A 121,896-nucleotide genomic window follows, 5' to 3' on the forward strand; every position below is an offset into this window, starting at 1 on the left:
TGGTCCATAACTACCCGTTACTACCTCATAATAAATATAAAATTGCTACATGAATTATCTTAGAACGTAACTCCTCGTTACTTCTTCAAAGTCGGGGTGGAATCTTGGTGTAGTCTTTGTACTCCTAAGTTTTTGAAGGTCTTGGATCTTAGCTATTAGATCTTGGATCTTTTCTTTTTTTTTTTCACGATGTGATGACGACTGACTCCTCGTTAGCTCGTCCAAAGCTTGGGTCTTACAACAAGAATCACCTCACTTCACTTCACCTTATTGCAAAAGTTAGAACACAATATCTTAAAAAAAACAGATAGTTGTAGAGAATATGATTTTTGAACTAGTACGTAATGATAATAATATTCAAGTTATAAATATTTAAGTCAAGTGATAAGTGCATATTTTTAATATTTTAAATGCCTAATTATTGCTTGTTCTCACTTATTTATTTGTTTATTTGTCTTTTTTTAGGAAAATTGCAAAAGCTTGAAGAAATAAAAGATTAAAGCAAAAAGGAGGAAAAGATGGGAAGAAAAGGATCAAAAGGGAATATTCTAAAGGAAGCATCTAGATGGGACACCTACACCCCCTCTCAACCCTAATTTCCCCCTATAAATACACACCTTCTCATCATGTTTCAACCAACCTAGTAACCTAGCCACCTACAAACCTAGGATTTTCTTCTTTTAGTAGCCTCCTTTCTCTAGTCTAGATCTAGTTTTAATTTGTATGCTCTCTCCTCCTTTTGTAAACACATTTTAATATTTTAATGCAAGATTTCATATTTGTTCTTACATTCTTGTTCTTTATGTTTCCTTTGGCTATGAAATCTTCCTCTAACTACAAAGTTCAAAATTGTTTGTAGATTGGAAGGAGCCTTTAATCTAATTAATTAAGCTCTTGTCTTAGATTTAGTTTGTTTGGATTGGAATTAAGTTCTCGCACATAAATAATGTTGTGTTGGGGGCTTAGTTTCTCCTTTGATTAGTTTTAATTAATAAAAACTATCACCTGTCTCTTGCTTTAAAAAACCCAGTTACTACTTTATGATTGTTTAATGTTTTTAAACACTTAACAAAATACCCCCTCCCCTGTTTTCATTTCGTTATTCACTAAACGATACTGCCCTGTTTTTGTTCCACTGAGTCGCTAGTTTCCTCCGCTGAGTTACAAAACCCATTTCCGCGTTAGAGTTTTATTTCATGTCTCTTTTGTCGATTTCATTTACTGAGTTGCTGCGATTTTAGTCCTGATTTTGCTTGGGTTTTCCGAGTCGACTGAGTCTATGAGTCTTGCTTCGTTTTTTAATTGTCGAGTTTGTTTTGTTTCTTAAGTCGAGCCTGCGTTTTTCCGTTGCTGCGTTTTTGGTTCTTCTTGCTGTGTTTTTGTCGATTGTTAGAGTCAGTGTTTGCCGAGTCTTAATCGAGTCCACCGAGTCGCATATATTGCTCTTTTCTTTGTTTTCTTCTCCGAGTTAGAGTCCTGATTTGCTAGTCTTTAGTTTTGTTTTGGTTTAACCAAGTCCTGGGTTCCCGAGTGGTTTTATACTCCTGTAGTTTTGTATTTTCGAATGCTTTGAGTGGCTGAGTCGTCGTCGAGTTTGGCTGCGGTTTTGCTGGTTTTCAACCGGGATTTCAGTCCCTGATTTCACCGAGTCTGAGTTTTGGTTTATAGTGTTTGCTGCGTATTTGCTTTAAGCTGGGTTATAGTTTGTTGATTTGGGTTTTTACTGATTCGTTTTATTTTGAGTTTCGAGCAAGCACCCGAGTCATGGCTGAGTTTTCGTCTGAGTAGCCGAGTCAGTACACTGAGACTCGTCTGCTCTGCTTTCATCGAGTCGTAGTTTTCAGTTTTGTGCACGGAATCTTTCACCCGAGTCAGTTGAGTCATCTGCCGAGTTCAATCCTGCTTGCTGTTGTATGTTGTTGATTTGTTTTGCTGCGTACTGAGTCGTTTTTGCTGAGTTTAGTTAAGCGAGTAGTAGACTCCTGGGTTTGTGGTTTGTGAGTATTCAGTTGGTGGCTTTCATGTTAAACTTACCTAGTGCAGCATCTGTTCTTTTTAATTTCTTCTATTCACTGTTTTCGTTCATTACAGTCAAGTTTTAGACGTTGGTTTTGGACAATTTCAAGTATTCTACTTTTAAATATTCTACGACAATGTTTTCTAAATCTTTTTCATTGATAAATAGTTAAATTAGATTAATCAAAAAGATCATATTAATTTAGATAATGATTAACTAGACTTATTAATTTGGAAATCTTAAACTCTTTCTCAAAATTTGTTCTAATTCGCCTAGATTATTAATTTAAAGTTGCGAGAATATAATTTAATCCCTGTGGAACGAATCATAAATACTAAAACGAAGATCGTGCGCTTGCGATTTTAAAATCATATTTTCTAGCACATCAAGTTTTTGGCGCCGCTGCCGGGGATTAAAATTTATTTTTCGCTCCTTTATTTTTAATCTTTCGGATTAGCTTGTTTTCTCACTATTTTTTGTTCTTTATTTCGAGGAGGAATAGTCTTGATTCATGGAGTAAAGTGAACAAATTTTGCTCGGATTTGGAAGCTTGCTTTGGTATCTCGTATCTCTCCACTTTTTTCGTCTTTATTTAGAAAATCACAAACAAATTTGAAAATTGAAAAACACAAACAAATTAAAAATTTAAAATCCAAAAATAGTAGTTAGAATTAAATATGTGTTGCATCATGCATTTTTACACTTAGGGCACATCATTTAGATTTTAATTTTTGTTTTTAAATTTTCGTACCTTAAATTGTGGTGATCGCTGGAGGACCCTAAGGTGCGTTAATTTCTTCCTTTCTTTAGAGTAAATCACGTAGTGTAGAAGCATCCATATTTGTTTATAGCTTTTATTATCTCGTTGTGTGGTGCATCATTTTAAATAAATCCTAAGGGCAAAACCCACTCACAAGATAAGGGAAGGGATTTCATCACTCTTTCCTTGGCCCACAACGACTTAATTCTTCATTTTGCATTCCCTAGCCTTTTAATAAAATTGAATTAGACGTTAGCCCCTAGGATTTCGCGCTCAACTAGGAAGGTACCTAAAAGACGAGATAATCTTTTATTATTCCGACTCTTCGGTGTCTAGGACAAGCGAAAGCTTACCTGGCCGATTAAGGTTTGGTGTCTAAGCGCGGAGATTGGCCTCTTGGCAATGCCTGCTCCAAACTGGCCAGACCGGTCCGAATAATTTTGGATTGATCGAGTTTTTGGTGGTCCTTAACGTTAGGAGCAAGGTCTAGTTCACTTTTATTAGGGAACCCTAGAATTAAGTTTTTCTTTCACTTTTACACCCTTTCTTTTGTTTGTTTTATTTCTTCGCACTTATTTGCTACGTGTTTACTATCTAGTTTATGCGAACTACTTGGGTTAGGAGCGAATCGTCTAGATTAGTTAGACCGATCATCGAAATTCCTTCTTCGTCCTCTTCAGACTCCGAACCCATAGAAGCTAGCGAACCGATAGTAAACATGGCATTGTCTCTTAAAGACCGCTGTTACCCGTCCCGTTCCGCTCAACCATCATGCATCACCCTTCCTCCCGTTAATGGGAATAATTTCGAGATTAAGGCACATCACATTAGTATGTTGCCTAAGTTTTTAGGGAGTGAAGGTGAGGATCCCTATCTTTTTATCCAAGAATTTGAGGAGGTTTGCGGTTTGCAAAAACTCCAACAATTGAGCGAAGATTCCATTCGGCTTAGACTTATCAACTTTGCTTTAAAAGAAAATGCTAAAAAATGGTTGTATAGTCTTCCCGTCAATTCTATTTCCACTTGGGAGGGCTTTGTGGTAATGTTTCTTAAAAAGTATTTTCCAAACCACAAAACGACTCGAATTACAAATGAAATAAATCAATTCCATCAAAGGGAAAATGAGTCTTTTTGGAAATTCTTTGATCGTTTCAAAAATCTTTTATCACAATGCCCCCACCATGGAATAGAGAAATGGAGACTTTGTAAGATTGTGTACGAGGCCTTAGATAGTCAAACAACCGCTTTGTTAGAATCTATGTGCCAAGGCAAATTCATGGAGAAAGATGAGGATCAAGGGTGGGAGTTTTTCGAGGACTTAGCCGAGAAAACAATGTTATGGGAGTCTACTAGGGAACCAAAAAAATCGATCGAGGCATCTAGCTCTAGGGGTTTGCACTCGATAGGAAACAATGTGGCAACCGATGCCAAATTAGCAACCCTTACTAAGAGACTCGAGGCTTTAGAGTCTCATAGTGGCCCCTCATCTTTGCCTATGTTCCCGAACTATAATGCTTCCCATCCCGAGATCCAACAATCTCATGATTTTGAGCAAGTGAACGCGATGTTTCAACCTAAGTCTAGAAATGATCCTTTTGCACCTACTTACAACCCCGGGTGGAAGAATCACCCGAATTTTTCGTGGAACCAAGGTCAAAACTTTCAAACTCCACAACCTAATTTTCCTAGGCCCAATCCCAATTCTTTTCCGAATTATCAAAACCCGAGTCAAGCTCCGTTGAATCCTCCCGGGTTTAATGATTCGGATAAGAGACTCAATTCCTTAGAAAAGAGCATAGAGGCCTTAGTGAAATCGCAAACTAACTTGACCCAATCCCAACAAACTTTCATGCAAACTTTAACCCAAGATAGGCAACTTTTGCATTCTAATGTGCAAGCCGTCTCTAAGTTAGAGTCCCAATTGAGTCAATTAGCGAGCACGTTGTGTGAACGAGAAAAGAACAAATTCCCTAGCCAACCGGAGCCGAACCCAAAATTTCCACTTAATCAAAGACCCCCGGATAATGTGCATTCGGTCATTTCTCTTAGGTCGGGTAAACAAGTTGATACCCAAGTTGGTGAGAACCTCGGTAAGAAAGGGGATTCGACTTCTAACCCAAGTCCACCCCGCACTACCATTAATCATGACAAACCCGAGAGTTCAAAAGCCCGTGAGGAGTCGAGTGACCCAAACCCGGAACCCGAGTTGCAAGGTGAAGTAGTCTATAAACCGAGAGTCCCTTACCCACAAAGACTTATTTCACCTAAGCAATCGGCTCAAATGGAGAAGATTTTGGAAGTGTTTAAGCAAGTCAAGGTCAACATACCCCTTTTAGATGCAATTCAACAAATTCCTTCATATGCTAAGTGTCTTAAGGAGTTATGTACCCATAAGAGAACTAACCATGTCCCTAAGAAAGCTTTCCTTACGTCTCACATAAGTTCGATTCTTTCAAACCAAATTCCCGTGAAATACAAGGACCCCGGTTGTCCTACAATTTCATGTGTCATAGGAGAAACTTTTGTGGATAAGGCGTTACTTGATTTAGGGGCTAGTGTTAATCTCCTTCCATATTCTGTATACCAAGCCTTAGGTTTAGGGGAGCTCCGACAAACCAATGTCACACTTCAATTAGCCGATCGATCCATAAAAATTCCTAAGGGAATGATCGAGGATGTGCTAATTAAAGTAGGTGATTTCGTGTTTCCGGTAGATTTCGTCGTCCTAGAGACCGAGCCGGTGAGGAACCCGAAGAATCAAATTCCCATCATCCTAGGACGACCCTTTTTAGCTACATCCAACGCGTTGATTAATTGTAGGAATGGCCTAATGAAGTTAACATTTGGCAACATGACAATCGACCTCAACATCTTTCATGTAGGGAAACAATCTGATGATTTCTATGATCAACCTATGGACGTTAATCTAATTGATGAAATAGTTGATCAAGATCTCATGAATCCCAAAGATGCCCTTGAATTTTGCTTAAAACATTTTGGAGAGGATTGGGATGTTTCCAACTACACGCATGAGGTCAACCAAATGTTAGAATCCACCATTCCTACAACAAGTCAAGAGCGTGATGTTGAACCCGAGCATTTGCCTTTACCTAAGAAAACCGTTGAGTCACAACCGCCGGAAGTAGAACTCAAACCTCTTCCCGACACTCTTAAGTATGCATTTCTAGGCCCTAACGAGTCCTACCCCGTCATCATTGCCTCTAATTTGACTACGTCACAAGAGGAAGAACTTTTAGGAATCCTTAGAAAGCATAAGGGAGCGATAAGATGGAGCATCTCGGACATTAAAGGAATTAGCCCGGCGATTGTTCAACATAGGATTCATTTGGTAGAAGATGCAAAGCCCGTGAGAGAACCTCAAAGGAGGTTGAATCCTCCCATGATGGAGGTAGTTAAGAAAGAGATTCTTAAGTGCTTAGACAATGGGATCATTTATCCCATTTCCGATAGTAAGTGGGTGAGTCCCGTCCATGTAGTGCCTAAAAAGTCGGGCATTACTTTAGTGACCAATGAGAACAATGAGCAAGTTCCAACCCGTGTCCAATCCGGTTGGAGAATGTGCATAGACTTTAGGAAGCTCAATGCCGTCACTAGGAAAGATCATTTTCCTTTGCCCTTTATCGATCAAATGCTAGAGAGGTTAGCGGGTCATGCATTTTATTGCTTCTTAGATGGTTACTCGGGATATTTTCAAATCCCGATTGCTCCCGAAGACCAGGAAAAGACCACCTTTACTTGCCCTTTTGGAACCTTCGCGTATAGACGTCTAGCTTTCGGCCTAACCACGGGCCCGTCCACGTTCCAAAGGTGCATGACTAGCATCTTCTCAGAAATGATAGGTGACTTTCTAGAAGTCTTCATAGATGATTTTTCCATCTTTGGACCATCTTTTCACCAATGCCTTAACAATCTAGATCGAGTGTTGAAAAGATGTGAGGAAACGGATCTAGTGTTAAATTGGGAGAAATGTCATTTCATGGTTAAGGAGGGAATCGTTCTAGGGCATAAAATTTCTGAAAAAGGGATCGAAGTAGACAAGGCTAAGGTTGACCTAATAGCTAATCTCCCACCCCCCAAGTCCGTTAAGGAAATTCGTTCTTTCCTTGGACATGCGGGATTTTATCGTAGATTCATCCAAGATTTTAGCAAAAAGGCCCGACCTTTAACCAACCTTTTAGCTAAGGATGTCAAATTCGAGTTCACAAGCGAGTGTATTAATTCCTTCGAAGACCTCAAGAGAGAATTGACCTCGGCCCCGATCATGAAGTCTCCCGATTGGAGCCAACCTTTTGAGCTTATGTGTGACGCATCCGATTATGCGATAGGAGCGGTTTTAGGACAACGAATAGATAAGAGGCCTCATGTCATTTACTACGCTAGTAAGACCTTAAATGATGCCCAACTCAATTACTCTACCACCGAGAAGGAACTTCTAGCCGTAGTCTTTGCCCTAGAAAAATTTCGCTCTTATCTTATCGGGTCCAAAATCATTGTTTACACCGACCATGCCGCTCTTAAGTACCTTTTCTCTAAAAAAGACTCAAAAGCCCGCTTGATTAGATGGGTATTGTTGCTCCAAGAGTTTGACTTAGAGATTAGGGATAAGAAAGGTTGTGAGAATGTTGTTGCCGATCATCTTTCTCGATTAGTGGTTGAATCCACTAACGACTTGCCCTTAAGCGAGTCATTTCCCGATGAACACCTTCTCTCGATTTCCACTCTCCCTTGGTTCGCCGACATAGTCAATTACTTAGCAACCGGTGACATTCCCTCGACATGGTCCAAAAATGATAAAGCCAAGTTCTTTTCTCAAGTGAAACATTTCTTTTGGGACGACCCGTATCTCTTTAAGCATTGTCCCGACCAAATCATTAGGAGGTGTGTCCCAAATAGTGAGTTTCATAGCATCCTCTCATTTTGTCACGATCAAGCATGTGGAGGTCATTTTAGTGCGAAAAAGACCGCCGCTAAAATCCTCCAATGCGGTTTTTATTGGCCTACTTTGTTTAAGGATGCCGCCGAGTATTGTTCCGCATGTAGTAGGTGTCAACATCTAGGAAGAATCACTAGGAGGAACATGATGCCTATGAGCCCAATCCTTGTTATAGAGCTCTTTGATGTGTGGGGCATAGATTTCATGGGCCCATTTCCTAGTTCGTTTGGCCACCTTTACATCCTTCTCGCGGTTGATTACGTTTCTAAGTGGGTAGAAGCCATCCCGACCCGGTCCAATGACAACAAAGTTGTCCTTCGATTCCTTAAAGAGAATATCTTTTCTCGATTTGGTACACCTAGGGCTATCATTAGTGACCAAGGGACGCATTTCAAGAACCGTCAATTCGAGTCACTTCTTAAGAAGTACTCCATCACTCATAGGTTGGCTACCCCTTATCATCCTCAAACTAGTGGCCAAGTAGAGGTCTCAAACCGGCAAATTAAGCAAATCTTAGAAAAGACGGTCAACTCGAATAGGAAGGATTGGTCCACCAAGTTGATAGATGCCTTATGGGCCTATCGGACCGCCTTTAAGACCGTCTTAGGAATGTCTCCCTATAGACTCGTGTATGGTAAAGCTTGCCATTTGCCGGTTGAGCTAGAGCATAGGGCCATGTGGGCCATTAGAGAATTGAACTTCGACTTACCCACCGCCGGTAGTCATCGGAAGTTGCAATTGACCGAGTTGGACGAACTTAGGAATGATGCCTACGAAAATGCTAAAATTTACAAAGAGAGAACCAAGGCCTTTCATGATAAAACCATTTTGAGAAAATCCTTTTCTCCCGGCCAAAAAGTTCTTCTCTACAACTCTAGGCTTCATTTGTTTCCCGGAAAGTTGCGTTCTAGATGGGATGGTCCTTACATTGTTCAAGTTGTGTTTCCTCACGGTGCTGTTGAAATTCAGGATCCTAAAAATGGTAATGTTTTCAAAGTTAATGGTCAACGTCTTAAACCATTTTTAGAACTGCCTGTTGATTCGGAGGAAGAGGTCATCCACCTCATCGACCCTTGATCATGTAAGTTGCTTCAGTAATTAATAAAAATCCCCTTCATCTCCTATTCAGGTATTTTTCCTCTTTACTCTCTCATTTCAATTCTTTCTTTTGCATACATTGAGGACAATGCATGATTTAGGTATGGGGAGGGCTTTAGTGTATTTCTAAAAAATGAAAAACCCTAAAAAATGAAAAAATTAGAAAATCCAAAAATAGAGATACTTTTAGGTAAGTTGTCTTTCCCTCACTCGAACTTTAGGAGTAGTTGGTGTTTAGCATGTTTTCGAAAAGTATATATATGTAGTGTCTTTTAGATAATTTGAACATAGTTGAGTAAGGTTGCCTTTTGAAGCTTGTATCGACCGATTTGTACTATTAAATTCCAAGATGGCACACACTTTCGCACGAGACCTTTGATGGAGAGATTGTCTAGTGATATTATTCGATACCTGAGAGAGAACCCACATGTTGAAACAATGTCGAATCGAACCTTTGCGAAAAAAAAAAAAAAAGAGAAAAAGAAAGAAAAATAGAAAAAAAAAAGAAAAAAAAAGAAAAAAAAAAGAGAGAGAAAAAGGAATAACTACTTCAATACCCATTGTTCTTTATAGATAAAATCTTTAGATAAATGGGCAAAAGTAGATTGGCTAGTCTCGTTTTGTGGCCTTTGTTACTCGAGTAATTAAGTCCGTAGGGGGATTTCAAAACCTAGTGCCCTAAGACCATTTGGTTTGGGAGTCACTGACCCAAAGCTCGCTACATGGGTAACATTGTTTGCCTAAGAAAACGGACAAAATAAAGTCAAAAAAAAGAAAAAAAAAAGAGAAAAAAAAAAAGAAAAGAAAAGAAAAGAAGAATAAGAGTTTGTGAAGTTTGGCTAGATATTTGTTTCGATAGAGATTGGGTCAGTTCAAAATTGGTTGAAAAAGAGAAAATGTTCTTAGACAATTAGGATCCATCAAAGGCCTTAAATTACTTACACTCCTTGGATTTCTAGTAAATCTTTGTGTCGATGCAAGTGAATTAGAAACAACTGTATCTTGATTATTAGTAGATGAGTCTTTAAGTCGTATTTTCCTTAAAAACGCTTTTTGTTAACACCAACGAAATTAGAGTAGAGTCGAGTAGACGCTTGCTAGAATGTCTCAAAGATTTTATGGGTATATCTTCTGTAAACCCTTAGGAGACAAAACTCCTCTTGTAGAGATCGTCTACGAGTTTAACGGGTTGGTGAACCTAAAATCACCCGTCACGCCTACGAAAAGGAGCCTAGGAATCGCATCTAGTTTTCTTAGTTTATTTTCTTTGCTTTTGATTTTACTCGAGGACGAGCAAAATTTAGGTATGGGGAAGTTTGATAAGTGCATATTTTTAATATTTTAAATGCCTAATTATTGCTTGTTCTCACTTATTTATTTGTTTATTTGTCTTTTTTTAGGAAAATTGCAAAAGCTTGAAGAAATAAAAGATTAAAGCAAAAAGGAGGAAAAGATGGGAAGAAAAGGATCAAAAGGGAATATTCTAAAGGAAGCATCTAGATGGGACACCTACACCCCCTCTCAACCCTAATTTCCCCCTATAAATACACACCTTCTCATCATGTTTCAACCAACCTAGTAACCTAGCCACCTACAAACCTAGGATTTTCTTCTTTTAGTAGCCTCCTTTCTCTAGTCTAGATCTAGTTTTAATTTGTATGCTCTCTCCTCCTTTTGTAAACACATTTTAATATTTTAATGCAAGATTTCATATTTGTTCTTACATTCTTGTTCTTTATGTTTCCTTTGGCTATGAAATCTTCCTCTAACTACAAAGTTCAAAATTGTTTGTAGATTGGAAGGAGCCTTTAATCTAATTAATTAAGCTCTTGTCTTAGATTTAGTTTGTTTGGATTGGAATTAAGTTCTCGCACATAAATAATGTTGTGTTGGGGGCTTAGTTTCTCCTTTGATTAGTTTTAATTAATAAAAACTATCACCTGTCTCTTGCTTTAAAAAACCCAGTTACTACTTTATGATTGTTTAATGTTTTTAAACACTTAACAAAATACCCCCTCCCCTGTTTTCATTTCGTTATTCACTAAACGATACTGCCCTGTTTTTGTTCCACTGAGTCGCTAGTTTCCTCCGCTGAGTTACAAAACCCATTTCCGCGTTAGAGTTTTATTTCATGTCTCTTTTGTCGATTTCATTTACTGAGTTGCTGCGATTTTAGTCCTGATTTTGCTTGGGTTTTCCGAGTCGACTGAGTCTATGAGTCTTGCTTCGTTTTTTAATTGTCGAGTTTGTTTTGTTTCTTAAGTCGAGCCTGCGTTTTTCCGTTGCTGCGTTTTTGGTTCTTCTTGCTGTGTTTTTGTCGATTGTTAGAGTCAGTGTTTGCCGAGTCTTAATCGAGTCCACCGAGTCGCATATATTGCTCTTTTCTTTGTTTTCTTCTCCGAGTTAGAGTCCTGATTTGCTAGTCTTTAGTTTTGTTTTGGTTTAACCAAGTCCTGGGTTCCCGAGTGGTTTTATACTCCTGTAGTTTTGTATTTTCGAATGCTTTGAGTGGCTGAGTCGTCGTCGAGTTTGGCTGCGGTTTTGCTGGTTTTCAACCGGGATTTCAGTCCCTGATTTCACCGAGTCTGAGTTTTGGTTTATAGTGTTTGCTGCGTATTTGCTTTAAGCTGGGTTATAGTTTGTTGATTTGGGTTTTTACTGATTCGTTTTATTTTGAGTTTCGAGCAAGCACCCGAGTCATGGCTGAGTTTTCGTCTGAGTAGCCGAGTCAGTACACTGAGACTCGTCTGCTCTGCTTTCATCGAGTCGTAGTTTTCAGTTTTGTGCACGGAATCTTTCACCCGAGTCAGTTGAGTCATCTGCCGAGTTCAATCCTGCTTGCTGTTGTATGTTGTTGATTTGTTTTGCTGCGTACTGAGTCGTTTTTGCTGAGTTTAGTTAAGCGAGTAGTAGACTCCTGGGTTTGTGGTTTGTGAGTATTCAGTTGGTGGCTTTCATGTTAAACTTACCTAGTGCAGCATCTGTTCTTTTTAATTTCTTCTATTCACTGTTTTCGTTCATTACAGTCAAGTTTTAGACGTTGGTTTTGGACAATTTCAAGTATTCTACTTTTAAATATTCTACGACAATGTTTTCTAAATCTTTTTCATTGATAAATAGTTAAATTAGATTAATCAAAAAGATCATATTAATTTAGATAATGATTAACTAGACTTATTAATTTGGAAATCTTAAACTCTTTCTCAAAATTTGTTCTAATTCGCCTAGATTATTAATTTAAAGTTGCGAGAATATAATTTAATCCCTGTGGAACGAATCATAAATACTAAAACGAAGATCGTGCGCTTGCGATTTTAAAATCATATTTTCTAGCACATCATCAAGTTATGTATATTTTCTTTGGATCTAATTTTTTTGATCAAGTATGCGTTTAATTACTCCAAGAATGATTAAGTTGGGAGTAATTAAAGAAGTCTTTTTTTGTATGCTCAAGTTCTTAGGACTTCATGATTTTTTTTTCTTTTTGAATCATATGTATGATCAAAAGCATACTTGATTTACAAAACTCCTTTTAGAAAATAATATGAGATCTCGGAGATTGTAAAATATCAATTTTTTTTCTAATTTCGTACACAAACTTTGGTATGACCATGTAAAATTAAACTGGAGAAAATGTATGAATGACCAACCACTTTTAGTTGTGACTTTTGAAGTTTAGGATATAAGAAAGCTTCCTTGAATTATGTTCAAAATATTCGATATCTTTCCTGAGATAATAAAATCAAGTTAGTTTGGATCGAATGAGCTTTTTTAGCTTCTTCAAAGTCTAGCCAAGATAATAACAATAATAAAACTGTTGTTAAACTTTTCTTTTGTAGCTATTCTTTTTCTCCTACACAACACGAAGGTGATAAATGGGAGAATTATGATGCTTTTATAACAAATTCGACTCTTTTTCAAATATATCTTTTGTAGAAAATCAGTGCTCGTTAATGCGTTATACCCAATGACTAGTAAAAAAAGCCTTTAACAAACAGTTCGGCTCGGGAAATTCCTAAAATCCTTTGTCATAGCACGCTATTTTCAGTCAACCTGCGGAAGGCAACTGATTATGACGTAAATAAAGCTCGTTTTGCTACCAATCATAATCCATGATCTAATATTTTTGTTTGAAATGTGCCTTATAATTAAGATGCAAAAAACATCTTGTTGGTAACCTAAAAAATAATGAACTTGAAATGAAAACATGGAGTGAAAATTAATTTTTATTGGATACAAAACAAGCAAATATAAGGACATAAGTCTCATGTAGACAATAATATAACATAGTAACCAAAAGTCAAAAAGTCTAGATGTTTAATTCTGATATTTTTCCATAAATTAGTCCAAAGAAAAAAAATCCCAAATGCGTAAGATATTTATGATAAAAAGTAATTATCAATATTATGATATTTTTATTTAGATTTAATTTTAAAAAGTACAATAAATCTAATATACTAGTTATCCTCATTATTTTTAACGTTATTGTGATTTGGTATTCTAAAGTGGAGAATATACTTTATTTTACAGATATGATTGTAAAACTATCAACTGTAGACATATATGCGTTAGCGATTTTACAACTTATATACAAGTGCACGTATTGTTATAAACGATATCAAAAATTTGTTTCATTCATTTTCTCTAAAAGAAACATATTTCCGTTGATATTTGATGTCTTTTGTGTTCAAGTCATGTAATTGTAATGCAAGTAGATTTAGAACATTGCAACTAATGGTTAAAATAATAAAAATATTTGATATTTTGGTAATGTGAAAACAAAATTAGTTGAGAAGATACAGTAAATGTATAACATTTACCATTAGTAGCCCACCTAATTTCATTCATGCAAACTATAATTAAATGCGAATGAATTTCTACTTCCTAAACTATAACATAAAATCATCAGTTTGGTAGTAGATACTCAACAAATTATAATTATTTTGGCAGTATATACTCAAATTCAGTCTTGACGATGATAATCTTGCATAATTGTTTTAATTTTCGTATATTCCCCTTTTAAAAAGATATTATCTTCTTCTAAATTCGACTTGTAATAACATGAATTATTGTTATTGAATCTTTAGTTATTTTTATTCACTATTTAATCTGTTATATATTCCCACATTCCAGCCTCATTTGTTCTTCATTCTGTTTTAAATCTCAGAAATACATTTCTCGAATAACAACATTTGTATTCAACAGATCTGTCACGTTATCGGTATGTCTTCAAATCTTCAACTAATTTCTTGTTTAACACTACATGTTTCTTCTTTTCTTGAATGTGATTATAGTCTTGTTATCTTGTTTGTTAATTAGTTCACTATTTGATAACAAAATGTACATTTACCCTCTCTTCATATAGAGTAGATTGAAATCCAACTAGATATTCGTGCAATAATTTTTTCGAGTTTTGGCGATGGTCTTAGTCTCGAGCGTTGGACATTTGAAAAAATTTTGAACTGTATTAAATACTCCCTCCGTCCCTCCCATTTCTTATCAAATGGGTTGGGCACGGAGGTTAAGAAATATATATAAAGTAGTGGAAAAGAGGAAGAAAAGTGGGTGAAGTGGTGGGACCCATTGATTTTTAATGTATAAAAAGAAGATAGTAGAGTAAAAGTAGTGTGAAAAGGAAAGAAAAATGGAGAAATGGTGGGACCCATTAACTATTTTTGGTAAGTTTTGAAATGTAAAGAATTGGATGGGACACCCCAAAAAGGAAAGTGTAAAGAAATGGGAGGGACGAAGGGAGTAACAAATTATGGCCTAAATGTGTCTGAATAAGTAAAGAAAATCATATTTGGTACTTATTTAGAAGCACTTCGGATAGGGATGGGCATTTACCCCATCCCGCTCGACCCCGAGCCGATCCCCATCCCGTTCGGGTCGAGGATTCAGGGAATTTTTCAGGGTCGAGGCAGGGAATGAGGAGAGTTTTGCAAAAAATTCGGGGATCGGGGCGGGGTCGGGGATTCGTGTCTCCCCGCCCCGATCCCCGACCCCGATTGTATATATATGAAAATAATAATATATTTATATATACTACACTAAATAAATTATTAAAAATAAATATCTCTTATAATACTATTAAATTAAAATAATAAATTTTTTTTTATTGATCAATTATTATTATATTGTAATATGAATATATTTATAATTTTAAAATTGTCGTTTATTTATGATATAAATCAATTTTAATATTAAAAATATGAGATAATATCATTTTTATTAGTATATTATAAATTAGTATTTTGTTTTTTTATTAAAAAATATATTATATATTATAATTTTATATTAAGAAATAAATTACCCGAAACCCCGCGGGGATCCCCGTTCCCCGTTCGGGGCGGAGATCGGGGATAAAAAGAATTCTCATTCAGGATTCGGGGCGGGGTCGGGGATAGGTATCAAATTCGGAGATCGGGATGGGAATAGCACTCCCCGACCCCGAAATATCCCCCGCGCCCCATCCCTAACTTAGGAGGAGTACAATTATTTCTGAGGCTAATTCGTTTTTGCCAACATTTTTGAAATGTCCTATATGTGTTTGAATTGGTATTTTTATATATTTCCATCCACACGGGCTTCGGAGCATATTTCTATTTCTTAAAAAAAATTCTAGCACACAAATAAAACCTTAGATGCATACTTGTTTCATGTGTTGGTTAATGGCACGTCTAAAGGATATATGTTTTGACATGTCTTATTTTTAATTATTTTTATATTATACAACTTTTTTAACAATTATATTGAGTATAATATATTTGAATTGTATATACGTGGATAGTATAGATGATTTTTAAATGTAATTTAATTAGTCTCCAGGTAAGTTTAAATATTAATAACAAAAAAATATTCTATTAAAAATTTAAATTTGGAACTATGGATATAAATAGAAGTAAAAATCTCATTTATTCGAAGTATTCTAAAATCTAAAATTTTCGAGGAACTGAAAGCTATAAATTTTTTTTCTCTTATCATGCTCTCAAATTGTTTTGTTGAACAAAAAAGTAGAACAAAAAGATTTCTCACAATTACTATGCCGGTGTTTGGCACGGGCTTATAAGCCCGGCTTCTGAAATTACAAGTTAGAAGCACTTATTTGTATCGTTTGTGTAAGAAGTTAAGAAGTACTTATAAAAAGTTACAAATGCTAGCATTTAGTATGTGTCAATGGACAAGAAAAACTTTTAATTATTTAATTTATTTAGGAGTACATGTTTTACTTCAAAGTTTAAATATGTGAAATGGTACTGGTTAGGACAAAGGTTAGATAATCGTGCACTCCAGATTCCGGGAGAAAAACACTGGGACCCAAAGATCCTCAACTAAAGTTTATAACATAAATCAAGAAATAAAAAAAACTTTTACAAAAAAAGTATTAAAAAACTTCTTTCAAATTTTAAAATTCCTAAAATTAGCTCTGACCCTTTTAATATAAAGCCGGGCTAACAGTGTAAAAACTTCTATGAGCAATAAAAAATATCCTATCATATATATTGTTTAATTTTGATTTAATTTAATATGTAATTTTATTGAGTTTTATAATAAAAAATTATGAAAAATGTGAGTAATCAAACAGAGTTTTAAGTGACAGACTGTAAAGTTGCAGTGCAATGACACATTGTTAGCAAGTTTTGTAATATTACATTAAAATGGTCTGGCTTAATTCATCCCAGTTTACCTTCAGATTTAGAAACTAACCCAAATAAGGTTTATAGGAGTGCTTGACAAGACTTAAAGTTAACTCAAAGACTTATTACAGCCGTTGGATGAAGATCAATATACATGTACTTGTGTATGCTCAACTGTTCTATATAAATATTTATATAAATTTGTTATATTAGGCATGCAAATGGCTCCTCCTGAGTTCTGTCTCTCTGTCTCTCTCGAGCTCTACTGCCAAAGTGTTTATTTATGTTCTCACCCCATTTATAGTAACTTCAGTTCCTTGCATTTTAGAGAGAGAAAAGGTTGCAGAGGGAGAGAAAAATGGCATCCAGGGGAAGAGGAAGACCAAGAAAGGTTTGGGGTTTTGATATTCTACATGGGTTTTTGGTTTTCTTGATTTTTTTGATTTCTTGAATATTTTTTTTAATTTTTTTAATTTTTTTTTAGCCTAGGGAGTCCAGGATGGATGCAGCAGTGGACAAAATGGTGACGTTTGGGTTTGAGGAGAAAGATATCAAGGAGACTGTGAAGGAGCTGTTAACGGTTTGATGCTTACTTCTTGTTTTTTTAAAGATTTTTGTTGATTTATTGTGTAAGAATGTGTACCCGTTTGTGTATTTGAGTGTTTTGTAGTGAAAAACATTAGTATGTATGTGCTTTTTTATTTGGGGAATGTTTGATAATGTCATTGTTTTGTTGAGATTCTTTCTTGGTTTATTGTGAAATTTGATCCCTTGTGTGAGAGTATTTTGCAGTGTAAAACAGTGGTGTGTATGCGATTTTATGTTTGTTTTGCACTTGCCCTTGTGATCAGGAGGGCTTTGATTTTGGAAAATTTTAGATATCAAAAGGGGCTGATGTTGTACTTTTTGGTGGGAATTATTACTGATTTTAGGTCTATGGTGGTGGACCTGAAGCTTGGCCTGTTATTGAAGATGGCTGTTATAGTATGCTTCTTGAAATTCTTTTAAGCAAGAATTTAGAGAAAGATGAAGGCGGGCCAAGTCAGACCCGAAATGAAGAGGGAACAAATGGACTTGAAGAGACAATGGTAATATATACTGTCCTTAAAAAATGTGTGAAGTATACATTTTTGATTTTGCCAATAATTTATATATATACCGATGATTAAGGGGATAATATAATCTTTATTATCTTAGGGGATCAGTCTTCATTAGTTTATGTCTGAGGTGTTAGATTGTTGGGATAATGGATGTCTAGAGGATAAGTTCATCAATTATCAGTAACCAAGACATGCCAACAGTAATTTTACGGAGTTGAAATATTGTGTTTATGACCATTAGCAATATGGTGTATGTTTGTGTGAAGTTTGTGGAATACACTGTTAATCAGCCCATTGTTAGCAATTTGTTCTTTATAGTGCCAAAGTTCTGTTATACGTTGTTGTGCTAGGTGATTCTGCCAATACTCCATACTCTAGCTTTAACTGTGTCCTCTTCTATGTATTTCTACTAGAAATGTAATGCCTAAGTGATGACTGGATATTGGGTTTTGCATGTGTACTAGTATAACCAATCACTTATTTATATTTGTGATAGCTTATTGTTTTAACATTTATCTTGTCATCAAAAGATAGCCATGTAAGCTAGAATTTATGAGAACAGAGTACAATATCTCCCTTTCCATTCCTAGCGTTCTTTATACAGCCATGCAGTTAATATAGTCCTCGCCCTGCGTCTTCACATATAATGTTGTACATGATGTAATCTGATCTTTTTCCTACTTATTACTCTGGTTCAACTGTACGAACTACTGAGGATTTAGATGATATATATAGGCCTGCTACTATAGAAAAAGTAAAGCACAAATTATGTGCTAAGTGGATCTACTGTAAACTGTTTATGCTTGATTTTAAGCTTGAAGTAAAATTGAAACTAGAGAAGTCTAAGATCAAGTTGTACATGGTATGAACAAGTGTACACCGCCTTATATCCTGATGATTATGTCGTGACAGCACAAAACAACAACAAACACAGCCAATTTGAGTGTTGAATTTTGATTTAACTATATATATTGGATCGAGATGAAGATGGAGACAATGCAGCCAAGAAACCAGCTATAGGTTCCTTTATAAGTCAACAGTCCAATACTGCCTACTGAAGTTTTACAAACTCTAGCTTTTGTTAATCCCAGAAAAGATTTTGTTGCACAGGGCAATGAATTGTTTAGGAAATGATTTATTGCAAATTCAATTGTATAGAATCCAATACTAATTTTAATATTTACCTTTGACTTGAGTTGAGTACACTGACTGATTGTCATTATCATTCCTATAACTCTGTTTGACACTCTTCGTCATGAAATATTTGAACCTTGATCTTTTGCTAAGCATCAGACCTGGGCATTGGTTTGGATTTTTAGAGGTCTTCAGGTTAGTACATCAATTCTCAGCAACCAAGAAACCAGCAATAAAATTTAGTATGGTATGTGTTCATGTGTAGTCTTTGGGATGTATTAATTACTCCCTCCGTCCCCTTTTACACGTCCATTTTCAAAATAAGTTGTCCCTATTTACATGTCCATTTACAATTTTAAAACAAATTTAATGATAGTTTTTCAGATCTATCCTCATAATTTGTAGTATTTCCAAGTCTTGACTTATTAAAAATTTGGTTGAATTCAAGTTTTCAAGACATTAATTAGGGGTATTCCATCATTTTCAAGGCATTAGTTAGAGGTATTCAAGAAAAAAGTTAACATAATCAATTCTTCCTTGGTATGTGTGTTTTTTCCAAAATGGACATGTAAAAGGGGACGGAGGAAGTATTGTTTATCAACCCGGTAATAGCCTTTTCTTTCTAGTGCCATGGTTCTGTTTAGCATCTGTTATTATGAAATATTTTGATCTTGATCTTTTGTTTAGTATTTGACCAACTCCTTTTACTTATCACTCGTTTTCATTGCTATGCTAGATGATTGTCTGTCCATATTCCATACTTTAGCTTAAACTTGCATCGTCCTCTATGTAGTACTATTAGGAATGTCGTGTCTGGGTGATGCCTAGGAGGGTCGTAGTTTTTCATGCCTACAAGTTTAATAATGACATTGTATAATTATTTCTTTTGTTAGCACTTGTGTTATTATTGACATGATATTCTAATCCACCCTTTTCCATGTATGATAGACTAGGAGTCTGGGGATAAAGCCCCTTTAACGTCTATTGCTGTTCATTACTCTGGTTAACCAACTAAATATTTACTGAGGAGTTACACGTTCTAAACTGTTAATGCTTGTTGAACCTTTGAGTGTAGATGGTAGGGAGAAGTCTGATGTCCCACGAGCCTATGCATGGTATTAACAAGTCCACATCAATTAATATATTAACTTCGTAATGCAGCTAATCTAAGTGTTAATTTGATCTCATCTATAGATTTGCTTGTATGATTTTAATGTGTACTTGTCAAAGTTGCTTCATCAACATTCACCCACAGTCTGGTATTTGCTCGTGTCCTTTTTCATACAACTTTGACAAGTACAACTTTAGCTTATTGGAGTCCTCCAACTTCAGCTTTCGTTCATTTCAGATTAGTTTTTTTTTCCTTTTGTATAATTAGCGTTTGACAAATCCTTAGAAATTATGTACTTACGTGTATTTTTACTAGTTTCTTGAATATAATAGTTTACTTGTTTGTTTATTGAGATTGCCTTATCGCTTATTGTTTATGTTGACTCAACTATGAGTTTATTGATTTTCCTTTATGTTTTCAGTATGGATGGTGGAGAGTGGTCCGAGATTACTAAGATAAAGTTGTTATACAATGACTTATATATTTATATTTTCCGGCAACATCACAAAACAACCGAAGAACACAGTCAGTTTAGGTGTTTAGTTGATTCAACTATGAGTTGATCACTACTTTATTATGTAGTGCACACTTGAAAGTTACCACATAAAGTCCACAGCCCTCCAACTTTGCCTTCACTCTCGTATTTCACATTAAATTCAACGTATGCATCATATAGGAGTTATGACCACAGCTTATGTAAATCCCGGGTTATATTTTCAGTCAAACAGAAAGTAAATTTGTAACATATAATTTAATACAAATCTCACTGTATACTGCACTGGGTTCTTACCAAGTTAAATTATTAATTGTTACTTAACTAGAATTAAGATGAGGACCTATTTCAAAGCATTGTCTGCTTCAAAAGGCCGTGAAAAGATTGCCAACTTGTGATATGGACTGAGATAGTTCTCAGTTACAGTGAAGTGTTCTGCAGTGGACCTCATACATTGTAAGCATCAGTCGGTGTTGTGTCATTGATTTTCATGTCATCTTCATTAATTTTATCAGTCTGTGTTGCGTCATTGATTTTCATGTCATCTTCATTAATTTTATGTCATCTGCAAAATTCTCCCTGTTAGCATGTTCATTATGTGCCTTTAAGCTACTACTACCGGGTGGATCTCAGTGATAAAATTTAAGGGGAGCACGTTTTTTAAATGGCAAAAAGCATTATTTGTCATTTCTTATAATGATATCAGATATACATAACATCACAAGTAGAGTATCTAATATAATTAGCTGTCTTCTGTTTTGAACCTTTGCCTCTGTTTTAATTTCTTACAAAATCCAAGCGGCACTTTTTTCTTCAAGGGGATGGCAGCTCATCGTTGTTAGCTGATTGCTTCTCCCTGGAAACACTTATATTTTTAGTTTGTATGATATATGATGAACTATAGCTACTACTGTATCGCCTGAATATATAAAATTTTGTCTCTAATCATGAAGACATATATGTCTTAGGTTATGATTTTTACACTTATTGCTGTGACAAATTTATTACGATAAATTAAATTGGCAAGTATCAACCTTTGTGCATATGATTGCTTTTTGTAGGCCGCTGGACTGGGGAATACTACACCATTAGGTGATACGGATCCTGCAAATGATGACGCGGAACAGTATATGGATACTACACCCGTAGGTAGTACTGAGCCTCGACATGATGCTGAACCGCCTTTTTCCGACATCACTGATAATGCATCGGGAACTGAGAACACAGGTACACAATAAGATTCTCATTATCATCTCAATTATAAAAAATAGGTAAAGTTTATGTCTCACCTATTTGTAGGATACAGAGTTATTGACTTTATGGTAAAACAATTTGAGTACATAAATGACAGTATAGCTATACATATGTCTTGTGGTTTGAATACCAAAATACTTAAGTTGCAGAATGTAGCGAGATATTGGTTTTTACATATCAAATAATTAGAATGATGTTCTTGGTGCAGGTATGGAAGAGTTTCGTGGAGGGGTTAACCTCGAAAATACTGAGACCAACCTACCCCCAGCCATCCTCACTCCACAACCACCTGTCAACACTATTCCAAAGAAACCACGCAGGCCTTGTTACGGGTGGATCAGTGAAGACGAAGAGGAAAATGATGGCATTGTGCATCTCCCTGCCAGAGTACCAGGGAAAACTGTACGAAAATCTAGATGGGATGTTGGACCAAATGATATATAAACCTCAGCTACATCCATTCAGGAATTTTTTTATGGTTTTTGTTTTCTATCATGTCTTGGAAGTTGTTTCTACATTTTTAGTGAGAAAACCCATGAATGGCTAGTTCTTATGATTAATGTAGAAGTATAACTTGGAGCAAAGTTCTCAAATAACCGCATTTCATATGGTAAACTTTCAGCATCATTTTGAAGATTTTCTTAATGTGTTTCTTCCTATTTTTTCAAGAGAAGTTTTCTTTTCAAATTCAGTGGCAAGTTTGATTTTATATCAGGATGGCTTTGTGGTATAAACCAGGGTATTGGTTATATCTGCGGCCTTAGTTCTATCATTCTGTTAAATGCATAAAATTGTTCATAGCTAAATGCTTACATGAATCCAGGTTCCATGAATCCCGACTTCTAGCTGCTACCTTGAAGTGGAAAAAAAAAACCGATCAACTAGCTCTGTCGGCCTTCAAAGCAAAGATTTTTCATGATCCTCGACGATCTTTTAGCTCATGGAATAGATTTTAACATTTCAGGAGATTGCCAAGGTCAGCAAGTTGAAACGAGTTCTTCTTTCTAACAAGAAACTTTCAGGGAACCTTCTATGTTGGATGAGATACATTTCGAAAATAATGAATTAAACTGAACTATTCCTCCTGGTTTTGGGAATTTCCAGTGCTAGTCTTCTTAGATTTGTCTCAGAATGACCTTAGTGAAACTATACCGACAATCCACATATGACATTTCACCTTTTTCTGTTCCAGTTATATATTTCACATGCAGGGACGAAGCCACACGTAAAACTCGCGATCGGTGGGAGTCTGGGACCAATTCAAAATAATATTAAAAATATGTTGATATAAATTAAATCTATGAAATAATTTACATAAAATTCAAATATCCTGCGTTCGTTTGAATCATGAAATCTCGAAATTCATCTATTAAATTCTCAGTATTATAAAGAAAAAAGTAAATTAAATCTTATATGCAGTATATTTAACTGTTAGGAAGGGGGGCCAGACCTAAAATTCTATATTCTTTAACAGAAAAAATAATATATATAATAAAACATTAGATGAATTTAATGTTTTTGAAATCCGTTAAATTATATTTAATAATATAATGATAATAATTAGACATATAGATTAAAATAATCATACTTATATTATGTATTATTTTTTTTTGACAGTTATATTATGTATTAACTAATTAGGTGTGTTACCACTTATTATCTTGACTCGAACTTTCATATTTTCTAATAATAATATTCATAATTAACTTTAGTTCCAAGTTATTAATTTCTTTTGTGAAACGAGAAATAACTCCTAATTAATTATAATATAGACCGACAATATCTCTCAACAATTCACTTTATATTCGGAATCTATCCTAACACAAATATGATTAAAAGATAAAATTAACTAATTCAAAACGAAAAAAATATATGTACTGAGTTTTAAATAATCCGGGCTATTTAACTAGAGGCGACAGAGGAGAACACTTCTATATTTTAAATTTAGTATAATTAAAAGTTATGAGGCGACGGTAAAAGATGGAGCACAATAAAAAGGTAATATACACGATTGCATTCCTTGACTCGATAAAAGGGCTCTGATATTATTTTTAAGACTCTTAAAAGTTAAGGATGAAATTATTTTGAAAGCATGGTGATTTAATTTTGAAGGTTTTTAGATGATTTTATTTTGAAAGTTTTTAGGAGTTAATTATGATTTTATTTTAAAGCCCTTAGAAGATAATGGTGATTTTATTTTGAACTTCCTTAGAAAGCAAGGAACAGGCCACCCCTTAGGAGTTAAAGTAATTTAGATAATTTTATATTGAAGGCCTTTAAGAAGTTAGTAAGGGTGATTTTATTTTGAAAATCCTTTAAATTTTTAAAGTCTTACGAGCGACTATTTTGAAGACCCTTAAGAATTAAGAGTGATTTTAATTTGGAGGCAAAAATGATTGCATTTTGAAGGCCCTTAGAAAATAAGAGTGATATTATTTTGAAGACCTTTATTAATTAAGTGATATTATTTTGAAGGCTCTCAGGATTTATTTTGAAGGTCGTCAAGAGTTAAGGGCGATATTATTTTGAAGGCGCTTAGGAGTTAAGGAAAGCCCTGAGGATTAATAATATTTTGTAGATTACAGGGATGGCTCTGTTACTTGATGTGTCTCTATTGCTCACTAAGAAGATCGAAGGGATTGCTCAATTGGTTAAGGAGGGAATTTCTATCCTCTTGGTCACGGGTTCGAATCCTAAAATGAGAAGAGTTTGTGATTATGCCTCCTAGACCAAAACTTGTCGCTTAAGTGCAATTTACCTGATTCACGTGATTTGCAAGATACTGCGTCAGCTCGTAGGTTTATCCGGTGCGCATCCGAAGGATAGTGGCTTGCAGGTTCCTATGCGTCAGCTCGTAGGTTTATCCGGTGCGCATCCGAAGGATAGTGGCTTGCAGGTTCCTACGGTAAGAAAAACAGATATATCTCTCCGTCTTATTATAAAGACAAGAGGGATGTCTCTGTTACTTATTTTGAAGACAAAAAAATTTATCACTACATCTTGCAATTGTGAAAAATCTTACAAGGAGCATGTTTTTAAGAAATCAATATACCGTGACAATTTTCAATCGTCATGCTAATTATAATTTGAATTGCGCTTGTAAAATATTTTTCTTATATTGTCGCAGTAATACATATGTCAAAAAAGAAATTTCAAACTTGCAAACTAAACTTGTCAAGTAGGACAGCCTGAACAAACTTGTAATTCCCACAATGCTACACTATCTTCTAATTTCTATTTATTAAGTCGGATTAATAATTAATTACTTGACCACAAGTAATTATCCTTTCTCTGAAACGAGAAAAGAATCAATTATTACATAAAATTTCTTTAAATAATTTCAGAAGTTATCACAACTCGAAAATTATATAAGATTAATAGGGATAAATATCAAGTTGGTGACTCGTTTCGTCCAAATGTATCAATTGAGTGACTGATTTCCAAATTGACTCAAATTAGACACTCATTAGAAAAATTTGTATCAAAAATATCACTCTATCGTTAGTCGAAATTTTGAAAATATTATATATTGAGTTTCACATATTTTTTATGAATGGTATTACATCCAAATGAAAGATTCCGAGTCCTACTATTTTTGCTAATATTTTTAGATTTTTAAAATTTTATCAACTATTTATTTTTAATTTTTTGATTGTTTTATTTGATTTAAATAAAAATAAATAGGAGATAAATTTTTAAAAATCTAAAAATATTATTTAAAATACTAGAACTCGGAATCTTTCATTTAGATGTAATACCATTCATAAAAAAATGTGCGAAACTCAATATATAGAACTTTCAAAATTTCGACTAACGATAGAGTGATATTTTTGATACAAATTTTTCTAATGAGTGGCTCATTTGAGTCAATTTAGGAATCAGTCACTCAATTGATACATTTGGACGAAACGAGTCACCAACTTGATATTTATCCCAAGATTAAAATAATTTAATTCGGCATTTTACGTAACTTATCCTTTAAGCCTCTTGAGATAGGCCCAATAACAACATAACTGGGCCTGCGTGGGCTTTTTTCTATAAAAACATAATTATGCAGGCATTTTGGTACATAAGATCTGATATCTGAGACAAATCGACACATCTGTCAAATCCAGACCCTATTTTTTCATAAACCCTAAAATTCCTGAAATCGAATTCGCCGTCAACACATTCTTTTCTCTGTTACTCTCCGTTCTGCTTAAAACTTGAAAACACAACATAAATTTCTCTAAAAAAATTAATTTCTCAAGTAACAACATTCGTCTTCAACAAATTTGAGATTTACGGTATGTCTTCGACTAATTCTTCTGTACTTCCATATATTTTTTTCGCTTTCTTGTATATGTATGGTATTTTTTTTAATGACATCTCATTAGTTGTTTAGTTTGGTAACAAAATTTATCAGATCTAGGATGTGTTTCGATTAATTTCTTCACTACTTCCGTATATTTTTCCTTTTTCGGTAACAAAATATATGCATTTTCCCGATCTCTTTCTCCATGTAAATAGGGATGTTAGTTTTACCCGACCTGATAGATACCCGACCCGTTCCAACCCGATTACATCTACCTAAACCTGATCTGGATATGGATCTTATTTTTAGACTCGAAAAAGTTTGGATCTTGATTTGGATCTTAAATATTTTGAACCGAGACCTGACCCAAAATCCAAAATCCGATCCAAACCCGATAAAACCCGATACAAAATAATTATATGTGTGTGTGCGCGAATGTGAGTGTGTTAAATATATAGTATATATATTCAAACATTATGATTTATTAGTTATGTGTGTTAATATTTTATATTCTTAATTTTTTTTAAAGTTATCATATATTTTTTATAGGTATATCATTTTTAATTTTTAATTTATTTTATTTTATTAAGTATTCGAATTAAACCCGAACCCGAACGGAAACCCGAAAAAACTCGACAGATCGGATTTAGATCTTCATTTTAGATACCCGGACCTGAACCGGAGCCGACCCGAAATATAATGGATCGGGTCTGGATTTTCTTGGTTTGAATTTCCTTTAAAATGTTCTAGATATATTTGATTTAAGTAAAAAAATTTATGACCGTTTGCATAATCTTGGGCTTCAAATCATAGTTGTATAGTTCAATACATTGGTCAATTATGTGAATCTTTGACAGGACTTAAGTTTTATAATTGCCATTGAAGGTTAAGAGGAGCTCTTGACGGGGCTTAAGTTAACTCGAGACTTATAACAGTTATTATATCATCATCAATTTACAAGCAGTTGTCTATATTCTACTGCTCTATATAAATATTTATAGAACTTGGTTAAATGGCGCCAATGTACAGCCAAAGTGTTTATGTATGTTCTCACCCCATTTATAATAGCTTCGTTTTCTTATATACTATAGGGAGGAAAAGGTTGCACAGTGAGAGAAAAATGGCATCAAGGGGAAGAGGAAGAGGAAGAAGAGGAAGACCCAGGAAGGTTCGGGGTTCTGATCTTCTGCATGGGTTTTTGGTTTCTTGCATTTTCATGATTTTAAAAAAAATATTAGTTGTTTTTTAGCCAAGGGAGACTCGGATGGATGCAGCCTTGGACGCGATGAAGGAATATGGTTTCAAGGAGAAGGATATTAAGCAAGCAGTGAAGGAGCTGTTAGAGGTTTGATGTTTACCACTAGTTGTTTTTTAAGAGTAAAACATTGTTATGTGTGTGCTTTTTTATTTTGGGAAATTTGTGAAGGGGATTTTTTGATAATGTCATTGTTTTGTTGAGACTCTTTCTTTGTTTATAGTGAAATTTGACCCCCCTGTGTATGAGTATTTGGCAGTGTAAAACAGTGCTATGCATGTGTATTTGTGTTTGTTTTGCACTTACCCTTTTGATCCAAAGGTGCTAATGTTACACTTTTTGGGGGGATTATCCTGATTTTAGGTATACGGTGGGACTCAAGCCTGGCCACATATCGAAGATCATGGATATAGCATGCTTCTTGAAGTTATTTTAAGCAACCAGGAAGGGGAAAATGGAGAAGCTGGGCCAAGCCAGACGGGAGCAAATCAACCCGAAGAGACAATGGTACTATATAATGTCCTAAAAAAAAATTCTGTGAAGTATAAATTTTTGATTTTGCTGATAATTTATATTTGAATGCCTAAATAGATGATTTATAGAATGATTATTGTTTTATATAACCTTTATTATTCACGGGGATTAGTTCAATAGTTTATTTCTGAGGTGTTGCATTGTTTAGATAATGGATGTCTAGAGATTAAGTTTATCAATTATCAGTAACCAAGTCACGCGAACAGTAAATTTTACGGATTTGCAAATATTGTGTTTATGTCTTTATGACCATTAGCAATATGGTATATGTTTATGTGTAGTTTGTGGAAGACAATGTTAATCAGCCCATTGTTAGCAATTCGTGCTTTATAGTGCAAAAGTTCTGTTGTACATGATGGTCTTTTCCCTAATTTCAGCAACTATAGGAAACCAACAACAAAATTTACAGTCAGAGTAGTATGGTATGCCGTTCGTGTGTAGTCTGGGATGTATAGCTAGCACTGCATAGCATGAATATATAGAAGTTTGTCTCTAATCATGAAGCTGTACATGTCTTAGGTTATGATTAAATACTTATTGCTGTGACAAAGTTCTGATGGCAAGTTGCCGAGTATCACCCTCTTTGCATATGATCGCTTTTTTTGTAGGCCTCGGAGCCTCTAAATGGTGACACGGAACAAAATTTGGATACTGCACCAATAGGTAGTATGGAGCCTCCAAATAATGCCGAACTGCCTATTCCTGACATCATTGAAAATGCACCAAATAATGACAATACAGGTACACTATAAGAATTATCATCTCGTTTAAGAAAAATAAGTTGAGTTTATGCCTCAGCTAATATTTGTATGATACAATGTTATTGACTTTATGGTGAAACAATGTTATTACATAAAGGTCAGGATAGCAAAATTTTGAATTGTAGAATGTAATATGATATTGGTCACCACACACATTGAATGATGAGAATGTTGTTCTCCATGGTGAAGGTATGGAAGACTCCCGTGGACTTGATGTTACTCTTATGGCCCCTGTTATCAGCTCAGATGTCAACCTCGGTAATACTAACACCGAGCTTTCCCTGGCCATCCTCCCTCCACAAGCACCGGGGGGAACTATTCCAAAGAAAAGACGCAGGCCTTGCTACGGGTGGATTGATGATGATGATGAAGACTTGAATGACATTGTGCATTTAAGACCTTCTTAGGGTGGTCATTGATCTTATTGGTTGTCTAGCATATTTTGGCAAACCTATGAATGGCCGGTTCTTATGAATTCTGTAGAATTTTAACTTGGAGCAAATTTTCGAAGTGGTTGCATTTTCCATCTTTTATACTTCCAGCAAAATTTAAAGAGTTTATGTATTTGATTCTATCTATTTTTCCTTTTTGGATCCTTTGTTGCATTTCTTTTCAAATTTAGAGTTAAGTTCGTTTTTATATTATAATCTCTTTGTGATATAATAATGCAGGCAGTGGTTATATTTGTGTGTTAGCCTGTGTGCCACCAATTCAACAAAAATGTTCCCAAATACCAGAAGATGATTCTAACCTATCACTTTGCAATTCAAAACACTAGTTTGTATAGTGTTTATTCTATTTTCATTCTTTAACGCTGTATGGTCTAGCGTTTTGAAATCCTAATTGGCATTTCATGTAGCGTTTTCCTGTTAAAATGCAATAGATCTAGCGTTTTCTATTGAAAATCAAAATGTTAGCTTATCTAGCATTAATATATTGTATTTAGGATTTTTCTCTCAACTCTGTTATTTTTGTTATTTTTGGTATTATTTGTGGTTTCTGTGACTCTGGACCTTTCTCCGGTTTACCTATATCATTTTGTTAAACAAAAAAAAATTACAACATATTTATCTTTTTATGCATGTTAAACATATTTTGCCATGGTAACGGGAAACGAAACAGATTGACTAGCATTGCTGGCCTTCAAAGCAAAAATTATTCATGATCCTCAAGGAGCATTTAGCTCATGAAATATGATTCTCCGCTTCTGCAATCAGGTAGGCATTACTTGCGGCAAGCTGCCAAGCAGCACAAGAGAGTAACCAGCATAAACCTCACGTCCAAAGGTTTTGTCGGCTCTGTCTCGTGATGCAGGAAACATGATTTTCCTGAGTGATAGAGAAGTAGACCGTCTTTTCAGGCTTAAAGTTCTAAGCTTCGGACAAAATGCTTTGGAAGGGAATATACCAGATACCTTGGGACGAGTAAGATCCTGACTTCTGTTTCCAATATCTCATCACTGAATGTCTTCAATTTGGCCAATAATCAACTTCAAGTAAGTATACCATCAGACTTTGGATCGACCCATTGCAATTTGCAATCTGCAAAAGATTCAGCTATCTGATAACAGATGAAGTGGAACCATCCCTATATCACTTTCTAATGCTTCAAAACTCCAAGTTATGGACTTGCAGTTCAACAGTTTTGCCGGTTTCATACCTGAGATCTTGGATGGTTACTCTATCTTCAGAAATTAGGTCTGACAAATAATAATCTAGGATTTGGCGAAAAGGATGGCTTGAGTTCCATTGAATCGTTAATCAATTGTAGCAGCTTAATGATACTGGAACTAGGGGCCAATAAAATGCTCTGGAAGGGAATATACCAGATACCTTGGGAAGAATGCGATCCTGATTCCTGACTTCTGTTTTCAATCGTTAGTACATCAAATACAAGGGCTAGCAGTAGGAATTAACAGATACAGGGTCGGTGTGCATCCACATTAATCCGGAGCATCCACTGACACTTGTTATTAGTAAATCAGACACAGGTGTAAGGTCATACAGGAAACAAAAAGGAAAAGGGAGAGAGTAAAACCTCAGAATTAAGATGAGTGCGGGAGTTTACAAATTCTGGAAGTATATACTATATCTGTTTCTCATCTGCCCGACTCAAATCATCCCAACTTCTGCTGCTACGGTAAAGGGAAACGAAACAGATCAACTAGCATTGTTGGCCTTCAAAGAAAAAATTATCCATGATCCTCAAGGAGCTTTTAGCTCATGGAATATGTCTCTCAACTTCTGCAGCTGGGCAGGCATCACATGCAGCAAACAACACAAAAGAGTCACCAGCATAAACCTTGCATCTAAGGCATTTGTGGGCTCTTTACCGCGTGATATAGGAAACATAATTTTCCTGACTGAAATTGTTCTTACCAACAACAGTCTTCAAGGCACAATTCCTCAAGAAGTCGACCGTCTTTTCAGTCTTAAAGTTCTAAGCTTGGGACGAAACGCTTTGGAAGGAAATATACCAGATACCTTGGGACGAGTTAATAGGTTAGTCATTCTCGAACTTTTTTCCAATAACCTATCTGGTACGATCCCGAATTCTGTTTTCAATCTCTCATCACTGAATGTCTTCAATTTGGCCAACAATCAACTTCAAGGAAGTATACCAACAGACTTTGGTCTGACCCATCACAATCTACAGAAGATTCAGCTATTTGATAACAGATTAAGTGGAAACATCCCTATATCACTTTCTAATGCTTCAAAACTTCAAGTTATTCACTTGCAGTTCAACAATTTTAGTGGCCCCATATCAGTAGATTTTGGAAGGTTACCGTATCTTCAAAATTTAAGTCTGGAATATAATAATTTCGGACTTGGGGAACAGGGTGACTTGAAATTTATTGACTCGTTAGTAAATTGCAGGAGCTTAAAGATATTGAAACTAGGGGCCAATAACTTACAAGGATCATTGCCCCGTTCTATTGCTAATCTATCAATCGAGCTAACGATGATAAGCTTAGCAGATAACTGTATATGTGGAAGCATCCCTCCCGACATATCCAAATTTATCAATTTGATCTTTTTATCTATAGAGCATAACAATTTCACGGGCATTATTCCCCCTGAAATCACCCAACTTGGAAAGTTGCAAAGCATTCTTCTTTCTAACAACAGACTTACAGGGAACATTCTGGCCTCCATAGGGAACCTATCTATGTTGGATGAAGTTCATTTAGAATATAATGAATTGAACGGAATAAAGCAGGGTATTGGTTATATCTGCGGCCTTAGTTCTATCATTCTGTTAAATGCATAAAATTGTTCATAGCTAGATGCTTACAAGAATCCAGGTTCCATGAATCCCGACTTCTGCTACCTTAAGTGGAAATGAAACCGATCAACTAGCTCTGTCGGCCTTCAAAGCAAAGATTTTTCATGATCCTCGAGGATCTTTTAGCTCATAGAAATAGGGTACGACTCCTATTTCTATGCTCACATGCAAGTTGCAACGAGTTCTTCTTTTTAATCAGGGACGGAAGAGGCAAGGAGAACACGTGTCCCCCCTAAATTTTTGTTTTATATTTTTTTCCTATTCTAAATTTTATAAAATTATAGAAGTGCCCCCATAAAATTTAAAAATATATAGGTGTTTTCTCAAAATTTGGTTAGTGTCCTCATACAGTTTGAATTCTAGATTCGCCCTGTTCTGACAAGAAACTTTCACGAACATATATATTTATGTTGGATGAGATATATTTCGAAAATAATGATTTTACATTATCCCTCGACTATCCCCAATGCTGGTCCTCTTGGATTTGTCTCAGAATGACCTCAGTGAAACTATCCCCGACAATCCACAGATGACATTTCACCTTTTTCTGTCCAGTTATGGATTTCATATGCAGCTATTTGCTTGGTCAGGGACTAAAGCCACATGTAAAACTCAGTGGAACCAATTCAAAATAATATTAAAATATCTCGATATAAACTAAAACTATAAAATAATTTACATGAAATTCAAATATCCTGCGTTCGTTTGAATTCCGAAATCTCGAAATTCATCTATTAAATTCTCACTATTATAAAGAAAAAAGTAAATTAAATCTTATATGCAATATATTTAACTGTTAGGAAGGGGACCGGACCTAAAATTCTATATTCTTTAACAGAAAAAATAATCTATACTATACTATACTATAAAAAGCCAACATGGGTATAATTTGTAGTCGTACAAAATTTTGGTTCAGTACTCTCCTCTCAAACTAAAAGTCTACAATGTAGATATCTAGGACTCTCTTGCATCATTAAACAGTTTCATATATTAAAAACACTCCCTGTATATTAATATGTATATTAATATCTTTCTTATTAAACTGGAAGTCAAATAAAATTTTTTAATAATAATATTTTATCAAATTTCGATACGTTATCATATAATATTTCATATAAAATATTATAATGATGTTACAAATAAAATTATAAATATACAATTTTGAATATCTTTTGTCTAAAATACATACAAATAATTAGAGACGCTTCTAGTTCAAACACGAACCATTACGTAACATATGAAGATATATGAAATATGAAAATTTTGATTTAAAATTAACTGAATAATAAAATGTCACATATTAATATTAGAAAAATATTTATAGATAGATAATAAATTGTAAAAGCTAAATTTCCGTTGGAAGATATAATCAGTTGGTTCATATAATTTAATTAAAATCCAATTCATTAATACTAAAATACTAATAACATGGCGTTAAGATTTGAATTTTAATTAATAAATTACGAATTATATACTCGCTCGTGCTTTGCACGGGTTAAAGGCTATATATATAATGAAACATTAGATGAATTTAATGTTTTTGAAATCCGTTAAATAATATTTAATAATATAATGATAATAATTAGACATATAGATTAAAATAATCGTACTTATATTATGTATTAAATAATTAGGTGTGTTACCACTTATTTTCTTTAGACTCGACTTTCAAATTTTCTAATAATAATATTAATAATTAACTTTAGTTCCAAGTTATTAATTTCTTTTGTGAAACGATAAATAACTCCTAATTAATTATAATATAGACAATATCTCTCAACATTCGGGAGCTATCCTAACACAAAATATGATTAAAAGATAAAATTAACTAATTCAAAACGAAGAAACATCTGCACTGAGTTCTAAATAATCCGGGGGCTATTTAACTAGAGGCGCCAGAACAATTCTATATTTTAAATTTAGTATAATCAAAAAATATGAGGCGACGGTAAAAAATGGAGCACAATAAAAAAGTAATATACACGATTGCATTCCTTGACTCAATAAAAGGGCTCTAATATTATTTTCAAGACTCTTGAAAGTTAAGGATGACATTATTTTGAAAGCCTGGTGATTTAAATTTGAAGGTCTTTAGATGATTTTATTTTGAAAGTTTTTAGGAGTTAATTGTGATTTTATTTTGAAGCCCTTAGAAGATAAGAGTGATTTTATTTTCAACTTCTTTAGAAAGCAAGAGGCCACCCCTTAGGAATTAAGGTAATTTGGATAATTTTATTTTGAAGGCCTTTAAGAAGTTAGTAAGGGTGATTTTATTTTGAAAATCCTTTACTTTTTGAAACTTTTACGAGCGATTATTTTGAAGACCCTTAAAAATTAAGAGTGATTTTATTTTGGAGGTAAAAATGATTTTATTTTGAAGGCCTCTAGAAAATAAGAGTGATTTTATTTTTAAGACCCTTAGTAGTTAAGGTGATATTTTTTGAAGGCTCTCAGGAGTTATTTTGAAGGCCGTCAAGAGTTAAGGGCGATATTATTTTGAAGGCGCTTCAGAGTTAAGGAAGGCCCTCAGGAGTAATAATATTTTGAAGATTAGAGGGATGTCTCCGTTATTTACTATGAACACTAGAGGGATATGGCTCTATTGCTCACTATGAAGATCAGAGGGATGGCTCAGTTGGTTAAGGAGGGGATTTCTATCCTCTTGGTCACGGGTTCGAATCCTAAAGTGAGGAGAGTTTGTAATTATGCCTCGTGGACCAGAACTTGTCGCTTAAGTGCGGTTTACCTGATTCACGTGATTTGCAAGCTACTGCGTCAACGAGCATATTTTTAAGAAAATCAATATAACGTGACAATTTTCAATCGTCATGCTAATTATATTTTGAATTGTGCTTGTAAAATATATTTTTTATATTGTCGCAGTAATATATGTCAAAAAAGAAATTTCAAACTTGCAAACTAAACTTGTCAAGTAGCCTAAAGAAACTTGTAAGTCCCACAATGCTACACTATCTTCTAATTTCTATTTATTAAGTCAGATTAATAATTAATTACTTGACCACAAGTAATTATCCTCTCTCTGAAACGAGAAAAGAATCAACTATTACATAAAATATCTCTAAATGATACTCCCTCCGTACCTCTGATTTCTATACACTTTCTTTTTTCGGGATCTCTCATTCAATTCTATACATTTCAAAACTTTCCTAAAATAGTAAACTTTTATAATATAAAAATCCCACCCACCCACTACTTCCATTTACATTTTCAAATCTATCAATTAAATATGCATGGGTCCCACCACTTTACCTACTTTTCTTTCTCTTTCTCATTACTTTACACTACTTTATACACTTTTCTTAGTCTCCGTGTCCATTCCAAACGTATACATCCCAGAGGGACGGAGGGGGTATATTTTAATTTCAGAAGATATCACTACTCGAAGATTATATAAGATTAAAATCAATTAATTCTGCATTAAACGTAACTTATAGGGGTGGCAATATTGGACCCGACCCAACAACCCGACACGAATTCGACTCGTAAAATACGAATTCGGGTTAGAGTTTTTCGGGTTCGGGTCGAATTCGGGTTGACCCAAAATCAACCCAAAAAAATGGGTTAGTTTCGGGTTGAATTCGGGTTACCCGAAATTATCCGAAAATTAATATATAATATAAATATTATATATATTTATATAAAATACATATATTTATATTATTTTTGTAATATTTATTACATAAATGTAATAAAAATATATTTAATTTAATATAAATTAATTTATTTGAATTCAAATAATATTTATTTTTTATTTAAAAAATATATTTATTAATAAATATTATCTTTTCGGTCGGGTTCGGGTTACCCGCGGGTTGTGCGGGTCGGGTTCGGGTTGAGTATACTAACCCATTAAAATTTCGGGTTGGGTAAATTTTTTGACCCGCGACTGTTAACCCGACTCGAACCCAACCTGAAACCCGAAATTGCCAGCCCTAGTAACTTATCCCTTAAGTCTCTTGGGATAGGCCCAATAACAACATAACTGGGCATGCGTGGGTTTTTTCTTATAAAAATATAATTATGCAGGCATTTTGGGATATAAGATCTGATATCCGAGACAAATCGACACATCTGTCAAATTCAGACCCTCTTTTTCCATAAACCCTAAAATTCCCGAAATCTTGTTAGCGAATTCGCCGTCAACACATTCTTTTCTCTATTATTCTCCGTTCTGCTTAAAACTTGAAAACACAACATAAATTTCTCTAAAAAAAATTAATTTCTCAAGTAACAACATTCGTCTTCAACAAATTTGAGATTTACGGTATGTCTTCGACTAATTCTTCTGCACTTCCATATATTTTTTCGCTTTCTTGTATATGTATGGTATTTTTTAATGACATCTCATTAGTTGTTTAGTTTGGTAACAAAATTTATCAGATCTAGGATGTGTTCCGATTAATTTCTTCATTAATTCCGTATATATTTCTCTTTTCGATAAAAAAATATATGCATTTTCCCGATCTCCTTCTACATGTAAATAGGGATTGCAGTTTTACCCGACCCGATGGATACCCGACCCGTTCCAACCCGATTGCATCTACCTGAACCCGACATGGATCTTATTTTTTGGCTCGAAAAAGTTTGGATCTGGATATGGATCTTAAGTATTTCGAACCGAGACCCGACCCAAAATTCGTTTCAAACCCGATCCAAACCTGAAACCCGATAAAATTTCGATACAAAAAATATGTGTGTGTGTGTGAGTGTGTGTTAAATATATAGTATATATATATATATATATTGAAAAATTATGAATTATTAGTTATGTGTGTTAATTTACTTAATTTATATGCGCGAAAAATTATATTCATTTCACCAATATTGTATTTTTCTTAATTATTTTGCATTAAATAATCAAAATATAAACGATAAATTGAATGATTGTAAACAATTAAATTATCATGTTTCACGTGTTGATTATACTAAGTGAAACATGGAATCCCTTCTTTATATTCTTAAATGTTTAAAAAAATTATCATATTTTTCATAGGTATATCATTTTTAATTTTTATTTAACTTTATTTTCTTAAGTATTCGAATTAAACCCGAATTAAACCCAAACCCGAACGGAAAACCGAAAAAACTCTACGGATCAGATTTGGATCTTCATTTTAGATACCCGGATCCGAACCCAAACCGACCCGAAATAAAATGGACCGGGTCTGGATCTCAAGAAACCCGACCCAACCCGACCGTTTTCATCCCTCCATGTAAAGTAAATTGTGATCTAACTAGACATGTATAATAATTTTAACAATATTTGGTAATAGTTGTCGTATAAATTTGGAATAAATAAAGAAACATTAAATTGTATTAAACAACAATTATAATCTAAATTTCTTTGAACAAGTGAGAAATAATAATATACGTTTGGTACATGTTTAGGATCATTTTAGGAAAAATAATGATATTTCCTTGGTTTGAATTTTCTTTAAAATGTTGTAGATATATTTGATTTAAGTAAAAAATTTATGACCGTTTGCATAATCTTGGGCTTCAAATCATAGTTGTATATTTCAATACATTGGTCAATTATGTGAATCTTTGACAGGACTTAAGTTTTATAATAGCCATCGAAGGTAATTAAGAGGAGCTCTTGACGGGGCTTAAGTTAACTCGAGACTTAGAGCATCTCCAACGGTGCTCCTAAATCATTCCTTAAACAATAATATAAAATGTGGCTCCTAATAAGTTAATACACTAAAAAGCATGAGAACTCCAATGGTACTCTTTATACTTGCTCCTTATTCATATTTTATATTTATTTTATATAAATGAGAGGAAAAAGTTAACTAAAATAGAGAGAAGATTGAAGGGAAATTAATATAATATTGGGTTAGGAGCTACTAGATACTCTTTAAAAGAAAGGAGAGAGAGTAAGCTCTTAAATTTTTAAAAAGCATCTAGGAGCCCATTGGAGCACTAAAATTTGATTTGCTCCTAAAATTTAGACTTAGGAGCTTGTTTAGAGAGCCCCTTGGAGTTGCTCTTATAACAGTTATTATATCATCATCAATTTACAAGCAGTTGTCTATATTCTACTGCTCTATATAAATATTTATAGAACTTGGTTAAATGGCGCCAATGTACAGCCAAAGTGTTTATGTATGTTCTCACCCCATTTATAATAGCTTCGTTTTCTTATATACTATAGGGAGGAAAAGGTTGCACAGTGAGAGAAAAATGGCATCAAGGGGAAGAGGAAGAGGAAGAAGAGGAAGACCCAGGAAGGTTCGGGGTTCTGATCTTCTGCATGGGTTTTTGGTTTCTTGCATTTTCATGATTTTAAAAAAAATATTAGTTGTTTTTTAGCCAAGGGAGACTCGGATGGATGCAGCCTTGGACGCGATGAAGGAATATGGTTTCAAGGAGAAGGATATTAAGCAAGCAGTGAAGGAGCTGTTAGAGGTTTGATGTTTACCACTAGTTGTTTTTTAAGAGTAAAACATTGTTATGTGTGTGCTTTTTTATTTTGGGAAATTTGTGAAGGGGATTTTTTGATAATGTCATTGTTTTGTTGAGACTCTTTCTTTGTTTATAGTGAAATTTGACCCCCCTGTGTATGAGTATTTGGCAGTGTAAAACAGTGCTATGCATGTGTATTTGTGTTTGTTTTGCACTTACCCTTTTGATCCAAAGGTGCTAATGTTACACTTTTTGGGGGGATTATCCTGATTTTAGGTATACGGTGGGACTCAAGCCTGGCCACATATCGAAGATCATGGATATAGCATGCTTCTTGAAGTTATTTTAAGCAACCAGGAAGGGGAAAATGGAGAAGCTGGGCCAAGCCAGACGGGAGCAAATCAACCCGAAGAGACAATGGTACTATATAATGTCCTAAAAAAAAATTCTGTGAAGTATAAATTTTTGATTTTGCTGATAATTTATATTTGAATGCCTAAATAGATGATTTATAGAATGATTATTGTTTTATATAACCTTTATTATTCACGGGGATTAGTTCAATAGTTTATTTCTGAGGTGTTGCATTGTTTAGATAATGGATGTCTAGAGATTAAGTTTATCAATTATCAGTAACCAAGTCACGCGAACAGTAAATTTTACGGATTTGCAAATATTGTGTTTATGTCTTTATGACCATTAGCAATATGGTATATGTTTATGTGTAGTTTGTGGAAGACAATGTTAATCAGCCCATTGTTAGCAATTCGTGCTTTATAGTGCAAAAGTTCTGTTGTACATGATGGTCTTTTCCCTAATTTCAGCAACTATAGGAAACCAACAACAAAATTTACAGTCAGAGTAGTATGGTATGCCGTTCGTGTGTAGTCTGGGATGTATAGCTAGCACTGCATAGCATGAATATATAGAAGTTTGTCTCTAATCATGAAGCTGTACATGTCTTAGGTTATGATTAAATACTTATTGCTGTGACAAAGTTCTGATGGCAAGTTGCCGAGTATCACCCTCTTTGCATATGATCGCTTTTTTTGTAGGCCTCGGAGCCTCTAAATGGTGACACGGAACAAAATTTGGATACTGCACCAATAGGTAGTATGGAGCCTCCAAATAATGCCGAACTGCCTATTCCTGACATCATTGAAAATGCACCAAATAATGACAATACAGGTACACTATAAGAATTATCATCTCGTTTAAGAAAAATAAGTTGAGTTTATGCCTCAGCTAATATTTGTATGATACAATGTTATTGACTTTATGGTGAAACAATGTTATTACATAAAGGTCAGGATAGCAAAATTTTGAATTGTAGAATGTAATATGATATTGGTCACCACACACATTGAATGATGAGAATGTTGTTCTCCATGGTGAAGGTATGGAAGACTCCCGTGGACTTGATGTTACTCTTATGGCCCCTGTTATCAGCTCAGATGTCAACCTCGGTAATACTAACACCGAGCTTTCCCTGGCCATCCTCCCTCCACAAGCACCGGGGGGAACTATTCCAAAGAAAAGACGCAGGCCTTGCTACGGGTGGATTGATGATGATGATGAAGACTTGAATGACATTGTGCATTTAAGACCTTCTTAGGGTGGTCATTGATCTTATTGGTTGTCTAGCATATTTTGGCAAACCTATGAATGGCCGGTTCTTATGAATTCTGTAGAATTTTAACTTGGAGCAAATTTTCGAAGTGGTTGCATTTTCCATCTTTTATACTTCCAGCAAAATTTAAAGAGTTTATGTATTTGATTCTATCTATTTTTCCTTTTTGGATCCTTTGTTGCATTTCTTTTCAAATTTAGAGTTAAGTTCGTTTTTATATTATAATCTCTTTGTGATATAATAATGCAGGCAGTGGTTATATTTGTGTGTTAGCCTGTGTGCCACCAATTCAACAAAAATGTTCCCAAATACCAGAAGATGATTCTAACCTATCACTTTGCAATTCAAAACACTAGTTTGTATAGTGTTTATTCTATTTTCATTCTTTAACGCTGTATGGTCTAGCGTTTTGAAATCCTAATTGGCATTTCATGTAGCGTTTTCCTGTTAAAATGCAATAGATCTAGCGTTTTCTATTGAAAATCAAAATGTTAGCTTATCTAGCATTAATATATTGTATTTAGGATTTTTCTCTCAACTCTGTTATTTTTGTTATTTTTGGTATTATTTGTGGTTTCTGTGACTCTGGACCTTTCTCCGGTTTACCTATATCATTTTGTTAAACAAAAAAAAATTACAACATATTTATCTTTTTATGCATGTTAAACATATTTTGCCATGGTAACGGGAAACGAAACAGATTGACTAGCATTGCTGGCCTTCAAAGCAAAAATTATTCATGATCCTCAAGGAGCATTTAGCTCATGAAATATGATTCTCCGCTTCTGCAATCAGGTAGGCATTACTTGCGGCAAGCTGCCAAGCAGCACAAGAGAGTAACCAGCATAAACCTCACGTCCAAAGGTTTTGTCGGCTCTGTCTCGTGATGCAGGAAACATGATTTTCCTGAGTGATAGAGAAGTAGACCGTCTTTTCAGGCTTAAAGTTCTAAGCTTCGGACAAAATGCTTTGGAAGGGAATATACCAGATACCTTGGGACGAGTAAGATCCTGACTTCTGTTTCCAATATCTCATCACTGAATGTCTTCAATTTGGCCAATAATCAACTTCAAGTAAGTATACCATCAGACTTTGGATCGACCCATTGCAATTTGCAATCTGCAAAAGATTCAGCTATCTGATAACAGATGAAGTGGAACCATCCCTATATCACTTTCTAATGCTTCAAAACTCCAAGTTATGGACTTGCAGTTCAACAGTTTTGCCGGTTTCATACCTGAGATCTTGGATGGTTACTCTATCTTCAGAAATTAGGTCTGACAAATAATAATCTAGGATTTGGCGAAAAGGATGGCTTGAGTTCCATTGAATCGTTAATCAATTGTAGCAGCTTAATGATACTGGAACTAGGGGCCAATAAAATGCTCTGGAAGGGAATATACCAGATACCTTGGGAAGAATGCGATCCTGATTCCTGACTTCTGTTTTCAATCGTTAGTACATCAAATACAAGGGCTAGCAGTAGGAATTAACAGATACAGGGTCGGTGTGCTTTTTCAAGATTATTATCCTCCACCAGCTTTTTTTTTTCCCGCTTGATGACCCACCAAGTGAAAAAAATGCCAGACGTTGAATTTATTAAATGCCAGCCGTTGGATCATCCAATAGCTGGAACATAATGAGTTGTATACAAATCTTTGACAATCACATGTTAGAACAAATTAACATGCAGACCTCACAGCAGACTCACTGTCAGTCTCCATCCAAGACAAATTTGTTTACCGGTAAATTGAATGTACTATGACTTATAGTGTAGGCGACAATAAATTGGTAGGTCATACGATACATGCCCTCTAGTGCAAAGAAATTTCCAGATGGCTACCATTTTCCTGGAACTGGTGACTTGAGGATGTGCATCCACATTAATCCGGAGCATCCACTGACACTTGTTATTAGTAAATCAGACACAGGTGTAAGGTCATACCGGAAACAAAAAGGAAAAGCGAGAGAGTAAAACCTCAGAATTAAGATGAGTGCGGGAGTTTACAAATTCTGGAAGTATATACTATATCTGTTTCTCATCTGCCCGACTCAAATCATCCCAACTTCTGCTGCTATGGTAAAGGGAAACGAAACAGATCAACTAGCATTGTTGGCCTTCAAAGAAAAAATTATCCATGATCCTCAAGGAGCTTTTAGCTCATGGAATATGTCTCTCAACTTCTGCAGCTGGGCAGGCATCACATGCAGCAAACAACACAAAAGAGTCACCAGCATAAACCTTGCATCTAAGGCATTTGTGGGCTCTTTACCGCGTGATATAGGAAACATAAGTTTCCTGACTGAAACTGTTCTTACCAACAACAGTCTTCAAGGCACAATTCCTCAAGAAGTCGACCGTCTTTTCAGTCTTAAAGTTCTAAGCTTGGGACGAAATGCTTTGGAAGGAAATATACCAGATACCTTGGGACGAGTTAATAGGTTAGTCATTCTTGAACTTTTTTCCAATAACCTATCTGGTGCGATCCCGACTTCTGTTGTCAATCTCTCATCATTGAATGTCTTCAATTTGGCCAATAATACACTTCAAGGAAGTATACCATCAGACCTTGGATTGACCCATCACAATCTACAGAAGATTCAGCTATCTGATAACAGATTAAGTGGAACGATCCCTATATCACTTTGTAATGCTTCAAAACTTCAAGTTATTCACTTGCAGTTCAACAGTTTTACCGGTCCCATACCTGTAGATTTTGGACGGTTACTGTTTCTTCAGAAATTAGTTCTGACAAATAATAATTTAGGATTTGGGGAAAAGGATGACTTGAGTTTCATTAAATCGTTGATCAATTGTAGCAGCTTAAAGATACTGGATGTAGGGGCCAATAATTTACAAGGATCACTGCCCAGTTCTGTTGTTAATCTATCAACTGAGCTAACAATGATAAACTTAGCAGATAATCGGATCTTAATGACTTTCATACTGTGTAAACTAGCTAAGAGAGAAAAAGATATGAACTACTGTATTTTCCATTAGATAATGAATAGCTCTGTTACACTTTGTTTATATACTAGTATGTACAATGACAGCTGTGTATGAGCTGTAGTTGGTGTGCTCCACTAACTAACTACTCCCTCCGTCCCTCCCATTTGTTATCAAATGGGTTGGGCACGGAGGTTAAGAAATATGTATAAAGTAAATGAGAAAGAGAAAGAAAAGTGAGTGAAGTGGTGGGACCCATTGAATTTTAATGTATAAAATGAAGATAGTGGAGTAAAAGTAGTGTGAAAAGAAAAAAAAAGTGGAGAAGTGGCGGGACCCATTGACTATTTTTGGTAAGTTTTGAAATGTAAAGAATTGGATGGGACACCCCAAAAAGGAAAGTGTAAAGAAATGGTTGGGACGGAGGGAGTAATTCTGTTATTAACCAAAAGCAACTAACAGTTTCTTTTGTAATGGTTGTTGACTTCTCATTATATCTTTAGCCTCCCCTTGAACAGAAGTTGCTGTTGCTGCGTGAGCTTGCTTATCCCCCCCCACAAATTGGAGTTTGAGGAGAAATGCAAAGACCCAATTTGCGAGCAAAAGTCCAGTGTAAAACCTTGCCCAAACCCTTTGTTAAGATGTCAGCAAGGTTTTCTTTGGTAGAAATCTGAGTAACACTGACAATGCCAGCCTGAATTTTTTCACGAATGAAATGAACATCAAGTTCAATATGTTTCGTTCTAGCGTGATAAACTGGATTAGCAGTTAAATCGATAGCTGCCTTGCTATCACAAAACATGGGAATGGGTCCTGGAAGAGACAACTGTAAAGCTTGTAACAAGTTAATGATCCAAAGAACCTCACATGAGGCATCAGACAAAGCACGGTATTCAGCTTCTGCTGAACTTTTGGAAGTAACATGTTGCTTTTTAGATCGCCAGGAAATGACAACAGGACCTAAAGTCAAGCAATAAGCACCAACTGAGCGTCTGTCATTGGGGTCACCAGCCCAATCACTATCACTGTACACTCTGAGCTACAGATCATTGGATGAAGGAAAAAACAATCCATGAGTCCTGGTGCACTTTAGATATCGAAGAACACGAACAGCAGCTTCTAAGTGTTTGACACGCGGAGCATGCATGAACTGACTTAAGAGTTGGACAGAAAAGGAAATATCAGGACGACAAGTATTAAGGTAAATAAGCTTGCCAATCCAAGCCCTGTAGACTGATGGTTCTTTGATTAAAGGTCCAGATTCATCATTATCATACAATTTCAAATGAGGATCCAAAGGAACTGAGAGTGGTCGACAATCAGTTAACTCAGCAAGAGCCAAAAGATCTGATATAAACTTCTGCTGTGAGACAAAAATACCAGTTTTATCCCTGCTCACCTCCAATCCTAAATAATATTTGACAGCACCCAAATTTTTGATCCCAAATTTGCTATCAAGTGACTGCTTCAAAGCAGAGATAATCTCACCATTATTACCAGATATAAGAATGTCGTCCACATAGACTAAGACCACAATATAATTGCCAGAAGACTGATATGTGAACATGGAATAATCAGTCTTGGACTGAACATAGCCTTCTTCAATGAGAAAAGAAGTTAACTTGTCAAACCATTCACGAGACGCTTGCTTAAGACCATATATAGACTTTACTAATCTACATACCAAACGAGAAATACCAATGGTGTTGATGTAACCAGCAGGCAACTCCATATAAACTTCCTCCTTCAGGGTGCCATGTAAAAAGGCATTGTTCACGTCTAGCTGTTCAATTATCCAACCCTTGGCTGCTGCAATAGCAAACAAACTGCGTACAGTAACCATTTTGACCACAGGAGCAAACGTGTCATGATAATCAACTCCTTCTTGCTGTGTATAACCCTTTGCAACTAAACGAGCCTTGTTTCGTTCAATTTGACCATTTGCTAAATATTTGATCCTGTAAACCCATTTGCAGGCAATTGCTTTCTTGCCAGGTGGTAAGGACACCAAATCCCAAGTATGATTCTGTTCTAAAGCTTGCAGTTCCTTTTGCATAGCCTCAACCCACAAAGGATTAGAAACAGCTTGATGATAGAACTTGGGTTCAATAATCTTTGCAGAATTAGCAAGAAATTCTGTGTGATTAGGATCTTGTTGGAGAGATGACAATAAGGCAGTCTCATGTGCTTTGGAATCAAGCACATTCAAAGATGTCTTCTTATGTCCATTAGAGACATGATAATCCTGCCACCATTTTGGTCGAGAAGTACCTCTAGTGGACTGTCTAAGAGGCTGGACAACAGAAGTAGCAAATGTGCTATCTTCAGGTTGCTGAGAATTATCTAAAAAAGGAACAGATAAAGAAGTTTGTGGAGACATAGCAGTGTTTTCGACTGGAGTAAAACAATTGGTGTCAGCAATAGGAGAACATGTAGGTTCATCTATATGACGTGTGACAGGCTTCTGAGAAGTGCCATTGACAAATATAGATGAAGAAGATTGAGAACCAGTACACCAGTCTTGAAACTCAGACATAGATTTTGTAGGCTGTGTTATATTTGTAGAATGATATGGAAATGTACATTCATGAAACACAACATGTCTACTAACAAATACTGTGTGAGTATCAAGATCAAGAAGCTTGTATCCCTTTTGATTAAAAGGATAACCTATAAACACAGATTTGATAGCCCTCTGTGCAAACTTATCATTAGAATGGACTGAAGCAAAACAAAGACAGCCAAATACTTTCAACAAAGAGTAATCTGGAGGTTTGTTATGCAGCATTTGGAAAGGAGATTTGTAGTTAAGAACAGGTGTGGGTAACATATTGATCAAGTGAGCAGCTGTTAAAACACAATCTCCCCAATACTTGGTTGGTAAACCAGATTGAAACCTAAGAGCTCGACTAATCTCAAGCAAATGTCTGTGTTTTCTCTCAACTTTGGAATTTTGTTGAGGTGTATAAGGACATGAAGTTTGATGAACAACACCAAGACTGTTAAGAAAAGTAGTGAAAGAATGACTCATAAACTCACTACCATTATCAGACCTGACCACTTTGAGAGATTTATGAAACTGATTCTGGGCATAAAAAACAAATTTCTGAAATATACTGAGTACTTGTTGTTTGTTAGGCATTAAAAATACCCAAGTAGCTCTAGTATAATCATCTACAATAGTAAAAAAATACCAACAGATTTTCGGGGAACATTCCGGCCTTCATAGGGAACCTGTCTATGTTGGACGAAATACATTTAGAAGATAATGATTTAAATGGAACCATTCCTCCTAGTTTTGGAAATTGTCCAATGTTGGTCCTCTTGGATTTGTCTCAAAATAACCTCAGTGGAACTGTACCCAACAAATTCTTTAATATTTCTCCTTTTTCTATCAAATTAAATCTTTCTCGAAACCATCTGGTTGGATCTCTAGCAGTAGGTATTGGTACTTTAAAAACCTTAGTTGAATTGGATATCTCAGAAAATGAGTTTTCTGGTTTGGTTCCAATGGAGCTGGGTGACTGCATTGCCCTTAATTCATTATACATGCAAGGCAACTTCTTTCAGGGTTGCATCCCCCAGTCAATGAAAAATTTAAGAGGTGTGCAAAATGTTGATCTTTCTCGTAATAACTTATCTGGGACAATCCCGGTCTTCTTTGTAACCCTATCCTTAATATATTTAAATCTGAGTTGGAATAATCTTGAAGGAGAGATACCTACAAAAGGAGTATTCGCAGATGCAGTTGCAGTCTCAATGGCAGGTAACAAAGGGCTTTGTGGAGGCATACCTGGACTACAGCTACCAAGATGCAGTAGTGATAGATCAAAAAAACACAAAGTGTCTTCAGATCAGCTTTTCTTCTTAATAGGTTATATACTAGGGCTTCTTATTTTCTGCCTTTTTTGGATGAAAAGGATGATAAAAGAGTCTCGCCCAAAGAGGCCCATTTCCGTACCATCCATCAGATTGCCATACCAAGAACTGCATCAAGCAACTATTGGGTTCTCACCGGCCAACTTGGTCAACAAGGATTGTCTTGGGTCAGTGTACAGAGGAGAACTTGGTCCACAATACAGAGAAAAAGCTTTTGCAATCAAAGTATTCAATGAAGAATCATCCAGCGCTTTCAACACCGAGTGCGAAGTCCTCCAAAAAATCTGCCACAGAAACATTGTTAAGATTATAAGTACATGCTCGATGATTGTAAGGAAGCACGAATTTAAAGCTATTGTTTACAAATTCATGGAGCATGGGAGCTTAGAGAGGTGGCTGCATCCAAGAAATATGACATTTAGTGATACACAAGACATGCCTCAGATACTGAACCTAGTTACCAAAATAAACATAGCCATTGATATAGCTAGTGCACTTGCTTATCTTCATAATCAATTGGATAAGTCCTTGGCACATCGGAATCTAAAACCAAGCAACATATGGCTAGATAAAGACATGAGAGCTTATGTATCAAATTTTGGACTGGCAAAGTTTATAACAGAAATCAACAGCACAAGGCAGGGCAGTTTAACTGCATTAGCAGGAACCTCTGGATATATGCCTCCAGGTACAAAAACTATATTACACTTCGTACATGAATTTTTTATTTAGTGTGTAGTTCTTTTCTCACTAAAACATGTAAGATTTGGACAGAGCCACCCCCGTGTTAGGACAGAACATGTTAATTTGAGACATGTTAATGCCAGTGCTCCCTAACAATTAACGAATCTATGACCTGAAGTTTCTGCACTTCCACTAGTACTACAACATGCAATTTTATATGTATGACAATTTTGTACTTCAGCCTTTTCATTGCCACATATATGAGAATAATGTCCTCTGATTCTTTTTCTTGCATCTATTTACTTGTTATTAACTCTAAATGGCTGTGCAGTCCTCAAGAATTTGCGGAATTTATCCTTACAGATGTATTTAATAAGTCTAAAATAGTTTTAGGCAGATAGTAGTGCACATCGTGAACAAGAGAAACTACTTCCCTTGTGATTTATTCAAATAATTGCTGAAAGATTCTAACTCTCCTCGCTCTGATATATTATGGACAAGAGTACTATCGGGGAAGCATAGTGTCAACTAAGGGGGATGTCTACAGCTACGGAATAATTTTACTGGAGATGCTGACAGGAAAAAGGACTACTGACTCCATGTTTGATGAACGTTTCAAGCTTCAGGACTTTGTTTCCAATGCCTTGCCTGACGGCATAAGAAAGATTATTGACCCAGTTCATTTACATGAACTTGATAGTGGTAATGTGGCACACACAGAGGCCAGTCTGAGTGTGCTTTTTAACATTGGGGTGACATGTGCCATGGAGGTCTCACAGTTACGACCGTATATGGATGACACTCGAAGCATGCTGGAAAATGTTAGGAGCATTTATAAGGTGTGTAATGTACATCTCTAATTATTCTTATTTTTAAAGCTTGGATGTTTTAGCATTAGACCGTAGCGATCAAATGTAAAGTTACTATCTCTGAGGTTGTTTAACTGCATAATACATCATCTTTTAAGTTCAAAAATTGATGTTTACTATTCTGCATGTAGTTTTTTTTCTCTAAAATTTGAGATTAAATGCTTTGCTCCAGGACGACAGAAGTTTCCTAACTGCAGAGTGGAAAGCTACAAGAACCATGAAAATGTACGGGTACATTTTCCATAGTTCATTTGCATGTAGATATATCAATTAGACATTCAATTGTTTATCCTAATTGTGTAGGACAAAGAAGATGTATACAAGCTCAATTACACTGTCATACATGGATCTGCATAAAGCAACTAATGGATTCTCCTCAACCAACTTAGTCGGCGCAGGTGGTTTTGGCTCTGTTTATAAAGGAGAATCTACTGACAAAATTTTTCGCCTTCTCTCAAGGAATAGTGGGATAGAAGATGGGATTGGAACACCTGTTGCCATCAAAGTATTTAACCTTAAGCGTCGAGGTGCAGTGAGAAGTTTCAACACCGAGTATCAGATCTTAAGAAACATTCACCACCCAAATTTTGTCAAGATAATAACTACATGCGAAAGTGTAGATCAGGAGGGTCATGATTTTCGAGCTATTCTTTACGAATTTATGGATCGTGGTAGTTTAGAGATGTGGCTGCATTCAACAAGCAAAAATAACCGTGATAGGCCCATCAAACCTCAAATATTGAGCCTTCATGCCAGAATAAATGTAGCAATTGATGTAGCCTGTGCACTCAATTATCTCCATCATCGCTGCATATCTAGCATAATTCATTGTGATCTAAAACCAGGCAACGTTCTGCTTGATAAAAAAATGGTTGCACATATTTCAGATTTTGGACTGGCAATTTCTCATCTTGAATCCCCAACCTTTGACCAAAGCAGCGGCTCAACTGGAATGCGAGGAACCCCCGGATATATAGCTCCAGGTAAAGTTACTATAAAACTGCATTGAATTAAAGATATATGAAATCTTCTGGGGTAAAATGTAAGACTTGAAGTATTTATCTACCTCCTCTACCCTTCTCCCTTCTCCTTGACCCGTCCCAGATCATCAACTCTCATGAACCCTAATCCCTAAGGTAGTGTTAAGATAAAAACATTTGCTGCTATCGATGATTCACATTTTTCACTCATCTTGAGGAACTACATATATACATACACGAGTCAAGGAACTAGACATATACATAGACGAGTTAGTGAATGTCCATCCAAGTAGCTCTGCCTCCATATTATTGGAGATACATTCTAATTGTTTTCTTTGAGATGGGTTGTTAATTGATAGGAATTTCTTTAATCAAGCAGGTAATACTGGCTGGTTGCTTTCCTGATTTGAATAACTGAGAGAAATTCTTCTTTGTTCACTACAATTTTTGTATTAAGTTTATTGTTCTAATTAAATTTTATAAAATAAAAACTCTAAGTAAAGCTTTTCATACATACATAAAGCATGCATTTCCCAAATTCATGCTACGAAAGTGATAATAGCCTATCATTGATTAAAATAATGGTAAATTCAATTCTAATGGTTGTATACACTATACGCATATTTGATAAAGTAGTTGAATCAAGCACCAGGGTAAGAGTCATTGCATGACTGAAGTATTAGATTGAACTCTATCTTGCACTTTATGGCTAGAGATTTGAATTTATTATTTCTTGGTTAATAGAGTATGGTCTAGGAGTCCAGATGACAACCAAGGGAGACACATACAGCTTTGGGATTCTATTACTGGAGATGCTGACAGGCAAGAAGCCCGGTCATCGTATGTTTCGGGGAGGTCTCACCCTTCACAACTTTGTCTCGATATCCTTGCCTGACGATGTAATCAACATTGCCGACCCACTCATGCAGGTAATGACATCTGCAGATATAGGGGATGGCCAATGAGTAGAGGATTGCCTGACTAGAATGTTCAACATTGGTTTAGCATGCTCCAAGATATCACCAAAGAATCGACCAGACATGTGTACCGTTTTAAGGGAGCTAAAATCCATCAGGAACAGCTTCTAAGTTAATATACTTGTGCTACCTCAGTTTTAAAAGAATAATACGGAGACACAAACTTTAGTCCCTCATTGTTGATTACTGCAGTATGATCTCATCAAAAACTAATCGTTTTTTTTTAACCTAGAAATCTTGTTTCTAATGTATTTTATTGTGAATGTATACGTTTGCGGACATATTTCTGTCCTGATGATAATAAGAGTGGTGTAATTTCCATCCAACAGATTATAAGAGTTTGTGTAACCAACAGCATACAATAATGCATCAGCAAGCAACTCCGCGTCTAAAATTTAGAGTTATTACTAAACAGTCAAGTACAATCAGAGGCTTGATATACGTGGATGATCCTAGAAAAGATCCAAAATTCATATAATATCCATAAAAATCGCAACAAATATATAGAGAAGAAACCCATTTTACCTACAATGTTAAGCTTCGGAGCAACTCCTTCACTTCTGGAGAACAATTTATCAACTTCCTGTAGCTACTCCAGATACATTTTCTGCAAAGTAAATTATAAATGAAGTTCACATAAATTTTACAACAAAATAAACTGTTTTGAGCATTTAAACATTTTAACAAACAGGTAGAGTGTTGATACCTTCTGCAACGCAGGTTTAGCTCGCATATCTGTACGCCTGATAGAAAAGGCTAGTTTATAATCCATTTTGAAAATTTTTATTATTCATAGACGTGTCTAACAGTACTATGATATGCTAGTAGGCTCCGTGTCCTTGACAGAGAGCCGTGGGATTTATATTTCAAGGGTCCAGATTAAAATTTCGTTTTTTTAAATATCCGTTATAATTTTCTGTGGATAAGAAAATTTCTTATCCGATTCGATGGTAATGGAGCTGTGTTAGATAAAAGCTCCTCGAGAATCGGTTGTCAGGGAACAAAACCTAAGTATCTGTGAGTTTTGTTTTTTTCAAAGAATTGACGGGACATGCCGAATTGCCGATTATAGTGCACGGGCTGGAATTTACATGGAACAATTTCTAAACTGATTAATTATCCGACATTTATTGGGAAATAATTTCTAAATCGATTAATCGTGTGCTATCTATTTCGGAATATTGACTATATAACTAAAGATATTTATTTTCCAATAAAATTAATAAATTTATATTTATCTAATTAGGATTTCTTTAAGTTTTATTTAATTTTATTTTATTTATATAACAATAACGTCTTTCCATGCTGGAAGTGGCCGTGATGCTTTGGAAGGAACCATACGAAAAAGACCCGCAACATCATCCTAATTTAGAGTTAAAATATCCGAAATATCATAACTAAAAAAGATAGCCCTGCGTATCACCACAAGACGTGAAATTGTGTCTTGCATTACTTGAAAATCTACCAAAACACAACATAATGTTGTGTTGGAAACTTTTATTGCATTTTCCCTATTTTTTTCTTTTTTAAAAATAATATTAGTAATCTAGGATGAAGTTGCGTTTTCCACTCAAAACACAACTTAAAATTGCGTTTTGAAACCAAAACAACACTTTAAGTAGCGTCCCAAAACACAAATTAAAATAGCGTTTTGCAACCATAACCTCACTTTAAGTAGTGTTTTTTAACTTTAGAAAAATGGGAATTTTTTTTACCCTAAAACGCTACACAATGTTGCGTTTTGTATAAATACGACTTAAATTTGTTTTTTGATATGATATTTTGAGATCATTTTTATAGAATGTGATATTCTGGACATTATTTATTAAACTGAGATGATAAGGGCCAATATCTGTTACCAGATACCTTGAGACGACTTAATAGGTTAGTCATTCTTGAACTTTTTCCCACTAATGTATTTGGTATGATCCCAACTTCTGTTTTCAATCTCTCGTCACTAGAAGTCTATAATTTGACCAATAATCAACTTGATGGAAGTATACAATCAGAGTTTGGATTAGCGTATTCAAATCTACACAAAAGTTGTCCGATAACTTCGTATGTATCGACACTTAGTCCACTAATCCGGCTTACAAATGACTAATACTAAAATTGATCTTTGTACCCTTGCTTAATGAACAGCTTGATCTGTTCATTCTGGTTGTGTCAATAAATTGATTACGAATAATAAGTACAAGTTGTTGTTGCTTCTGTAAATTGATTACGAATAATCAGTACAATTATATTGGGATCTTCTAGTTCTCGAATCTAAATTGACAAACAATTTTCGACAACAGAAATGTCTTGAACTTTTGAACTTTATTATTCACTGAAATTTAAACATATTAATGAACTTTTTTCGGTGAACGAGTGTTCATCTCAGTTAGCTGAATTATTTGTATCTGTTCATACTGGATCTCCAACCTGTTGATTCATATATAATATTTTTATTTCCTGTCATTTATTGTGTTGAATTATAACTAATACATTTCCAATCACATTATGCTTTACAAATATTTAAATTAGACTCTTCATCTTCACTAATTATAATATTCAAATACATATGTTTAGGGTCATGTTCCACTTAAAACCATTAGTCATAGAACCCTTAGAACCATTAGCTTATTTCTAGTATTAGTTAGGGTTCTGCAGTAGAACTACACATGAAAAGAATATATTATTTATGTATTATATTTTGAAATTACTTTTGATTACACAACGATGCAAAAAAAAAAAAGATTTAGATTTATATCCTGAAAATCTGTGTAAAAAATATGATTCTGCAACAAAACTTTAGTATTTCTATAATTCTATTTTAAGTATTGGTTCTCTTTTGAACGCGACCCCATATATTTATGTACATATGGGTTCTCAAAATTTAAATTTAAAATTATATATGTTAATTCGATGAATCTGAATATTTTATAGTTAGCAATTCATATAAAACCTATATTAAAGATAGCACAAATAAAAGAAAAAGAAAATATATGAAAAGAAAACGGAACAGAAAAGGTAAACAAGAGGGAAAGGTTGGGCGAGAGACGCTACTTCTCTGCAGCGGTTACGGAAAAGGGAGCACCATCCTTCTCCAAAAAATATACCCATTAGATCGTGCTCTTCTCTCCCACCATCTGATCGTACTTCAATGTACGAGTAGTTTTTGAAACTTATAGATACAGGTAATGACTTTCCGTCTGAGTGAAAATCATTTACATTACAGTTTCATAAACAAATTAAATATCCATTGCTATTACCACTGCATTTTCTTGTCTGCCTGATACACATGGTGTGAGGAACGTGGCATGTTACATACTCTTCGGTTTCAGTGCAATTCTTGTGGGTGGTTTTGTTAAAAAAATTTGGAGCAACTACGTTAACAAGTGCGTATTAATGGATCATCACGGATGTTGGTTCGTCGAAAAATTTGACAAGGTTTCACGCGGTTTCTACGTGATTTTGGCATGACAACCGTATTCTTGTGGTGGGCGTATCTAAATTCGTGTCAACATAGTCTACAGTAATATTACATGGGTTTGGGTGAAGGAAAAAAGTATGCTCCATTGGATTGGTGCCGTTTAGTGTACTGGTTATTATTACTTTGGCCGTGTATGGATTACACATATCATTGTCACCCATCATCAACAAACGGGAATTGTTTAGGTAAATCCCATGTGAAGAAGGCCATCGGCAAGGTATATTAATATTATATCACACACTCTATTATTTATTGTGCACTAAGCCGGGGTCTTCACAGAAGAAACAGCCTCTCTGCTTTAAGGGCAGGGGCAATGCTGCGTACATCTTACTCTCTTTGGACGCTGCTCTAAGCTATACTGAGTATGTTTGGTTTGGATTAGGTGGGTGGAAGACATTACATCTAAACAAAAAATTATGTATTTCCGTACCGTAGTCTATGGGCTTAGCATTTTTTAATTTTATTTATTTGATTTTAATTTTTTTATTGCATCAATTCATTTTATTTCATTTTTAGATAGGAGTTTTTCCCAAATTATTTGTAAGTAATAAAATTTATACGTTGTACTGTCTTCTTTTAACAAAAACTAAAAATTTGATTAAAATAAATTAAAATATAAAATTATTTTGATAAAATTCCACCGGTCCGCCGGCTGAAACCCGACTTAAGACCAAATCGACCGTCCGGTCACACGGACCAGCCAGGAGCCATGATTCTATAGACCGGACTGTGGCCAACCCGGCACGGACCGCCCAAATGGCCAGGTCTCCTCCCAGTAGACTTATTGTCAGTCTCCATCCAAGACAAATTTGTTTACCGCTAAATTGAATGTATTATAGCTTACAATATTACATTGCAGGCGACAATAAATTGGTAGGTCTCACATGCCCTCTTTCTTTCCTTCTTTTTTGTTTTTTTTTTGAAAAGTCTCACATTCCCTCTAGTGCAAGGAAATTTCCAGATGGCTACCATTTTCATGGACCTGGTGACTTGAGGATGTGCATTCACATTAATCCGCAGCATCCACTAACACTCGTTATTAGTATAGCAGACACAGGTGTAAGGTTAGAGAGGAAACAAAAAGGAAAAGGGAGAGAGTAAAACCTCGGAATTAAGATGAGTGCAGGAGTTTACAAATTCTGGAATTGTATACTATCTTTGTCCCTCATCTGCCTGACTCAAATCATCCCAACTTCTACTGCTACCGTACAGGGAAACGAAACAGATCAACTCGCATTGTTGGCCTTCAAAGAAAAAATCATACATGATCCTCAAGGAGCTTTTAGCTCATGGAATATGACTCTCAACTTCTGCAGCTGGGCAGGCATCACATGCAGCGAACAGCACAAAAGAGTCACCAGCATAAACCTTGCATCTAAAGGTTTTGTGGGCTCTTTGCCACGTGATATAGGAAACATGAGTTTCCTGACTGAAATTGTTCTTACCAACAACAGTCTTCAAGGCACAATTCCTCAAGAAGTAGACCGTCTTTTCAGGCTTCAAGTTCTAAGCTTAGGACAAAATGCTTTGGAAGGGAAAATACCAGATACCTTGGGACGAGTTGACAGGTTAGTCATTCTCGAACTTTTTTCCAATAACCTATCTGGTATGATCCCGAATTCTGTTTTCAATCTCTCATCACTGAATGTCTTTAATTTGGCCAATAATGAACTTCAAGGAAGTATACCAACTGACTTTGGATTGACCCATCACAATCTAGAAAAGATTCAGTTATCTGATAACAGATTAAGTGGAACCATCCCCATCTCACTTTCTAATGCTTCAAAACTTCAAGTTATTGACTTGCAGTTCAACAGTTTTATCGGTCCCATACCTGCAGATTTTGGATGGTTACTGTTTCTTCAGAAATTAGTTCTGACAAATAATAACCTAGGATTTGGGGGAAAGGGTGACTTGAGTTTCCTCGAATCGTTGATCAATTGTAGCAGCTTAGAGATACTGAATGTAGGGGCCAATAATTTACATGGATCATTACCCCCTCGTACAGCTAATCTATCAACTGAGCTCACAATGATAAGCTTAGCAGATAATTGGATCTCCGGAAGCATCCCTCCCGGAATATCTAAATTTATCAACTTGATCTTCATATCTTTACAAGGGAACAACTTCACGGGCATTATTCCCCCTGAAATCACCAAACTTGGAAAGTTGCAACGTGTTATTCTTTCTAACAACAGATTTTCGGGGAACATTCCGACCTCCATAGGGAACCTATCTATGTTGGACGAGATACGTTTAGAAAATAATGATTTGAACGGAACCATTCCTCCTAGTTTTGGAAATTGTCCAATGTTGGTCCTCTTGGATTTGTCTCAAAATAACCTCAGTGGGACTATACCCAACGAATTTTTTCATGTTTCTCCTTTTTCAGTCAAATTAAATCTTTCCCGAAACCATTTGGTTGGATCTCTATCACCAGGTATTGGTACTTTAAAAACCTTAATCGAATTGGATATCTCAGAAAATGAGTTTTCTGGTTTGATTTCCGCACAGCTGGGTGCCTGCATTGCCCTCAATTCACTATACATTCAAGGCAACTTCTTCCAGGGTTACATCCCCCAGTCAATGAGAAATTTAAGAAGTTTGCAAAATATTGATCTTTCTCGTAATAACTTATCTGGGAAAATCCCGGATTTCTTTGCAACCCTATCCTTAATATATTTGAATCTGAGTTGGAATAATCTTGAAGGTGAGGTACCTACAAAGGGAGTATTCGCCAATGCCATTGAATTCTCAATAGCAGGTAACACAGGGCTTTGTGGAGGCATACCTGGACTACAGCTACCAAGATGCAGTAGTGATAGATCAAATAAACACAAAGTGTCTTCAGATCAGCTTTTCTTCTTAATAGGTTATATACTAGGGCTTCTTACTTTCTGCTGGATAATAAAATCTTCAGATCAGTTTCTCTTCTCAAGAGTTCATATATGGAGGCTTCTTGCTTTCAGCTGGATAAAAAGGAAAATAAAAATGTCTCGCCCAACTAGGCAGGTACTATCACCATTCATCAGAGTGCCATACCAACAACTGCATCAAGCAACTAATGGGTTCTCACCAACCAACTTGGTCAGCAAGGATTGTTTTGGGTCAGTGTACAAAGGAGAGATTGGTTCAGAATACCAAGAAAAATCTCTGGCAATCAAAGTATTTAACGAAGAATCATCCAAAGCTTTCAACACTGAGTGCAAAGTCCTGCTATATATGATCCAAAGAAACATTGTTACTATTAGAAGTACATGCTTGAGTACCGTAAAAAACCGTGAATTTAGAGCTATTGTTTACAATTTAAAGGAGCATGGGAGGTTAGAGAGTTGGCTGCATCCAACAAATATGACATTCAGTGATGCACACAATGTACCTCGGACACTAAACCTTGGTACCAAAATAAACATCGCGATTGATGTGGCTACTGCACTTGATTATCTTCATTATCAACATTATCATCCCATGGTACATTGTAATCTAAAACCAAGCAATATATGGCTAGATACAAACATGAGCGCTCATTTGTCAAATTTTGGACTGGCAAAGCTTATTACTGAAATCGACAGTACAACGCACAGCAGTTTAGTTGCAGTAGCAGGAACCTGTGGATATATGCCTCCAGGTATAAAACCATTTACCACACTTCATACATGAAATCTTTATTATTTGTTGTCAATTCCACACTAGAACATGTAAGACTTGGACCGAACGACCCCCCAAGTTAAGATTAAATAAGTTAATGTGTTAATGCGTTTAGAATAGAACCTAACAACTAACTTATACTGGGACCTAAAGTCCTCTTAGGCACTTGTACTACAACATGCAATTAGTTATAGCTATCTATTAATGATAATTTTCTAAATCACTATATTACCACAAATATGGCAACAGTTTCCTCAATTCTTTTCCACACATCTATTTTCACGATAACATATCTAACTGACTCTACCATTTTCAAAAACTGTTAGAATTGGTCATACAGGTATATTTAACAAGTGTAAATTAGTTTAATGGAGCAGATAATAGAGCATTATTGCAATATGATTTGATACAGATAGAACTAAATGGAAATAGTACTATATATAATTAGTGAACTTGAGAATCTACTTCTCTTGTGATCTATTCAAATACTTGCTAATAGATTCTAACTCTGATCGCTGTCATATTTTATGGACAAGAGTATTATCGGGGCAGCAGGGTGTCAACTAAGGGGGATGTCTACAGCTACGGAATAATATTGCTGGAGATGCTGACGGGAAAGAAGGCCACTGACTTAATGTTTGATGAAGGCTTCAAGCTTCAGAATTTTGTTTCCAACGCCTTGCCCTACAGCGTAAGGAATATTATTGATCCAGTTAATTTACATGAACTAGATACAGGTAATGCAGCTGAAACAGAGATCTGCCTGAGCATGCTTTTTGACATTGGTGTGAAATGTGCCATGGAGGTGCCACAGTTTCGGCCGTGTATTGATGATACCTTAAGCATGCTGGAAAAGGTTAGGAGCAAGTACATGGATCCAAAATTAGTCACACTGTCATACATGGATCTCCGTCAAGCAACTAATGGATTCTCCTCAACCAACTTAGTTGGAGCAGGTGCTTTTGGCTCTGTTTATAAAGGAAGATTCATCTCAGGGAAAAGTGGAATAGAAAACGGAACAGAGACAGCTGTGGCAATCAAAGTATTTAACCTTGAGCGTAGAGGTGCAGTGAGAAGCTTCAACACCGAGTATCGAATCTTAAGAGACATTCAGCACCCAAACCTTGTAAAGATGATAACTGCATGCACAAGTGTAGATCAGGAGGGTCATGATTTTCGAGCTATTCTTTACGAGTTCATGGATTGTGGGAGTTTAGATATGTCTCTGTGTCCAACAAACAAAAAATTTTGTGATGGACCCATCAAACCTCATATACTTAGCCTTCAGACCAGAATAAATATAGCAACTGATGTGGCCTCTGCACTCAATTATCTCCATCAACAAATATGTTGCATAGTTCATTGTGATTTAAAACCAGGCAACATCTTACTAGACAAAAATCGAGTTGCATGTATTGCAGATTTTGGATTGGCTACTTCTCTTCCTGAATCCCCAAACTTCAACCAAGGCAGTAGCTCAACTGGAATTCGAGGAACCCCCGGATATATAGCTCCAGGTAAAGTTACTATATAACTGCATTGATATATGAAATCATCTGGGGCTTAATGTAAGAATTGACTCATTCTAGTTTAGCAAACAATGCTCTAAGCAGGCGTACTAAATTATCTTTTAATAAGAAGAAAATAGAATAACAGAGAGCCAGAAAAAAAAAATGAGCCACAAAAGAAAGAAAACTGTATTAACTATTACGCTAGACGTACATGATTAAAGCTTCTTTATATCATCCCTCTTGTGAACACCTCTTAGAAAATGGCTAAGAGTATCTATTGCACCTTATATGAAGGGAATGCTATATTAATTCTTGGATGAATTCATAACTGCATTAGTTATAAATATCTTCATCATCACGACCACTCCTTTCTTCAGTTCCAGGATTCTCTCTTCAGCTAATTTGTCCTTAAATTAACAATTCACATCTCATTCATATACTCTTCAACTGATGCTGTAAATCTAGATGCCATCAAGTAAAATGATTTTATTTAATAATATCTCAACAATCAGTAAGTAGTCCGCACTTAACTTTTGAGAATGTTTCTGCTTATCTCTAGCTATCTAAATTAAAGACCAAGCTGAAAAACCTTGCTGTGGCATCCTCATAAAGCTTAAGGATGTATAGAAATGCAGTAGCCAAACCAGTGGAGGGGCCAAGGAGGCTGAAGCTGAGGCTGAAGCTGAGGCTGACCTTCGGATTTGGTGTTACAATTTTCTTTTAGCCCCTACTGACCTTGAGAAGTTCTTTAACAAATTGTTAGAGAATATAAACTTATGAACATTAAAATTAAAATATTTTATACATGGGTCCTTCACAAAATTGGTTCTGCCACTGTGGAGAAGCAAGGTCCGGAGTTGCTCATTGCAGTTGTAAGTTACTAGCTAGAAACACGATTTCGAGTGGAAAAATGAAAAAGAGATCAGGAATTTAATGTATTCCACAACTCAGAATGGCGCTGGCCTCGTTAATTTTTATTTTTTAAAGTTGCAATTATCTGCCTACATTTGGCAGCAAAAGTGCTTTCGCAATCTTCTGTTCAAACTAGCCTAATACAAACACTCATTAATTCACCAAGAGTGCTCGTGTTGGACACTCAACACTAAGGCATGAGCACGGACCCTTAGACACTATAGCTTGGGCAAAAAATTTCAAAAAATTGATGAGTTTAAGACTTGGCCATGAATCTAGGATGGACAGTAGTTCCATCTGAATCAAGGTAACAGAAGAATAAACACAAGTACCCTCCTCATACTATTTTTGTAGTGATACATTTCCTAGAAGTTGAAAATCATTACGATCAGCTTTTGCCTACTTATTGATCGTATGTACGTGGATATATGAAACTAGAGCAACAAATTGATAGAACTTGAGTAATTAATTATATATAAAACTATTGTTATCTTTAATTATTAATGAGAGATGAATCTATGAATTGATTTCTTGGATAAATTTTATAATTAAATTGTGACTACACCGATTCTCTGTAAAGATAGGTAAATATCATCCTCCTGTACCCTTCTCCCTGGCCTATCCTACATCACCGACTCTCCTGAACCCTAAGGTAGTGTTAAGAGAAAACCTTTGCTACTGTCAATGATTCTCATTTCTCACTCATCTTGAAGAACTAGACATATACATACACTAGTTAAGGAATGTCCATCTAAATAGCTACATATTATTGGGGATATGTTCTGATAGTTTTCTTTGAGATAGGTTGCTAATTGATAGGAATTCCTTTATTCAACCAGGTAATCCTGGCTAATTGGTATTATGGTTGCTTTCCTGATTTGAAAATCTGAGAAGAATTGTTCTTTGTTCAGTACAAGTTTTGTATTAAGAGTATTGTTCTAATTAAATTTAATAAAAGAAAAAGCTCATAGTAAAGCTTTTCATACATACATAGCACATGCAATCCCAAATTCATGCTACGAAATTTATATTATCCTAGACTTGAGTAAAATAATCATAAATTTAAATCAGATGGTTGCATACACATATTTGAGAATCATTTGCATGACTGAAGGAGAGATTAATAGATTGTACTCTATCTTGGGCCTCTTGGCTAAAATTTGAATATTTATTTTCTTTGTAATAGAGTATGGTATAGGATGCCAGATGACAACCAAGGGAGACACATACAGCTTTGGGATCCTATTACTGGAGATGCTGACAGGTAAAAAGCCTACTCATCATATGTTCCGGGATGGTCTTAACCTTCACAGCTTTGTCTCGCTGGCATTGCCTAACGATGTGATCAACATTAGTGACCCACTCATGAAGCTAACGACATCTGCAAGTATAGGAGATGACAAACGAGTAGAGTATTGCCTGACTAAATTGTACATAATTGGTTTGGCGTGCTCCAAGACATCACCAAAGGATCGACCAGACATGCGTAAATTATTAAGGGAGCTGGAATCCATTAAGAACAGCTTTGGGATCCTATTACGGAGATACGAACTTTAGTCCCTCATTGATGATTACTGTTCTATGCTTTCATAAGAAAACTAATCGTCTTTTTTTCACCAAGATATCTTGTTTCTATTGTATTTTATTGCTAATGTATATGTTTGCGGAGATATTTCTGTCATGATGATAAATAATGATGATATAATAATGTATCAGCAAGCAACTCCGGGTCTAAAATCTGATGTTATTACTAAACAGTTAAGTACAATTAGAGGCTTGGTATATGTTGATCCTAGAAAAGATCCGAATTCATATAATCTCCATAAAAATCGCAACAAATATATAGAGTAGAAAGCCATTTTACCTGCAATGTTAAGCTTTGGAGCAACTCCTTTACTTTTGGAGAACAATTTATCAACTTCCGATACATCGTCTGCAAGTAGTTAATTAAAATAAGTTCACGTAAATTTTACAACAAATTAAACTCTTTTGAGCATTTTTACCAAACAGGTAGAGTGTTCATACCTTCGACAGCGCAAGTTTCCTTCCATATTTTGTACCCCTGAGACTCTGGTCTAAAAGTCTGTCCCTTCCGTAGCTCGTCGAACAGATTAAATATCCGATTAATCATCAAATAATCCGATTAATTTCTGATCAATTCAATTAATCTCTGATTAATCCTGGTTACTTCATCAATTAAGTCCGATTCCCGCTTTTTACGACACTGGCCCTGACAAAAAGTCTAAGTAGTGTATGATCCATTTTCAAATTTATAATATAATACAAATTTACACGTATCCTACAAGTTATAGTTATAATATCTTATTTGTAAATTTAATAATATCTATTTTTATTAAATTGCGGTGATTAATTAATATTATTCGTTTTAATAAGTTATGAATTTTAACTTTATTTATAATATAGGTTTCAATTTTTTAAATTTGATTTGTTTTGGGACGGATCAGACCAAACCGGAATTCAGGTCTGTCTATAATTTCGGTCCGGTTCAATCCAGATAAAAAAATGAAATTCCGAAAAGATATTCGATATATTTGTAAAATCAAAGTTTAAAAATAAAAACAAGTCACTTAAGTACTAGAATTTTCTCAAATTCTGGTTTATAAATAAAAATTAGACAAATAAATTTTTTATATAAACGATCCAATAAGTTACTCTCAATTTATAAATTCAAAAATGAGACTTTTAAACCCAACCAAACACCGCTTAATTGTTTCTTTTATCAAAACAGTTTTGGAAAATTTTGGCTTTCTAATTAATGCGTTAATGCTTCTCTTCTCTACCTTCGTTGACTCTCGGTCCACCACTGAACACATTGTTAGTGTTGTACACGAGTACATCTGTTTAGAGGTGAGCCAAAAAAACCCGAAAAACCGAAACCGAGCCGAAAAACCGAAAAATCACACCGAAAAAAATCAAAATCGACAAAAACCGAAAAAAACCGTAGCTCAACTGAACCGACGGTTACGGTTTTACACCTAAAACCGAACCGAAAAACCGAACCGCTTATATAGTATTATATAATTTGTTATATATTATATATTATATATAAAAAAAATTATTACTTTAGTATTATTGGTATATTATTATCTGCTAAACAAGGAACTATCCAACTCAACTATAGTTACAAGTCACCGAGTTACAGTAGTTTGTTATATTAAATAGAGAGAGAGCAGTAGAGTAGTAACTAAGTCTTGTATAAATAAAAAACACTGGTCTGATTCATACTTTACATTTCTGGATCATCTTTTACATACCGTAACGGTGCTCATCTACTTCATTTCGATTATATTAATAAGTATTTATATTTTAAATATTTTCTTTCTTATTTATTTTGGTAAAATACGTACTAATGAATAATATTTAATAGTGATTATACCTTATTTTTTATTAAATTTTTTTTAAGATGATTATTAAATTTGTATAATATTTTTTATTATAAAAAAACCGTAACCAAACCGACGGTTAACCGAACCGAAAAAACCGTTTGAAACGGTTCGGTAACGGTTTTAAGGTAGAAACCGAACCGAACCGACATGTACGGTTCGTAACGGTTTTAGCTAAAAATCGAGCCGAACCGACCCGTGTACACCCCTACATCTGTTAATCTCTTAGCTTTTTATTTTGTTTGATTAAAATTATGATTTATTATGTAATAAATGTTCAGTTTAAAATATATATTTGAATAATTTTATATTATAAATAATTTATGATATAAATGACTGATTTTAGTGTAAAGATTAGTTTTCATTAAGAATATAAAATTAAAATAAACCAATCAAAAAAGTACATCATACTAACTTTTGACCTTGAAATCAGTTTCCGACTTATTTACAACTAGTCGAGAAGACGCGCGTTGCGGCGACCTATAAAAATTATATTAATGATGTAATATTAATAGTGGTAGAATAAAATAATTTTGTGGTTGTCTATAAAATTTATATTAATGTTTCAAGGTTAATATTTGTAGGATAAAATAAATTTTATATTATAATAATCTTGATGTGATACCAATACTAATATATAAAATTGCAAAATTGGAATATAATTCATGGTGAAAAAATGAAAATAAATTTATACACATATTAACAATTTAATGCACGAATCTTAATTTTTTTGGATAATTGATTGTGCACAAAAACATCTAATCTAAATCCGTGAGATAGCGGTCTATAACTACCCTTACTTGTAACAATCTTTATTTTTTAATACTGTATAAACAGCCTTCACTTAAAAGTTGCTTGAACGGAGCAAACAGATTATGCCTGAATAATTTTTTCCTCTATACAAAGTAAATCATATCATATACTTATATATAATAAACATAAAGAAGATAATTTGGTCGCTTGGTTTTATGGTCCAAAAGCTTATCATCCGTTGGATCGTATATTAAACAAATAATCACCGTTAGATTAGAACAAAATTAACTTCTGTTCTATAAGGCAACTGATAGTTATTTGCATGTTTATGATTCCTTTTCTGAATCCAAAACAAATTCTGTCTCTCATGTGTTTATGATTTTTTCATGTAAAATAAATATTTTCTAACAGTTTTATTTGTAGAATCATATAAATTGCACTATCTGTTTCAATATATATATATATATATATATATATATATATATATATATATATATATATATATATATATATATATATATATATATATATATAATCGCATCGTCACAATTTTTATATAATATATTTTAAAATCAGTAAGCCGGATTTATGTGAGGAACGAATATAAAAACTTTTTCTTAATCCCAAACAGATTCTACATCTTATTGCATGTTTATGATTCCTTTTCTTAATTCAAAACAAATTATATTTATCAATTTTCATCTAAAACCATAATTTAGAAAAATATTTAAATCACATTATAATAATTTTAATATAAAATACATTTGTAATTATAATCTAATAAAAGTTGGCCTCACATATTCAATCAAAATTTTATTAAAATTTGATAGGAAAGATTTAACACTTTAGCATGATACATACGAGAAAAGGAATGGGTTGATTACAATAGTTTATTTGAAGACATTAATGGCTGTGATGGTATATTTACAACGGTTCTAACTTACAAACAAATCATAATTTCAAATTTTATTTTATTGAAAATTTTGATTTATTATTTATAAATTAAATTTTGTCACACCATTTAAAATATATTTAAAAAAATTATAAATAATTAAAGAGCTCCTGTGCCTTGCACGGGCTATAAGCTAGTAAAAATTAACAACAAACATGTCCGATAAACAAAACAAATATTATAAAAAAATAACCAACAAACATACATCAATAATAGTTAACTTATTGATATCATCCATCAATATCATGTCGAGACTATATTCTTTTCCGGTGTTTGGATTTGTCGACTCCCACATAGCGGTCTATAACTACCTTTGCTTGCAACATCCTTTATTTTTTTAAAACTGTATAAACATCCTTTGCAGAAGAACGGCACCACCGAGTTGTATTTAGATGATCCACAACCCTACAATCTATAAGGGGTATTTATAGGTGCAGAGAAACTTGTGTGCTACCCTTTCTCATAATTAAATAATCTGAAACAAAATCAGATTCTGAAACTTGCTTCTAATATACCTGAAACTAAAAAAGGTAGTTCTAATTTTTGATATTTTTCATCCAAAAATTCCAGAAAATTAGAAAAATAGAACGAAGCGATGTGAGAGGCGCCACTTACACGCCCCTCGCTTCTCCTTTATATAATAAGTATTCTGAAATAAAATCAGATTCTGAAACTTGCTTCTAATATACCTGAAACTAAAAAAGGTAGTTCTAATTTTTGATATTTTTCATCCAAAAATTCCAGAAAATTAGAAAAATAGAACGAAGCGATGTGAGAGACGTCACTTACACGCCCCTCGCTTCTCCTTTATATAAGTATATTGATATTGATTGATTTTAAGTAAAATTTTGATTTATTATAAATATAGACGATTCTAAGCTTAAAATCAAAAATAGTTTAGAACTCCTGTATAAAAATCTCACGCAAACACGCTCCACACGACTACACCTGTTAGGAGAATTTTCACACAAGTTCAGTCTTATAAGCAAGTGCATGCATATTAATATACACTAGTCCGCGGCACTCGAAACATCTTACAGGATGAGAGCAGCCAGATTTAACAGATACTGGACCCGTGTAATATCTTTGTTCCTCATCTCCACATCTGCTGCTGCAGCAACAAGTGGAAATTAAACGGATCAACTAGCATTGTTTGCCTTCAAAGCAAAGATTTCCGATGATCCCCTAGGAGTTCACTAAATTTCACATATATCATTATCTCTTTGACACCCGTTAGTATATCGAATACAAGGGCTAGCAGCAGGAATTAACAGATACAGGGTCAGGTGTGCTTTTTCAAAATTACTATCATCCTCCACCAGCTTTTAATTTTTGATGGATGACCCACGTAGTGAAAAAAACGAAATACGTTGGATTTATTAACTGCCAGCCGTTGGATCATCCAACGGCTGGAACATAATGAGTTGTACAAAAATCTCTAACAATCACATGTTAGAATAAATTTACATGCAGACCTCCCAATAGACTCACGGTCACTCTCCATCCAAGACAAATTTGTTTACCGATAAATTTGTAGGCGACAATAAACTGGTAGGTCTCACATGCCCTCTTTGTTTCCTTCTTTTTTCTTTTTCTTTTTGAAAGTCTCACATGCCCACTAGTGCAAGGAAATTTCCAGATGGCTACCATTTTCCTGGACCTGGTGATTTGAGGATGTGCATCCACTTACACTCATTATTAATATATCAGACACAGGAGTAAGGTCATAGAGGAAACAAAAAAGAAAGAGAGAGAGAGAGAGAGAGAGAGAGAGAGAGAGGAAAACCTCAGAAGATGAGCGCGGGAGTTTACAAATTCTGGAATTGTACACTATATCTGTTTCTCATCTGCCATGCTCAAATCATCCCAACTTCTACTGCTACGGTAAAGGGAAACGAAACCGATCACCTAGCATTGTTGGCCTTCAAAGCAACAATTATCCATGATCCTCAAGGAGCTTTTAGCTCATGGAATATGTCTCTTAACTTCTGCAGCTGGGCAGGCATAACATGCAGCAAACAGCACAAAAGAGTCACTAGCATAAACCTTGCATCAAAAGGTTTTGTGGGTTCTTTGCCGAGTGATATAGGAAACATGAGTTTCCTGACTGAAATTGTTCTCACCAACAACAGTCTTCAAGGCACGATCCCTCAAGAAGTAGACCATCTTTTCAGGCTTAAAGTTCTAAGCTTAGGACGAAATGCTTTGGAAGGAAATATACCAGATACCTTGGGACAAGTTAATAGGTTAGTCATTCTCGAACTTTTTTCCAATAACCTATCTGGTATGATCCCCAATTCTGTTTTCAATCTCTCATCACTGAATGTCTTCAATTTGGCCAATAATCAACTTCAAGGAAGTATACCATCAGACTTTGGTCTGACCCATCACAATATACAGAAGATTCAGCTATCTGATAACAGATTAAGTGGAAACATCCCTGTATCACTTTCTAATGCTTCAAAACTTCAAGTTATTCACTTGCAGTTCAACAATTTTAGTGGCCCCATATCAGTAGATTTTGGAAGGTTACTGTATCTTCAAAATTTAAGTCTGGAATATAATAATTTCGGACTTGGGGAACAGGGTGACTTGAAATTTATTGACTCGTTAGTAAATTGCAGGAGCTTAAAGATATTGAAACTAGGGGCCAATAACTTACAAGGATCATTGCCCCGTTCTATTGCAAATCTATCAATTAAGCTAACGATGATAAGCTTAGCAGATAACTGGATATCTGGAAGCATCCCTCCTGACATATCCAAATTTATCAATTTGATCTTTTTATCTTTAGAGCATAACAATTTCACGGGCATTATTCCCCCTGAAATCACCCAACTTGGAAAGTTGCAACGCGTTCTTCTTTCTAACAACAGACTTACAGGGAACATTCCGGCCTCCATAGGAAACCTATCTATGTTGGATGAAGTTCATTTAGAAAATAATGAATTGAACGGAACCATTCCTCCTAGTTTTGGAAATTGTCCAATGTTGGTCCTCTTGGATTTGTCTCAAAATAACCTCAGTGGGACTATACCCAACGAATTTTTTCATGTTTCTCCTTTTTCTATCAAATTAAATCTTTCTCAAAACCATTTGGTTGGATCACTACCGGCAGGTATTGGTGGTTTGGACACCATAGTTGAATTGGATATCTCTGAAAATGAATTTTCTGGTTTCTTTCCCACAGAGCTTGGTAGATGCATTACCCTTGATACACTATACATGCAAGGCAACTTCTTTCGGGGTCACATCTCCCACTCAATGCGAAATTTAAGAGGTATGCAAAATCTTGATCTTTCTCGTAATAACTTATCCGGGGAAATCCCAGATTTTTTTGAGCTGCCCTTGAAATATCTAAATCTAAGTTGGAATCATCTTGAGGGAGAAGTGCATACAAAAGGAGTATTCGCAAATGCAAGTGAATTTTCGATAGTAGGTAACAAAGAGCTCTGTGGAGGCATACCTGAACTGCGGCTACCAAGATGCAGTAGTGACAGTGATAGATCACATAAACACAAAAGGTCCTGGGTACAAGATTTATTCATGATAGGTTTTATACTAGTTCTTCTCATTGTCGGTTACCATTTGTTGCCTAGAGGGAAAAAAACTGAACCACCTGCTGTATCTATTAGACCTATATCAGTATTACCCATCAGATTGTCATATAAGATTCTCCACCAAGCAACTGACGGGTTCTCACGAGCCAACTTGGTCAGCGAGGGTGGTTTTGGGTCAGTGTACAAAGGAGAACTTGGTCCAGAGTACAATGGAAAAGCTGTTGCAATTAAAGTATTCAATCAAGAAGCAACCAACAGTTTCAGCACAGAGTGTGAAGCCCAACAACATATTCGCCACAGAAACATTGTTAAGATCAGAAGTACAAGTTCAAGCACTGCAAAGAAAGGCAAAATATTTAGAGCTATTGTTTACGACTTCATGGAGAATGGGAGCTTAGATAGGTGGCAGCATTTAACATGTAGAACATCTCCTGATGAGCTTAGCATGCCTCAGATTCTTAACCTAAAGAACAGAATTAACATAGCGATTGATGTGGCTAGTGCACTTGATTACCTTCATAATCAATTAGATTATCCCCTAATACATTGTAACCTAAGTCCAAGCAATATTTTCCTAGACACAGAAATGAGCGCATATGTATCAAACTTTGGACTCGCAAAGTTTCTCATAGATCGAAGAATTTTTAATGGATTCGCAGGACCCTCCGAATATGCACCTCCAGGTAAAAAGACAAATTAAACTTCATACATACAATTTTTTTCAAATCTTAGATATGTCAATGCCGTCCAATAATAAACTTAAAAAATGACCTGAAGTTTTCTGCATTTTTATCAAGTAGTTAAACATGTAATTTGTTGTTTCACCCCATTGTTTATGGGTCGTTGAGGTATGTGGTAGTGGTACGAGATTGGACACATAAAACGCTAGTTTTTATGAATTGGGCACGATGACTCTTGAATTGATTCGATTCCCGAATCAATATGAGGATTCACTTTAGTGAATTTTAATAAACAATATATAGACCAGGTGTAGTTTTATATAACTAATATAGGGTCATGCTTAAGAGAGAACCATTAGAGAGAGAACCCATACAACCCTTACCTTATTTCTAGTATTAGTTAGGGTTATGCAGCAGAACTTCACATGTAAAAAATGTCAATATCTATGTATTATGTTTTAAAATTATTTTTGAACACATACAACGATGAAAAAACATGAAAAAAATATGTATTTAGATTTAGATCCTAAAAATCTATTTAAAATTTAGGGTTATGCAGCAGAACCTTAGTGGTTCTATGGTTCTATTTTAAGGACGGGTTCTCTCTTGAGCGCGACCCTCATATTATATTCATATACATATCTATGAATATATACATACATATATATATATATGTATGTATAATATATATGTATAATGTATATATATATATTCATATATAGAGTTAAAATGTCTTACAAGTTCAGCAAATTTTACGTAATATCCTACATATCCAATTTAGCCAACATCGTTGGAGACGCTCTAACAAGTCCCAATAATTTATTGTTGCTGATACAAGAGTGCTGCAACCTGAATCTAGACAGCTAAAAGTAAATAGAAAAATTGTGTACAGATTTATTGATTTCTCGAGAAACTAATTTTCTTCTGATTTATTCATATGCTTGGTGGACCGTGCACAAGAGTACTACCAGGGAAGCATGGTGTCCACTAAGGGGGATGTCTACAGCTACGGAATAATATTACTGGAGATGCTGACCGGGAAGAAGATTACTGGCCCTAGTTTTCATGGATCGTTTAAGCTTCAGAACTTTGTTTCCAGTGTCTTGTCTAGCGGGGTAAATGATGTTATTGACCCATTCAATCTACAAGAACTTAGTACATATGATGCGGCAAAGGCAAATGATTGTCTAGTTATGCTTTTAGGCATTGGTGTGCGATGTGCCCAGGAGTCACCAAAGTTCAGGCCGGATATTAAAGATACCTTAAGAGTTCTGGAAACAATTAGGAGCTTTTTCGAGGTTACTAAATTCTTATTTATTTTCTACGAATATTAGTTTTATACCATTAGACCGCAATGATCAGTGCTCACACAAATACAAATCACTAGCATATTTGAGGCTGTTGAACAACATAAGCTCATCTGTTAAAGCATATGCACCGATTGAAAATAATATTGATCCGTTAAAACAAATTAATGAATTGACGTAGTTCATCAATGCAACAGTTCTTTATTAGTCCATCAATAAAACTGAAGGTCATCAATCAGATACTCCATCAAATATTGATGGAGTTGGTGATAGATCGGGGGCCTTCAATTTGATTAATGGATCAGTAAATGCCTGCTGCATAAGTACACGTCCATCAATTTGTTTATTGACCAATTGATGACTTAAAGACGGTGTATTTGATGGTAATAGTTATCAAATTGATGAACTGAAGCTCCAAATGAGTGCATATGCTCTTACAGACGGATTGATATACTGTTCTATTAATAGTTTTCTTGTATCAAAAAAAAGAAGATAAGATTAAATGTTTTGCTTCAGGCCAATACAGGTTGTACTCAGACGTATGCTATAGGAAGTTTGCAAGCTGCAGTCTCGATGGCTCTAAGAAACAGGAGATCTCTACTTTGGAACAGGTACACTTTTTCATAGTTTAATGCATCTAGATTATCACTCACACCTTCAATCTTTTATTGAATTCCCAAGTGTTGTAGGTTAGAAGTTTCAGAAATGCCCTCTCCAAATCTAGGGGAAACAAATTCAGGTAGAACCGACTGGAATGTAGCCACAGCAAGGCAGTTGTTGGATCCTTTTCCTCAGATGGCTCCAAATTTAGCCACAGTGTCATACATGGATCTCCATAAAGCAACAAATGGGTTTTCCTCAGCCAACTTAGTCGGTGCAGGTGGTTTTGGCTCTGTTTACAAAGGAACATTTAATCAAGGATATGTTCATCTTCTCTTAAGGGATAGTGAGATAGTAGATGAGATTGGAATAGCTGTTGCAATCAAAGTATTTAACCTTCAACGTAGAGGTGCAGTGAGAAGTTTCAACACTGAGTGTCAAATTTTAAACAACATTGACCACAAATATCTTGTAAAGCTTATAGCCACATGCACAAGTGTGGATCAAGACGGTCACGATTTTCGAGCTATTCTTTTTGAGTTCATGGATCATGGGAGTTTAGAGATGTGGCTGCACCCAAAATATAAAACTAACATTGATAGTCCCGTAAAACCTCGAATACTAACCCTTTTTGCCAGAATAAGCATAGCTACTGACGTAGCCCTTGCACTTGATTATCTTCATTATCAATGCAAGAATGGCATAATTCACTGTGATCTAAAGCCAGGCAACATTTTGATAGACAAAAATATGTCTGCACATATTGCAGATTTTGGATTGGCAATAACTCTTCCTAAATACCAAAATATGAACCATTGCAGCAGTTCAACTGGTATACGAGGAACGACCGGATATATAGCTCCAGGTAAAGTTACTATAACTTGAAATTGAATTAAATTTTTATGAATTCATTGGGGGCCAAATGTAAGACTTGATTTGTTCTAGTTTAGCATAGAATGAACATATCACATATACCAATGTTTTATTTTACCAATTATATACATTACCCAGACTCGGCTAAAAAGTGTCAAACATGGATATGTGTCCAAGTGTCGGACTCGGCAATATTCTGAAAATTTTACATGTTTATGGCCTAAAAGAAGGGTCGGAGTGTCAATGCCCATGTCCGAGTGTCCGACATGGGTATTTCAGACAAAATGAAGAGTCGGGGTAACATAGATTATACTAATTATTTTATAAAGAGAAGATAGAATAAGAGAGAGCCAAACAGAATTTATTAAGCTATGAAGGGCCAGCACCCCCCCCTCCCCCGCCCAAAAAAAAAAAAACAAAAGCCCGAATCAATAAGATAAAGTACAGCTTACATCTCAACTTTTAGGTGTTATGCTCTCATTATTTTGTTTACATCATCAATACTTATGTAGTTACGTGTTATCTTCTATTAATCTGATGATGTTAATCTTCCAATAATTTCTTTTACTTTCTTTTTTCTTAATTATAACATCCATTAGACCATTAGCTCTCTCATATCATCATTTTATCTTTTCTTTAATATTATTCGCACAAATAAATGTCCACTTAGTTTACAAATTATGGTATGTAATATTTAAGATTTGTGTATTATTATTTTCAATTTTTTATTTTTAATTTATTATGATTATTATAACTGTGTACTGAACTTCACACGTTTAATTGTTACTGTTATTAATATATATTCAAGATATTTATACAAATATGAATTTTTACCATATATATAAGTAGACATCAATCTTGGAATCTAGTACTATAATAAAACTTAGAATGGTCTTTGCTTTTTCTTTTTCTCTTTTACTTTCTTTGGCAAAGTGACTGTTTATTACAAAATAGATCTATGGTTACTTTTTGCTATTAGTATATCTCTTATTGTTTTACTATCCATGCTGCAGTTTCATAAACATTTCTATATTTGCTTTTAACAACAGATATCGTGTATTACGTATTACCAATATTCGTTGATCCAAATTTTTTTATACTTTGATCATGGCCCAGGTCCTAGATTTAGCAATGTAATGGTGAAAATAATTTAAACGTTTATGCACATTTTTTGAAGTAATGGCAGTAGGCATTAAGAGTGAGAGTCATTGCCTGACTGACGAAGAGCTCCTAAAGCTTCCATTTCCTCTTGACAATTTGTACTATATATTGTAATTTTTGGCTGAAGCTTTAATTTATATTTTCTTGGTTATTAGAGTATGGTCTAGGATGCAAGATGACAACCAAGGGAGACACATACAGCTTTGGGATTCTATTACTGGAGATGCTGACAGGGAAGAAGCCTACTCATCGTATGTTTCGGGGAGGTCTTACCCTTCACAACTTTGTTTCGCTGGCATTGCCTGACAATGTATTTAACATTACTGACACACTCATGAAGGTAATGACATCTTCAAATACAGGGGATAGCAAAAGAGTAGAGGATTGCCTGACTAGAATGTTCAACATTGGTTTAGCATGCTCCAACATATCACCAAAGAATCGACCAGACATGCGTACCGTATTAAGGGAGCTGGAATCTATTAGGAACAGCTTTTAAGTTAAATATATTTGTGCCACCTCGCATTTAAAAGAATAATACAGAGATACAACCTTTAGTCCCTCGTTGTTGATTACTCAGTATGATCTCATTAGTAAACTAATCGTCTTTTTTCGGACCTGGAATCGTGTTTCTAATATATTTTATTGCTAATGTATATGTTCGTCCTACAGATAATAAGAGTTTGTGTAACCAACAGCGTAAAATAATTCATCAGCAAGCAACTCCTGGTCGAAATTTGATACTATTACTAGACAGTTAAGTACAATTAGATCCAAAATTCATAAATTTTCCCTAATAATCGCCACAAATTTATAGAGCAGAAACACATCTTACCTGCAATGTTAAGCTTCGGAGCAACTCCTTCACTTTTGGAGAACAATTTATCAACTTCCTGTAGCTACTCCGAATACATTATCTGCAAATAGTAAATGAAAATAAAGTTCACAAATAATTTACAACAAAATAAACTCTTTTGAGCATTTTAACAAACAGGTAGAGTGTTGATACCTTCTGCAACGCAAGTTTCGCTTGCATATCTGTACGACTGTACCCCTGATAGAAAGGCTAGTTTATAATCCGTTTTGAAATTTTAAATTTTTCATAGATATGCCGATTATGTGAGTTTTTGTTTTTCTTCAAAGGATTCAGAGGACATGCCGATTATGTTACACGAGCTAGAATTTATCGGGGAACAATTTAGATTTAGACTAATTAGAACCTGTTTGGTCTTATCTACCCCCGTTCCGGAGTATTGGTCCTCCCTTCCACAATTTTCAAGAGAATGGTTTGCATATCAGTGTCGAGAAGATGGCCCAAATCCCGATCTATTATTTTTGCAATTCAAGTCGCTAGATTTCGTATAATATTTTACTCTTAAAACATCATATCGTGTTATGTTTTGTTGTGTTCTTCAGAGATAAACGTTTTTTTTTTTAAGAAAAATCAAAGTGTTGAATTATCTAGTAATAATAATAATATTTTGGACTATCTCTCTCAACTCTATTATTTTGAACATTATTTATGATTTTGTGTCAGGGCGCTTTTTCCGGCATCCTGAACCAATATGAAAAGAGTTCTTGGCTTTCTTTCAGTAATGTTGGTGGATTCCAGGTCTGGCCGTATACAACACGAGGCTAGTACATTATTTTTTTCTTCATTTAAAACAGCTTTTGGAAACTTTTGCTTTCAAATTATGCGCCTACCATACTTTCATTGACTCTCAGTCTACCACTAACTACATTGTTAATCTACATCTGTTAGTAGAATTTTCAGACAATTTTAGTCCAACCAAGTGCATGCACAATAATCTACACCAATCCTCGGCACTCAAAACATCTCACAGGATGAGAGCAGCAGGAGCTAACAGATACTGGACTCATGTAATATCTTTGTTTCTCATCTCCACATCTCAAGCTGCTGCATCAAGTGGAAACGAAACGGATCAACTAGCATTGTTAGCCTTCAAAGCAAAGATTTCCCATGATCCCCTAGGAGCGTTTAGCTCCTGGAATATGTCTCTCCATTTCTGCCTCTGGGAAGGCATTACATGCAGCCAACGCCACCAAAGAGTCATCATCCTAGACCTCTCATCTAAAGGTCTGGTAGGTTCCTTGTCTCCTCATATAGGAAACATGAGTTTTCTGACTAAACTTGTTCTCTACAACAACAATCTTCGAGGCTTGATTCCTCCAGAAGTAGACCGTCTTTCCAGGCTACAAGTCCTAAGCTTAGGCCGTAATGCTTTGGAAGGAAACATACCAGATACCTTGGGACGACTTAATAGGTTAGTCATTCTTGAACTTTTTTCCAGTAAGCTATCTGGTATGATCACTACTTTTTTTAATCTCTCGTCACTGAAAGTCTATAATTTGGCCAATAATCAATTTCAAGGAAGTATACCATCAGAATTCGGATTGGCCTATCCCAATCTACAAAAAATTCAGCTGTCTGATAACAATTTAAGTGGAACCATTCCTGTATCACTATCTAATGCCTCCACACTTCAAGTTATTGACTTGCAGTTCAACCGTTTTAGCGGTCCCACACTTGTAGATTTTGGAAGGCTACCATATCTTCAGAAATTAGGCCTAGCAAATAATAATCTAGGAGTAGGGGAACATGGTGACTTGAGTTTTTTCGACTCATTGGTCAACTGCAGCAGCTTAAAGATACTGGAAGTAGGGGCCAATAATTTACAAGGATCATTGCCCTGTTCTTTTGTCAATCTATCAACTGAGCTAACAATGATAAGCTTAGCAGATAATCAGATTTTTGGAAGCATCCCTTCAGAGATATGTAAATTTACCAATTTGATCTTTTTGTCATTAGGAGGTAACAAGTTCACAGGCATGATCCCCCCCGGAATTGTTAAGCTCAGGAAGCTTCAGCGAATTGTTCTTTCTAACAACAGACTTACAGGGAGCATTCCTGCCTCCATAGGGAACCTGTCTATGTTGGATGAAGTTCATTTAGAAAATAATGAATTGAACGGAACCATTCCTTCGAGTTTTGGAAATTGTCCTATGTTGGTCCTCTTGGATTTGTCTCAAAATAACCTCAGTGGGACTATACCCAACCAATTTTTTCATGTTTCTCCTTTTTCTGTCAAATTGAATCTTTCTCAAAACCATTTGGTTGGATCACTACCAGCAGGTATTGGTGCTTTGAAAACCTTGGTAAAGTTGGATGTTTCAGAAAATGAGCTGTCTGGCTTGATACCAACAGAGCTTTATGATTGCAGTGCCCTTGAATCACTCTACATGCGGGGGAATTTTATTCAGGGTTTCAAGTCCCAACCAGTGAAAAAGTTAAGAGCTCTGCAAAATATTGATCTTTCTCGTAATAACTTATCTGGAAAAATCCCAGATTTCTTTGAAACCCTACACTTGAAATATTTGAATCTTAGCTGGAATAACCTTGAGGGAGACGTACCTAAGAAAGGATTATTCGCAAATGCAAGTGCATATTCAATAGTAGGTAACAGGCTCTGTGGTGGGATACCTGAACTACAGCTACCAAGATGCAGTAGTTACAGTCCAGCTTATCAAATAATAGTGGTTCTACTTGGGCTGGTTTTTATACTACTTATTTTCACTATTTTGTTACATATTTATGCAAATATGGTGCTGCGTTCAGTATTAAATAGACCCATTTCAGTATCACCCATCACATTGTCATACAAGCAACTCCATCAAGCCACTAATGGTTTCTCAAAAACCAACTTAGTCAGCAAGGGTGCTTCCGGTTTAGTGTACAAAGGAAAAATTGGTCCACAATACAATAAAAGAGCTGTTGCAATTAAAGTTTTCAATGAAGAAGCAACCAACTGTTTCATCACTGAGATTGAAGCCCTGCAGAATATTCACCACAGAAACATTGTTAAGATCATGAGTATATGCTCAACTATTGTAGAGAACCGCGGTTTTAAAGCTATTGTTTACAATGTCACTGAGCATAGGAGCTTGGAGTGGTGGCTGCATTCAAAAAGTATGACATCTCATGACAAGCTCCAGATACTGAATCTTAGTACCAGAATAAATATAGCAATTGATGTGGCCAATGCACTTGACTATCTTCATAATTCTTCGGATAATCCCTTGATTCATTGTAATCTAACATCAAGCAATATTTGGCTAGACACAGACATGTGTGCACATGTATCAAATTTTGGACTCGCAAAGTATCTTACTGATATAGGCAGTGATAGTCAAGCTCAAATCAGATCTGGAGCAGTTCGAACCCCAGGATATAAGCCTCCAGGTAAAAAAACTACATAATACACATCTTACTAGAAAATTTGTATTTTGTAGTTCTTTCTTGGTTGAAACATGTAAACTAGCCACCTGCAGGTTGGAATATAACGCGATAATGTTTAATAAGGCATCACTGTAATGCTTTTGCCGTCTAGTAATTAAGCTATACAATGACCTGACTTGAAGCTATCTACAATTCTAATAAGTAGTAGAACATACAACTTGTTACTTCCTTTTCTAAGATAATTCGTTATAGGGGCAGGTATCGTAGTGTCCAACTGTACATAACTAGTGAACTCTGGAGAAAGTACATTTCTCATAATTTATTCAAATACTTGCTAAAAAAAAATTCTAACTATCATTACTATGTTATTTTATGGGCAAGAGTACTGCCTGAGAAGCTCAATGTCAACCAAGGGGGATGTGTACAGCTACGGACTAATTTTGCTGGAGATGCTGACAGGCAAGAAGACTACTGACCCTATGTTTAACGAAGGTTATAAGCTGCAGAACTTTGTCTCCAGTGCCTTGTCTGATGGTGTAAAGGATATTATTGACCCAGTCAATCTACATGAACTTAGTAGAGATGCTGCAGCACATGCAGAAGACTCTCTGAGTATGCTTTTCAACATTGGTGTGAAATGTACCCTGGAGATGCCACAGTTTCGACCAGACATAAGGGATACCTTAAGCATGCTGAAAACAGTTCGGATCAACTTTAAGGTTTCTAAACAATGTTCTTTTTTTTTTCCAAAATATCTTAAGACTTTTTTAGCTGTTAAACTATTACACAACACCAAATCTTCTAAAGCTAGGTGTGTACAGCTCCAATCATATTTTTTTCCTTTTCTTAAAGATTGAGATTATGTGCTGTGCTTCAGGCTAATCATACTACTGAGGCATATGCTCGGACAAGCTCCCTAGCTTCAGTCATTATGGCTCAAAGAAACATGAAATCTCTACCATTGTATGGGTACATTTTCCCTAGTCTCCACAAATAAAGATTTATGAATCATACCTTCATTTCTCTTCTTAATGGTGTAGGATAACAAAAATGGCTCCAAACTCAAGATCAATGTCGACGTTATCATCAGTCGTGGTGTCATATGTGGATCTCCACAAAGCAACTAATGGATTTTCCCTTACTAATCTAGTCGGTGCAGGTGGCTATGGCTCTGTTTATAAAGGAAGATTTCTTTTAGGGAATAGTGGATTAGAAGACGGAACAGGAACAGCTGTTGCAATCAAAGTATTCAACCTTCAGCGTAGAGGTGCAGTGAAAAGTTTCAACACTGAATATGGAACCTTAAAAAACATTCACCACCCGAATCTTGTAAAGACTATAACTACTTGCACAAGTGTAGATAAGGAGGGTGGTGCTTTTCGAGCAATTCTTTATGAGTTCATGGATCATGGAAGTTTAGAAATGTGGTTGCATCCAAGATATAAAAATTACTACAATGGTCCCCTCCAACCTCATATACTGAGCCTTCACGCTAGAATAGATATAGCAGTTGGTGTCGCCAGTGCACTGAGTTATCTTCATCATCAATGTGAGCATTCCATAATTCACTGTGATCTAAAACCTGGCAACATTTTGCTAGACAAAAACATGGTTGCTCACATTGCTGATTTTGGACTGGCAATATCCCTTCCAAAATCCCCGGAATTGAACCAATTGAGCAGCTCAGCTGGAATGCGAGGAACCCTGGGATATATACCTCCAGGTAATTTTACTATTTAACTTGACACTGAATATATACGATTTCTTCTTAGACTGAATGTAAAACTTGACAGGTTCTATTTTAGCATCAAATGTGTTAACCAGGCCTACTAATTCTTTCTTAAGATTATATGAAGATAAAATCAGCCAGTCAAAGAAGAATAGAGACTATATCAATTTAACTCGTAATAGAACCGATTATTTCCATCCTCTTGTAAGTTGTAATCTAACTGAAATCAGGAGATGATAGATATTGTGTTGTTTAATTTAATCACCAAATTCTAGGCATCCTCATTTCCCCTTAAATTCAATCCATATTCAACCCTCACTAAATTGCTCAGATTTTAATTATATATTGATCAATTGCTGTAAAATGTAAATTAGTGGAGGTAAATCTCCAGTTAGTCAAGTAGATACTCTTTGCTGGATAACACCATATTTGTTTTCCTGATGCAAGTTGCTGAGAGGACCGAATGCTTCGTATTAAATTTTATTTTTTAAAATTCTTTCATGGAATAGAAACTCTCAGTAAAGCTTTCCCTACAACCTGGTGCATGTATTTCCCTAAACTACTAATTTGATAATAGTCTAGACTTGAATAAACTCATAGCGAAGAACAAGTTTTATTCATAATTGCTAAAGAAGTGGAGATCACTATTTTCCGGAAGGAAAGTGCCAGGTACCCAAAAAGTGTTCTCCATTTTTTTCCCTAATCCAAGTGGCATTGTATGATTAGTTCCTCTCACATCTATCTATTATCTATATAATAGAACAACCCTGAGTAATTTAATTCAAAGTGACGAATCTACCCTTTACTCATTATGCATATATTTATATATTTGAAGGTCATTATTGACTTTTATTACTAACGTATTTATTAGACATTAATGTCTAATCATTAATATACATTAAATTACTTCATAATTAAAATTTCAATACATGTATGTGTAATATATTTATATTCATGATTTAATAATATATAAATAAATATCCAATGTTATAAAAAATGAAAATTAGAAAATCGGCGATTAATCAGAATGATGAATACATTATTCAGAATTAATTTTATTTTATATATGTAAAAATAGTAAATATATATAATAATTTTTAAAATTTTAAATTTTCGCCACAAATTTTGTAATTTTCAACCAATCATTCCATTTTTTTCCCAATTAGTCATCGATTTTAACCGAATTTTGCCAAATTCTATTATATATCTAATACAACAATAATGAGCACTTAGCAGAAAAAAAATAATGAGTAATTTTAGGTGGGTGATAATTTAATTATATAATAAAATTTTAAACAGTGTATATTTTATGTATTTATAATTTAATAAAATATCATTATAGTGAGTTTATGTTTACATATAAACATCAATATAATATGACTTAAAATACAAATAAATTTAAATTATTTTTATAATATAAATAATCTTAATTTAAAAAGGATGAACAAAAAGATATAACATATATTAAAAAAATAATTTAAAGCAACTCGTGCTTTGCACGGGTTAAGAAGCTAGTTAGTAATAATGGGACCTCTTGTATGCATATCAACCGCCCAATTAAAGATAGCCACATGTCTGCCACGTCATTTGGGAAAAGATTTTGCGAACGAATTTTGGGCTACGTAGCATCACCCTTTTAGGATAGAGGTTCATTTTTATTTTTTGGTAATGTGTACCCCGAATTTCAAATTTACGGCACCTTTAAATTTTATATTTTTCTTGGTTATTAGAGTATGGCCTAGGATGCAAGATGACAACCAAGGGAGACACTTACAGCTTTGGGATTCTATTGCTGGAGATGCTGACAAGAATGAAGCCTACTCATCGTATGTTTCGTAAAGGTCTTAACCTTCACAACTTTGTTTGGATGGCCTTTCCTAACAACATTGTTGACATTACTGACCCACTTATGAAGATAAGATCATCTGCAAATGAAGGGGAATGCCTAACTAGACTGTTCAATATTGGTTTAGCATGCTCCAAGATCTCATCAAAAGATCGACCAGACATGCATGCTGTATTACTTGAGCTGAAATCCATTAGGAACAGCTTCCAGTTGAATTAGTTATGATATGAACATTAGTTCCACAATGTTGATTTGCACTATGCATAATAATCTCATCGAAAAACAAATTAATTTCATTTTTTACGGACATGAAAAGCTTGTTCTTGATACGTGGGTATTAGGGGATTTTAAAATTTTTCTACACATGCAACGCTTTTTAATTACTGTAAGTCTAATTTTATTTGACGTGTTCAACGCTTTTTAATCGCTTTATATCTAAATTGTTTTTATGTGTCCAACGCTTAAAAAGCGCTTAAAATTTTTATGTTGATATTTTATAAGAATTTTAAGATGTTTGCCGAGTAGTGAAAAAAAAACGTGCACAATTAAACAAGACAAAACGGAGTATAATTAGACCTATGTGATTGATGTGACATGCGTATATACATCTGCCGGAATTCATCGGGTAATAACAACTTCGAAACTGATTAATGGCATGTTATTGAATTTACTGGGGATCAATTTCTGAACTGATTAACTGTGTGATATTTTTTTTTACGAATATTGCGTGTATGATTAAAAATATTACGTTTAAAATTTTTAACTTTTTAATAAAAAGATAAAATTTATATTTTAATTCATAAAAATCGACGTCCGAAAAGAGATGCCCTCTCCACCCAATGAACCAATATGAAAAAGAGGTTTTGGTTTTCTCTAAGGCCCCGCTCCCTAATTTTTTTAAGAGAGAAAGTAAATGTAAGTGAAAATAAATGAATTTTTTCCTCTCATTTTTGGAGTGAAAATTTTGAAGTAAAATTATGTTATAATTGCATCTATTTTCACTTACTATCGTCTTTTTAAAAGTCCAGAAACACAAATAGAAATGAAAGTTATATAATTTTACTTCCGTTTTATAACTCGGGAGAGCAGGACGTCCGTTTCACTTGTTTTCCACCCTTTTTATAACTCGGGAGCAGGGCGTCGGTGATGCTGGTGGACTCAGGTCTAGCCGTCTAGCCGTATACAACACGGTGGCTAGTACATAGTACTCCTTTTTTTGTTTGTTTCCATACTACATTGACTCTCAGTCTACCATGCCTGTCCTTGTCTACCATACTTCCATTGACTCTCAGTCTACCACTAACAACATTGTTAGTGTTGTACATGGTTGATTGAATTGAGCACTACATCTGCCAGGAGAATTTTCAAACAAGCATCCACACCAGACCGCGGCACTCGAAACATCTTACAGGATGAGAGCAGCTGGAGTTAACAGATACTGGACTCATGTAATATCTTTGTTCCTCATCTCCACATCTGCTGCTGCTGCTGCATCTGGTGGAAATGAAACGGATCAACTAGCATTGTTGGCCTTCAAAGCAAAGATTTCCGATGATCCTCTAGGAGTGTTTAGCTCCTGGAATATGTCTCTCCATTTCTGCCTCTGGGAAGGTATTACATGCAACAAACAGCACCAAAGAGTCGTCAGCCTAAACCTCTCCTCGACAGGTCTGGTAGGTTCTTTGTGTCCTGATATAGGAAACATGAGTTTTCTGCGTGAAATCGATCTTTACAACAACAGTCTTCAAGGCCCAATTCCTCAAGAAGTAGACCGTCTTTTCAGGCTAAAAGTTCTAAGCTTAGGCCGTAATGATTTGGAAGGAAAGATACCAGGCACCATAGGACGTCTGAAAAGTTTATTCTTTGTCGATATCTCTTCAAATGAACTCTCTGGTATGATCCCTACTTCAATTTTCAATATCTCGTCATTGTCTTCCTTCAATTTGGCCAGTAATCAGCTTGAAGGAAGTATACCATCAGACATCGGATTGACTCTTCCAAATCTGAAACTGATTCGGTTATCATATAACAAATTAACTGGAAGCATTCCTGCATCGCTCTCTAATGTTTCCAAACTTCAAGCTATTGAATTCCAGTCCAACAACTTAAGAGGCCCTGTATCTGTGGATTTTGGAAGATTGCCGTATCTTCAATTACTACGCCTGTCGTATAATAATCTAGGATCTGGAGAAGAGGGTAACTTGAGTTTTCTTGATCCACTCACCAATTGCAGCAGATTACTAATATTGGAACTAGAAAGCAATAATTTTCAAAGGTCATTGCCCAGTTCAATTGCTAATCTATCAACTACGCTACAAATCATAAGCTTAGCATATAATCAGATTTCTGGAAGCATCCCTTCCGGGATAGGTAATTGTATCAGCTTGATTCTTTTATCTTTACAAGGCAACAAGCTCACGGGCATTATTCCCTCTGAAATTGCTAGGCTCGGGAAATTGCAACGAGTTATTCTTTCTAACAACATGCTTTCAGGGAGCATTCCTGCATCCATTGGGAACTTATCTTTGCTGGACGAGATTCATTTAGAAGATAATCAATTACAGGGAACAATTCCGGCTGGTTTTGGAAACTGTCCAATGTTGGTTTTCTTGGATTTGTCTCGAAATAACCTCAGTGGAACTATACCTCGTAACTTATTTTCTATTTCCCCATTTTCTGTGAAACTAAATCTTTCTCGAAATCATTTAGTTGGATCACTACCAGCAGCTATTGGAGCTTTGGGAACTGTAGTTGAATTGGATGTCTCAGAAAATGAGTTTTCTGGTTTTATTCCAGTAGAGCTTGGTCGATGCATCTCCCTCAGTTCACTATACATGCAAGGGAACTTTATTCAAGGTTACATCCCTGAATCATTGACAAATTTACGAGGTCTGCAATATATTGATTTTTCTCGTAACAAATTATCTGAGAATATCCCCGATTTCTTTGGAGACCTAATCTACGTGGAATATTTGAATCTGAGCTGCAATAATCTCGCAGGAAAGGTGCCAATGATAGGGGTATTTTCAAATGCAAGTGCATTTTCAATAGTAGGTAACAAAAAGCTATGTGGAGGGATACCAGAACTGCGGCTCAAAAAATGCAGTAAAAAATATATTGGAACATATAACCAAATTATGGCTTGGGTACAGGTTTTCATCTTGATAGGCTCTATACAAGATCTTCTTATCATCAGTTGCGTATTTATGTCATGGCATAGAAGGAAAAGAAGGGAACAACTGAGATACTCAGCATCAAATGTAATGATATCCCCCAACAAAATGTCATATGAGCTACTCCGTCAAGCAACCAAGGGATTTTCACGAACCAACTTAGTCAGCGAGAGTGGTTTTGGGTTAGTGTATAAAGGAAAACTTGATCTTAAATACATTGGGATACCTGAGGGGGAGAAAGCAGCTATAGCAGTAAAGATATTTAACACTTTGAATGAAGAAGCGGCCAACTGTTTCATCACTGAGTGTGAAACCCTGAAAAATATTCGCCACAGAAATATTGTTAGAATCATAAGTACATGTGAGAACCACAAATTTAAAGCTATTGTTTACGACTTCATGAAGAATGGGAGTTTAGAAGGGTGGCTGCATTCAACAAGTAAAGCATCTCATGATAAGCTCAACATGCCTCAAATACTGAACCTTGATACCAAAATAAACATAGCGATTGATGTGGCTAGTGCACTTGATTATCTACATACTCAATTGGCCAATCCCTTAATACATTGTAATCTGAAGCCAAGCAATATTTTGCTAGATAGAAACATGACTGCACATGTATCAAATTTTGGACTAGCGAAGTTTAATACTGAGTTCAGCCTTACAAGCCAAAGCATTTTAACTGGATTTGAAGGAAACAGTGGATATGTACCTCCAGGTAATAAACTACACACACACACACCCTACTTCATACATAAAATTTTGTATTGTTTGGTATTTTCTTGGCCAAAGCATGTAAGATCTAGACAGAGCCCATCCCTAAGCTAGGATAGAACATGTAACTTGTAGACCTGTCTAACAATTAACATGTATAATAGCCTAAAATTCTTTGCACTTATATTCTGTAGTAAAAACATGAAATTTACTTCCTTTTTTTTTTTTGCTAAATATGAAATTTACTTCCTAGTTATTCAATATAGTATGTAAACCTCTTCACTGCCACAGATATCACAGTCACGTCCTGTGATACCTACAATCTCTTGTATCATTATTTAAGTTATGATAATTAATGTAACTGCTTGTATTATTTCCAAAGTGGTGTAATTTGTCTATAAATGTGTTTTTAGAAAGTGCCGGTAATTCTTAGGGACAGATACAAGAGCACCGCAATCTAGTTGAAAAAGCAATTTAGGCAACGAAGGTGCATTGCGTACAGAATTAGTGATCTCTAGAGAAAGTACTTCTCGTATTATACAATCATATACTTGCAGATAAATTCTAACTTGGTATAATCCTCTAATATGTTGTGCAAGAGTATGGTCTGGGAAGCATGGTGTCAACTAAGGGGGATGTCTACAGCTATGGAATAATTTTACTGGAGATGCTGACAGGAAAAAAGATAACTGACCCTATGTTTCAAAATGGTTTTAAGCTTCAGAACTTTGTTTCCAATGCCTTGTCTGATGGTATAAAGGGAATTGTCAACCCAGTCAATCTATTTGAACTTACAAGAGAGAATGCAGCAGAGGCGGAGGATTGTCTAAGTATACTTTTCAACATTGGTCTGAAATGTGCGCTGGACTTGCCACAGTTTCGACCAGACATCAGTGATATCTTAAGCATGTTGGAAACAGTTAGGATCATCTTCAAGGTTACTCAACTATGATCTTAATCTTTCAAATAATCTTGGATTTCTTAGCATTAGATCAGATTGATTAGTTACCCGTATGTAAATCACTGGCATACAACTTTGAGGTTGCTTAACTGCATATCACCTCATCTTTCATAAACTCTGTCCACTATTCTATTCATAGTCTTCCTTCTCTAGAAATCAAGATTAAATCCTTTGCTTCAGGCCAATACAGGTAGTCCGGAGGCCTATGCTAACAAAACTTCCCAAGCTGCAGTTTTGATGGCTCAAAGAAACATGAAATCTCTATTATTGTACGGGTACAATTCTCCATAATTCCCAATTGCCCATGATATATATATATATATATATATATATATATATATATATATATATATATATATATATATTGGTCATGCCTTGAACTTTTACAAATGGTGTAGGGACAAAAAGATGCCTCCAGATTCAAGATCAATGTCGATATCACCATCGGTCACACTGTCATTCATGGATATCCATAAAGCAACTAATGGACTGTCATCAACCAACTTACTAGGCGCAGGTGGTTTTGGCTCTGTTTATAAAGCAACATTTCATCAAGAGAATGTTCGTCTTCTCTTAAGGAATAGTGGGATAGAAGATAGGATTGGAACAGCTGTTGCAATTAAAGTATTTAACCTTCAGCGTAGAGGTGCAGCAAGAAGTTTCAAGACCGAGTATAAAATCTTAAGAAACATTAGCCACATGAATCTTGTAAAGGTTATAACTGCATGTACAAGTAAAGATCTGGAGGGTAACGATTTTCAAGCTATTCTTTATGAGTTCATGGATAATGGGAGTTTAGAAATGTGGCTGCATCCAACAAATAAAACATACCATGATGGAGCCATCAGACCTCGAATACTCAGCCTACATGCCAGAATAAATTTAGTGATTGGGATAGCCTGTGCACTCAGTTATCTTCATTATCAATGTAAGAATTGCATAATTCATTGTGACCTAAAACCAAGCAACATTTTGTTAGACAAAAACATGGTCGCGCGTATTGCAGATTTTGGGCTGGCAATTTCTCTTCCTGAATCCCCAACTCTGAACCAAGGTAGCCAGTCCAGTGGATTACGAGGAACCACTGGATATATAGCTCCAGGTATATTTTCCATAAAACTTGGCATTTAATTAGAGAAACATGAATTCTTTAAAGGCTTAATGTAAGACTTGGTTCATTTTAGTTTTGCACAGAATGATCTCACCGTGATTCTTTCTTAATAATATTAAATTGGAATAAGAGAGAACCAGAAAGCAGAAGAATTAATTGTCCATGACTACAACCTTTCAGTCCTTCCCTCTCCTAGACGCCTTTAGAGAAAGTGCCAGAGTACCCTAGGTAGTATATTAATCTTTAATTAACTCCAGAACTGCCATAATTAAAGTTTAAATTTATTGAACACCATGATTGCTCCTTCCTCACTGCCTCCATCACTACACCTGTTTCATCCTCAGCTAAATTGCTCAAAGTTGAGACCTCCCGGTATGCTTAACTCTCGTACCATTTTTAATGACCAACCTTGTGTTGTTTAATTGCCAAAAATTAAGTACTGACGTACACATTTTATTTATCTCCAGAAGTCTCTAGTTGGTGTACGTAGTGTTCATTTTGCTTTACTTGGACTAGGTAAAAAATGAAAAAGCTATTAATCACAACAATAGGGTTCCTCGGATTTGTCAGGTCTCATATGACTAACTTATTGCAGTCTATTTCTAATCAAACCAGAGGAAATAACAGACGAACTCGTTTGGATTTGTTTAATTAATATGATATGTGTTCAATAGTGGGGGCACTTGAGAGTTTATTACTTAAGCTCAAGTTCCAGTATTGTCCATGTAAGTCTGCCCCTGCATACATCCACCCCTCCTTTTCCCCAATATATACCCTGATGTATTGAAATTGGTTTTAAATTAATGTAGGAATCGTACCTGGCTGATTAATTTTGATGACAGCTTAGATGTAAATATACTGGTAAATATAATATAAACTGGTTTATACCATGTTTGGTAATTGGATTTCATTTGAAATTATGGATTTGACCCAATTACATGTTTGGATAGACAAAAGAATTTGAATGTGTGAAAACCAAGACAGTCAAATACTCGTATGAACTTGATGATTTTAAATGACAACTCAAATCATGTCATTTGGAATCTAGCATTTAAAATGAATTACATGTTCACAAACACAATCTAATAAAAATTTAATGGCTGTATCATATGCATATTTGTTAAGGTAGTGGGACTATTAAGAATCAGGATTGAGGGGTGAGAGTCATTCCATGACTCAGGGGTGCTCTTACCTCTTAAGGCTTCCATTTTTCTTTGAGAAATTTTACAGTAAATTGCAATTTATGGCTAAAACTTTCATTGTATATTTTCTCGGTTTTAGAGTATGGACTAGGATGCAAAATGACAACCAAGGGCGACACATACAGTTTTGGGATTTTGTTATTGGAGATTTTGACAAGGAGGAAGCCTACTCATCGTATGTTTCGTGGAGGTCTTAACCTTCACAACTTTGTTTGGATGGCTATGCCTGACAATGTGATGGACATTATTGACCCGCTTATGATGGTAACGGCATCTGCAAATGAAGGGAATGAGAAACAAGTAGAGGAATGCCTGACTAGATTGTTCAGTATTGGTTTAGCATGCTCTAAGCCATCGCCGAAGGATCGGCCAAGCATGCTTTCCATACTACATGAGCTGGAGTCTATTAGGAACAGCTTCTACATTAATTAGTATGTGTTGCCTCACTTTTTAAACTAATTACATGAACTTTACTACCTTAATACTGATTTGTACTATGCATGATAATATCACTAAAGATCACTTGCATATTTTATGGACGTTGAAAGAATTATTTCTTTATTTATTGATGTATGTTATTTTTTTTTTCTAAGAAATAGGTTAATTTCCTGTAAAAGAAACATACTGTAGTTGTGGAGCCAACAATCTAATATGCTGCATTAGCAGCCATTGAAGATTTCGCACCCGAAAATCTATCTTATTACTAAACAAGAAAGTATATTTTCAGGGTACTGGTGTATACAAATGGTCAATATAACAGACAATTTGTAGATAAGCAGAAACACAATTTACCTGCAATGTCTGCATTGCAATGTGTGGCTTCGAAGCTACTCCTTTACGTGCTGGCCTAAAAAATATAGCCTGTGAGCAGAAAAAGAAATGATTATAAGGGATTTCAAGTTTACAACTAGACTACTTCTTTTAGACATTATAGCAAACAGATTGTGTGTTGGTCACCTATTGCATCATGCCTGGCCGTAACTTCCCCTTGCTGTGACACTCGCTTGCACAATATTAATGCAATTTTCTGGCATGAATATAGTAGAGTTCTAAGGAAGTCTTTATATTCAAGTAGGGAAAATGGAATTATGGAAATATGAGCCACGAGACCTCCCTCGGCATGATTAATTAAACCTTTCTCAGAGAGTGATGGATTAAGTTTACAGCTTAGGGAGGGAGGTTACAATAGTATTATTTGATAAATTATTGCAGTTTATAATCCTTAACTTTGACTTTATGAGCATATTAGTACTCATATTTTAAAACAGACAGTTAACATTTCAAAAATTTATAATGTGTTGCAGTTTGAAATTTTGCATTAAAAATTTCCCAAATTCGACTTTAGATTCTCTTTTCTCTAGTTAAATTAGATTTAAAAATAAATTATCATTTTTGATAAAATATCACTTTTTATATAAATGACAAGAAATATTGGTATAATGCGTATATTTATATTTTATAATAAATATCATGAAATATATTTTCTTTAAATTTAATATAATACTTATGAGTTTCTCATCATCGCGACTATCTCTCTTTATCAGTCATCATTGTCACCTTACAAGTCTTGATCGTCATTTAGTTAATGACAAATTATATCACCCGCCTATCACCCTATATAATAAAATAAAATATTTATATCTTTCAAAAGAAATCTGATTTACATTTGTCCATCCAAAGTTGACTAACAAACGTTTGTCAATGCTAACTTGATAATTAACATGATAAATATGAGGAAAAAATTCATCGACTTAAATCAAAATTTAATATGTTACATAGAAATGATTATAAAAGGGTTAATTATCAAACTCATCACTGAAGTCAACAAATGCTATCAACTTCATCACTGATTTCTACGGGGTCTCAAGTGACTCACTAAACTCGCTTAATTGTATCAAACTCATCACTGCCGTTAAAAAATGTAACGGAAGTTTAGACGGAATGACAGATTGGCTGTAGGGTTTGACATGTGTCAGGCCACATCATTTAAAGTTTATATGGAAATAAAGTATGCAATTTTTCTATTAAATTAATTTTAGAATATAATTATCTAAATAAATGCATGGAACTAAATCTTAAGATATAATTAACTAAACATCCAAGATTAACTTTTATATTTTTTATTAGATTATATTTATTTTTGAATTATATTGAAATTTTTTCTCTTTTAATATATTTTATTTATGTGAATATTATTGTTGGCAAAAAAATATTTTTAATTTCTTTTATAATACCAACTTTTTTAATTTTGCATCCTCCTTCTATTATTGAATCTTTGAAAATTTGTACTATGTTGTTGGCTGCTTCTACATCCAGATCTTTCCTCCTCAGCTTTTTTGATCTCCCTCTCAATTTATGTGGAACATATTTTTAAAAAGATTCAATAGTAACAATTTTAAAAAAGTTGGTGATATAAAAAAATTAAAAATATTTTTTTGCCAACAATAATATTCACATACATAAAATTTATTAAAAGAGAAAACATTTCAACATTATTCAAAAATAATTCTAATATAATAAAATATATAAAAGCTAATCTTGGATATTTAGTTAATTATATCTTGAAATTTAGTTCCATGCATTTATTTAGATAATTATATTCTAAAATTAATTTAATAAAAGGATTGCATACTTTATTTTCATATAAACCTCATATGATGTGGCCTGCCACATGTCAAGGCCTACTACCAATCTGTCATTCCGTCTAAATCTCCGTTACTTTTTTTAACGACAGTGATGAGTTTGATACCATTAAGCGATTTTAGTGAGCTACTTGAGACCCCGTGGAGACCAGTGATGAAGTTGATATCGTTTGTCGACTTAAGTGATGAGTTTGATAATTAACCCTTATAAAATAAGAGCTGTGAAAGTGTTTTACTTCAAGTTCAATGTAGAAATTTGCATACAAAACTTGTTATTTGGTGTATAAAGTGCATAATCTTATACATTAATGGCTTGAAAGCGAATAATTTCATCATTTATCTTCTTATAATAACTCATAAATAACTAAAAAAATTTAAATTCCACCTAAATAACTTATATTAGTCAAATTGGATAGATAAAGTCAAGAGATTTTATTACTTTCTTCATTTCAAAATAAATTATTTTCTATTTTATCTGTATTTATCATTATTTTTTGAAATTTCTTTTTTCATGTAAAAAATCAATTTTCCAAGATAATATAAAAAACATCTATACTATAATATAATAAAACATAGGTTTAATTTGTAGTCGTACAAAATTTTGGTTTGGTCATCTCCTCTATAACTACAAGTCGGTCACATGTAGACTTCTCTTACTCTTACAATATTAAAGAGTTTTATACCGTTCAAATTACAAACACTTGTGATGTAATACAAGATAAAAAAAAACTCTACCATTATTCTTTTAAATATAATTTATATATTATTTATATACTATATTATAATTATAATAAATCGATATTGATATAATTCGTAGTCGTCCAAAAAATGTAATTAGTTGGTAAATATCATCTGGTTAAAATCTAATTCATTAATACTAAAATACTAATAAGATGATGTTAAAATTTAAATTATAATTAATAAATTACGAATTCTACACCCGCCCGTGCTTCGCACGGGTTAAAGGCTAGTATATTTTTATATATTAAGTTAGATTTAAAATATGGAAACAACTACTATTATTTTACGATGGAAAGAGTATATACAAACCTAAAATCTAAAAAAAATTACCCGTTCTCAGTTCACACATTTGAATCACACGTTTGAATCATCAAACCATAGGTCTCCGGGCCCGTTTGCAACTCCAGCTTTGATCTCCACTTTTCTCCGGCATGGCTGCCGCCGACGCTCCGATCACCGTGAAGGAAATTTTATCTGTAATTCGCTCTTTTCAGTTTTGCTTTTTCGCCTTTCACCATTCAATTACTAAACTATATTTTATCATTGTTACTGGTTATCTAACTGATTATACACACTTTGCATTGCATTATCTCCTCTATCTATCTGTTACTTACTGTCGAACTGTTTCTGTTACTTAATAGTACTTGACTCATCTTTTGTGTGTAACTGATTGCATTAGTTTGTTACGAATACGGCATGACGGTCATGAATTTTGTTTTTGTTGAATTGTTGTTGCAACAGTTGAAAAGCATAGGGATTAAAGAACAATTTATTACTTTTACTAATGTTACTATGGAGTCGGAGAAGTATATATGTGTTCGTGAGACATTTCCGCAACACAGTGTTGTGATTATTGACATGAGCAGGCCAATGCAGCCTTTGAGGAGGCCTATTACAGCAGATTCAGCCCTCATGAATCCAAATGGAAGACTTTTAGCTCTCAAAGGTGTATTAGCTTAAACTCAATGTTTTGTGATTTGTTTCTTTCTAATTTATAAATAGTGTAGTCTCGTGATTGCTTGTAAGATTAGTTGGAAATAGATTTCTTAATCATTTTGCATAGACTAAAGCAGTATTGAGAAGTGATTAGGGCCTTGTATGTCTAAATAAAATGACTTATTAGGTTACCAATAACGGACATGTCATCCATGTCCTTGTTTTTTTCCGTTTTACTGGGTGTCGTGTCAGGGCCAGCTTGCACCGTCATACATGTTCTATTTGTTTTTTCCGATTGACCTAGTCTAAGTACTTTGGCAGGGGAAAAATTGGCCCGCCCCCTTGGAAAAAGCCTGGGTTTGGTATCATCTAAATTCTCAAGAACATTTCAGGTTGTGCACTAAATAGGAGTGTCTATCTCCCGGGTTCTGAAAGGAACCAAAATGAATTCAGCTCTAGTTTGGGTCCTTCACAATCAGAGTCCAGTTCGATTCTCATTCTTTTACATTCCGGTTCTTGATTCGGTTTTGGTCTGGCCACCACAAACCGTAAAAAATGCGAATCAAACCAAATATATATTGCCCCTATCTATCCACGTTCTTAACATTTGGGACAGAGGACACACATTTTAAGACTCCTATAAAATATATATAGTTTCATAAACTCTTATAATTTTTTTATGAATAAAAGTTTAATGTTTAAACTTTTACTCAAAAAAGAAAATTTCAAATATAAGTTATGAAACTATATTTTATATACACCTTATAATGCGTGCCAAACAGTGAATTTTTTTTTTAAAGAAATGAGAGGGACAAAGGTAGAATATATTTAATATTTGTATTATATATTTTTCGTCATATATTATATTGTAGTATATTTTCTATTTGTCTAATTACATATTATAATTCAATCATTAAATATGTTACTTTTGTAGGTTCTACAACGTAGTTTAGCACAAGATGATATACACTTGATAATATTACTTTATCACAAAATCTAATTGTCAAAATATATGAATTTAGAGTAAAAAAATATTAAGCCAAATTATAATTTTTTGGTTCTTTTGGTTTGGTTCCAAACCAAACCAAGATTTTTGGTTCAGTTCTTTCAGTAAAATGATTCCCATGTATTTCTTGAAATTTTGCTATTTCTTAAAATACTAATATGTATATCATTTATGTTATTAGTATAGAATAGATTTAATTGTAATTGATCAGGTATTAATTATATAAATTTACAAGTCATGCAATGCAAGGGCCTTCTTTGGTATTATATATTTTTTTAATGGTGTTAATATAATTTTATATAAAATAAATGGAAGTGTAATGTTAAAATTAAAGTATAAATTAAGTAATCATAGAGTTAAATTTTTTAATCTTAATATCTTGCTGATGTGAATCGAACCTTTGAATGTTTTTGGTATTTCCAATTTACCACACACACACACATATATGGTCCTACTCCAGTTCAAACCTCCTTAAAATAAAACTTAAAACTAAAATAAAAAATTTCTAAATCACATTTAGATGTAGCACATATGGTATGTAAATCGATAGGTGGGAGATGAAGAAAATACAGTGACGTCATATTTAAGAAAAAAGCTCATCGATTAACTGGAAAAATTAAATTAGAAACGGAGGGGGTCATGTGGGATCATGTGTGGGAGAGTGTATTTTAATTGTGTGTGGTGACTTTCAGGGGGCCATTAGATTAGATTAATCTAAGGGCTTAAATTAGTTTGTAGTTTTCATTTTAATTTTGTTTTGTATTTGAGCAATTGCACACACACACACACACACACACGTGTGTGTGTGTGTGTGTATTCAGGGTATTGGATATAATGGGTATTTGCTTTTGAAGGTCCAGTGGTTGTTATTAAGAGAGATACTGAAAAAAGGTTGACCAGACTACAAATCATACCCTATTTCGCTTAAAATAGTTATGGTTATGATAGTATAGATGGATGGCATGGACAAGATATATAGATAGATTATTGACTATTGAGAATAGCATGGATTATAATAATAAAATTGTAAAACGAATTGTTCCTTTATTTTTAAGATTTTACATGGTCCATAAGTTTAAGAATGACTCCTATAAAAGGAGATATAGCCTTTTATGATACGGGGACTTTTGATTGATATCAAAATTGAGAATTGTTCACTCTTGTTATGAGTTGCGATGATTGCAAATCACTCTCTTCCGCGGTTAGAAATCCTAGGGGCAGTGGTTTTTCTGCGGTTGGATATCCTTAGGCTCGTGATTTTCTGCTGTTAATTCACCAGATCTATCTTTTTATCTTTTTTGTTCCTGTCCTTGTCCTGAATAAATGGTCAATGCTCCACCACACAACTCTAAACAACTTATGTGTGTTTCAATATATTACTATATAAATTTGGTATATACTGATACATACATTAGATGAATGAATAATATTATACTTTGCTCTTACCCTATGTTCATTACTTTGCTTGAAGGGAGAAAAGAATATAAAGAAGCTGAAAAATAAATTAGGGAAAGAACTTTAAGAAAAATACATTGCATGCTCACAATTCTTCAAATGACAGAGGAGAAAATATGGGCATTATATAAAATATAAATATTTCTCTTTCTCTATCTCTCTCTCTCTTTCTCCCTCTCAGATGCACACACAAACTTATGCTTGTGGGGTTACAGAAGCATGAAGAGAGAAGTGCAGAATAATGTTTTTACCTATTGATGACAATGGTAAGGATAGGGTAAGAGCAAATGAGAGAAAACACAACTGTATTACGAAAGCACAGTATAAATTGCACCAAGTTAACTGTTATAATATTTGGTTTATTAAAATATTTGCAAGTTGACATGTAGTTTATCGAATAAACAAATGTTATTTATTAATCCATAATATTATTCTAATTAATAGTTAATATACTTTTGTAGCTTCACTTCCTGGAACTACTCAGGAGAACTTGCAAGTATTTAATATTGAGACGAAAGCAAAAATGAAGTCATGTCAGATGCCTGGGCAGGTGAGCTTCACTCTTTTAAACCTTGTCTATATCGTTTATTTTAGAAGTTGGCTGATGCTAACTTGATGCTTTTTCCAGGTCTCCTTTTGGAAGTGGATCACCCCAGAGTTGTTGGGCTTAGTAACTCAAGCATCTGTTTACCATTGGTCTATTGAAGGCAGGATACCTTTTCCTTTACCTGAACTGTCGAGAAGTCTATGGATTCCATTTTAACTTTTTTTACAAGCTCTCTCTTAGTTTCGATAATTTGATATTTTTACAGGCGATTCTGAACCTGTTAAGATGTTTGATAGAACCGCTAATTTAGCAAACAATCAAATAATCAATTATAAATGTGATTCTTCAGAAAAGTGGTTGGTTTTGATTGGAATTGCTCCTGGCTCACCAGAGGTACTCAGTTTCTTTATCCATTCTTCTGTGCTTGTTTATGTATATACAATTAATTATGTGTACTATATGTGTACTTGTACTAGTTTAGAATGGTATGGGGAGAGATATACAGTGGTGTTTCTGGGTTGCTCGAATTCTCTCATTATTTTGAATCATGTTATGGACTACGTTTTTTGCAGTATACAGCAGTTTTTATGATATTGTGGAACTGGAGCTTATTGTTGCTTATGGTGTCATTATTTTATGGAAATAATGGTCATGTAATTTTAGAACTGTCATGGAGTTGTGGCTGTTTGTTTTCCCTTATATGTAACTTTTGACTCTAAGCAAGTTATAAACTTTTTGGTCCATTGTTTGAATCTGACTTAAAACTGAATCATAAGTTGAACCTTTTAAAGTAGGAAAACGGTACCTTTTTGGCTAAAAGAAGGTACTTATATACAGTGACTTACTTTAAGTTTGTAATTTGATTTGATACAAATTGAAAATATCCTCACTGCATGTAACTAATTAATATTTGTTTTGTATCTAGTAACTTAAAATGTATAATACTAATAATTATATTATCTATAAAATGATTTGTTCTTACAAGTCATGAAAATATCTTCATTTTTCAAGATCAAACTTGCCCTTTGCTACTAGCTTTTGGGTGGGCCAAACTAGCTTTTAGGTCCAGAAAACTGTATTTTTCTTTATCAAACTTGCCCTTTTCCACTGAAGCTGCATGAAATTTTATGTTCCTTGTAGTCGTTCTATAATCCTGAAATCCTAAAGTAGTTTCTAAAGGTGCAGGTAGGACAGTTACTAGATATTCACAGTACAAAGATCTGTGCATATATATATATGCATATATATATATATATGTGTGTATATATCCATGAGTTTTGTATTTTACTTAAAGTTTAGAGAATCCATATTAGTATATTACTCTTTTCTGTCAGTGTCACTAATCGAGTAATTTGTCAATTTGGTGTAGATTGAGTTATAATCTCTGATGATATCAGTAGTTTACTTGCATAAATATCTATGTTCTCCATATTTACTCGCAATTTGTTATTATTTTATCTCCTGTGATGATTAATGTATTGAAAGTTGAACATATTGTATAATGTGTACTGTAGTAACTATTTTCACCAGTCTCTCCAAACTTGTTTTGCTTGAGCCTGCTTCTTGTTATGTTCATAGAGACCCCAGTTGGTCAAGGGGAACATGCAACTCTTTTCTGTGGATCAGCAGCGTAGTCAAGCTCTTGAAGCACATGCGGCATCATTTGCTTCATTCAAAGTGTGTGTGTTTTCTGATCTGCATGTGACTTTGCTGCCTGTTCAATATAAATATTACTGTATTCGTATTGTATACCACTCCTGAACAAAACATCTCACATTATCTTCCAAATCATCTTAGATTTCAGGTAATGAGCATCCATCAATTCTTATATCTTTTGCAACAAAAAGTATTAATGCTGGCCAGGCAACATCAAAGTTGCATATTATCGAACTTGGTGCCCAGCCAGGTACTTGTCTTCCTATATATATAATATATCTATGTTTTTCTTTTGGTTTTCTGATATGTTCATTTATCTATATATCAAATCCATATGGGCAACATGACCATTGCCCTTCAATTTATCTTTGTATTTCTGTTGGAAACTCTTCATTTTAGTCAAAACACATGCATAGAATTTAAATTGTTGTCGAGTCCAAACTTGTACTTACATCTGTGTGGACATTTCTAGCCAAGTCTGGGTACCATAGCTTATGGGAGAAAATAGAGTAACACACATTAAATAGGTCAAGAGCTCTTCCACCCATTTTCCATGATGTTAGCAAAATGCACTTGGTCCACGTACACCAAATTATATAGACGAGCAAATGATTATTATATGTTATTACTTGACAGTTGTCCTTATTTTGGTCTCTAGGCTCTATCTTATCTTTATGCCCATTTTGTCTTGTTTTTAAACCCCTCCAAACTTGTTTTGCTTGAGCCTGCTTCTTGTTATGTTCATAGAGACCCCAGTTGGTCAAGGGGAACATGCAACTCTTTTCTGTGGATCAGCAGCGTAGTCAAGCTCTTGAAGCACATGCGGCATCATTTGCTTCATTCAAAGTGTGTGTGTTTTCTGATCTGCATGTGACTTTGCTGCCTGTTCAATATAAATATTACTGTATTCGTATTGTATACCACTCCTGAACAAAACATCTCACATTATCTTCCAAATCATCTTAGATTTCAGGTAATGAGCATCCATCAATTCTTATATCTTTTGCAACAAAAAGTATTAATGCTGGCCAGGCAACATCAAAGTTGCATATTATCGAACTTGGTGCCCAGCCAGGTACTTGTCTTCCTATATATATAATATATCTATGTTTTTCTTTTGGTTTTCTGATATGTTCATTTATCTATATATCAAATCCATATGGGCAACATGACCATTGCCCTTCAATTTATCTTTGTATTTCTGTTGGAAACTCTTCATTTTAGTCAAAACACATGCATAGAATTTAAATTGTTGTCGAGTCCAAACTTGTACTTACATCTGTGTGGACATTTCTAGCCAAGTCTGGGTACCATAGCTTATGGGAGAAAATAGAGTAACACACATTAAATAGGTCAAGAGCTCTTCCACCCATTTTCCATGATGTTAGCAAAATGCACTTGGTCCACGTACACCAAATTATATAGACGAGCAAATGATTATTATATGTTATTACTTGACAGTTGTCCTTATTTTGGTCTCTAGGCTCTATCTTATCTTTATGCCCATTTTGTCTTGTTTTTAAACCCCTCCCCCCCCCCCCCCCCCCCCCAGGGATTGCAGCTTTTACAAAAAAACAAGCAGACCTTTTCTTTTCTCCTGATTTTGCTGATGACTTTCCAGTTGCCGTGCAGGTCTGCTGTCTGCATTTGCTTCTTAAAAAAATTGAATTTTGAACTTGTTTAATTTGCTATCTTGTAATTTGGCAGATATCTCATAGGTATAGCTTGATCCATGTGATTACCAAGCTTGGACTTCTATACGTTTATGACCTCAAAACAGCTGCAGCAGTATATACAAACAGGATTAGTCTGGATCCAATCTTTTTAACATCAGAATCTTCGTCAGGTAGGGGTTTCTATGCTATCAACCGAAGAGGTCAAGTGCTGCTGGCCACTGTAAATCAATCAACTATCGTCTCTTTTTGGTATTTCTTGATTCTTCTTGCAGCTCAACAATCCTAAGCTAGCTGTCGATCTTTCCGGCGGAAACTTACCTGTGGCAGAGAATTTGGTATATTGGTTCTGTTTCATCTATTCTTTAGTTTGTATATTTTGAAAAAATATGTTCAAATTGAGTGAGGGTTATATTTAGCAGTGGGGACTGGGGAGTAGAGTTAGGGTGCATCTTACATTTAGGGTTCAATTCCATTATTATGTTTTCTCTTAACTGTGGACAATGATCTCGCTTTAAAATCTGTACCAAAGCGGGAGCAGCTCTTAAAGTAGTAGAAGCCTTTGCTGAACAGAGGGATTTCCCATATTGTTGATATACTTAGAGCAGGTTTGTAACACCTAGTGCAGTGTGCTGTGCTGCTGTGGTATTCAGTAATTTTGTGCCGATGAACTTACTCTATATATCAGCTTTCAGAAAATTTAAAGTTCTTTTCCTTTGGATTCTAATTATTAAAAACCAACTAATGTTTTCGCCAGGTTGGTTATACACCTCATGATTATCTGTTTCTTCTGCAAACAATTCTTCGATCAGATTCTCGGGTAGGCAAATAATGTTCATGATTCCTGTGCTAAATCTCACACATTATTGCTCAGATTATTGTAAAAAGCATCAAGTATTTTAAATCGACGATGACATATCAATTTTTTTCCTGAAGGTTTTCTCTGACATATTTCCTTTAGTTCTAAGAATATTTTCTGATAAAGATTTTAATTATTAAGATATCACAAATATATTAACAGATTTGTTGTACAGGAGACTTTGAATATAAAATTTGTTGCAATTTTTTTTCTTTACAGGGGGCTGTTAAGTTTGCGCTCATGATGGCTCACATGGAGGGAGGCTGTCCAGTTGATTACAACATCATAACCGACCTTTTCATCGAGGTTCCTACAATCACAATGTCCACACCCTCAATGTTGAATCTATACTATTCTACTGGTTTGCATTTATACATAAGCCTTTTCTAGCTGAGAAAAATATATTTGATGTTTAATATACCATTCAGTTGTTTGGGGCTAACGAGTTTTCACTATATAGGCCTTTATAATAATACTATCAAATAACCGGTGCCAAGCACGGGTTTAGCTGAACTTATCTGATAAACAGAATTTGTTGCTTCCACTTATAATAGATCTAATTTGAAGATTGTAGATTAATGACGACAAAAAAAAGGTTATAGATTAATAGTGTTTCTCATTCTTTTAGAAGAGTTTCAATTATTAAAAAATGAAAATATAAATAAATAATTACATAGTGCTGATAACCTAAGTTACCCGGACTCGGGTACGGGTGTCGGACACGGGTGTAGATCCGTGTGTCGGGTTCTTCATTTTCAAACATTTAAGATCCTTGGATGTGGATCCGAATTTGGACACAGGTACCGGGACTCGGTCAGTGTCGGACACGGGTTCGGGGACTCGGTATATAAATTTAGCATATGTTTAATATTTCTAGTATGTCATGTAATTTACATAATATGCATTTCTCAAATAAAACAATTACAAATTACTGGAATCATAAATATGAATGAATAGCTTCACCCAGCAAACAAAATATAAATGTCTTCCTGCCTCATTTTTAACACACCATTAAAATTGATTCTCCAAATCTGAGTTTCATACTTAAACTAAACATAAGAATTAGTACCAAAAAGCCAAAGTTCCATACTCAAGCATCAGTGCATAACAGTTTTGTAAATTAACTTAGACTTAACAGTAACAATTAAAATGAAAGTGAAAAGATATAGAATGAAAATTCAGGTCTTCAAATAAGCTAGATGTCTTCCTCCTCCCCATCCTGTATCATTGCTTCAAATTCTGGTTCATCAAGTGAGAGCTGAGCAAATTCTCCAATATTTCCATCGGGATCAAAATTGTCTCCACCTAACAAATGATAAATACTTACTAACTACACAATATAAAATATATTAGAATTGATATATATAATATAATTATTATATATAACTTGAAAGACACCGACAAACATCCCACAATTTTGAAGGTCCTTTGACATATTCATCATCCTTACGTGAAAGCACACGGAGGTTATTATGCACAAAAACTAAGTCTTCCGTCGTGGATGTCTCCAATCTGTTTCTCTTCACTGTTTGAATTAGTGAGTAAGTGCTCCAATTTCTCTCAATACACGAAGAAGAAGCTGGTTGTTCAAGTAATTTGAACGCTAAAGCTTGTAACATTGGCGTACTTGTTCTATGATTTTCCCACCAAGAAACTGCACTCTCTGTAATTCTACCATCAATGACATGAGCCTGATTGAAATACCCACTTCCTGTAGAAAAAGCTCCGAACTCGGTAAAGACTTTTTGCAAGTCAGTAGGATTTAGAAACAACCTCTTGAAACATTTGTTTCTATTAATAGAAACTTCTTCATCTTCATGTGGAGAGATTCTCATTATTCCATTATTCCCCCCTCGAAGCCAGCCTTCACAATAGTATTTAGGCACCAAAGAGTGGGCAAGGCAGTGTAGTGCCGTGTTACTTTTATTCCACCTGCTCACCAATATATGGTGAATAGCTTCAAAAAATTCTGATTTCCCAGTAATCAAATCCTCACCTTCATGTGTAAATATAACCTTCTTCACATTCTCTATCATAGAGTCCCACATATCATAAATAAGATGCAACACAGCAGCGTCCTTATCATCTTCTCTCAACATTCCAACAATTGGTTCAGTAATGGCTAAAATATATTCTAATTGATCCCACTAAAAATCATCCACAATACATCTTTTTACTTCCCTTGCCTTGTTAGCGATGACATTATATAGTTAATATTAAAACTATTTATTTTAATTATAATAATGTATCTCTGACATAATCATAATTTTAACGACCTCAAATTGTAATTAAAATTTAAAATTTCAAATGACTCATAACCAAATTAGGTGAGATAAGTATATATATATTTTACGATTTTAAATTGTATAAGTGAAAATCAAAATTCAAGTTTGAAACTCGGCTTGTAATAAAATATTAAAAATTATAAAGACTCAACAAGGCTCGCGAATAATTTAAAATTCGAAAGGTTGAATCATTTACATCATAATTGACACATATGTAATCAAATTTGAGTTGGTCAATATGGTCAAATTGACGGATCGGACACAGATCCTAAAAGGTTTCATCAGTTATTAAAAGTGTGTATATAGTATAAATATGTATTGAAATTTGTGCTTTGCACGAACTTAAATTAGTTATTTTAATAGATTATTTTATTATATATACATAAATATTTTACAATTTGTAATATTTTTATGATCATGCATATACTTATAATTGTATGTTTAAAAATATATAAATGACTAATTCTAAATAAACATAAAATCCTATTATTGTATTAGTATACCTATTCTATGTATCTTAACATAAGCACAAACTCTCCGATTCTTGTATGTTTTATTAAGCAGATGCTCCCTTGAGACATAGAATTTGTAATTAGTGATTTTTTTTGGAATCTATTTTATTTGGTTTCTATTTGATCACTTGCCTGTATATATATATATTGTTTATTATGATAATCTGGATTATAATAGAGAATAATTTGGTGGCTAAGTGCGGGTTTATTATTAGAATTTTTGTGATTGATATTGAACTGAAAATTGTTTTTCTCTTTGTTATGGGTTACGACCCATGCATATTCTTCTTTTCTTTGGTTGAAAAATCCTAGGCGTAGTGGTTCTTCTGCGGTTGGATCAACTGAGGCTCGTGGTTCCCAGGGTCATCTATCTTTTTTGTTGTTTTTCTTCCTGTACTGCATCATTGACCCTTAGCGCCCCAGGCATGTACTGTTCATACCAAATTTCTATAAAAATGTAATAAATTTTATGTATATTAACATAAGCACAAACTCTCTGATTCTTGTATGTTTTATTAAGCAGATGCTCTTGAGACATATAATTTTTGTAAGACTACTCTTTTGTAAGTAATTAATTATTTAACCTTTATGTTTCATTTTTCTTAGAGGAAGTTGATACGAGAGGCCACAACATTTCTGTTGGAAGTCCTGAAGCCCAATTTACCGGAACATGCTTTCCTGCAAACTAGGGTGGTTTTCTTTTATAATTACCAACTGACTCCTACATAGTTAACCTTAATTAACATCATATGGTTTATAATTCTATAGGTTTTGGAGATAAATATTTTTACTTACCCCAATGTTGTGGAGGCTATACTAGAAAATGGAATGTTTAGTTATTATAATCGTCCGCGCATTTCTCAACTTTGTAAAGAAGCTGGTCTTTATGTTGAGCTCGTCGGGTACACTTTCAACTTAACTATTTGTGAATTTCAGGATATTGTTATTTTACAACTTGATAATGAATTCAAGCTGTTGCATAAGCACTGTGTTAAACGTGTTATTGCGAATACTCATGTATTGTGTATCACCTATATATGAGGGATGAGTGTTTATATTGTTTTGTGAAGGCATGAAGAGGTTTAGTGCTCGACTTCTAAAGCCGATGGTTGTCCCTAAAGATTCACTACTTATAACTGTAGTGGAGATGATATATGCTATCTTATGGGGTGACAATAAGAGCATGGTTTTAAAGTTTCACTGGTAAGAAAATTTTAGTATTTTATTGACATTTCTAAAATCTAGACTAAATGTTCAATATATGTGTTTTTTCTTGCTAGGCAATGGCTTACTCGACAGTTTTATGGATGCTGGAAGAGTCCTGATCACAATGTAACTTCTCTGATGTACTAGCACCAAAGCCCGACTTTTTTGGTATCTTGACAGGGGTATTTGAAGATTTGAATTTTTCCCTTCAAATATCTTGTTCCTGCATAGAAATATAGAATCAAGACGGATGGAAATATAAGGAATCTGAGCCACCCATATATGTTGGAGTAAAGGAATATGTGAGCAGGATGATTGTAAAGTGTAAAGGGTTAGATCGGCTAAACTTGCAATGATGTAATTAACCGTGGATGAGTTCATGAAGTATACAAGGGTTGGTGGAACCTACCAACCAGATGTAGAATGACCATGTTTATTGTTTAACTTGATCTAATTTGATTTGTTTTTGTCACGATACATAATCGGATACATAATCGGGTGGCGGATGCAGGATTTAGTATATGGTGTGTCACATATTTCATCAAACACCTTGCAGTCTTTATTTTTTCTTTTTCAAATTGTGATTTTTAAAAAATCTAAAACTATGAGTATAATAGAGGAGAATTCTGAATAGTCATATCACAAGAACTTGAAGTTTTAGAGTGAAGAAAATCAATTGACGGAGAAGCCAGAACATTTGACGGAGACAGGAAAAGCTGTGTACCAATTACAAGATGTATACATAAGTACACATATAAATGTAAAAAAACTAAAAAATAATAAAGGTAGGTCACATGCACTATCATTAGCAATGGTACATCCGCCACTGTACATAATTAAAAAGCCGAATTTACCCGTGATGGGTGGGAACAGTCCATAACCCGAGATTTAAAATATACCGGCTAGCGGTTCCCCATAAAAAAAACAGAATTTCAAATATTTTAGGATATAATTATTCATTAAAAAATCAACCAGATTGTAAGCTTGTCAATAATTGTGCAACACACTGAAAATTCTAGTAATATAATTTGTGTGCAGTAGCCAGTGGCCCAGTAGCAACAAAACGTCAAAAATTGGAGTTTTTAATTTTCATTTATCAAGCTAAATAATTATTGTCTACAAGTGCAGCCGACAATTCAACTTGGTAATGGATGGTAGACCAGGGGAAGTTTTCAGATGACTACCCTTCCCCTGGTAGCTATGGTGATTCTCAGAAAGTGCTTGAATATCTACACAAGTCCTCAGCACTCATAACCAGTATATCAGTGAAACAAGGATTAGAAGGTCAGAAAGGAAACAAACAGAAACAAAAGTTACAAAGATGAGGGCACATGAACTATCTTCGTACCTCGTGTTCCTTGCTCTAATCATCTCAAATTCTAGCGCTAGACTAAGTGGAAACGAAAGAGATCAACAAGCATTATTGGCCTTCAGAGCAAAGATCTTTAATGATCCCCTCGGAGTTTTTAGCTCATGGAATATGTCTCTCCACTTCTGCAGTTGGGTAGGGATTACATGCAGTAAACAGCACAAAAGAGTCACCAGCATAAACCTCTCATCTAAAGCTCTGGTAGGTTCTTTGTCTCCTGATGTAGGAAACATGAGTTTTCTGAGTGAAATCATTCTCTACGACAACCATCTTCAAGGCGCAATTCCTCAAGAAGTAGACCGGCTTTTCAGGCTAAAAGTTCTAAACTTAGGACAAAATGCTTTTGAAGGAAGCATACCAAATACCTTGGGACGACTTAATAGGTTGGTCATTCTCAAACTTTTTTCCAATAAACTCTCCGGTGTGATCCCAACTTCTGTTTTCAATCTTTCGTCACTGAATGTCTTCAATTTGGCCAATAATCAACTTCAAGGAAGTATACCTTCAGGCTTTGGGTCGACTCTTCCCAATCTGCAAAAGATTCAGTTATCAGATAACAAATTCAGTGGAAGCATTCCCATGTCACTTTATAATGCTTCTAAACTTCAAACTATTGATTTGCAGTTCAACAATTTTAGTGGCCCCATATCTGTAGATTGTAGAAGGTTACTGTATCTTCAAAAACTGAGTCTGGAAAATAATAATCTCGGACTTGGGGAAGAGGATGACTCAAATTTTTTTTGACTCATTAAAAAATTGCCGCAGCTTAAAGATATTGGAACTGGGGGCCAACAATTTACAAGGATCACTATCCCGTTCTATTGCTAATCTATCAGTTGAGCTAACAATGATAAGCTTAGCAGATAATCAGATCTCAGGAAGCATCCCTCCCGATATATCAAAATTTATCAACTTGATCTTTTTATCTTTAGAAGGAAACAACTTCACCGGCATTATTCCCCCTGAAATCACCGAACTTGGAAAGTTGCAACGTGTTCTTCTTTCTAACAATAGATTTTCAGGGAACATTCCAGCCTCCATTGGGAACCTATCTATGTTGGATGAGATACATTTACAAAATAATGATTTGAACGGAATGATTCCTCCTAGTTTTGGAAATTGTCCAATGTTGGTCCTCTTGGATTTGTCTCAAAATAACCTCAGCGGGACTATCCCTAACGAACTTTTTCAGGTTACTCCTTTTTCTGTCAAATTAAATATTTCTCGAAACCATTTGGTTGGATCACTACCGGCAGGTATTGGTGCTTTGAAAACCTTAGTTGAATTGGATATCTCTGAAAATGAGTTTGCTGGTTTCATTCCAGCAGAGCTTGGCGACTGTGTCACCCTTGATTCACTATACATGCAAGGCAACTTCTTACAGGGCAATATCTCCCAATCAATGAAAAAGTTGAGAGGTCTGCGGAATGTTGATCTTTCTCGCAATAATTTATCTGGGAAAATCCCAGATTTTTTTGAAAACCTATCCTTGAAATATCTAAATCTAAGCTGGAATCATTTTAAAGGAGAGTTACATACAAAAGGAGTATTTGCAAATGCAAGTGCATTTTCAATAGTAGGCAACAAAGGGCTCTGTGGAGGCATACCTGAACTGCGGCTACGAAGATGCAGTACACACAAAATGTCTTGGGTACAAATTTTAATCATGATAGGTTCTATACAAGTTCTTCTCGTTGTCGGTTGCCTTTTGTGGCTTAGAAGGAAAAAAACTGAAACACGTGCAGTATCAATTGGACCTGCATCAGTATTTCTGATCAGATTGTCATATGAGCTTCTCCACCAAGCAACTGACGGGTTCTCACGGGCCAACTTGGTCAGCGAGGGTGGTTTTGGGTCGGTGTACAAAGGAGAACTGGGTGCACAGTACAGTGAAAACGCTGTTGCCATTAAAGTATTCAATGAAGGAGCAGCCAACAATTTCAACACGGAGTGTGGAGCCCTACAAAATATACGCCACAGAAACATTGTTAAGATCAGGAGTACATGCAAAAGCATCGAAAGAAGCGGCAAAGAGTTTACAGCTATCATTTACGACTTTATGGAGAATGGAAGCTTAGATAGGTGGCAATATTTAACATGTCGAACATCTCATCATGAGCTTAGCATGCCTCAGATTCTGAACCTAAAGAACAGAATAAACATAGCGATTGATGTGGCTAGTGCGCTTGATTATCTTCATAATCAATTGATTGATCCCTTAATACATTGTAACCTAAGACAAAGCAATATTTTGCTAGATGCAGAAATGAGTGCATATGTATCAAACTTTGGACTGGCAAAGTTTCTTGCAGATCAATGGCATTCTGATGGATTCACAGGACCCTCTGAATATGCACCTCCAGGTAAAATAACTATACAATTTCAACTTCATACATGATCTTTTGTATTGTGTAGTTTTCTCTTGGCCAAATCAGTTGAGATCTGGTCAGATTCACCCCCAAGTTGGGATAGAATCAGAGAATTTGCCTTGGGATAGAAACTAAAATAGAAACTAATGTTATTAAGAGAATGGGAAGGTTTGGCCGTTTGGGGACCCAAGGATGGACCCCGAGGTAGACCTGGCGAGGCTTAGGTGGGGCCTAGTGGGGTCAAGGTGGGGCCTAGTGGGAACGGGTTGGGGTCAAGTGTGGGCTCTTAAGCCTTTTTGGAGCCTGTCCAGCGCGGGGTGGATTGAGTGAGGCTGGGGATGGGCCTCAGGTGGATGATGTCATCCAGGGGTGAGTGCAGTAATTTGTCTTGGTTTTTGTTTAAGGTTTCTATATATTGGTTCAATAGCCTATATATATATTCATATGCTTGGTGGAAAATTCTAATTATCATCGGCTTTGAAATTCTATGCACAAGAGTACTATCAGGGAAGCATGGTGTCAACTAAGGGAGATGTCTGCAGCTATGGAATAATATTACTGGAGTCTGGAGATGCTAACAGGGAAGAAGATTACTGACCCTATGTTTGATAGATCCTATAAGCTTCAGAACTTTGTTTCCAATGCTTTGTCGGACAGGGTAATTGATGTTATTGACCCATTCAATCTACATGAACTTAGTAGATATGATGCAGCAATGGCAATGGATTGTCTAGAGATGCTTTTAGACATTGGTGTGAGATGTGCCCTGGAGTCACCGCAGTTTCGGCCGGACATTAAAGATACCTTGAGCATTCTGGAAACAGTTAGAAGGGTTTTCGAGGTTCTTATAATCTCTAAAAGTCTTAAAATTTTAACATTAGAACACAATGATCAGTGTGCACACAAATACAAATCACTAGCATCCTTGTGGCTGTTGAACACCATAAACTCATCTGTTAAAGCATATGCACCAACTGGGAAAAAAAAAAATTCATCCAATAAAACGAATTGACGTATTTCATTAATGCAAGGTCCGTCAATGAAATGGACACCAATCCGATACTCTACCAAATATTGATGGAGTGGGTTATGGATCGGTGGCTATCAATTTGATTGATGGATCAATAAATGTCTGTCGCATAGGTAAAGGTGCATCAATATGTTGATTGGACCATTTGATGAATTAAAGAAAGAGAATTTGATGCGAATAGTAATCAAATTGATTTGATAAATTTATCAACTGAAGCTCCAAATAGGTGCATATGCTCTTACAGATTGATTAATACTATTCAATTAATAGTTTTCCTGTGTCAAAAAAAAATTAAATAAAATGTTTTGCTTCAGGACAATACAGGTGGTACTGAGACATATACTACAGGAAGTTTTCAAGATGCAGTCTTGGTGGCTCAAATAAATTCGAGATCTCTACCATGGAACAGGTACAATTTTCCATAGTTTTAATTAGAGCCTGACAATCATGTCGTTTCGTGTTTTCGTGTACTCATAGCTAAAACCGAAAACGATCCGAAATCATTTCGTGTACCTGTTTACCCGATCCGAATACGAAACGAAATCTTTTGTGTAAACACGAAAAGAAACAAAAAGTACACGAATTAATTTCGTTTACTTTCATGCACTTTTGGTTTATATGAAACAGTCGAAATAATTATACCCGAATACACGAAACAGACAAGAAATACTAATGAATATATAAAATAAGTATGTGTATATTGTTATAATACATATATTTATAAGAATATATATTACGTATATATAATATATTATAATATATAAAAACTAAAAATTATATATAAAATATTTCGTGTACTTTCGTGTTCCGAAAATGAAAATTCATATCCGACACGAAATCTATCGTGTGATTTCGGGTTCATGTACTTGTGTGTTTCATGTATTGAAAATCAAAACCCATAACTGTTTTTTCGTGTCGTTACGTTTCGTGTTAGCTTGTCAAGTGTTAAATTGCCGGGCTTGGTTTTAATGCATACAGATGTATCAATCACACTTTGAATCTTTTATTTAATGTCCAAACGGTGTAGGTTAGAAGTTCCAGAAGTGCCCTCTCGAAATCTAGTAGAAAGAAATTCAGGTGGAGCCGACAGGAATGTAGCCGCAACAAGGCAATCGATGGATCCTTCCCCTCAGATGGCTCCAAATTCAGTCACAGTGTCATACACAAGGCAGTTGAGGGATCCTTCCCCTCAGATGGCTCCAAATTTAGCCACAGTGTCATACATGGATCTCCATAAAGCAACTAATGGGTTTTCCTCAGCCAACTTAGTCGGTGCAGGTGGTTTCGGTTCTGTTTACAAAGGAACATTTGATCAAGAATATGTTCGTCTTCTCTTAGGGGATAGTGGGATAGAAGATGAGATCGGAATAGCTATTGCAATCAAAGTATTTAACCTTCAACGTAGAGGTGCAGTAAAAAGTTTCAACACCGAGTATCAAACTTTAAACGACATTGACCACACATATCTTGTCAAGCTTATAACTACATGCACAAGTGTGGATCAGGATGGTCACGACTTTCGAGCTATTCTTTTTGAGTTCATGGATCAAGGGAGTTTAGAGATGTGGCTGCATCCAACATATAAAAGTAACCATCATGGTCCCATTAAACCTCGAATACTGACCCTTTATGCCAGAATAAGCATAGGAATTGACATAGCCTATGCCCTCGATTATCTTCATAATCAATGCAAGAATCAAATAATCCATTGTGATCTAAAACCAGGCAACATTTTGATAGACAAAAACATGTTTGCACGCATTGCAGATTTTGGATTGGCGATAACTCTTCCTGAATACCCAAGTATGAACCTTTGCAGCAGCTCAACTGGAATACGAGGAACCACCGGATATATAGCTCCAGGTAAAGTTACTATAAAACTTAGAATAATATGAATTCACCGGGGCTAAATGTAAGACATGATCAGTTTTAGCTTAGCATAGAACGAGTATACAACGTATACTATTTTTTTTTTCTTTTGCCCCAAGTATACTCATTATTTTCTATGAAGTAGATAGAACAAAAAAGAACAAGAATTTATAAGCTATGAAAGGCCAGAGTCCGCCCCTCCTCCCTAGCTTGAATCACAGATATTATCATGCCTACATAAAATAAATTAAAACTCACATCACTAATATTTATCACATTACTAATATTTAGGTATTATGCTCTCATAGTATCATTATTTTGTTTACAACATCAATGTTTATATGCTATTTTCTTGTTAAATTATAAAAGATGACATCTTCAATGTTTATGCAGCATTTTCCTATTAATTTGATGATTAATCTTCAACTAACTTCTTTTACTTTCTTTCTCCATAACTACAACATCCATTAGACCATTAATTCTCCCTCATACCCATTTACTCTTTTATCTCTTTCTTATTTTTATTTGCACATATATTTGTCAACTTATTTTACATTTTTACATAAAATAAATATTTATGGTTAGTGATGTTTAACCAATTTTTATATTTTTAATTTATTCAACTTATTATAATTGTATGCTCATTAAAAAAAAATTGCATGTTTAAATATTATTATTAATATATATTGAAAATTATTTATATAAAAATATGATTTTTTTTTGTTGGGTACAGAACTTGAACAATTCAGGCAAAGGAAAATTCTCTAATGGCTTGTTTGGAAACTTGAATTTCATATGAAATTCTAGATCTGATCAAAAGACATGTTTGGATACATTAAAAAAGTTTGATTTGGATTTCATTTAAAATCCCGGACATTCTAATACTAGTTTAAAGTTGAGAATTTGAAATGACGCCTTAAATCGTGTTATTTGAAATCAAGAATTTGAAATGATATACATGTTTCCAAACAAAATCTAATAAGATTTGCTTTTATATCTTTTATATGTCTTACATATGCTGGTATTCGAGTCTTTATAAAGATAGACATATATATATGTGTAGATTCTTCCTAGAACTCATCATAAATTAGATACATCAATAAATTTGGCAGAGATTATTCTGTAATTGTCCTCTATTATGTAATTTGTGGCTAAAGCTTTTACTTTAATATTTTCTTCGCTATTAGAATATGGTCTAGGATGCAAGATGACAACCAAGGGAGACACATACAGCTTTGGGATTCTATTACTGGAGATGCTGACAGGGAAGAAGCCTACTAATCGTATGTTTCGGGGAGGGCTTAACCTTCACAATTTTGTTTCGCTGTCCTTACCTGACGACGTGATTAAAATTACTGACCCACTCATGAAGGTAATGACATCTGCAAATAAAGGGGATGACAAACGAGTAGAGGATTGCCTGACTAGAATGTACAGTATTGGTCTAGCATGCTCCAAGACATCAGCAAAGGACCGACCAGACATGCGTGATGTATTATATGAGCTGGAATCCATTAGGAACATCTTCTAGCTTGAATATAGTTGCGCTACCTCGCCTTTTGAAAGAATAACACGAAGACAGAAACTTAGGTCCCTCAATGTTGATTTGCACTGCAGTACAATCTCATTAATCCAATATTCTTTCTCGGACCTAAGAATCTTGTTTCTATTGTATTTTATTATTAGTACTAAACAAGTAAGTATATTTTTGGTCTTGGCATACGTTGATGAGCCTAGAAGGGATTTAAAATGCATATTTTCTACATATAAATTGTCACAAATTTATCGAGAAGGAACAAATTTTACCTGCAATGTGTGCAGTGCAATGTTAAGCTTCGGAGCAACTCCCGGGAAAACAATTTATCAACTTCCAGGTATATCGTCTGCACACAGAAAACTAAAATAATTTCACGGAATTTTACATCAAAGATTTTTTTTTTTTTTTTGAGCATTTTAACAAACAGGTGGAGTGTTGGAACCTTATACAACTATGATTCTTACATTGAGAAAATACTTATGCGAAGTTCCCACTTGCTTACAGGACTGTAAGCCGGTATGGATCGGTTGTCAATCACGCTCGTTGATATCATGCTCGTGAATAATACTCCCCTGCTCCCTCAGGTTCTTAACCGAAAGGGACGGATGTTCAGCTTTCAGGCGTCTGTACTCTGTAGTATAGTTTAATAGTTTTATGAATCATTCTAACCCTTTTTTTTGTCGGATTAAAATTAATATTTAAATTTTTATTTTAAATATTTGATTATAGATTTGAAAAAACGGATGAAATTAGTAGTTGATTTTAATTTCTGTAAATAAAAATTTATTATTATCAAAAAGTCGTATAATTTAAAGAATTTAGAGAAATATCTGATAAAAGAAAATGTAAAAAATTTAGAGAAATTCTCTATGATACACTCATAGATTTGGCTTTTCCCGTTGGTACACCTACTTTTTTGACTGCTACGAGTGATACCACCATGGTAATAAATGTCGTAGTAGTGCACTCTCCCGTTAGTCGAAACGTTAGAAAAACGTTAGGAGGGTCAGTTTTTCAAAAAATTAACAATAAAATAAAGATTTTAAGTTTAAAATAAAAAAACAAGCGGACACACATAACAGATGTCACACGAAGGTAGTGGACACTTCATCACTTCGAGAACAGCGAGTTAGGGTTTAAGCGAGAGCGAGAGCGAGGGTTTTGCCAGCAAGGAGGAAATCTCTTCATCACTGAATCTCAAGCTCGAGTACAAATCTCTTCGTTTTTTCAGGTATGTACTCTGTCTTTGTTGCCCTTTTCGAACTCGCTTTTTCTTCATATATATTCGTTTTGTATTCGTTTTGTAGGCACCATATGTTTGTGTTTGTGATTTTATAGTGTAATGATAGCAATATAATGTTCTACATATGTGATATGCATGTTTGATTTCATATGTTTTAGGGTTTTGATTTGTTGAAAATGGATGATGAGTTTAAAGTTCTAAGGTTTAATTGGAGGGGTAAAATTGTTGATATTAGAGTGGAGATAGATAAGTGCACTTTGTTAGATGTAGTGATGGATTACGAAGCTAAAGGGAAGGAGGAAGGGGTTAAGCTTGATTATCATTTCCCAACATTTTATTATCGGTACAAGGATGATCAATTTCAGTTAGTAGTTGACAAAGATATGATGACTATGTTTAAAAGATGTGCTGAGAAAGCTTTGATTCCCATTGCTGTTGGAACAACCATAAAGCCAAGCCCCATTCACAAGTTGGTTCTTAATTTGAGGAGGAGTAATGAAGCAAAGCACCCCCCTGCAGCTGCAATAGACAATGTAGTTGAAAATGTCCAGGAAAATGATGTTGGACTTGAAGATTTGGAAGATAACTCAGTTGCCACTGTTAGGCAAGAACCAAAACAGAAACAAAAGGCAAAGAAAAAAGCAATGCCAAAACAGAAAGGGAAGGCAAAAATAAGAGGCCAATCTAGTGTGAACCTACCACCAGACCCCATATCACCTAAAACTGCATTTCAGTCCTTGCCAGTGAGGAGGAGCCCTAGATTTTCCCCAACCTTGATGGTCCCAACAGCAAAAACTTCATCATTTTCAGATCAGGGCACCTTTAAGAAGAAAGTGCCAAGGACAACTGCAGTGAGGAAAGGTCAAGGTTCAGTGCAGGGAGAATCTTCTACATCTCAAGTAAGAAGGAGGGTTGATTTTCCCAGTGAAGATGATGAGGCCAAGGACTCTGATGATGAAGTCATGGCAAGTGATAATCTACCTTCAGATGAGGAAGAAGATATAGGTGGGATTCCAAAATTTAAAGACAATTTTAAACCAGGCAAGTGGCATGATTTCATAGATGAGGATGATGATAGTAATTACTATCAGGCTCTATACAGGAATGGAGAGTTGTTTGAGGATAAAAAATTTGGCTCTATTAAGTTAAGAGCTTGGATGATATTTATGGACAAAAAGCACTTCAAGGACACTCTCAAAGATTATGCTATCCAGGAGGGGTTTGCTATCAATGTTTTGGCAGCTGATAACAAAAGGTACACAGGCACATGTTATGCTGAGAACTGTGGTTGGAGGATACATGCTAGCAGGTTACCAGATGAGAAGACTTGGGCTATAAAAAAGATTGAACCGAGTGTACATACATGTAGAGGGCTGGAGACTTATAATCCATTGTGTGATGTGAAGTGGGCTTCTGCAAAGCTAATGGAAGATATCAGAGCAAACCCAGACATCCCAGGAAAGACCTTGAATGAGCTTCTTTTTCAGAGACTATGTACCAATGAACATAGTACTTTTATTGGTACTATGTTCGTAAAAATTAGAATAAAAGTGAAGATATTGAGTGATTAATCGATAATTAGTAATTAATGTGATCACTAATTATAGTCTAATATTTTATACATGATATATGTTTGTGTCGCTATAAATTTTCATATTTTTTTATTAATTTTTTAAACTATGATATTTTAACTGTTTTTTGATCTGGAATTCCAGTTATTGAAGTGGAGTTTGGGTTTATCATATTGTTATGGCCACTCATTTCGTTTCAAATTATTACATGTCCAGTTCTGATTTCTTCTTGTCAAATTGATCAAATAATAGTAGAGTTAAAAATCTATATATATCCCTTGTCAATATTCATAAGTCCATCCAGTCCTTGCGTTAGAAAAATCTCTAGCTCCTTAATTTTCTCTTTTCCCATTCTCCTTCACTTGAGAGTTACTAGGTCTCTTCATCACTCTATAGCTATATTTTCCGGCGAGAATGGCCGGCGGTGGTCCTATCAATTCCGGTAGTGGAAAAGCTTATCCCGGAGAGCTTACTACATATATTATGCTAACGTGCATTATTGCAGCCATGGGTGCAGCGATGGGTGGTTTGATCTTCGGTTACGATATTGGAATTTCAGGTACAACTTATGTAATAAAATAGCGTCAAGATATTTATTTTTACATGTAACTTCATAATCCGCAAGCAGATACAGTACATCCGGATATACTGAGTAAGTTTGGTTACGTTATGGACTTTGATTTATTTTGTTGCAGGTGGTGAAGCGAAACTTGTTTCCATTAATCTGGAGCCATAGCTCAATGTTTTTACAAAAGCTAAGCTAAGAGAGAGTATCTGAAGCTATATATATACACTATACACACTGAATTGTAACTAACTACTTTTCCCGCCAAATCTAACTAACTTACCACTAACTAGCATATTTACAAATTCAGTGTTGTAAAAAACGGGAATCGGACTTAATCAGTGAAGTCACAAAACAAGGATTAATTGGAGATTAATTCGAATATATCGGTGATTAATCGGAGATTTAACCAGTTCGATTAATCACCGACTTTTAGAACAGTGACAAATTATATTACCGTGCCTATATATTTACTGTACATGCTTAATAGGTGGTGTGACATCGATGGATCCCTTCTTGAAGAAGTTCTTTCCATCCCTGTACAGAAAACAAAAGGCTGATCATTCGCAGAACCAGTACTGTAAATTCGACAGCCAAATACTAACGATGTTTACATCATCGTTGTACTTGGCTGCTTTGTGTTCCTCAGTGGTGGCTTCGTGGGTGACACGTAGATTGGGTCGGAAGCTATCTATGCTTTCCGGTGGTTCATTGTTTTGTGCAGGTGCTCTGATTAATGGCTTTGCTCAGGACGTTGCTATGCTCATTATTGGTCGGATTTTGCTTGGTTTTGGTATCGGATTCGCAAATCATGTACAAATTTTTCCAGTTTATTTTACTTGTTTTTTTAGATTTTTGTGATTTGTTTTGATGGTTGTAGTCTACTAAACTTGATTGGTCGATAACTCGATATACTCCCTCTGTCCCACCAGGTTCGTTACTGTTACTTTTTGGTACGCATTTGAAGGCTCCTATAAAGTATACTTACATTATATATATTTTTTTAGAAAAAATCCTGAAAAAAAGTTTGACGTTTAAATTTTTATTCAAACAAATGAAAAAAATTAAAACTATGTTATGGAACTATACTTTACGAGAGCCTCAAAATGCGCGCAAACAATTTACATTAACAATCTGGCGGGACGGAAAGAGTAATTTTCTTTGAGTTGAACCAAGGCCAAACAAAAATGAGGATTCAACTTCAATGGCATGATATCTCCATTTACATGTCGTTTACTTATGAATGTGACTCTCACTCTTGTCTAATTAGAAAAGGTTGAGAAGACCTGGTGCAAGTTGTGCTTATAAAATATCAGCCATGTTCTCTATTCTTGCTTAGATTGAGAATTAAAATTTGTTTTATATTAAAAACCCGTAATATATAACTTGTATGGTCCCAGAACATAATCATCTTGCTGGCTAATTTAATAAGATTTGCAATATCTCAGAGAATTTTAAGGAAAAATTTAGAGTTGGCTGTTATGGTTTGTTTTGAAATAATTATGTTTTGTAATTACAGGCAGTGCCACTCTACCTATCTGAAATGGCTCCATACGAGTACAGAGGAGGGCTTAATATTATGTTCCAGTTATCAATCACTGTTGGTATCCTCGTGGCTAACGTCTTTAACTATGCCTTTGATAAGATCGAAGGTGGTTGGGGCTGGCGATTGAGTTTAGGAGGAGCTGTTGTCCCTGCAGTTATCATGATTGCTGGATCTTTGTATCTCCCTGAAACTCCCAATTCATTGATTGAAAACGGGAAGCAAGATAAGGCCAAAAAACAATTAATTAAAATTCGCGGTGTTGATGATGTTGAGGAAGAGTTTAATGATCTTATTGCGGCTAGTGAAGCCGAAGATCCCTGGAGAAACCTCTGGCAGCCAAAGTATAGGCCACAACTTGTAATGGGTATACTTATTCCATTCTTTCAGCAAGTTGCCGGAATTAATGTTATTATGTTTTATGCCCCTGTTTTGTTCAAGACTATTGGTTTTGGGGGTGATGCATCTCTTGTGTCTGCTGTGATCACTGGCGGAGACGCGGAGTTAATGTGATTGCAAATTTCGTTTCTATCTTTTCTGTTGATAAGCTGGGACGAAGATTTCTTTTTCTTCAGGGAGGTGTTCAGATGTTCGTTTGCCAGGTATACATGTACTCCTTCCGTCCCAATTTATTTGTCTTGTTTGACTTTTTATGACCAAATTTTGACTGAAATTTACATATATAAAATATTTGGAAAAAATTATGAAAAATATATTATTAGAATCTGCACCTATTCTATTTTAAAATGTATTTTTTCAATTTTCAAGATCATGTAAAGAATTACTAATTATCAGTCAAAGTTTGGTCAATTTGACCATAAAAAGTCAAACAAGACAGATAAATTGAGACGGATAAAGTAATAAAATAATAATTGTTCCTAGTACCATATTTAAGTTCTTAAGTTATTTGAGTTGCTTGTTTTAATTTGTTTATGCTCATAATTATTTTTGGACAGATTGCTATTGCAGTCTGCATTGGTCTGAAATTCGGAACATCTAGCGCTGCCGCTGCTGATCATCTACCCAAGTGGTATGCCATCGTCGTGGTCCTTTTCATCTGCATATATGTTGCGGGATTTGCCTGGTCTTGGGGTCCTCTAGGATGGTTGGTGCCTAGTGAAATCTTTCCACTGGAAATCCGATCAGCTGCGCAGAGTATCACAGTTTCAGTAAACATGCTTTTCACTTTCATCATAGCTCAGCTCTTCCTAATGCTGTTGTGCCACTTGAAATTTGGTCTCTTCTTGTTCTTCGCGTTCTGGGTGTTTGTGATGACATTGTTCATATACTTCTTCTTGCCCGAGACAAAGAATATTCCCATCGAAGAGATGACAATGGTATGGAAGTCGCATTGGTTCTGGAAGAGGTTCATGGCTGATGTCGATGTTCCTGAAGGCGGAGTTCAAATGAGCAATGGAGGAGGCTATGTCAAGCAAATCTATAGCCACTGATGTATCATTTCATTTTATGTTTCATGTTTAGTAGGCTGTCATTTCCTTACAGGGAGGTTAAGACAAGTGTTATAAAAATCTTAAAATAGTGTGAAATAGAAATAAAAATAGATAAATGATGAGATCAATCCGTATTTATTGATAGATTTGGATAAATGAATGAAGGAAAAGTGAATGAAAGTGTATAATAAATTTTTATTATTTTTAAAAGTTGTGTAATGTACAGAATTATGAGGGACTATAAGAAAGGAATATTGAAGAATTTATTGGTACGGACTAAGGGCCTAAACACTCCTATGGAGGGCTTAAAAACTAAAATAAAAGTGAAGGTATTGAGCGATTAAATACCAACTCTCATGTAATATAATACTAGTTTATGACTTGTGTCAAACATAAAATTTTATTTGTCTTGGAATTCGATCATATTTTTAATTTGATTTTTTTTAAAAAAAATTATTCTCAAATACATGTTATGATATGAATTTATTTCATATTTATGTGTTTTATTTTATGAATATCATCATGTTGTTGATGATTTTTATTGTATCGTGTTAATCTTTAATAAAATTTAAATTTTTTTATTTAATTATTTAAAAGTCTAATAGATAATTTTATGTGTAAAACTAGTTGAAGTTCGTAAGTATAGTAATGGTAATGATCTCAACAGTTATTTGACAAACTAATATAAAAGTGTAACATAGTTTTAAGTTAAATAATTTTAATTTAAAATTAATTTGTTAATTTTTTTTTGACAATATCTCCTGTTTCGATCCTTATATTATGTGGAGTAATATAAAATTTGTTTGGCTGAGTTTAAACTTGTAAATTATGACTTCACGTGAGTTAATGTGATAAACTTAGAGCTTGAAATAAGTATATGTTTGACAAATTTTAACTTATTAATAACTTATGAGTCATTAAAACAAAAATGATTTCTGAATAACTTATGATTTGATGAGTTCATAATATATATCAGCTTTTCGTCAAAGAAAAAACAAAAAATCTTTTAGACAGAGAAGTCATCAAAATTCTGATTAAACCTTTGTACTCAAGAAAAACATGCAGATTATTGTTTCTATATCCAAACCTTCATGTTTTGTACTTGCACACTTCCATAATTTGACTGTTAATACACCAACTTTCAGTTCAGTCTACCGCGCATATATATTATCAACATACATATATAGTATAGAATTATAAGATGATATCTGTTGATTAAGCCAGTGTAAGCTGTACAATTTCTCTGAACTCCAGCCTCCTGGTCTCAGTATAAAATGTCCTATGCTTATTAGGCCAATAAGTTAGCCAAATCCATCCCCTTATCTCCCATTCCATCACCTTACCTCTTGCACTTTTATCCACCTTCCACACCACATTCTCCCCATACTCATCATCCGCGAAAATGATCCCTCCTTGTCGCGTAAAAGGCCTGTACACATTCTTGTACCGGTTCTTGAACCAAGCCCGGGGATTGAGCAAAGAAAACATAGATGGTTTGGATGAGAAAACCTCCCTACCGTTTACACTGTCATGAAGATACCAGTTCAGGTTTCCGCTGTTTCCATAGACTGATTGCTCGAATTTCCAGGGCTTAAGGCTCACGGTCACTGTCTCTCCAGCTGATATGTTGAGCCCCAAAGTGTTTGGCGGATTCAATGAGCCTTCCACGGTTTTTTCTGAGCTTATGTCTCGTATGGGATTTTCGGATGATTTGCTGACAGATATGCTTAAGACATTCATCTGCTGAATTGGAGTTAATTGTAGGGATATTCGAGAAGGGAAGTGTTTTTCAGCTTTTCCAGCTCCTCTTTCCTTCATTAGAGTATCATTTACTAGCTTGACAATGTCACACCTGATCATCGTGATTAATTAGCAGAAAACATCATCAACAAAAAGTATAGCATTTCGTAAAAATTATAATACAATCTCATAAAATTCAAATTAAAATACAGAAGAAAAATTGGCACCGAAGCTGATATTTGATAGGCCAAGACAATTCTAAGGTAAGAAGAAAGGAATATTGTGGTGCTACAAGCAATTTTTCGATTCTCATGTCTAGTTCCAGTAGTGCTGCATAAAGCTCTCTTTTTCGTTTCTTCATAAACAACTCTCACAATAATTCCACACATAACATGAATATAAACTAAGGTTAAATGTATATACCCCCTAAAAGCATCCAGATTAAGTCAACAGGCCGTTTGGAAACATGCAATTTATTTCAAATGATGGATATCAAATAACAGGATTTGAGTTGTCATTTCTAATTTTCAGATTACTAATATTTGAATGTCTGGATTTCAAATGAAATCCAAATCCAAATCCAGAAATTCAAATGAAATCGATGTTCCCAAACAGACCATTAGTTCATTTAACTTGAATCTGTACTACTTGCACTACTCCATATTAGACTTTTAGCGTCGATCAAAAGAGGTATAAGGCGTCGGTTATTGGGCTTAGTAAATGAAGGACTGGAAATCAAAATACAGCATCACATGTATATTGAAATTTGATAGTCATAAATATGGTACCTTATGTTATCAACTCTAGCTACGACCTCGATCCAACTATCTCGAATAATCACTCTATGATTGAGCTGAATCACACCCTCAACTTGATGGTAATTCAAAGAGAAGACCACCTTCTCATCCGGCGATGGATTGCTAGACTTCTCCAAGTCCATGGCTATCACGGGACAAAACAGCTGCACTTTCCACATCCCGAACGTCGAATTCCCATACGAAAACAAAGAGGAAGGCGTTTTGAGGGCGGTATTCTTCGCCTGAACCTCCACAATCCAATTAGTAATCGCGAGGTTCACCGCCCTCATCCATTGTTCTTCCACATTCGAGCCTAATAATCTCATCAAAAGCTTTGAAGCCTCTCGTGATTGCTCACAGGCATAATGCTCTTTAAGCCTGTGCAGGCATTCAGATCGAAGATCCGTGGGAGCTTCGTATATGCAAATAAGGAACGAAAGAGTTAGAAATGAGAAGTTGAATATTTCTTTGAAGTTAGTTACGGAACTCAGTTTCGGAAGCCTGAACAAAGAGATGTTCTTGTTCGGACAATATTGTAGGATCACATCAACCAAAGTTAAGAAAATTTTCGAGACATTATCTTCGTGGTCTAATAAATTCACGGATTTCGGGTTGATTCTTATGGATTTAGATGTCCAAAGAGAGATAATTTCACTATAATCTGCAAAGAGAGAAAAAATCACAAACGAGGAAGACTGGAGTTTTTTCGAGATAGAGAGCTTGAGAGAAGGCCGAAACGAAGACGAAGAAAAAATCGAAATCGACACGGAATTCGACGTCCATTCGGTGATCGGAGGAAGGTTCTGAATCCATGTCCAAATATCTGGGAATGAAGAGGAGGAAGAAGAAGCCATGTTGCTTGTATTAAAGTGATGAACAAGTTCCATGGAATTTTTGTTTGTGTAAATGAACTAGGAATATGATGCTGTTATTTAAAGACATTTGATTGGTGAATGAAAAGGTGTTCTGAAGCCAGGTGGGAGAAAAAGCAAGTGAATCAAAAACTTTGAAATTGGGCTACCAATGATCAAGATGAATATTGCCATGTGTTATATACGTACACTCATACAAGAGTATTGCTTGATTAATCAATTTTCTCCTAGCACACACATCTTTTATGATAGGGTTGAATCATATTAAAAATATTTTTGATACGACACAAATTAAGGAATTGGAGTAGGTTTGGATAAATTTATTGTATAAAAACAAGAACTTGCACAAAACATTACATATTTTATCATCTTTTTTTTTTCAAAGAAGAAAAAGGTATTTATGAGGTTTTTTATATTCTTAATATTTATATTGGATAAATAATTGCTTCTTTTCATTAGAATTGCAAAATTAAATATCTATTTCAAAAAAATTATATATATTTACAT

General features: G+C 34.8%; 15 protein-coding genes, 1 long non-coding RNA gene and 1 pseudogene across 49 annotated transcripts; 14 read left to right on the plus strand and 3 right to left on the minus strand.

The window, feature by feature from the left end:
• Positions 1-16,698: 16,698 nt before the first annotated feature.
• On the plus strand, positions 16,699-22,199 carry LOC108199028 (uncharacterized). The gene is made up of 5 exons (XM_017366790.2): positions 16,699-16,857; positions 16,951-17,046; positions 17,399-17,554; positions 21,366-21,531; positions 21,767-22,199. Exons 1-5 carry the CDS (start codon positions 16,825-16,827, stop codon positions 22,000-22,002), a joined length of 687 nt encoding a protein of 228 aa, XP_017222279.1. The 5' UTR covers positions 16,699-16,824; the 3' UTR covers positions 22,003-22,199.
• A 4,612-nt stretch (positions 22,200-26,811) lies between these two features.
• LOC108198388 (uncharacterized) lies at positions 26,812-28,940 on the plus strand. The gene is made up of 5 exons (XM_017366140.2): positions 26,812-27,020; positions 27,102-27,197; positions 27,471-27,614; positions 28,250-28,382; positions 28,592-28,940. Exons 1-5 carry the CDS (start codon positions 26,865-26,867, stop codon positions 28,807-28,809), a joined length of 747 nt encoding a protein of 248 aa, XP_017221629.2. The 5' UTR covers positions 26,812-26,864; the 3' UTR covers positions 28,810-28,940.
• Positions 28,941-30,451: 1,511 nt separating this feature from the next.
• LOC108198389 (probable LRR receptor-like serine/threonine-protein kinase At3g47570) lies at positions 30,452-31,675 on the plus strand. The gene has a single exon (XM_017366141.2). The coding sequence runs from the start codon at positions 30,452-30,454 to the stop codon at positions 31,673-31,675; it is 1,224 nt and encodes a 407-aa protein (XP_017221630.2).
• A 6,103-nt stretch (positions 31,676-37,778) lies between these two features.
• LOC108198390 (uncharacterized) lies at positions 37,779-39,865 on the plus strand. Its single transcript, XM_064082592.1, has 4 exons — positions 37,779-38,122; positions 38,396-38,539; positions 39,175-39,307; positions 39,517-39,865. Exons 1-4 carry the CDS (start codon positions 38,042-38,044, stop codon positions 39,732-39,734), a joined length of 576 nt encoding a protein of 191 aa, XP_063938662.1. The 5' UTR covers positions 37,779-38,041; the 3' UTR covers positions 39,735-39,865.
• Positions 39,866-41,739: 1,874 nt separating this feature from the next.
• LOC108198391 (putative receptor-like protein kinase At3g47110) lies at positions 41,740-42,750 on the plus strand. Its single transcript, XM_017366143.2, has one exon. It carries the CDS (start codon positions 41,740-41,742, stop codon positions 42,748-42,750), a length of 1,011 nt encoding a protein of 336 aa, XP_017221632.2.
• Positions 42,751-45,868: 3,118 nt separating this feature from the next.
• Positions 45,869-50,219, plus strand: LOC108197835 (putative receptor-like protein kinase At3g47110). Its single transcript, XM_017365547.2, has 5 exons — positions 45,869-47,263; positions 47,761-48,098; positions 48,301-48,353; positions 48,432-49,111; positions 49,853-50,219. Exons 1-5 carry the CDS (start codon positions 45,937-45,939, stop codon positions 50,071-50,073), a joined length of 2,619 nt encoding a protein of 872 aa, XP_017221036.1. The 5' UTR covers positions 45,869-45,936; the 3' UTR covers positions 50,074-50,219.
• Positions 50,220-54,462: 4,243 nt separating this feature from the next.
• On the plus strand, positions 54,463-61,345 carry LOC108197425 (putative receptor-like protein kinase At3g47110). Its single transcript, XM_017365038.2, has 3 exons — positions 54,463-57,188; positions 57,745-58,725; positions 60,818-61,345. Exons 1-3 carry the CDS (start codon positions 54,677-54,679, stop codon positions 61,186-61,188), a joined length of 3,864 nt encoding a protein of 1,287 aa, XP_017220527.1. The 5' UTR covers positions 54,463-54,676; the 3' UTR covers positions 61,189-61,345.
• Positions 61,346-66,098: 4,753 nt separating this feature from the next.
• Positions 66,099-74,411, minus strand: LOC108199455 (uncharacterized). 2 transcript variants are annotated; one of them, XR_001802415.2, is made up of 4 exons: positions 73,931-74,411; positions 73,757-73,838; positions 66,527-68,635; positions 66,099-66,400 (listed from the first exon to the last, which is right to left on the minus strand). It is a non-coding gene; the product is annotated as an uncharacterized LOC108199455 (long non-coding RNA). The 2 variants fall into 2 exon arrangements; XR_010286346.1 differs by having other exon boundaries at positions 66,527-71,179.
• Positions 66,351-73,695, plus strand: LOC108199452 (putative receptor-like protein kinase At3g47110). Of its 2 annotated transcripts, none has more exons than XM_064082886.1 (5): positions 66,351-68,983; positions 69,941-70,095; positions 70,804-70,898; positions 70,977-71,752; positions 73,077-73,695. In XM_064082886.1, the coding sequence occupies exons 1-5, from the start codon at positions 66,535-66,537 to the stop codon at positions 73,418-73,420; spliced, it is 3,819 nt and encodes a 1,272-aa protein (XP_063938956.1). In that variant the 5' UTR covers positions 66,351-66,534; the 3' UTR covers positions 73,421-73,695. The 2 variants fall into 2 exon arrangements, with proteins under 2 accessions (XP_063938956.1, XP_017222753.1); XM_017367264.2 differs by having other exon boundaries at positions 66,354-68,983; positions 69,941-70,278; positions 73,077-73,694.
• A 215-nt stretch (positions 74,412-74,626) lies between the features above and the next one.
• LOC108199453 (probable LRR receptor-like serine/threonine-protein kinase At3g47570) lies at positions 74,627-81,088 on the plus strand. 3 transcript variants are annotated; one of them, XM_064082888.1, is made up of 6 exons: positions 75,055-75,206; positions 75,752-77,182; positions 77,561-77,898; positions 78,057-78,148; positions 78,220-78,902; positions 80,639-81,087. In XM_064082888.1, exons 1-6 carry the CDS (start codon positions 75,161-75,163, stop codon positions 80,971-80,973), a joined length of 2,925 nt encoding a protein of 974 aa, XP_063938958.1. In that variant the 5' UTR covers positions 75,055-75,160; the 3' UTR covers positions 80,974-81,087. The 3 variants fall into 3 exon arrangements, with proteins under 3 accessions (XP_063938957.1, XP_017222755.1, XP_063938958.1); XM_064082887.1 differs by having other exon boundaries at positions 74,627-77,182; positions 80,639-81,088; XM_017367266.2 differs by having other exon boundaries at positions 74,627-77,182; positions 78,057-78,142; positions 80,639-81,088.
• Positions 81,089-82,166: 1,078 nt separating this feature from the next.
• On the plus strand, positions 82,167-88,561 carry LOC108197226 (probable LRR receptor-like serine/threonine-protein kinase At3g47570). 2 transcript variants are annotated; one of them, XM_017364786.2, is made up of 5 exons: positions 82,167-84,645; positions 85,241-85,578; positions 85,783-85,877; positions 86,001-86,704; positions 87,995-88,561. In XM_017364786.2, exons 1-5 carry the CDS (start codon positions 82,167-82,169, stop codon positions 88,345-88,347), a joined length of 3,969 nt encoding a protein of 1,322 aa, XP_017220275.2. In that variant the 3' UTR covers positions 88,348-88,561. The 2 variants fall into 2 exon arrangements, with proteins under 2 accessions (XP_017220275.2, XP_017220276.2); XM_017364787.2 differs by having other exon boundaries at positions 85,783-85,871.
• Positions 88,562-91,547: 2,986 nt separating this feature from the next.
• On the plus strand, positions 91,548-103,908 carry LOC108199260 (clathrin heavy chain 1-like). Of its 28 annotated transcripts, XM_064082926.1 has the most exons (18): positions 91,548-91,774; positions 92,040-92,244; positions 95,157-95,245; positions 95,324-95,402; positions 95,508-95,635; positions 96,821-96,921; positions 97,040-97,148; positions 97,646-97,744; positions 97,865-97,973; positions 98,451-98,530; positions 98,606-98,744; positions 98,847-98,909; positions 99,329-99,391; positions 99,650-99,736; positions 102,834-102,917; positions 102,996-103,129; positions 103,298-103,430; positions 103,508-103,908. In XM_064082926.1, exons 1-12 carry the CDS (start codon positions 91,730-91,732, stop codon positions 98,858-98,860), a joined length of 1,197 nt encoding a protein of 398 aa, XP_063938996.1. In that variant the 5' UTR covers positions 91,548-91,729; the 3' UTR covers positions 98,861-98,909; positions 99,329-99,391; positions 99,650-99,736; positions 102,834-102,917; positions 102,996-103,129; positions 103,298-103,430; positions 103,508-103,908. The 28 variants fall into 28 exon arrangements, with proteins under 28 accessions (XP_063938996.1, XP_063938998.1, XP_063938985.1 ...); XM_064082928.1 differs by having other exon boundaries at positions 97,646-97,746; positions 98,606-98,616; positions 98,745-99,391; XM_064082915.1 differs by adding an exon at positions 102,540-102,650 and having other exon boundaries at positions 98,606-99,391.
• On the minus strand, positions 100,397-101,529 carry LOC108199263 (uncharacterized). The gene is made up of 2 exons (XM_064082936.1): positions 100,833-101,529; positions 100,397-100,735 (listed from the first exon to the last, which is right to left on the minus strand). Exons 1-2 carry the CDS (start codon positions 101,527-101,529, stop codon positions 100,626-100,628), a joined length of 807 nt encoding a protein of 268 aa, XP_063939006.1. The 3' UTR covers positions 100,397-100,625.
• Positions 103,909-104,754: 846 nt separating the features above from the next.
• LOC108198393 (putative receptor-like protein kinase At3g47110) lies at positions 104,755-107,306 on the plus strand. Its single transcript, XM_017366144.2, has 3 exons — positions 104,755-105,467; positions 105,568-107,165; positions 107,218-107,306. Exons 1-3 carry the CDS (start codon positions 104,755-104,757, stop codon positions 107,304-107,306), a joined length of 2,400 nt encoding a protein of 799 aa, XP_017221633.2.
• Positions 107,307-107,405: 99 nt separating this feature from the next.
• On the plus strand, positions 107,406-111,792 carry LOC108199259 (probable LRR receptor-like serine/threonine-protein kinase At3g47570). 2 transcript variants are annotated; one of them, XM_064082868.1, is made up of 5 exons: positions 107,406-107,540; positions 107,668-108,012; positions 108,516-108,610; positions 109,229-110,064; positions 111,258-111,792. In XM_064082868.1, the coding sequence occupies exons 2-5, from the start codon at positions 107,743-107,745 to the stop codon at positions 111,599-111,601; spliced, it is 1,545 nt and encodes a 514-aa protein (XP_063938938.1). In that variant the 5' UTR covers positions 107,406-107,540; positions 107,668-107,742; the 3' UTR covers positions 111,602-111,792. The 2 variants fall into 2 exon arrangements, with proteins under 2 accessions (XP_063938938.1, XP_063938940.1); XM_064082870.1 differs by lacking the exon at positions 107,406-107,540 and having other exon boundaries at positions 107,546-108,012; positions 109,229-109,353; positions 109,420-110,064.
• A 2,925-nt stretch (positions 111,793-114,717) lies between these two features.
• On the plus strand, positions 114,718-118,158 carry LOC108197422 (sugar carrier protein C-like; annotated as a pseudogene).
• Positions 118,159-119,008: 850 nt separating this feature from the next.
• LOC108197423 (uncharacterized) lies at positions 119,009-121,508 on the minus strand. The gene is made up of 2 exons (XM_017365036.2): positions 120,509-121,508; positions 119,009-119,832 (listed from the first exon to the last, which is right to left on the minus strand). The coding sequence occupies exons 1-2, from the start codon at positions 121,402-121,404 to the stop codon at positions 119,196-119,198; spliced, it is 1,533 nt and encodes a 510-aa protein (XP_017220525.1). The 5' UTR covers positions 121,405-121,508; the 3' UTR covers positions 119,009-119,195.
• Positions 121,509-121,896: the final 388 nt, after the last annotated feature.

Source organism: Daucus carota, chromosome 8 (assembly GCF_001625215.2).
Source record: "Daucus carota subsp. sativus chromosome 8, DH1 v3.0, whole genome shotgun sequence".
Lineage (NCBI taxonomy): Eukaryota > Viridiplantae > Streptophyta > Magnoliopsida > Apiales > Apiaceae > Daucus > Daucus carota.

Coding starts and splice junctions, on each gene's coding strand:
- LOC108198391 (XM_017366143.2), top strand. CDS start 41,740: ATGAGTGCGGGAGTTTACAAATTCTGGAAGTATATACTATATCTGTTT.
- LOC108197226 (XM_017364786.2), top strand. CDS start 82,167: ATGAGAGCAGCTGGAGTTAACAGATACTGGACTCATGTAATATCTTTG. Junction 85,579..85,782: donor CAGTTAGGATCATCTTCAAG/GTTACTCAACTA, acceptor CCTTTGCTTCAG/GCCAATACAGGTAGTCCGGA. Junction 86,705..87,994: donor CACTGGATATATAGCTCCAG/GTATATTTTCCA, acceptor TCTCGGTTTTAG/AGTATGGACTAGGATGCAAA.
- LOC108199259 (XM_064082868.1), top strand. CDS start 107,743: ATGCTAACAGGGAAGAAGATTACTGACCCTATGTTTGATAGATCCTAT. Junction 108,013..108,515: donor CAGTTAGAAGGGTTTTCGAG/GTTCTTATAATC, acceptor GTTTTGCTTCAG/GACAATACAGGTGGTACTGA. Junction 108,611..109,228: donor AGATCTCTACCATGGAACAG/GTACAATTTTCC, acceptor CAAACGGTGTAG/GTTAGAAGTTCCAGAAGTGC.
- LOC108199028 (XM_017366790.2), top strand. CDS start 16,825: ATGGCATCCAGGGGAAGAGGAAGACCAAGAAAG. Junction 16,858..16,950: donor GAAGAGGAAGACCAAGAAAG/GTTTGGGGTTTT, acceptor ATTTTTTTTTAG/CCTAGGGAGTCCAGGATGGA. Junction 21,532..21,766: donor ATCGGGAACTGAGAACACAG/GTACACAATAAG, acceptor TTCTTGGTGCAG/GTATGGAAGAGTTTCGTGGA.
- LOC108199453 (XM_064082887.1), top strand. CDS start 74,719: ATGCACAATAATCTACACCAATCCTCGGCACTCAAAACATCTCACAGG. Junction 77,183..77,560: donor CCCAGGATATAAGCCTCCAG/GTAAAAAAACTA, acceptor TTTATGGGCAAG/AGTACTGCCTGAGAAGCTCA. Junction 77,899..78,056: donor CAGTTCGGATCAACTTTAAG/GTTTCTAAACAA, acceptor GCTGTGCTTCAG/GCTAATCATACTACTGAGGC.
- LOC108199263 (XM_064082936.1), bottom strand. CDS start 101,529: ATGTTGAGAGAAGATGATAAGGACGCTGCTGTGTTGCATCTTATTTAT. Junction 100,736..100,832: donor TTCAAAATTGTGGGATGTTT/GTCGGTGTCTTT, acceptor ATCATTTGTTAG/GTGGAGACAATTTTGATCCC.
- LOC108197423 (XM_017365036.2), bottom strand. CDS start 121,404: ATGGAACTTGTTCATCACTTTAATACAAGCAACATGGCTTCTTCTTCC. Junction 119,833..120,508: donor GCTAGAGTTGATAACATAAG/GTACCATATTTA, acceptor CACGATGATCAG/GTGTGACATTGTCAAGCTAG.
- LOC108197835 (XM_017365547.2), top strand. CDS start 45,937: ATGTTGGACGAAATACATTTAGAAGATAATGATTTAAATGGAACCATT. Junction 47,264..47,760: donor CTCTGGATATATGCCTCCAG/GTACAAAAACTA, acceptor ATTATGGACAAG/AGTACTATCGGGGAAGCATA. Junction 49,112..49,852: donor CCCCGGATATATAGCTCCAG/GTAAAGTTACTA, acceptor CTTGGTTAATAG/AGTATGGTCTAGGAGTCCAG.
- LOC108197425 (XM_017365038.2), top strand. CDS start 54,677: ATGAGTGCAGGAGTTTACAAATTCTGGAATTGTATACTATCTTTGTCC. Junction 57,189..57,744: donor CTGTGGATATATGCCTCCAG/GTATAAAACCAT, acceptor TTTATGGACAAG/AGTATTATCGGGGCAGCAGG. Junction 58,726..60,817: donor CCCCGGATATATAGCTCCAG/GTAAAGTTACTA, acceptor TCTTTGTAATAG/AGTATGGTATAGGATGCCAG.
- LOC108199452 (XM_017367264.2), top strand. CDS start 66,535: ATGAGCGCGGGAGTTTACAAATTCTGGAATTGTACACTATATCTGTTT. Junction 70,279..70,803: donor CAATTAGGAGCTTTTTCGAG/GTTACTAAATTC, acceptor GTTTTGCTTCAG/GCCAATACAGGTTGTACTCA. Junction 71,753..73,076: donor GACCGGATATATAGCTCCAG/GTAAAGTTACTA, acceptor CTTGGTTATTAG/AGTATGGTCTAGGATGCAAG.
- LOC108198390 (XM_064082592.1), top strand. CDS start 38,042: ATGGATGCAGCCTTGGACGCGATGAAGGAATATGGTTTCAAGGAGAAG. Junction 38,123..38,395: donor CAGTGAAGGAGCTGTTAGAG/GTTTGATGTTTA, acceptor TCCTGATTTTAG/GTATACGGTGGGACTCAAGC. Junction 39,308..39,516: donor ACCAAATAATGACAATACAG/GTACACTATAAG, acceptor TCCATGGTGAAG/GTATGGAAGACTCCCGTGGA.
- LOC108199260 (XM_064082913.1), top strand. CDS start 91,730: ATGGCTGCCGCCGACGCTCCGATCACCGTGAAGGAAATTTTATCT. Junction 91,775..92,039: donor CCGTGAAGGAAATTTTATCT/GTAATTCGCTCT, acceptor TTGTTGCAACAG/TTGAAAAGCATAGGGATTAA. Junction 97,745..97,864: donor CATCATTTGCTTCATTCAAA/GTGTGTGTGTTT, acceptor AAATCATCTTAG/ATTTCAGGTAATGAGCATCC.
- LOC108198389 (XM_017366141.2), top strand. CDS start 30,452: ATGAGTGCGGGAGTTTACAAATTCTGGAAGTATATACTATATCTGTTT.
- LOC108198388 (XM_017366140.2), top strand. CDS start 26,865: ATGGCGCCAATGTACAGCCAAAGTGTTTATGTATGTTCTCACCCCATT. Junction 27,021..27,101: donor GAAGAGGAAGACCCAGGAAG/GTTCGGGGTTCT, acceptor GTTGTTTTTTAG/CCAAGGGAGACTCGGATGGA. Junction 27,198..27,470: donor CAGTGAAGGAGCTGTTAGAG/GTTTGATGTTTA, acceptor TCCTGATTTTAG/GTATACGGTGGGACTCAAGC.
- LOC108198393 (XM_017366144.2), top strand. CDS start 104,755: ATGAGGGCACATGAACTATCTTCGTACCTCGTGTTCCTTGCTCTAATC. Junction 105,468..105,567: donor ATATCTGTAGATTGTAGAAG/GTTACTGTATCT, acceptor AAATTGCCGCAG/CTTAAAGATATTGGAACTGG. Junction 107,166..107,217: donor CTCTGAATATGCACCTCCAG/GTAAAATAACTA, acceptor TGTATTGTGTAG/TTTTCTCTTGGCCAAATCAG.